Below are 143,779 nucleotides of genomic sequence, written 5' to 3'. Positions count from 1 at the left end.
CACCCGATGTGGTGAGCAGGAGGAGCCGGGGAAGTGGAAGACGGGACTTTCTGTGATGCTGGAGAGGAAGGGATCCAGGCTGACTGGGAGTAAGTGCAGTTTCCTCCTTAAATGAAGCACGTGTGGGTGATGATGATGGCATTGGGTAAGCGCTTCCTATGTTCCAGGCACTAGGCACTAGGGTGGATACAAACAAATCAAGCTGGACACAGTACCTGTCCCAAGTGGGGCTCACAGTCTCAATCCCCATTTTACAGATGAGGTAACAGAGGCACAGAGAAGTGAAGTGACTTGACCGAGGTCACACAGCAGACAAATGGTGGAACCGGGATTACAACCCATGACCTTCTGGCTCCCAGGGCCGTGTTCTATCCACTACACCGTGCTGCTTCTGTGGGTGGACCTGAGCCCTGTGGTGGGGGGGACCCCAGTCTGGGCTGCTCCAGTGGTGTTGGGGGGAGGGAGGGTCTCCTGGCAGGTCTCAGGACAGGCTCCTGCCCCCACCGCTCTCGGGGCCGTAGACTGGGAAAGGAAGGAGCTGGAGAGCTAAATGCCCGATCTGAGAATATGATTGGTCATGGGAGCCGGTGGCGAGCTTTCTTTGTATTTAAAAGTAAATAAAAAATAAATCCTCTGGGGCCAGATAAAATGCAGGATGTCATCCTGAACACCACTGTCCTGCTTGGTTGCGTGATCGCATGCACCGAAGCAATGCTAATCGGAACTCAGCCGAGCTAGATACGAAAGTGGGACGAACCGGGCCTGGAAGTCAGAGGACCTGGGATTTAATCTCAGCTCTGCCACTTGTCTGCTGTGTGACCTCGGGCAAGTCACTCGACCTCTCTGGGCCTCAGTTTCCTTATCTGCAAAATGGGGATTAAGACTGTGAGCCCCACGTGGGACATCCTGATCACCTTGTATCTATCCCAGTGCTTAGAACGGTGCTCGGCACATAATACGCGCTTAACAAATACCATCATTCTTATTATTAATAATGCTAATCGGAACTCAGCTGGGCTAGATACAAAAGTGGGACGAACCGGGCCTGGAAGTCAGAGGACCTGGGATTTAATCTCAGCTCTGCCACTTGTCTGCTGTGTGACCTTGGGCAAGTCACTTGACTTCTCTGGGCCTCAGTTTCCTTATCTGTAAAATGGGGATTAAATCCTACTCCTTCCAACTTGGACTGTGAGCCCCAGGTGGGACAGGGATGGTATCCAACCTGATTGTCTTGTGCCTATCATAGCACTTAGTACAGTGATTAGCACATAGTAAGCACTTAAATACTATTATCATTCTTATTGCTATCATCCCTGACTCCTCTTCCATTATTCAATATCATTCATTCAATCAATGAATTTATTTGATTGATTGATTTATTAAGCACTTACTGTTTGCAGAACTTTGTACTAAGTGCTTGAGAGAGTTCTCTAACAGAGTTGGTAGGCACATTCCCTGCCCACAAGCAGCTTACGGTCTAGAGGGAAATGTTCTCTTGCCTCTAGGAGCTCCCCACTTGCATGACCCAGTCCCACCAGCCCTTCAAATTCAACAGACTGCAAACGGAACATCTCATTTTACCCCCTGAAACCCTTCTCTTCTCCCACCATCCTCACATCTGTCAATAACACCACCTTCCCTGTCTCACAATCCCACAATCTTGGTGTTATCTTCGACTGCTCACTGTCTTTCAGCTCTCACATTTGATCGCTTTGCAAGTCTTGTAGCGTTTTTTTCGCCAAAATATTTTCCAGATACGCCCCTTGCTCTCCAACTCAAGAGCCACCCCTCTGTTTCACGCACCTGTCATACCCTGAGTTGTATCATCCCAACAGCCACTCAGAACATTATGTATTTACTCCCGACCTCGGCCCTTTGGTTTCCGTGGGCAGTCAATGATCTACTCAGTTGTTCATTATTCTTTCAATAGTATTTATTGAGCGCTTACTATGTGCAGAGCACTGTACTGAGCGCTTGGAATGGACAATATGGCAACAGATAGAGACAATCCCTGGTTCATTACAGTTTATTCTAATAGTTCATCCAGGCCCACCTGAGTTACTGCCTATCTGATCCTACTTCTCCCCTCAAGGGTGAACTGCCTCTGCATCTTTGTCTCTTTCCAAGGCTTGAAAATGTCTTGAGCGGCCCCCGGGTAGAAATTATTACCCTAAACACTATTGATATCCAAGGGTGTTGGCTTTCTCTCCTCTTCCACATCCTACTCCTCAGCTGTATCTATTGAGCCCCTACTGCGTGCACTGTACTAGGTGCTTGGGAAAGTACAATTCCAAGGAGAATTGGGAAGCCGGAAGTCTAATGGGGGAGGTGGGTGTTCCCAGGGAATAAGCTCATGGCAGGAATGGGAGTAGAAGCCTAGATACAGCTGGTGACCACCAAAGTAAACAAAAATGAGTGACTGAGTCAATCTGTAGGCTAGCTGGTAATGATAATAATGTTGGTATTTGTTAAGCGCTTTCTATGTGCCGAGCACTGTTCTAAGCGCTGGGGTAGATACAGGGTAATCAGGTTGCCCACGTGAAGTTCACAGTTCATCCCTATTTTCCAGATGAGGTCACTGAGGCCCAGAGAAGTGAAGTGACTTGCCCACAGTCCCACTGCTGCTAAGTGACGGAGCCTGGATTCGAACCCATGACCTCTGACTCCCAAGCCTGGGCTCTTGCCACTGAGCCACGGTGGGCTGAGCAGAATGGTGAGGCAGTCTGGGAATGCTTCCCGGGGAGGTGGCCTCTCAGGAGGGCTTTGGCATTACAATTTAACTAAATCCAATGAAGAGGAAGCTGAAGGAGAAATAAAATACTTGTTCTTCCCATCAGTTTCAGTGGGTGTCTCTTTTGGCCATAGAAGGAAACTATAATCTCCCCAGAAACAGTATCACCTAGTAGACAGAGCGTGGGCTTGAGGGTCAGAGGACCCAGGTTCTAATCCTGCCTCCATCACATGTCTGCCGTGTGACCTTGGGCAATTCTCTTAACTTCTCTGTGCCTCAGTTTCCTCATCTGTAAAATGGGAGTGAAATATAATAATAATGATGGCATTTTTTAAGCCCTTACCTTGTGCAAATCACTGTTCTAAGCGCTGGAGAGGATACAAGGTGATCAGGTTGTCCCACTTGGGGCTCACAGTCTTAATACCCATTTTCCAGATGAGGTCACTGAGGCACAGAGAAGTGAAGTGACTTCCCCACAGTCACACAGCTGACAAGCAGCTGAGCTGGGATCCGTTCTCCCTCCCCTTAGACCTTGAGCCCCACGTCGGGCAGGAACCGTGTCTGGGAAGATTGTCTGGTATCTACCCCAGCAAAAGTGTTTAATAATAATAATTGTGGTATTTAAGTGCTTACTGTGCGCCAAGCACCGTACTAAATGCTGGGGTGGATGCAAGCAAATCGGGGTGGACACAGTCCCTGCCCCAGAGGGGCTCACTGCCTCCATCCCCATTTTTTACAGATGAGGTCACTGAGGCCCCGAGCAGGGAAGTGACTGGTCTAGGGTCACACGGCAGACGATCGGCCGAGCCAGGATTAGAACCTTGCCTTTCGGGCTCCCGAGCCCACGTTCCATCCGCTAGGTGGTAATAACAGATGCCGTTATCATTCTTATTATGAAGTTAGAAAGCTCGAGTGATCTGTTTCGTAGGAAGCTCTTCGGTGCATTTCCTCCCAGTGTGTTTGGGCCTTTTGTTTCCAGCCAGGCTTAATATAGAAGTTGCCGAGCTGAACGCGGCAGAAGTGTACTTCCTTTTTTTTCATCTAAACGGACACCCCCCCACCCCCCGTGGTTGTTATGGTAACTGTAAAGCAAGACTAATAAACTGTGTAAACAGGCTCAGTTCCTGGTGCTGTGGCACCACAAACTGACGGAAGGGAGAAACTCTGAGTAATGTTACGTGTGCAGAAATGCCGCTCCCAGTGGGTTGGGCAACGCTGAAGACCGACCAGCATGTCTCCATCCCTCCCCTGGTCCCCCGTCCCGGGTTCCTGACACTGCTCCACCTTCGGAGAGGAGTGGCCAGAACCTGCATGGACCTGCCTCGAGGCCTCGGAGCGCCCCGTGCTACGGCAGAAAACAAAATCTACACCTTTTCCCAAAGGCTGAAGCCCGGAGCCAGAAATGGGGGGAGGTGACTTCCGAAAACAAATCCGGAGAGACTAGCTGGCCCACCTGCTCGGGCCCCATCCGGACTCAGGTCCGTGTTTGACCAGTTCTCAGTCGGTCGGTTGTGAAGCCCGATGCTTTCTGGCACCTGGGCCTTCCCCCTCCCTGCCCGCCCCCCTACACAGACCCTCTCCTTCTGTCCAGTGTCTCCCTCATCCCTCTTCGCCTGGAGGTGAAAAAGGAATGGGCGGAGGGGGGGCACAGATGACCGGAAGGAAGAAGAGAATAAAGATGCCGTTCCATCAACCGTCCACTTAACCTACTGTACTTTCCCAAGCAGTTAGCACGGTACTCAGCCCCAAGTAAGCACTCAGTAAATACCACTGATCGATTTTCATTGGACTTTGAATATGTTTTGCCATTCGTTAAGTGTTTACTACTTGCCAAGCACTGAACTAGGTTCTGGGGTAGAAAGAAGGTAATCGGGAAGACTACAGTCCCCATCCCACATGGAGCTCACAGATTAAGTAGGAGGGAGTAGGAGTCAATCTTTTATTTTCAAATGAGGGAATTAGAGGTGCAGAGAAGCAAAGTGCCTTGCTCTAGGTCCCACAGGAAACAAGTTGCAGAGATAAAACTCGGGTCCTCTGACTCCCGGACCCGTACTCATTCCCCTAGGCCGCCCCCCGCCCCCCCATGCTTCTTGAAATGGTGAAGGGACACTACCAGCCTCTTTCTCTCTCGGAACCATCATTGTCTGGGAATGCTGGGGGAATTCTTCCCTAAGGCAAGTCTGTTCTTTAAATCTCCCTTACCATCTCCTGCGTACTACAAAGGAGGATTCCAGCATTCCAAATACATATCAAATTAAAATAGTATCTGGACCAGTCATCGCCGTTAGCGAATCGTAGCATGACACATTTTCGGCGTTTGAACAGGAGGAACACAATGATAGACTGATAAAGAGCAAGGGGACAATCGCTCTTATTTAGGACACCTGTGATGACTTATTCTTTCTCCTGAAGATGAGGCATTTTCCCAATGGCTCTGTCAGCCCCCTCTGACAGTCTGTTAGAGAAACTATACCTGTTTTTCACTCACCTTCCCGAGATGTGGTGTGAGGGTGAATGAAGTACTATATGAGCTCAAGAGAATATGTCTTGACATAAAAGTGGCAAAAGCTTCTTTTATTTTCCAATCCAACAATGAAGCCATTTCCACAAGCTGTGATGAAAGTCTACTTTAAACCACAATAAATCCTTCTATACGTATAGCCTTCCAAGCGGGTCAAATTACTTTCCATGCCGTGATATTATTCCTCGCATCATTCTTCTGAGATACGCCTGCAGAAATGATCTATATTTTGCAGAGGGGAGGTAAGACATGAACAAAGATGCACCTTTAGGATGGTTCTAGCTCTCAAAAATGTTCTTCATGGTTACCGTGATTTTCCTGTAGAACTAGCACTCTACTATTGCCCAAGGCCACTTTAGTTCAGGCCCCCCCCCCCATTTTTTTTTGCCCCTGGTCAAATTCCTCCTCCCCCTCCTTGTCCCCACCCCGCTTCTTCCCTCGCCTCCTCCCCTTCCTCCTCCTCCCCTTCCTCCTCCTCCCCTCCTCCCCAGCCAAGTCGTTGCTTTCTGTCATCCTGGCCATTGGCAGGGATAATAATAATAATAATGTTGGTATTTGTTAAGCACTTACTATGTGCAGAGCGCTGTTCTAAGCGCTGGAGGAGATACAGGGTAATCAGGTTGTGCCACGTGAGGCTCACAGTTAATCCCCATTTTACAGATGAGGTAACTGAGGCCCAGAGAAGTTAAGTGACTTGCCCACGGTCACACGGCTGACAAGTGGCAGAGCCGGGAGTCGAACCCATGACCTCTGACTCCGAAGCCCGGGCCCTTTCCACTGAGCCATGCTGCGCTGAGCTTCCTTCCTGTAGCTGGGGAAAACAGCTCTAAGATGGGGGAGGAGGACAGGCCAATTACCAAGCCCCATGGACTCTGAGGAAAAGGGAGACAGTGTGAGTTTGGGAATCCATCTTTGTCCCATTACTGTTGTGGAGTGGCAGAAGTGACAGACTAGCCTCCCCCTAAATGTTCGAGGAGAATCCCGGGCTCGAAGGACTCTGTTTCTCAGCTTCTCTCCTTGAACGTGGAACTCAGAACTTGAAAAGGTAGTGACATCTTTTGGAAGGAAAAGCTTACGGAATCAAGTCCCATCTACCGCAGGGGGAGAGGGGCCTTTTTCTCCTCTCCGTTGACTGGCAGCGGCAGCCTGTGCTCTGCAGCTCACCTGCTCCTCTGCCTCCTGCCTAGCTAGCTTTCCATTTCACCAGGGCTGGGAGAGGCCCGCCATTATCCCCGTCAACGGGACCAAGAGCAGAAGTGTCACTGCCCAGTGGAAGGCCGGGGGCGGGGAGTCGGGAGACTTGGGTTCTAATCCCGGCTTGCGCTTGCCTGCTGTGTGAACTTGGGAGAGTCACTTAACTAATCGGGGCCTCAGTTTTCTCCTCTGGAAAATGGGGATTAAAGATTAAAGTTCATCCTCCCCACAACCTAGTTTTCATTCTTCTGGTATATGAAGAATGATCTGATTGTCTTATCTCTACTCCATTGTTTATCACATGGTCAGTATTTATTAATATTAACAATAATAATAATAGGGGTATTTGTTGAGCAGAGAAGCCACGTGGCTCAGCGGAAAGAGCCTGGGCTGCGGAGTCAGAGGTCATGGGTTTGAATCCCGGATCTGCCGCCTGTCAGCTGTGTGACCTTGGGCAAGTCACTTCACTTCTCTGCGCCTCAGTTACCTCACCTGTAAAATGGGGATGAAGACTGTGAGCCCCACGTGGGACAACCTGATCACCTTGTATCCCTCCAGCACTTAGAATGGTGCTGTGCACATAGTAAGCGCTTAACGAATACCAACATTATTATTATTATTATTATGTCACTTAACTCCTCTGTGCCTCAGTTCCCTCATCTGTAAAATGGGGATTAAGATTGTGAGCCACACGTGGGACAACCTGATTACCCTGTATCTACCCCAGCGCTTAGAACGGAGCTCTGCACATAGTAAGCGCTTAACAAATACCAACATTATTATTAAGCACTTTAACACAGTTTGGGGTATAGCAAGAGTAGATTGATCTGACTGCAATGCATCCATTAATAATAATAATAACAATGTTGGTATTTGTTAAGTGCTTACTACGTGCGGAGCACTGTTCTAAGTGCTGGGGTAGATACAGGGGAACGAGGTTGTCCCACGTGAGGCTCACAGTCCTCATCCCCATTTTACAGATGAGGGAACTGAAGCACAGAGAAGTGAAGTGACTTGCCCACAGTCACACAGCTGACAAGGGGCAGAGTCGGGATTCGAACCCATGACCTCTGACTCCCAAGCCCGGGCTCTTTCCACTGAGCCACGCTGCTTCTCTATTCAGGAACTTAGTCCAATATCTGGCATTTCATAAACACTTAACGTAGACCACTTTTTTAATCATCATTATTGTTTTTGTTCTTATTATCCAGGTAGATAAGATGGAGACATGAGGTGGAGTGCCTTAAAGCCTATGGTCAGGAGTTTCTGTCTGTTGTAAGAAATCCTGGCAGCGATTCGGGGGTTTTGAGGATGCCGCTCTCCTACTATTAAGACTGCGAGCACCTGCTGGAACGGGGACTATGTCTGACCTGAACCTGGCCTGGTCGTCTTCAAATTTATCATTAATCTCTCGAACTACGCAAACTAGTCCTTAGGTCCTTGACTACCTCAACTACTGCTTCTGGAGCATAGACCACTGACTCCAAACTTTCAGTGACCCTCTTTGCTCTCACTGAGAAAGGGGTGAGAGGGTAGCGGGGTAGCCCAGTGGATGAAAGGTCACTCCTCGGTAACTGGATAGTGGTAGCCCGTGGGTCTAAATATCTCTATCAGGTAGAGCTTGCTTCTCGATCTCTGAGTCGATTCGTCGTCATCAACGTTCTACAATAGTACTGATGGAGGGGCCCCCCTCCCCACCTTTGTGAGGCCAAGAGAAGCAGGGTGGCCCAGTGGAAAGAGCTTGGGTGTGGGAGTCAGAGGACCCGGGTTCTAATCCCAGGTCCACCACTTACCTGCCCTGAATCTTGGGCAAGTCACTTCACTCCTCTGAGCCTCTGTTCCCTGGTCTGTAAAATGGGGATTCAATCCCTGGTCTCCCTCCTATTTAGACTACGAACCCCGTGTGGAACCTGAATATCTCGGATCTTCCCCAGCACTTAATATAGTGGTTGGGTCATAATAAGCATTTCACAAATACCCCCCTTATCATTAAGGGCCTGGGAGAGCACAACGCGGTGGAATTGGTAGACCTGATTCCTCCCCTCCAGGAGTGTACAGTCTGGTGGAGGAGTTTAAAAGCGAGAGATTTCAGGAGAGTTCCCATAGGTGGACCTTCCGCCTTCCAGGTTGAAGCTGGAGACCCGAGGTCCCATCAGTGTTCCTTCTGTTCTTTGGAACGAACAGTTGCTTCGCTTATAGATCTTTTTCCGTAATCACATCAGCTCTGGGAGTTTTACTGTTCTTCATGGCTTTGGCAGCTGGAGAGATTTCCTCAGAGTGAAGGCCATTTCTTTACCTCAGTCAATCACTGGTATTTAATGAGCGCTTACTGTGTGCCGAGCACTGTGCTGAGTGCGTGGGAGAGTACGATACAACAGTCGGTACTTATTCTGTGAGCCCCATGTGGGACGGGGACTGTGTCCTACCTCATTATCCTGTATCTACCACGACCCTTAGAACAGTGCTTGTAAATAATAAGTGCTTAACAGATACAATAATAATAATACAAAAGATACACCCACAGATATTATGAGGGAAGGATCGGGGTGAAAACCCAAATCGGGCAGGGAATGTGTCCACCAACTCTGTGGTATTGTACTCTCCCAGGCTATTAATACAGCACTCTGCACACAGTAAGCGCTTAATAAATACTACTGATTGACTGATTGATTGGAGAGTACGAAGTCAAGTGAACGGATACAGAGGTGGACCCTGAAACCTTCCCCTCTCCACCCCTTCCCAGCACCAGCATCCCTGGAAAGGTGGCCCGACAGGAATAGAAGGCGGTCGGGGAAGGATCGACTCTCCTGTGGGCATGGACCTATTAGATTTTATGGGTTGACCAGCCGTGGCCAAGGAGGGGCCCTGCAGGGTTGCAGGAGAGGCTGTAATGTTCGGCCCCAGGGCCAGAGGCCAAAGCCTGAACAATAATAATAATAATAATGGTATTTGTTAAGTGCTTACTATGTGCAAAGCACTGTTCTAAGCGCTGGGGGGATACAAGGTCATCAGGTTGTCCCACATGGGGCTCACAGTCTTCATCCCCATTTTACAGATGAGGGAACTGAGGCCCAGAGAAGTGAAGTGACTTGCCCAAGGTCACACAGCTGACAAGTGGTGGAGCCGGGATTCGAACCCATGACCTTTGACTTCCAAGCCCGGGCTCTTGCCACTGAGCCACACTGCTTCTCGTAAGCTTCTCTGAAGCTTACAGCCCTGGCATCTCCAGGTAAATCCCCAGGCAGACCTTAATTTGGGGGAGTCAAATTAAACAGGCATACCGAGGGTGATATACTGGTTGCTGATGGGCAACCAGTTCTGCCCAGGCCAGTGTGCCCACCCGCACTTCTGCATGGCCCCCCATGCCACCCACCTGCCCACCTCACAGGGAGACTTGCCCTCTGCTCTTGGACTCCCCTCAGCCACTAGCCTCCGCCATCTCTCCTCTGCCCAGGCTCATTGCGGGAGTCAGTGAAGTCTCCTGCCCTCCTGCCGGCCTCTGTACGTGACCCCCATCTCCTATTCGCCTGCCCCGGCTCAACCCTTTCCCCACCTTCAGACTCCCCCCTTTCCCCACCTCCAAGATCCCCCAGAAAGCCACCTCTTCCAGGAACCCTCCTCCCTCAACCCGCTATCCCTTCTGCCATCTCGCAGGCATTTTGCACATGTATAGGATTATGGAATCATTTTAGAGAGGACCCCCCCCCCCCACCTTTAGCCAAAGCCCTGGGTTAGAGCCTCTAAACTACTTGCAGTCATTTGCTTCAGAAGACCGTAGGATACCCAGGCAGCTGCTGTGTGGTAAATGGAAAGAGGACATGCATATCTCCTTCAAGAGGCCTCCCTTTCCTGAGTAAGCCCTCGTTTCCTCTTCTCCCACACCCTTCGGCGTCATCGGGCCACTTGGATTTTCACCCTTTATTCACTTGTCCCTCAGCCCCACGGTGCTTACGTACGAATCTGTGATTTATGTATTAACGCCCGTCTCCCTCTCTAGAGGGTAAGCTCACTGTGGGCAGGGATGTATCTACCGACTCTGTTATATCAGACTCTCCCGAGCGCACGGAAAAGGCTCAATAAATACCCCTGACTAGTTGATTGAGGCCCCGCTTGGAGGGCTGAATAATCACCTGAAAGACATAGCGGCGGAGGTGATGGGTATTTACTGAGCACTCACTGGGTTCCACGGCACAATCTCAAATAATGGGACGCATCATTAGACTATTGGACGATCACTGCGGTAGATAGTCCAGCCTGGCGGTTTTCAATCAACAGAAAGATTGTTCTCCAACAACAGCTTGGAGACCATCAGCGACCTGAGGTCTGGGGTTGGATGGAGGGGCTGGGGGGAGAAATCCACATTCCACAAGTGCATGTGAGGCAAGAGGAGGTGTCAGTTATGCACCAGTTTTCTCAGTTATGCTTGCAAGCATGGTTAGCTGTTGAAAACAAAAGTCCTCTTTGTCTCTCCATTTAGTAATAATAAGTGTTGGCTGAGACACAGGGCAGGGAATCCTCCCCTATTTTTATCATCCTGGAAAAATGATGTTAATAGTGAGTACCCTCTTGTACGTGACATTCATGTCCAGGAGGCATTAAGCTAGAGAAAAGGAAACTTGAAAAGATTTAGATCTTTTCTGGAATCCTCTTAAACCCACACCCCAAAGCCCCACCAGGTCCCTGGTTCTTCCCATGTTGATCTACCATTTCAAACAAAATCTTACAGAGAAACATCATGGTTTAGCAGAAAGAGCATAGACCTGGGAGTCAGAGGACCTGGGTTCCAGTCCCTGCTCTGCAATTTCCATGCTGGGTGACCTTGAGCAAAACACTTAACTTCTCTGTGCCTTGGTTTCCTCATCTATAAAACGGGGATTAAATATCGATTTCCTCTCCTACTTAGACTGTGAGCCCCACGTGGGACAGAGACTGTGGGGAAACTGATTAACTTGTATTTAGAATAGTGCTTGACACATAGAGGTCTTTGTTAAGCATTCACTATCACTTACAGTTTATGAAGATATTGGGAGAACAGCTCCCCCTCTAGGCTCTGAGCTCGTTGTGGGAAGGGAATGTGTTTATTGTTGTATTGGACTCTCCCAAGAGCTTAATACAGTGCTCTGCACTCACTAAGTGCTCAATAAATATGCCTGAATGAATGAAAGGGGGCAGGTTCCCAATCCTACAGTGAAACAGGAAGTGGATGCAATTTTTGAGGCTATCTTGTTGAGGACCTGGTCAGAGATGCTCACAACTTTTGGAAAAGCCGGGTGTCCTAGTGGAAAGAGCCCAAGCTTGGGAATCGGGGGATCCGGGTTCCAATCCCAGCTCCACCCCGTGCCTGCTGTGTGACCTTGGGGAACTCACTTAGCTTCCCTCGGCCTCGGTTTCCTCATCTGCAAAATGGGGGATTCAGCATCTGTTCACCCTCTCTCTTAAAGGGAGCCTCACGTGGGACGGAGACCGTGTCTGACCTGGTTATCTTGTTTGTTGTACAGCTCTTGCTATAGTATTACAATTCTTATTATTAATTTTCTAATAGGATGCATTTCTGGCATCGGAAGCCTCCTTTAGGACGGGCCCTTTGCTGCGGAGCTTCTAAAGTGCTGGTATCCACCCCAGTACTTAGTACAGTGCCTGGCACATAGTAAGCACTGAATGAATACTGTAATTATTACTATTATTTCCAGCCCCTGAATTCACCTCTTCAAATGATGGCATCTCCAGCGGGGACCTCTCCACCCTGGCAGTTCAAACACTTACGGGGAGACCGGAAGCAACGCCAAGGTCAAATGAGGAGAATTTTATCTAGTCTGATACTCTCTCAAAGGTCCACCTCCAAACGTAGGGCCTCGAACTCATTAAAAATGAGTTTTCGGAGTTACTTGCAGGTTCTGATCAAGCTCCAGCCAAAAGGTGTTGGAGAAACATGCATTGTGATGAAGATGATTAGCAGGCTGTGAACATGGTTTGTCTGACCACTGGACACAAGAATGAATCAGGCTGAAGAAGCCTCACGGGACCAGGGCATGCACGTTTGGGGTGTGTTGGGGGGCGGGGACAGAGGAGACAGGGTAGAGTGGGTTGCTTACGGAGTTTAAGCATTCTGGAATACATTCCTCTCCACAGAATTGGAAGGAATTCTGGGAATACCTTGGCAGCCACGACTGCTTCAGCCCAGGGCTCCTGTTCACACATTCCTGCGGGGCGTGGGCTCTTTTCCCTCATGCCGTGACCCTCCCCGTCCATCATTAGGCTGTGGCCCTCGCTACCGGCACCCGTTCTGTGGACCTTGTCATCCATCTCCATGCCGTGGCCCTCCCTATCTGCCCCATCCATCCCTGTCCTGCGGTCTTCCCCATCTGTCCCCATGCTACATCTCTCCATGCCTTTCCCCACGCTGTGTCCCTCCACGTACGTTGCGACGCTTCTGTCCTCCCCATCCTCCCCATGCCGCGTCCCTCCCCACCCGTCCCCGAACTGGGGCCCTCACTGTCTCCATACTGTGACTCTCCCCATCTATCCTCATGCTGTGGTCCTCGCCGTCTGTCCCTGTACCGTGACTCTCCCTGTCCATCCTTCGCCATCCGTCCCCATGCTCTGCCCCTCGTCATCTGTCCCTGTGCCGTGTCCCTCCCCGTCCATTCTCGTGCAGTGGTCCTCACTGACTGTCCCTGTGGCTGCTGAATTGGCCGGCACGGTGGGGACTCATTTCAACTCCCAGGCCTAGAAGATTTCCACCTCCACAGAGTGGAGCAATGCCTGGCTAGCTGCCCCGGGCCACGGCCATATACGCTGGGCTGTTTCTGGTCCTTCTTCAAGCCGCCTGCCCCCCGGGGACAGCAGCCACAACATGGCTACACAAAATGGTTTGCAGGAGGAGGCAGCCATGGAGGTAGGGGGAGGGCTGCCCCCATGGTGAGCGGAGCAGCACTTCCCGTATCTCCTGCCGACCCCAAGTCTGTGGTCCAGTGACATCAATAGCATAGCACAAGGCTGCTGAGCATGGTGAGGGGGAGTGTGTGGCCTCAGAGGTGCCTAGCCCTCCTCCCTCAACGCCCCGAGGGCTCTGGCCTGCTCTGGCCAGGGTGACTAGCCTGAGGACAGCACACCTGAGGAACGGGAGACCAGAAACAGCTTCATTACTGGGTCCAACCAACCAGTCCCGCATTCTGACTGCAGCGATCGCTGACGGTGATGCTGGAGTCTCCCATCCAGCACATTCGTCTCTGTGGCGTTTGTTCAGCGCTTACCATGGGACGGGCACCAGGATAGGTACACGATTATCATGTCAGACACAATCTCTGTCCCCCAAGGGGGCTCACAGATTAAGGAGGAGGGAGAAGAGGCATTTGATCCCCATTTTACCTATAAGGAAACCGAAGCACTGAGAAGTTAGGTCACGCAATAGGCGAGTGGCAGAGCGGGGATTAGAACTCGGGTCGTCTGACTCCCAGGTCCAGGCTCTTTCCACGCTGCTTCTCAGTAACGAAGGGTGAATGAGCCTCGGTCCCGAGGCTTTGGGAATGAGAACCTGTGGAATTAATCAGAGAGCCGGGGGTTTCCGCAGCAAGGTGAGCACTCCCTTTTCCCAGCCAGTCAGGTTCCGGCTAGGGCCCAGCCTGAAGAAATCATGTGATGGGACTCTCCTTGGCTAATCTCTTGGTGGGTGTGGTTACCATCCTAGTTTCCCTCTTCATCCTCAACTAGCTCTCTACTAGCCCGCTGTGGACCTCAAAACCTTCTCCCACCTAATGACTGAACAGATTCCTGGGATATCCCCAAGCCACGTATTGGCCACCCACCGTATGAAGTCCTGTTTACCTTTATCTACTAATCAATCAAAGAGTCAATCAGTGGTATTTATTGAGGGGTTGCTGGGTGCGGAGCACTCTACTAAGCTCTTGGGAGAGAGTACGGCATAATAAAGTTGGTAGACGCATTCCCTGCCCAAAAGGAGTTTACAGGTTCATCTTGTCTGTCCTGCTGCCAAGTTCAACCCTCAGAGCAGGGGGCTTCCCTGTGGGAGCCCAAGGTGGATGATCTGCAGTGTATTGGGACCAGGAAGGGAGGTAATGATGATGATGATAATTCTCAATTATGGTGTTTTGTTAAGCGCTTACTATGCGCCAAGCACCGTACTAGGCAGTGCGGTCGATGCAAGATAATCGGGTCGGACAAAGTCCCTGCCCCACATGGGGCTCATAGTCTAGAGGAGAAGGAGAAAAGGTATTGAATCCCCATTTTACTGATGAGGAAAGTGAGGCCCAGAGATGTTAAATGACTTGCCCAAAGTCACACGGTAGGCAAGTGCCATAGGCGGGATTAAAATCCCAGGCCCTCTGATTTCGATTTCCAGGCCTCTGTTCTTTCCACAAGGCCAAAATGCTTCTCAGGCCCTAATTCCCAATTACCATTTTCATCATTAATCATCATCAGTGGTTTTATTGAGCCCTTGTGTACACAGCAATGTGCTGAGCACTTGGGAGAGTATAAGGCAACAGAGTTGCCAGATCTGTTCTCTCCCCACAGTGTGCTTACTGTCTTGCAGGGGAGAGAGGCATTAATATAAAGAAATAATTTATAATTTAGAGATTTAGAGATAGTGTTTCGGAGTTGAGGATGGGGAAAATATCAAATGCCCAGAGGTCCCAGATTCCAATGCAACCTTTTAAGGTAGAATTTCCCAGAGCAATAACTGCACGTTCTCCATGTCCTTCATGATTTTGTAAACCTCTATCCTGGCTCCTGTCAGCTTGTGCCTTCCCAGACCGGTGAAACCCGTAAGCCTGCACTCTGGACTCCTCTTCGGAAACTCCTGCTTTGTTGAATTCAATTTCCAGTCAGAAACTTTCCCCTGCAAATGAGGAACTGTCAGTGGTAAATTTCAAAGCTTGTGCTTTCTTCCCCCTCTGTGGGGATACAGATTCTGAAAGTAAATGAAATGGGAGTTCTTTCAACCTTCCTAAATATCCTCCCTCTCACACTTCCAAACTGAAATGACTCTCAGTGTTATACTGTGGGCAGTTTGAGAGAAACCATAAAGGAAGGGATAATAGCAGCTGTGGTTTTTGTTAAGCACTTACTTTGGGCCAAGTGCCCTGCTTAGCTCTGGGGTAGAAACAAGACGATCAAATCAGATTCAGTCCCTGGCCCACGTGGGGCTCACAGTCTGAGTAGGGGAGATAGACCCCATTTTACAGTTAAGGAAACTGAGGTGCAAAGCAGCTAAGTGGTTTGCCCTAGGCCACACAGCAGGCAAGTGGCGGAGCCAGGATTAGAACCCAAGCCTCTTGATTCTCAATCCTCTGCTCTTACTCCCACTGGTTCTCACTGATGCTGTGCAAACCTATCTCTTTTCCCCAGAATGGATGCCACAGGGTTGAGCTGTCAGCAATTCTCTATCCAAATAAGACTTTTGGTCATGGAATTGGAGTCAGATACAGCGTGTGAACACTCCCAGACAAGGAGGGAGAGGATATGTGTGGATTTCGGGTCAATCGAGAGTAGGGAATAAGTAAGGAGAAAAGTGAAGGCATGTTGGCAGGTCAAAGATCTTGGAGCCTGCAGTCTCAGCACTCTCTGGCAGGATGAAAAGCAAGCTGGGAGTGAGCGTAAGCATCCACAGTCTCAAGCCATGCCAGCCTTCAGCCGTTAGCACCGCGGCTGCTGACCGTTTTTGTTTGTTTGTTTGCCGGAGAGGAAAACATTTCCATGTGGCTGAGCCACCGAAAAACTGGTTCAACCTTCTCGTTCTGAACTTTGGCACGTTCGAGGAATTATCTTCTCTTAGAACACTCTGGCCTTGGGCCAGCGGGCCGTTTTAGGGAGTTGCCATTTTTGTGGAGTTTACAAAGAAGGCACTAACTTCTCTCATCTCCTCACTCCATTCCCCCTCCCTCTGGGTCGCCTATGCACTCTGATACTGTCCCCACAGCCCATATGTACGCATCTGTTGCTTTCCCCACTTGCATTTTTTTTTGCGACTGTCTCCCCAACCCGACTGTAAGCTCCTTGAGGTCAGGGATCGTGTCTACCAACAGCACTGTGCTCAGCAAGACGCTCTGCATGCAGCAAGTGCTCAATAAACACCACTGATTAATTGGCAGTCTTTATTCTCTCAGCCCGAAGCAGACTTCAGGAGCTGAGCAGGAAACAAAATGACTAGTCTACTTCCAGCTTGACATCTGTTGCTTTCTGCAGGTACCCAACCTCCCAGGGTCCAGGAGGAAATTCTAGCCTGGAGGCTGACTGAATTTAACTTCCTTCTCCCTCCCTGTTTCCACCGTGCACTTTGGCCCATCCAGTTTTCCAGGCAGACGAGAAGCAGTCTCTCCTGGATCCCGGTATCACTGATTTCTCAGTCTTGCAGCCCAGGGAGGCAATTTCTATCTCTAGTTCAGCTTTTAAATGCTTCGGGAGCCCAAGTCACTGGGCCAGCCAGTAATATCATCACTTATTTGACAAAATGGGGAAACCAAGGCATCCAAGGCTACAGCTGACATCATCATGAGAGGAAGGAGTCCACAAAAAGTTCCACCTGTTGTATGTTGTATATATGGGCATCTCCCACAGCTTGGCATGATCAATCAATCAATCAGTGGTATATATCGATCGATTACTATGTACAGCGCACTGTTCCAAGTCCTTGGGAGAATTAGCAGGCACGTTCCCTGCCCACAGTGAATTTAAAGCCTAGAGATGAACTGACAGTCTAGTGAGAAGCAGCATGACGTAGTGGATAGAGCGTGGGCCTAGGAGTCGGAAGGTCATCAGTTCTAATCCCAGCTCTTCTGTGTGGCCTTGGGCAAGTCACTTCTCTGTGCCTCATCTGTAAAATGGGGATTGAGACCATAAGCACCACGTTGCCTCTCTCCTGTCTCGCTGCCGACTCCTAGCCCATGTCCTGCCTCTGGCCTGAAACCCCCTCCCTCCTCAAATCTGACAGACATTTCCTCTCTCCCCCTTCAGAACCTTATTGAAGGCCCATCTCCTCCATGAGGCCTTCCCAGACTAAGTCCCCCTTTCCTCTTCTTCTACTCCCTTCTGCATCGCCCTAACTTGCTCCCTTTGCTCGTCCCCCATCCCAGCCCCACAGCACTTAAGTACATACCTGTAATTTATTTATTTGTATTGATATCTGTCGTCTCCCCCACCCCATAGACTGTAAGCTTGTTGTGGGCAGGGAATGTGTCTGTTTATTGTTGTATTGTACTCTCCCAAGCGCTTGGTACAGAGCTCTACAGACATTAAGTGTGCAGTAAATATGATTGAATGAATGACAGGGACACAGTCCAACCTAATTTGCTTGAATACACCCCAGCGCTTAGTACGGTGGCTGGCACATAGTAAGTGCTTAATAAATGCCATAATTATTAATTATTATTATTATTATTAGAAAAGTATAACTAGAAAAGCAAACTTGAAAAATAGCCCTACAGGTAAAATGACCCCACCCCATGGGCCCTCTATTCTGCAGTTCGAAGAGATAGGATTGAAAAAGCAATAGGGCGAAATGAAGCCCACTTTTCACTATGAGGGTGGGCGTGCACTTGGGATGGGGCATCAGGGAGGTGGTGGAAGGAGGGTTAGGGGAGAGATGGAGAAAGGAGGACAGAGAGGGAGAAAGGGAGGGGCATAGGAGAAGAAAGAGAAAGTAGGAGGAGAAGAGGGGTGAAGGAAGGGGAAAGATAAGGGGGCGGAAGAGGTTGGTCAAGCTTTTCACTGACTGTGGTCGCTGATGCTCGGCAGCGGCAGGAGTGGGTTCCGGGACCTGGAGATTGGGGCTCCCCAGGCTATGCAGGCTCAGGCTCCAGGGCTTCCACCCCACCCTGACTCTAAAGGATTCCCCAGCCGGCTGGCCGGTTGGCTGCCTGGACAGACCTGGGCGAGGAGTTGGGTGGGTTGTCCGGGCAGGGCTTGGCGAGTCAGAGGACCCTTGGCTCTGCCTAGAAGCAACAAGCCCCACCAGGGAGGTGCCGCCCACCCTTTTGGGGCACACTAATAGTAGGTGTGTGTGTCGGGGGTGGTTCAAAGGGGCAGCGGTTACAGTTTTGGCAACTCCCAGGGTACCATGTTGTTCTCACCCTGCATCTTGTACCATGTGCCCAGATTGGCACGTGAGGCATCCTATGCTTCTCCCTGTCGCGTGTGCTGGAGGGTGCCCCGAGGCTCCTGTCGCTGAGCCCTTTCTGGGGCGCCGCCTGATGAATTTGAGGTTTGAGACTCAAATGACACTTTGGGAGGAATCCTTCAGCAGGACATCCCAACCCACGTTGCCAACCTCATGCCACTGTGCCTGCCAGCTGCCTGCTGTGGCACTGAAAGATGTCCTAAGATTTTTATGGGCTAGACAGGCACATGCGAATTCCGTTTCAATTTCCGGGCGCCCTGTCTGTGAATTTATTGGTGGTTGGCATCCCCGGGGCCAAGTTATAGAACACCCTGAGAAGTGTCAAGGAGCCAGATATGTTCTCTTCCCCTCCCCTCCTCTCTCCTCCCCTTCCCTCCCCTCCAGGCTATCCTGTTTGAAAGGAAAGAGCTGTAGTTTGGATTTTTCTCTTTAAAGGATGGTGGGAGGGACTTTGCAAACTGCAAACTTTAAGAGTCACCTTTCCTGTGAATATTGTTTGGTTTGGTTTGAAGCCCGTCCTCTCTCAGAGGGTCACCCTTGGTGACAGTTTCACTGGGCCTTTGCTCTGCCCCTGCAAGGCCCCGAAAGCAGCAACTCGATTTAATGCTCCAGATACTGGAAGAGAGGCAGCGGGGATGGCCAAGGCGAGGGAGGCAGCAGTGGCCTGGAGTGTTTATCAGCGGTCTGTGAAGGCAGAAAAATATTTAGATAATGAGAACATTTGTCCCAACTCAACTTGCCAAGGAAAAAAAAATTCAATCCAATAGAGCTGCCATCCAAAGTGATAGTACAGATTTGGTTCTAATGAAAATCTTTTTTTTTTTTTTGGTGCGGGGGGTGGGTCAGCGCGGGGGGGGATTGCGTCGCATAGAATTTGTTCTTCAGTGAAAACACTTTTATTTTGAGGTCTTGGAAGGGGCAGGGGAGAAACGGGGCAAAATCCTCCTGGTCTCACTCCTTAGAATGTGAGGGAGAGGGATCCTATGCAATTCCCACTTGTGTATTCTTTCCGTGTGCTCAGCACAGTATTCTGCACACAGTGAGTGCTTACTATTATTACTACTCCCCAGCATTGCCTTCCCCCTCAGCATTCAGACTGCTAGCAAAGTATCCATTTTATTTTCACATTTACTCTCTCCTATCCCCACGGGAAAGTTCCCAGTACTGGCCCATTTGTGCTCTGAGGCTTTCCATTCTTTCATACAATGTTACTGTGACCTTGACCTGGTGAGAGGAGACCTTGGCAAAATGTGTTCCTTTCACAGTCAGATAAAGCGGCTTTCAGATTTTGGTACTCATGGCTCATGTCCCATAGTTCCTGTTTGATATGGGGCTCATAGTCTAAGGGGCAGGGAGAACAAGTATTCTATCCCCAGTTGAGTGACTGGGGAAACTAAGGCACAGAGAAGTGAGGTGACTAATGAGGGCTCACATGGCAGGCAGGTGATCTCCTGACTCCCAGTCCTTTCATTCATTCATTCATTCATTCATTCAATCAATCAATCGTATTTATTGAGTGCTTACTGTGTGCAGAGCGTAATAATAATAGCGTTGGTATTTGTTAAGCGCTTACTATGTGCAGAGCACAGTTCTAAGAGCTGGGGGAAATACAGGGTCATCAGGTTGTCCCACGTGGGGCTCACAGTCTTCATCCCCATTTTATAGATGAGGTCACTGAGGCCCGGAGAAGTTAAGTGACTTGCCCAAAGACACCCAGCTGACAAGGGGCAGAGTCGGGATTAGAACCCATGACCTCTGACTCCCAAGCCCGGGCTCTTTCCACTGAGCCACGCTGCTTCTCTATATTGTACTAAGCGCTTGGAAAGTACAACTCAGCAATAACTAGAAACAATCCCTGCCCACACCGGGCTCACAGTCTAGAAGGGGGGAGACAGACATCAAAACAAATAAACAGGTGTCAATATAAATAAATAGAATTATAGATATGTACACAACTGCTATGGTGCGGGGAAAGGGGGGTAGAGCAAAGGGAGCGAGTCGGGGTGCTGCGGAGGGGAAAGGGAGCTGAGGAAAAGGGGGGTTAAGTCTGGGAAGGCCTCTTGGAGGAGGTGAGCCTTCCATTGGGCGTTGAAGGGGGAGGAAGTGTGATTGGCAGAGGTGAGGAGGGAGGGCATTCCAGACCAGGGGCCGGCAGCAGGACAGGCGAGAACGAGGCACAGTGAGCGGGTTGGCACGGAAGGAGTCAAGTGTGTGGGTTGGGATGTAGAAGGAGAGAAGGGAGGTGAGGTAAGAAGGGGCAAGGTGATGGAGAGCTTTGAAGCCAAAAGTGAGGAGCTTTTTGTTTGATGACCAGTCCTGTGCTCTTTCCGGTGGGTCCAACTGCTTCATATTTCTCTTGGCTCTTTAAAGAGTTCAGTTTTAGTACTGAGGAAACAAAATTGGATCCCAGCCCTCCGAGTCTCCACCACGGCCCCAGCCTGCCAGGCCTCCACCATGGCCCCTAGCCTTCCAAGCCTCCACCATGGCCCCCAGCCTTCCAGGCCTCCACCGTAACCCCAGACCCCAGAGCCTCTGCCGTGGCCCCCAGCCTCCCAAGCCTCCATTGTGGCCCCCAGCTCCCCGAGGCCTCTGTCTTGCTAAGTCCCATGGCCTCTTCTCCATCCTAATCCTCCTCGACCGCTCAGCTACCTTCAAAACTGTCCATTACCCCCTTCTGGAAACATTATTCAACCTCAGCTTCACTGACACTTTCCTCCTCTGGTTCTCCTCCTATCTCTCTGACCGCTCATTCTCAGTCTCTTTCATGGTCTCCTCTTCTGCCTTCCTCCCCCTAACTGTGCGTGTCCTTCCAGGTTCAGTTCTGGATCCCCTTCTATTCTCCATCTACACCCATTCCCTTGGAGAACTCATTTGCTCCCATGGCTTCAATCACCACCTCTCTGCGGATTATATCCAAATCTCCATCTCCAGCCCCGATCTCTCTCCCTCTCTGCAGTTTCGCATTTCCTCTTGCCTTCAAGACATCTCTACTTGGATGTCTTCCCATCACATTAACATGTCTAAAACAGAACTCCTTATCTTCCCACCCAAATCCTGTCCTCCCCCTGACTTTCCCATCGCTGTAGATGGCACAACCATCCATCCTCTCTCGCAGCCCCGTAGCCTTGGCTCCTTGACTCCTTGACTCCGCTCTGTCATTCAACCCACATGATCAAACCATCGCTAAATCCTGTCGGTTCGAACTTCACAACATCACCGAAAGCCGCCCTTTCCTTTCCTCCGAAATTGCTACCGCATTAAATCCAATCACTTCTCCTAACCTGCCTTGATTACTCTATCAGCCTCCCTGCTGACCCCCCCAGCCTCCTGTCTCTCCCCACTCCGGTCCATACTTCACTCTGCAGCCCGGATCATTTTTCTACAGAAATGTTCAGGCCATCGTTTCCCCACTCCTCAAGAAGCTCCAGTGGTTTCCCATCCACCTCCGCACTAAACAAATTCCCCACCTTGGTATTTAAAGCTCTCAATGGCCTTGCCCCCTCCTACCTCACCTCCCTACTCTCCTACTACAACCCAGCACGCCCACTTTGCTTATTTAGTGCTACCCTTCTCACTGTGCTGCGGTCTTGTCTCTCTCACCTCCAACCTCTCACCCACATCCTGCTTCTGGCCTGGAATGCTCTCCCTCCTCATATCTGCTGGACGATTACTCTCCCTCCCTACAAAGCCTTATTGAAGGCACATCTCCTCCAAGAGACCTTCACTGACTAAGCTCTGTTTTCCTTTTCTTCACCTCCCTTCTGCGTCACCCCGACTTGCTCCCTTTATTCACCCCCCTCCCAGCCCCACAGCACTTATGTACATATCTATAATTTATTTCTTTATATTAATGTCTGTCTCCCCCTCTAGACTGTAAATTTGTTGTGGGCTGGGCATGTTTCTGTTATATTGTACCATCCCAACCGCTTAGTACAGTGCTGTGCCCAGAGTAAGCGCTCAACAAATACGATCACCTGTCTGACGGACTCTGTCAAGGTCCTCAGTTTCCCAAGCATTCACTGTGTCGCCTCGGCCTTCCAAGCCCCCAACTTGGGAGCCCTTGCTAATGGGCTTAATGCTTAATGCTTAATGCTGCTTAGAGAAGCAGCGTGGCTCAGTGGAAAGAGCACGGGCTTTGGAGTCAGAGGTCATGGGTTCGAATCCCGGCTCGACCACTTGTCAGCTGTGTGACTTTGGGCAAGTCACTTAACTTCTCGGTGCCTCAGTTACCTCATCTGTAAAATGGGGATTAAAAATTGTGAGCCCCATGTGGGACAACCTGATTCCCCTGTGTCTACCCCAGCGCTTAGAACAGTGCTCGGCACATAGTAAGCGCTTAACAAATACCAACATTATTATTAATGCTCCAGTCAGGTGAGAATTGGATAGGAGGAAGGGGGACCTGGGGAGAGGGGAAATGAGGAGGAGGTACTGAGAAGATGGGTACCAGGGAGGGGAGTACTACAGAGGGAGGTACTGGGGAACAGGGGCACCAGGAGGGTACTGGGGAGGTGCCTAACTAATAATGTTGGTATTTGTTAAGCGCTTACTATGTGCCGAGCACTGTTCTAAGCGCTGGGGTAGACACAGGGGAATCAGGATGTCCCACGTGGGGCTCACAGTCTTAATCCCCATTTTACAGATGAGGGAACTGAGGCCCAGAGAAGTTAAGTGACTTGCCCACAGTCACACAGCTGACAAGTGGCAGAGCTGGGATTCAAACTCATGACCTCTGACTCCAAAGCCCGTGCTCTTTCCATTGAGCCACGCTGCTTCTCTCTCTAACTGGAGAGAGGGGGTGCTGGGAGGGTACTGGGGAGTGAGTACCAATTTCAGGGAGAGAGAACCAGGGAATGGGGTACATGAGGAGAGGATACGGGGGAGGTAGGTACTAAGTAGGGGATACCGTGGGGATATAGCCAAAGGTGGGGGGGATATTAGAGAGGGTGGTACCAGAGAAGAGGGTGCAGGGGAGAAGATGCTGGGATGGAGGTGAGAATAGGAAGGAGGAGTATTGGGGAAGGAGTGCCAGGGAGAGGGCACTGGGTTGGTTGGGACTGGAGAGGAGGAGGGTATTGGGATGGGGAATAAGAGGGAAGGGATATGAAGGAGATGGTACAAGGGAAGAAAGTACGGGGAGATATTGGGGAGGAAGATACGGGGGAAGGAGGTACTAGAGGAGTTCTGGAAAGGGAGAGGTCTGAGGGGGAGTGAGTCTTAGGGAGGGGGTAATAGGGAAGGGGGGCATGGGGGGTTCTCAAGAGAGTGGGAAATGGGGAGTGGGGTACCAGGTAGGTCAATACTGGGGAGAGGGTTACCTTGCAGTGATTACCGGGGTGCGTGTCAAGAGGGTGGGTAGTGGGGGGGGGGGGTGGGTACCAGTTAGAGGGCTACTGGGGGAGAGGGTTGCAAGTAGCAGGGTACTGGGGCGAGGGAGAGAGCCAGAGGAGGAGGAGGAGCTGTAGCTCCTGAGGCTAGAAGAAATAACTTTCCCTTTGTAGTGCAAACCCACCTCAAGCAAGTGCTCATCTGGGGCTGCTTAGGAGTGAAGGTGCTTGGCATAGAGTAAGTGTTTAACAAATACCACAATTAGCATTATTGCTTTCTTTTATCTGTAATCTACTTCAGTGCCTTTTATACCCACTCTATTGTATCGTAGTCTCCCAAGTGCTTAATGTGCCTTGATCTCGCCAGTCAAGCTGACCCCCAGTCCACGCCTTCCCTCCTCTAATCCAACGGACAACCAGTCTCCTCTGCTCCCTGAAGCCCCATCTACTCCAAGAGGCCTTCCCAGATTAAACCCCACTTTTCCTCATCTCCCCCTCCCTTCTGCTTCAACCTGCCTTGCTCCCGTTGTTCTCCCCCCACCTCCCAGCCCCCAAGCACTTATGCACATATCTGTAATTTTATTTATCCCTTTGCTCTTCCCCACTCCCACCCCCAAGACACTTATGTACATAGCTCTAATTTTATTTATTTGCATTAATGTCTGTCTCCCTCACCCTAGACTATGAGCTCACTGTGGGGAGGGAATGTCACTGTTTATTGTCCTATTATACTCTCCCAAGGGTTTAGTTCAATGCTCCGCAGCTAGTAATTGCTCCGATAAATACCAGTGATTGATTGGCTCTCAAAGGAGACATTGCCCAGGACTGAGGCAGCCTACATTTCCCTAGAAGCTCCTTTAAAAATCTCTGCAACCTCAGCTTCCTCCCCTTCTTCTCGGCTAGCCCACCTTAAGCGGTAGTAATTTCACACAAATATGAACTAATCACTGGTGCTAGTCACCCTAGGTCTCCATCTACCTCCCCGAGTAATCTTGTTGATTTTGTAGGTGGGGGAGATAGTGAGTGGAAACAGAAGTCTCTGTGAAACAAGAGTGACTCGTGGGCGCGCAGCTTTCCTGAGCCCTGTGCCCACTGAGTCAGCCCAATCTCCCTCCTTCCATTCCTCCTCCCCTCTCTTTCTCTGCAACCTCTCTCCCCCCACTTCTGGGGATGAGGATGTCTGACTATTCATCCCTTCTAGCTGTGTTACCCCTCAGGGGTTGAGATGCACATCCATTTCAGCTGAGGAATTTTGCCCTTGAGATTTCCGTGACGCAAATATGCAATTTTAGCACTGCCTCACCTAAATTGAGTTGGGTGCTCCCTCTCATCCCTAGAAATGATTATCTAGGTATTGAGTTTTCAACGCAGAGTGACTGCAGGAAGTTCTCCCCGTTAGACTAATAATAAAATTATAGTGGTATTGGTTAAGGGGTGTATTTGTGCCGGGCCCTGGGGTAGATACAGTCCAATCAGTTCAGAGACAGAGTCCCTGTCCTATGTGGAACTCGCTCGGAGTGGTCTAGTGGATAGAGCCCAGGCCTGGGAGTCAGAAGGACCTGGGTTCTAATCCCAGCTCTACCACTTGTCTGCTGTGTGACCTCGGGCAAATCACTTCACGTCTCTGGCCTCATCTGCAAAACAGGGATTAACACTGGGAGCCCCACTTGGGACAGGGATTGTGTCCAACCTCATTAGCCTGTATCCACTGTAGATCTTAGAACAATGCTTGACACAGCTTAAGCACTAAACAAATTCCATCGTTTTATTTTTTTAAATCTGGCACATAGTAAGTGCTTAACAGATACCATAAAAAAACCCCAAAACAAACACCCACCCACACCAGGTAATGGATCTTCATTTTACAGAGGGGGAAATGGAGTTCCAGAGTAGTTACGTGATTTGCCCATTTCTCTTGACTCCTGGTCCCAGTGTTCTTTCCACCAGGCCAGGCTTGGAAGAGGGCCGGTGGAGGGAGAGTATGCCTTCCCACCCCACCTCCCGACTGGCATTCACCCTGATCTGCCAGCCATCGGCCATTGCGTTCCTCCCTTACTCTGGCTCTCTGTCCTCCTTCTGTTCTGCTGATGGCTGCTTCGTGTAAAGCCACTGACCTTCTGGGGACGCAGACATGCACGGCGGAGATAAGGAGAGGGCCTGGAAGGGCTCCCTCCGATTGTTCATTTCATCTGGAGCTAGAAGCCTGGCAAGTCATAAGGTTTGGTCAGAGGGGAACAGCGGTGGTGAATAAAAAACTGAAACCAGATGTTTTCCTTCCAGTTGCTTCATATCCATGCTAGAGGGGAAAAAAGACCATAAACCTGTCATAGCCTTGATTCCCGAGGCTCAGATTTACACCCCCTGTCACCTCCTGCAGTAAATCCACCACCAGCTTCTGAGGGGGCAGATCTCAGCTGTGACCCTTTCCGGAGGGGAGGGGGCCCGGGTCGGAGAGAACAGGGCGAAGTCTGACCGAAGATGAGAAGTTGCTGCGGAGAAGTTAAAAAGCAGACGAGGTGCCGCGCGGGACCTGCTCGCGGAAAGGAGCCAAGGGGGCATTCCGGCAAAAGGTTAGCGTCTTTTGGGCATCACTCAGAAAGTGGATTTGATCCGCCTCTGAAAAATCCTAGAGGGAAACCAGAGAGGAACGGCACGATGGAGGTCCACGATTAGCGTCTGAGCTTCTTCTTTTCAAGAAGACGCTGGAGAGGCCGGCCCGGCCCAGCGTGTTCACAGCGTGTGACGGGCCACAGATCTTGGGCCCTGGGCCTGGAGAAGTCTTTGTAGGGAAGCAGCATGGCGTAGTGGATGGAGCATGGTCCTGAGAGTCAGAAGATCGTGGGTTCTAATTCCAGCTCCGCCACTTCTCTGCTGTGTGGCCTTGGGCGAGTCACTTCACTGTTCTGTGCCTCAGTTACCTCATCTGTAAAACGGGGATTGAGACTGTGAGCCCCATGTGGGACAGGGACTGTGTCCAACCCGATTTGCTTAGAATAGTGCCTGGCACTTAGTAAGTGCTAAACAAATACCGTAATTATTTGCAAGTTTTCAAAGAAGTTGCGCTTTAAGGGTAAGGCCTGGGGAAAGGGATGGGGAGCCAGGAGACCTGGCTTCTAATTCCAGCTCTGCTTCTGACCTACTCTGTGACCTTGGGCGAGTCGTTTAAGCAGCCTGGCCTAATGGAAAGAACGCTGCTCACCGTGGGCAAGGAATGTGCCTGTTTATTGTTTTAATGTACTCTCCCAAGGGCTTATTACAGTGCTTTGCACACAGTAAGCTCTCAATGAATGCGATCGAATGAGCGAATGAATGAATGAACACTGGCCGTGAAGTCAGTGGACCCGGTTTCTAATCTCAGCTCTGCCACTTGTCTGCTGTGTGACCTTGGGCAACTCACTTCACGTCTCTGTCCCTCAGTTTCCTCAACCGCAAAATGGAGATTCCCCAACCTGTTCTCCCTCCTACTTAGACTATGAGGTCCGGGTGGGACAGGGGCTGTATCGGACCTGATTAACTTTTATCTACCCAAGCATTTAGAAGAGTGCTTGACACAAAGTAAGCGCTTATCAAATATAAAAAAAAGAAAACTTTTCTAGTCCTCATTTTGCCTCACCTGTAAAATGGGGATAAAATACCTGTTCTCTTCACCTCTTAGACTGTGAGCCCCAGGTGGGATAAGGACAGGATCTGTTCTCATGATCTTGTTTCATCCACAGGGCTCAGCACTTTGCATGGCACATAGTAAGTACTTAATGAGTATCTGGAAACTACATATATACAGTTCCACCGTTTCCCCTAAATGATGTCACTCGGTGGTATTTGTGGAGCACTTATCCTGTGCAGAGCCAGTTTGGGAATATGCCAGTTTGGATATATTTTACTCTCCCAATTGCTTAGTATAGAGCTCTGCATACAATAAGTGCTCAATCAATACCATTGATTAATTGATTGATTACAATCCAGTAGAGTTGGAAGACGCATCCCTGCCCACAGACAAGGCCTTTCCCGTCCGATTATGTTCTGCAGCAACCGGAGGTCTACTTGCAGCGCAGTGCTTAGTAAATCCAGAGCACATCATAGGCACTTAAAGAAATGCTATTGATTGATTGATTGATTGATTGGGGAGGAAATCTTCCTTATGAATGACACAGTTGAGTGAAATGCTGAATGGAAGGAAGCTGAATGTACCCCTCTCCTGATAAGTGATGATTACTCCAGAGGATTGAAGGGATAAATTGCCATTCTCAATCGTGTTTCCAAACCCAGCTCCGCACGGGCCTCCCACATCTTCCTCCAACTGAGGGAGCCCGAGGTGCTGCCCCTCGGAGCCCTGCAGCCAATCCACTGGTCCAGAGAGCCCTCAGGCTACAATAATCATCTTACAAACAAAACTAATAATGGAATCTGTTAAGCACTTTCGTGTGCCAAGCACTGTGCCGAGCCTGAGTAGACAGGAGATCCTCAGGCCGGACACAGTCTCTGTCGCATTTGGGGCTTGCGGTCTTGAGCAGCGGAGGGATTCTCCAGATCTTTGGGAGGATGGTCCATGGAAAACTGCTGCAGGGATTTTGATGTCCTCTGACTTTCAGTAGTGGGGGTTTTGCTGATTTTACTATTCACTTCATATTTCAAGTGTAAAATTTGGGGAGTGGAAGCAGGCCTGAGCTGAGTTCTAAATCCTGATAAAAACCTAGCACATTGTCCCAAATTCATAATGTGTGTGTGTGGTGGGGAGTGGTTTACCATGTATCTACCCCAGCGCTTAGAACAGTGCTTGGCACATAGTAAGCGCTTAACAAATTCCATCATTATTATTATCATTATTATTATATGAAGGTGGATGGGCCACCACTGGGGGTCCTTGAGGAGTGGGGAGAGGTGTGATTTGAATTTTTTTTTAGACTTTAGATTTTTATAAAAATGACCTGGGCAGCAGAGTGAGGTAAGGCCTTGAGCTTGTTGTGGGCAGGGAACATGTCTTCTCTCTCCCAAGCACTTAGTACAGTGCTCTGCACACAGGAAGCACTCAATCAATACCACTGATTGATGAGTGGGGAAAGACAGGAGGCAGGGAGGCCAGGGAGAAGGCTGATGGAGTAGTTGAGGTGGAATACGATATGTGCTTGGATTATAGCCGTTTGGCTGGAGAGGAAAAGGCAGATTTTAGCAATGTTGTGAAGATAGATCTGACAAAATTTGAGGCCAAATTGAATATGTGAGTTGAACGAGAGAGATGAGTCGAAGACAATGCCAAGGTTACAGACTTGTGAGATGGGGAAGATAGTAATGCTGTCTTAAGTTGTCCTTATCTGTTGCCGAATTGTACATTCCAAGCGCTTAGTACAGTGCTCTGCACATAGTAAGTGCTCAATAAATACTATTGAATGAATGAACGAATGAATATAGTGATGGGAAAAGACAGGAGAGGACAGGGATTGGGTGGGAAGGCGAGGAGTTCTATTTTGGACATAATGAGCATGAGATCTCTGTGGGACAACCAAATAGAGATGTCCTGAAGGCAGGAGGAAATATGAGCCTGCAGAGGAGAGAGGTCAAAGCTGGAGATGTAGATTTGGGAATCACATGAATAGATCAATCAATAGTATTTATTGAGTGCTCACTGTGTCCAGAATTCTGTACAACAAAACAGAATTAGTAGCCACGTTTCCTGCCACCACAAGCTTACAGTCTAGAGAGCGGAGATAGACACTAATACAGATAAATCATTTACAGATATGTATATAAGTACTGTGGGGCTGAGGGTGGGGTTAATTCCAAATGCCCAAAGGGTGCAGATCCAAGTGCGTAGATGACAGGAAAGGGAGAGGGAGTCAGGGAAAAGAGGGCTTAATCGGGGAGGAGATGCGACCTTTATAAGGCTTTGAAGGTGGGGAGATGATAGTTGAAGCTGTGGCAGTGAATGAATTCTCCACGGGAGTGGATGTAGATGGAAAATAGAGGAGGACCCAGAACTGAGCCTCGAGGGATCCCTTCCGCCCCTCCGACAGTTAGGGGGTGGGAGGCAGAGGAGGAGCCCACGAAAGAAACGAAGAATGAGATAGAGAATCAGGGGAGGACATTGTCAGTGAAGCCAAGGTAGGATAATGTTTCCAGGAGGAGGGGGTGGTCCACAGCATCAATGGCAGCTGAGAAGTCAGGGAGGATGGGGATGGAGGCTGTTGGATTTCTCAAGAAGGAGGTCGTTGGTGACCTCTGAGTGGGTGGTTTCTGTGGAGTGAAGTGAGGTGGAAAACCGCTCGGAGGGGGTCAGAGAGAAAACTGGAGGAGACGAAGTCGAGCCAGCAGGTATAGACAATTTGCTCAAGGAGTTTGGAGAGGAATGGTAGGAGGGAGATGGCGCAATAACTAGGAGGAGGCATGAGGCCAAGGGAGGATTTCTTTAGGATAGGGGAGACATGAGTATGTTTGAAAGCAGTGGAGAAGGAGCCATTGGAAAATGAATGGTTGACGATGGTAGTCGGGGAGGAAATCGGAAGGTCCACTGACTCCCCAAGCTCCTTTTTACTCAGCTGTGCTGTGAATCAGTGCTGTTTAGTTGGAGTGGGGTGGCGTGAGGAGGAGGGAAGGAGACAAGAGTAAGGTGAATTACACAAATCCCTCAGGCACTTCAGCAGTCCCAGAAAAACCATAATTTTCCCAAACAGCCCCAGTTTCCTTTCAGTTTAGCTGGGCTGCAGACTCTGGCTATGACAACTTGGTGAATCAAGACTTGTATTTCAGAGGAAGGAGGAGGAAGGAGGGAGGGGTGATACATTCTATTTGCCTGCTGAATCCCGTCATGCTTGTGCAGAGGATACCAAAGAGCTAAGTTGCTTCTCCCCCTGGAATAACTTCCCTCTTCTGCAGGCCCCTGGAGGCTTGCTGGGAGTGTTTACATGTCTTTGCCGATTGACTGTTTTAGAACTGGGTCACCTTCTAGACTGACCCAGCTGATTGGCGAGATTGGGTTTCCTGCCAGTGCCGGGAGGGCCCAGCCTCTGCCCACAGCAAGTGTTCCTTGGTACTTTCCCCCCGAGGAGTCTGCAAGTGGAAGGATGCAGAGGTATTCATGTGAGCAGCCGCGATCAGCAGTCCCAGGGACGACGATGGCCTGGCAGATAGTGTGCCACGGTTCTCTCCTCTGCCAGCTCAGAGGTGAAGTGAAGTCAGAGCCCCCCTCACCCCCCATTGGACCACTTATCAATTCCCGATCGATCGGTCAATCAATCGGTGGTATTAATCGATCACTTACTGTGTGTAGAGAACTACTAATTGCTCGGGAGACTATAATTCAGCAGAGTAGGTAGGCACGATCCCTGTCCACAAGGAGCTTATATAGAAATTAATTACAGATGGGGGAGAAGGCATCACAGATAGGGGAAATAGCGGGTAAAAGGACATATTTGTATATATGTATATGTACATGATATATATCAGTGCTGTGGGGCTTAGGGTGGGGTGAATATCAAGTGCTTAAAGCGGTTCAGATACAAATGCATAGGGGATGCAGAAGAGAGAGCAAGTAGGGGAAATGACGGCTTAACAGGATGTACTGAGCACCCAACTGTGTGCAGACTACTGAACTAAGCTCTTGAGAGAGCCCGACTGTATTAAGAGACATGATCTCTGCCCTCAAGGAGCTTACAGTCAAGCTGGGGAGGCAGACACTAAAATAAATATTTTCGACGGGAGGAAGTCACAGGGTATAACGATATGTCCGTAAGTGCCATGGGGTGGTTTGAGTGTCCAAGTGTGTGGAGAGTATGGAAATATCAGTTGAGGGAGGGAGGGATACAGGGTGGGGAGAAGAGAAATGAATCAGCAGAGGCCTCCTGTAGGACATGTGATTTCCGAAGGGCTTTGAAGGTGGGAAGAGCAGTGGTCTGCCAGATGTGAAGGGGGAGAGAGCTCCAGGCAGTGGGGAGGTTGCTAGAGGTTGTCCCAGGGAGAGATAAAAACAAGAAACAGTGAGCAGGTTAGCTCAAGAGGAGCGCGACGTGCGAGCTGGGGTGTGGTGGGAGAAGTGAGTTAGATCCGTGGGAGGGAGAGGGCTGACGGAGTGCCCGAAAGTCAGTGGTGGGGCGTTTCGGCTTGATGCAAAAGGCTTGTATTTTCTGAAGAGCATTTTAATGAAAGAACTTTTATGTTGGGTTAAAGAAATGTCTTCCTCCTCCCTTACTTGTCCCTGTGTGCCTCTCCTTCTGCCTCTCTTTTGCTTTGTTTTCTCGCTGAGCCTGGACCAGGGGGTGTTACCCATCGGGTTGTCCCGTGATTTCAAAAGAGAAACTGAACAAAGCTGTAGCTAGGGTCAGGCTGCCCTCTTATGGCCAAGCTTTAGTCGAAACCTTTACCGTCAACCATCCGGCAGAGTTGGGCTCTTTTCTCCTCCCCCTCAAGCAGGTCACTCACTCTGCTTCGAGAAAACTCAAGTAGAACTGTTGGGGGAAGCACTGTCTGCTCTCCAAATGGTGACTGAGAGAGAAGGCCCCTGCCGAGTAGGTAACATCCCCTGGTTTCTGGCCCCCCTCTGACATATTCCTTCTTTCCAGCACTTATAGTGTGGGGAGAATCGGGGGTTTCACCAAGAAATGTGAGATTCACGGACCCGCCGGTGCACATAGGGGTCCCTTTTCTGGCCCTCGACAATTTGGAGGGATGAGAAGGGGAGATAATCTGGAGAATTCCTGTGGCCCCCAAATTGAATTTCAGGGGCAAAATGCAGAAAGCCAAAAGGAGAGGGATGGAGGACACTTCTCTCCCCCCTGGGAAGGCTCCTGGGGAGTTAATGATTGGTAAAACCTGAAGAAATCTGTTGGAACCAGTCCATTTCTGTTTTAGAGGGGAATACGGCTCAGTGTCGAAGAACAAAGTTCACAGGTGTGTAAGAGAAGGAGGAAAAAAGGATTGGGGTTGAGAGTTGGAAGCTAATCTCTGAAGTCGTGGTAAGGAGGTAAAAGCCAAATTACTAAAAAAAAAAAAAATCCGGTCAAAGCAAAAATGCTGCATCCTTTCAGCTTTTGGGCAGAAACCAATGCAGTTTTCTTTTTTCTTCTTTTTTAGTCTTTCAAAGCAGCAGCCAGTGGAAAGAGCACACATCTGGAAATGGGGTGAACTTGATTCTAGGCCCAGCTCTGCCAAAGACGTGCTGTGGAATCTCCAGCAAGCTGCTTCAACTCTCTGTGCCTCATCTTCCTCATCTGTAAAATGGGGATGATAATAATAACTGCTTCCCCCAAACTCACAGGCATGGGGTATAAGGCCAAAATGCGACAAAGATTGTGAAAGTGCTCTGAAAAAGTAAAAAACTCTTCTACAAATTCAGGGATCATTATTATTATTATCCTAAACATGCGGAGTTGCAGGAAGCGTTACCTACTAGGAGGAGTTCATGTCTTCCCACTCCTGAAGAACATCCAACGACTACCCATCCACCTTCGCATCAGACAGAGACTCTTTACCATTGGCTTTAAAGCCCTCAATCTGCTCACCCCACCCTACCTCACCTCACTAATCTCCTATTACAGCCCAGCCCACAAACTCCTTTTAACGCCAGCTTACTCACTGTGCTCCTATCTCATCTATCTTGCTGCTGACCCCTTTCCCACATCATCCCCGCACCCCAAAACTCCCTCCCCCATCATATACACCAGGCCACCCCTCTCTCCACCTTCAAAGCTCCCATCTCCTCCAAGACGCCTTCCCCAACTAAGCCCTCTTTTCTCTGACTCCTCACCCTTCTGTGTCGTCTACGCATCTCAATCTGTGACCTTTGAACATTTGATATTCTCCCCACCCCCGACCCCATAGCACCTATGTATGTATCTTTAAATTATATATTATAAATTACTTATTTATTCATGTTAATGTCTGTCTCCCCTCTAGACTCTAGGTTCTTTATGGGCAGGGAATGCGGTCAGCTAATTCCGTTGTATTGTAGTCTCCCAAGCGTTTAGTACAGCACTCTGCACAGAGTAGGTGCTCAATAAATACGATCGATTGATTGAGGACTGTTGGACTGGGAATTAGGAGAGCTGGATTATGGGTTCTGGCTGCAGGTCTATTAAGCTGGGTGGTAAGAATAATAACCGTGGCAATTGTTTAGCACCTATTATATGCCAAGCACTGAACTAAGCACTAGGGTAAGTAACTAAGTACAAGATGATCAAGTTGAACACAGTTCCTGTCTCACATGCGGCTCAGAGTCCAAATGGGAGGGAGAACGGGTTGTGATACCCCATTTTACAGATGAGGAAAGTGAGGCGCAGAGAAGAAGAAGAAGAATATTTGTTAAGCACTTATTATATGCCAAGAATTTTTCTAAGACTAGGATAGACAGAAGATAATCAGGTCCCACATTGGGCTCACAGTCTAAGCAGGAAGGAGAACAAATACTGAATCCCCATTTTGCAGATGAAGGAACTGAGGCTCAGAGAAGTCCGGTGACTTGCCCGAAGTCAGACATCAGCCAGGTGGCAGAGACAAGATTAGAAGCAGGGTCTTCTGCTTCCCAGGCCTGGGCTTTTTCCACCAGACCATGCTTTTTGGGCAAGTTACTGCATACCTCTTGGTCTATATTTCTCATCTCATAAGAAGCAGCGTGGCTCAGTGGAAAGAGCACGGGCTTTGGAGTCAGAGGTCATGGGTTCGAACCCCGGCTCAGCCACTTGTCAGCTGTGTGACTTTGGGCAAGTCACTTAACTTCTCGGTGCCTCAGTTATCTCATCTGTAAAATGAGGATTAAGACTGTGAGCCCCACGTGGGACAACCTGATTCCCCTGTGTCTGCCCCAGCGCTTAGAACAGTGCTCGGCACATAGTAAGCGCTTAACAAATACCAACATTATTATTATTATTATCTGTTAAATGTGTACAGCTCCCGCCTCTGCCTCACCTTCATCTCATACAGCAGTGTGATTTTAGTTTACAGATACACATTTAGTTGAGAGGGCTAGTTAGGGCATCTAACTGCCCGGCAAAACAGCGCTGGAGAAAGTATGGGGATAGATGGCCAAGATGAGGGTGCTTCGTACAGGACTCTGCACACAGTAAGTGTTCAATAAATATCATTATAGATTATCCGATGATCTGAGGAATGAAACCACTTCTGATAATGGACCAAAGAGATTAGGAGGGGGGAACATCTAGATGGGCTGTAGATGGAGTTCTATAAAATCGCTGAACTTGCAGAGGGTGAACACGGCGCTTCTGTTCCCCAAATGATACAACCACAGTGCAGTTGTTTGGAGGTCGGAGATAGAACTCATTATCCCAGCAGGTGGTAAGCATATGGATTTCACCGCCTCAGGAAGCGGTTCAGGATGAAAGTGCCGACCGGCTCAAGAAGGACCTAAATACCTCTACAGATTGCTTTAGAGCGATCCATAATAGGTTATTTCAGGGGAAATGTGGAAATTGGTAGAAGCTTCATCCACAGCCACCCAGTGAGATGTCTAGGAAGGCAACCAACACACTAATCAGACAGTCAGTGCAACCAGTAGTATCTATTGAGAGCGCAGTGTGTGCAGACTGCTGTTCAAAACGCGTGGGGGAATGCAACGGAGCGGGTAGATGAGATCCCTTCCCTCAAGGAGCTTTACAGTCAGTGTCCTTAGCCTCAACCAGGGCCGAGTTTGGCACCCACTTCTCTGACAGCTGTTTTTCGTGGTCACCGAGGAGCAGCGTGGCCTAGTGGAAAGGTACAGGCCTAGTATTCAGAGGACCTGGGTTCTATTCCTGGCTTAGCCAACTGCGTGCTGTGTGATCTTGGGCAAATCACTTAACTTCTTTGTGCCTCAGTTTCCTCAGCTATAAAACAGGGATTAAATCCTGCTCCTTTCTACTTAGGCTGTGAGCCCCATCTGAGAGGGGGACCGTGTCCAACCTGAGAAACTATCTTCCCCAGTGCTTGGAGGAGTGCTTGACACATAGTAAGCATTTGACAAATACCAGAAAAATGGCTTAAAGGAGGGATTTTCAATTAGACATTTGGAAGAACTTCCTGACTAGCATGCCGATCATCAGTGTAATAGGAAGCAATGGAGGTTATAGACTTTTCCTTCCCTGGAGGGAGATCTTGAAGGAAGGAGCGGACACCCACCTCCTCGGGATCGCCTAGGTCCTTTCAGCTCTGCAGAGCTGTGATTCTCCAGTCTCCGAAGGCATCACTGAAAACTGATTTTCTGGGTAGTGAATTATCCAGACCCACTTGATTCTGTTTCTTCCTCTCCCGCTCCCCCACCCACCTGCCTCCTCTATATGGCCATTTCACTGCACATCAGGGCTAAATTCCAAGAACAAGGGGAGGGGAGGAAGAACATGGTGAACGGGCTGAAAGTGAGGGGAATCTGGGTCCTAATCCCAGTTCTGCCACTTGCCTGCTGTGTGACCTTGGGCAAATCACCATACTTCTCTGGCCTTCATTTTCCTTATCTGTGAAGTGGGGGGGGGGCAATACCTGCTCTTTTTCTCCCTTAGACTGTGAGCCCCATGTGGGCAGGGACCATGTCCAAACTGATTATCCTGTATCCGTGCATGTCACATAGTAAGTGCTTCACAGATGGCACAGTTATTATCATCAGAGGAGTTGGAACTCAGTCCAGTTCATTTTGTTCTTTGTCAGCTTCACCGATTAAAAGGTTTGGGGGCTGGAGGTGTTAGGGTGCTGCTAAAGTAAGACTGAGGGATCATCTCATTCATTCATTCAATCATATTTAATGAGCGCTTACTGTGTGCAGAGCACTGTACTGAGCACTTGGGAAAGTACAGTAGAGCAATAAAGAGAGACAATCCCTGCCCACAATGAGCTCACAGTCTGGAACGGGGGGAGAGCGATATCTGTAGATTTCTTTTTCCATCCATGTGCCCGTTTCTTGGAACGTAGTGATAATGTCATGTAATGTTTCTAAGAATGTGGTGATAATAATAGTGGCATTTGTTAAACACCTATTATGTGCCAAGTTGCTGTACTGAGGATTGGGGTAGAAACAAGATCATCTGGGTGAACACAGCCCTCATCCCCCAGAGGCCCAAGTCGCTGCTGAAACACTGGAGCCCCTTCCTCTCGGGGCAGGGTGCCACAAGCCCAAAACACAGGCTTGACTGAGTCTCTGCTGGCCTGTGGGTGGAGAATGCCTCACTTCTGAGCTGGCCATAGGCCTAGATCACCATTTATCTACAGCTGTCCCACTCCGAGAGGTCCCCTCACTTGCCTGCCGCCTGGGGATTTTGCCTTCTGAGTAATGGAAGTAGGCCTTCAGCAGACAGTCACATGTACTGCCAGCATGTTGTGAGTCCAAGCAAGTGCTGCCTCTTTCTTCCCAAATCTCCTCAACTGAACAGGTCGCAAGCAGCAGAGTTTGGGGGCAGGGACAACTTGCTATTTTTCTGGACTTCCCTGAAAACCAGAAGAGTAGAGGATAAGAAATGCCCTGCCAGGCTCTGTCTGTGTTCTCCAAATCTTGGCCAGCTGTCTGTGGAATTTAGCTTTCACCGACCGGGGCCGCTGAGTCACTCAGGGGAGCAGTGGGGAGGGCTGTCTGGGAAAGGCCCCCGTCACCAGGCTTCCAGAAGGGAAGGCAGAAAGTGAGTGGTGGGATTGGGCTGAAAAGAGCTCAGCCCACGGGTGAGGGTGAGGGTCCCTACGGTCCAGCCTCAAAGACTAGATACGGTCTAGGGAAAGGGTCTTGGCTTTTCCTTTTTTTTTTCAACAGGGAACGTTTGGGCTTCCCGTTGAAGGAAACCTCATCCTGTCTGAAGAGAACAGAAAGAACCAATGCCCTTTTGCTGGTGAGCGTGTGGGAGGGTGGGTGTTCTTTCCTCATTATTTCTCTTTTAGAAGACCTTCCCCATGTCTAGACTGTGAGCCCGTTGTTGGGTGGGGATTGTCTCTATCTGCTGTCGAATTGTACTTTCCAAGCGCTTAGTACAGTGCTCTGCACACAGTAAGTGCTCAATAAATACGATTGAATGAATGAATGTCTAATTCCCACCTGTGTATTCTCTCCCAGGGCATAGTGCGGTGGTCTGCACCTAGTAAGCTCTTCATAAATATTATTGCTACCACTCATCTTCCAACCATTTCGAAGGAAAGATTGAAAAACACAAGCCTTCCTGTTCCTTTTATATCCTAGAGGAAGGTACCCATACACTAGGAAAAATGAAATTTGGAGATATGCTGGAACTATTTCCTTTACATTTTTCCCCATCCACTATCCATTCCCATTCTGCTAGACCCACAGTGCTCAGCTCTAAGGGATTTCATTTGCTGTTTATCCCGCTCCAGGCTGCTTTGAATTTACATCTGGCCAAGCTTTAGATCGAAAGCTCCTCGCGGGCAAGGAACGGACATAACAACTCTGCCGCACTGTGCTCTCCCAAGCTCTTAGTACTGTGCTCTGCGCGTAGAAAGCGCTCACAAGATACCCCCGATTGATTGTACAGTCCAGTGTTTAGGCTGCTGTACTGGGGAATGTTTCATCAAGTGAACTGACTGTTGGGATTTGCCTAAAACCCCCTAAATAGAAGAAGAACCCTGTAGAAGGGGTGGTGACAGTAAACTTGGAAACGGGTGCATGGGGAGTAAGGGATCAGTGAGACCCTGCAGTTGATTTCATGGCTCCTCCCTATTCATTATTTTTGATGATAATTGTTAAGCGCTTACTGTGAGCTTAATTGCTGGAGTATAGAGAGGCTCTCCTCTCAGGGTGGCATCTGGAGAGTATCCGGTACTCTCAGCAGTCTCGGCTGCGGGGGGGAGAGTCAAGCAGAGGCCTACCCATTCCATTCCTAGCTGGGGCAGTGGCTACCGAGTGGAGGGCCATCTGCTACAAGTCAAAACGCACCTACGCTGGGCAGCGGCGGCATGGGAGAGAGTCGAGGGCGGAGACTCGGGTTTACTGTTCAGAAGGCGACGATGGTAAACCACTTCCGAGTTTTTAACCAAGAGAACTCTACGGATCCACTACCGGATCGATTGCAGACGGAGAGCGGGGCCTTCTGGAAGAGATGTGTGCGTGGTGTCGCTATGGGTCGGAAACGACTCGACGGCATAAGAAGATATAGAAGCTAATGGGGTTGGATGCAGTCCATGGGGAATCACGATCTTAATCCCCATTTTACAGACCGTAGGGACCCTCACCCTCAGGTAAGTGAGACCCGGGGAAAGTAAATGACTTGCCCGAGGTCCTATAGCAGGCTCGTGGTGGAGTCAGGATTAGAACCCAGGTCCTGCTCACTCCCAGGCCCCTGCTCTATCCATTGGGTTACCCTGCTTCTTGGTTTGACGCCTCACAACGGCAAGAGGAGGGAGGATGGCCTGATGGAAAGAGATGGGAACCAAAGTCAGTAGACCCGGGTTCTTGTCTCAGCAGCTTGCCTGCTGTGTGATCTCAAGTAAGTCACTTCACCTTTCTGAGGCTCATTTTCCTCATCTATTAAGTGGGGATGAAGTTACCTGCTCTAATAGTAACAGCTAATCACAATGATCATTTTGACCTTTTCTAAGGACTCACTATGCCCTAAGCATCATGCGAAGCAGCATGACCTAATGGAAAGAGCACGGGCCTGGGAGTTGGAGGACCTGGGTTCTAATCCCAGCTCTGCTGCTCGCCTGCTGCGGGACGTCGAGCAGGTCACTTAGTTTCTCTGTGTCTCAATTCCGTTATTTGTAAGATGGGGCTTCCTCTTCTCCCTTCCCCGTAGATTTTGAACCCCACGTGGGACACTGGCTGTGTCCCATCTGATCATCTTGTACTCACCTCAGCGCTCAGCACAGTGCTTAGAATATAGAAAGCACTTGACAAATAATGCCGTTATTGCTCTTGCGGTTAATAAGGGTCAACAACTCCAGCATGCTGTGTTTCTTCTCTGCACTGGATTCCCAACTCCTTCCTGTAGTCTTGGCCTTAATTGGATTCCCCACAAGTGGCCGCTTTCCACCAGACTGTGAACTCTTTTAAGGGCAGGGATCGAGTCTTCCAACTGCCTTGTACTTTACCAAGTGCTTGGTACTTGGCCCTGCACAAGGTAGGTTGTAAGCTCCATGAAGACACGGGTTGTGTCTTCTCATTCTACATCTACTCTTCCGGCCGCTTAGTACAGTGTTCTGCGCACAGTAGACTTCAAGCTTCTTGAGGGAAGGGATTGCGTCTACAAACTACACGATGTTCTCCTTCTGCTTAGACTGTGAACCCCTTGAGAAGCGGTGTGGCATAGAGGACAGAACATGGGCCCGGGAGTCAGAGGGTCGTGAGTTCCGATCCTGACTCTGCCACTTGTCTGATGTGTGATTCTGTTGCCGATTTGTACATTCCAAGAGCTTAGTACAGTGCTCTGCACATAGTAAGCGCTCAATAAATACTATTGAATGAATGATTTGGGGCCATTCACTTCACTTCTCTGTGCCTCGGTTCCCTCATCCGTAAAATTGGGATTGAGACTGTGAACCCCTTGTGGGACAGGGACCGTGTTCAACCCAATTTGCTTGTATCTGCCCCAGCACTTGGTAGAGTGCCTGGCACATGATAAGCACTTAACAAATGCCATCATTATTATTACGATTGTGGGATCTGCTTATCTTCTATCTACCCCAGTGCTTAGCTTGGCACATAGCCAGTGCTTAACAAATGTTATTATTCTTCTTCTTCTTTCCCAAGTTAACCCAAAATAAAGAACCCAGGTGATTTGTAAAGACAGTGATGAGTGAGGAAGAACTCTCCTTAATGATTCTGCCAGGTTGCCGGGATTAATTAGCCATAAGTATTGTGTGTGTGTGTGTGTGTGTGTGTAAGGGGTGGGGGGTTGCCCCTCTCTCCCACCCTGCCTCTCTTCAGGAGCATGAAAGGGGAGACAGATGATGCTTCCCTGCTGCTGCTCAGCTGTCTGTGAACCAAAGAGCTATTTTCCCCCCTGCCTGGCAGTCATGGAGCTGCCCTTCCTCCGGCTGGATCATATTCCATGCTATTTAGGCAAGGCTGCTTTGTGTCGCAAGCAGTGCCAAGAGCAACCGAGCTCTTGGAACACAGAGGGGAATTACAGAGAAGAGTGCTTGTTTCGCATTCGGGTACCTGTTTGCAATTCAGATGATCTGACCCAGTGCATCCTCTGGCAAGTCTGCCGTTAAAAAAAAAAAAAATACTAGGTCAAGGGTGCCGGAGAGCCGTGGCTGCTTTCATCACTCTGTCTCCTGAAAGGCTCGCCCCGTCATCTGGCCACTGGTCACCCGCCGGACCCAGTGCCCAGGGAGAGGGAGCGAGCTGAAATTTCCACCCCGAGAAATGGACTCAGTTGCCTGTCTTCCACGGACTTCTAGCTTGGTCAGAGGTTCTCGTTGCTCCCTCCCTGTTCCCCACTACCTTTCTTGCACTCTGGCGTCTGGGGCCTCCTTGTCCTCTGGTCCTCTTCTCCTTCTGTTGGAAGGAAAAACTGAAAAAGAGCCGTGGTCTGGGAGATAAGAGAGGAAAAGGAATAAAGAAGGTCAGTCAGCCAATCATATTTATCGAGCCCTTATCGCGTGCAGAGCACTGTACTAAGCACTTGGGAGAGTACAATATAGCAATATAACGGATACATTCGTGGCCTACAGTGAGCTTATGGCCTAGAGGGGGAGGACAGACATGAATATAAATGAATAAAATTACAGATCTCTACAAAAGTGCTGTGGGGCTGGGAGGGGATGAATAAGGGGAGCAAGTCAAAGCGATGCAGAAGGGCTTGGGAGAAGAGGAGAGGAGGGCTTAGTTAGGGAAGGTCTCTTGGAGGAGATGAACTTCAAAGGTAAGGCTTTGAAGTCAGGGAGAGTCATAATCTGTTGGATACGAAGAGGGAGGACATTCCAGGCCAGAGGCGGGATGTGGGTGAGAGGTCGGCGGCGAGATAGACGAGATCGAAGCACAGTGAGAAGGTTGGCATTAGAGGAGCGAAGCGTGAGGGCTGCGTTGTAATAGGAGAGTAGCAAGGTGAGGTAGGAGGGGGCCAGGTGATTCAGTGATTTAAGGCCGACGATAAGTCGCCGTTTGATGCGGAGGTGGATGGGCAACCACCGGAGGTTCTTGAGGAGTGGGGAAATGCGAACTGAATCTTTCGGTCGAAAAATAACCTGGGCAGCCGAGGAAGGCGTTATGGACCGGTGTGGGGAGAGACGGGAGGCCGACACAGTGATCGAGGCAAGATAGGATGGGATAGAGCCCATCGAATGCCTTGCCTCTCTCCGGCTCTGGTCCTTCCTTTAATTCCCGAAAGGTTTAGAGTTTTGGACCCTGTTAGCCAGAACCCCAAGCGGCTCCTCCCTGCGTCTCCCCTTAGCAGGCCATGTCTGTGGTTTGAGTCCGAATGGGGGACAGACCTAGTTCAACTCCCTGGAACATCCCACAGCCGGAGACATTTGTGGGGTAACAGAGTTGAGTTTATTGCTGGGTCGCCCGGCAGACCCCCTCCACAGGGGCCCTTCTCCAGACCTCGCTCTACCCACCGCTCTTTAGCGATCCCTGCCACGGGGCTCACAGTCTTATCGCCTGTGGTTTGCCTAAGCACCCGACCGGAGGGTGGAGCAATCCTGATGGCTTCCCTTCCTGCCCACACCTTCTACCACTCCCACCCAGCAAGGACTTTCATGTTACATAAGTGTGGCGTGACCATGCAAATAGGTCTCTGGTGATGTGGAAATCATCGTCTCTGCCACTGCGTGTGTTCGGTCACTCACCATGGTGCCCTGCACATGGTAAGTACTTCACGACTGCTTTTACTTCATCTACTACCTACTTTTATGGCCCGAGAGTACGCAAGCACACGGTGAACTCTCCGCTGTGCACTGAATTCATTCAGTTGTATTTACTGAGCGCTTCCTGGGGGCAGAGCACTGTCCTGAGTGCCTGGAAGGTACAGTTCAGCAACAGATAGAGACGATCCCTACCCGACAAGGGGCTCGATTGCTGTCCAACCTCACCTGTAGACTTCTCTCTCAGTTCTTGAAGTTTCCAACCCCTTATATTAATCCAGTAACGCTGGCAGCTGCGGGAGGCAACTTCCTAGTCACAAAAAGAGGTCAAGCGTTTCAACAGGCCGCTGCTCTGAATAAGGGGCGGGCCCAAATCCATCTTGTGGAATCAAGTACTCGAGCAGAAGTTGAGCCCAGTTGAGCCCAAAGTTGCCTGATCACTGCCCACAGAAATCATCGGTGCCTGACGGCCCTGTTTATTTTTCTCCGCCTTAACAATGATAACTGTGATATTGGCGAAGCCCTTACTACGTGCTACATACTTTTCCAGCTAGGGAAGCAGCTTGGTCTAGTGGAAAAAGCATGGGCCCGGGAGTCAGAAGGACTTGGATTCTAATTCCGGCTCTGCCATTTGGTTGCTGTGTAACCTCGGACAAGTCGCTTACCTTCTCCTTGCCTCAGTTTCCTCCACTGTAAAATGAAGATTCCAAACCTGTCCTCCCTCTTACTTGGACCGTGAACCCTATGCAGGATGGGGACTGTGTCTGACCTAATTACCTTGTATCTACCCCCAGCACTTAGAAGAGCGTTTGACATGTAGTAAGTGCTTAACAAATACCGTTAAAAAAACAAGGATAATAAGATTGGGCACAGCCCCCCATCCCACAGGGGGCTCACAGTCTGTGTAGGAGGGAGAATGGGTATTGAAACCACATTTTACAGATGAGGTAACTGAGGCACAGAGAAGTTAAGTGATTTGCCCAAGGTCACACAGGAGGCGAACAGCGCAGTCAGGATCAGAACCCAGGTCCGTGGATTCCTGGGCCCGTGCTCTTCCCACAAGACCATGCCCTTAGCTTCATCATGGATGCACTGGGGGCTAGTATTGCAGTCGGGATCAATCCAAGGGATGCCAGAGTAGCCGCTATATGGCCCACCTGCCCCTGCTGCACTAGCAAGACCATTTAGCGCTGGGGCTGACTTACGTCAGTACCCCTGGGCTGCGGGTTGTCCTCGATCCTGGGATTTGATCTGATTCTGGAGCCCATGGTCTTCCAGGAGCTGCCCTGGGGGATGTCACTCAGGCCCCTGGCACATTTGGGAGCCTCTTTTTCAGTTCTCCCGTTTTCCCGGGGCTGCTTTCACCAGCATTTCTGAGGCCCATCTGGTAGGAAAATTCCACTCTGGAGTTCCAGTCCTGTCGGAGGGGGGTAACCCCAGAACAATCCTCTCTGCTTTTCTGCCCCCGGGGCAAGGATGCCCGAGCCCCAGACTAGACCGTGAGCTCACTGTGGGCAGGGAACGGGTCCATTTATTGTTATATGGCACTCTCTCAACTGCTCAGCCTGGTGCTCCACACTCAGTAGATGCTCAATCAGTACGATTGACTGACTGACTGACCTTACTTGATGTGTGGAAATCATCCCCATTCTGGGCTTTGATTTGCCTTTCTGGAAAGAGAACTGTCACCAGCTCCAGGCAGCAAGGAGGACCACGCCCCTGGAAATCTCAGTCTAAGGCCAAAAAAAATCACAGGGCCTTCAGCGGGTGAGGGCTGGGCACATAAGTTCACATAAGGATTCCCCCACCCTTTCCACTGGGAGCCAGGGAAAACCAGCAGGGAATACCACATAGTTCCATTTAGATGATTTTGAATGCAGCACGCCAGGAATGTAACTTTAATCTTTCTCCTCACAGAGGCTTTGGAGATTAAAAAAAACGTTCAGTTTTGCCCCTCCCGCTGAATGTTGCCAGCTGCCTCCGACACACAGAACGGTCGTCTTGGCCTGTTCTCCAGAAAGGTCTGTCGGGAGGTGACCTATAATTGTCCCCACTTTGAGTGACACAGCAACTGCCCGTCTGGCGGAGTGGTGGGGCGGGGAAAGCCGGTTCCTTCTTCTAAAAATGGCAATCTGGCAACCAAACTCTTGCTCCCTTGTGTAGAGCGTGGATCAACTCATTATTCATCTGGAAGTTGGAGGTTGAATGATCTCTTTCGTGGGGGAAAGGGTGAGGTTAAGAGCTGTTTGCGTGTATGTGTGTGCGTGTGGGGTGGTGTGTGCTGAGGGAGAGGCTCGTGGTCCAGAAGCAAGATCCTGTGGGTTGGACACAGGTAGACTGAGCTGGACACGTGTATATATATACATACATGCATATATACATATATACATACATACATGTATATATGTGTGTCCATATACACACACATACATACATGTATATATGGGTGTGCATATATATATGTGTGTTTTTGTGTATATATATATATATATATACACACACAGAAACAATGCAGATTCACCCTCTGTTACTTGGAGGGATCCAGTGAAGTTCATCCCGTCGGTTTGGTCTTGGAACCGACGTGCCGGTGCTGGGTCAAGCCACGTAGACATTTATTTTAACATCTGTCTCCCCTTCTGGAACATAAGCTCCTTATGGGCCTGGGACGAGTCTACCAACTCTGTTGCATTGTACTCTCCCAAGCGCTCAGTACAGTGCTCTGCACAGGTAAGGGACTCAATAAATACCACTGATCGATCGATTTGCCTTTCTGGTGACAAGGAGACACAGTGCAACCCAGGGGTTAGTGAGGATTTCAAGATTAAAACCCTTTCAGCTTTGTTCCTCCCGCTTAACGTTGCCAGCTGCCTCCCAACACACAGAACAGTTCCTCATCTTGTCGTCTTGGCCTGTTTTCCAGAAAGGTCTGTCGGGAGGTGAGCTTTAATTGTCCCCAGTTTGAGTGACATGGGGGTTAGTGAGGAGAACTGAGTGCCCTATGTGAGCGCTCAGCCTTCTGGCCCCAAATGTCTCCTCCGGCGCCTTTCAAATACTCTCTGTAGTGGGTGATGGTTTCCATCAGTCCATCGGTGGCCTGCACTGAGCGCTTACCATGTGCGGAGCACTGTGACGTGCAACCGTGCAGTCATCGATGGAGAACTGGGGAAAAAGATACGTGATATGGATTTGAGCTTCGTTTGGTTTGGTCGGGACTTTTAGAGAGTATGGCTGTTTGTTTGAAACCTGAGGATCAGGCACTCACGTGCAATATATGGTGCAGGAGGGTCCGTGGCAGTTTTAACTCTGCAGAGCACTGTGTTCGAGAATGTACAGCAAAGACACCACCCCTGAACTTGAGGAGTTTATTATATAAAGAAGGAGGCAGGAGACACAAATCGACGACTCTGCCAGCTATGAGAAAATTGACATAAATGATAGAGAATATTGTAAATAGATCAGAAACATATCAAAGGATAAATATATGGGCTGTGGAACAGCCCTGGAAAATCGGTGGCTGGGTACATCTCCCCTAGGTTTGGTAGAGAGAACTGGCAAGCGGCCAATTTTATGGAGCCAGCCACGATCACGAGACTTGAAAGCGTCTGTTGAAGGCAGCCAAGTCTTTCGAGTTTGGCGGGGGGAACCAGAGATTTCTTGATGGAGGAGTTGGTTCCAGGGAGCCCTTTACTGATTTAGCGATGGCAAATTCTCGACTTGTAGGGAGACCAATGGGAGAGTTCGAGGCGCCGAGTCCAGAAAGTATTTGCAGAGGAAAGGCCTCTACGCAAAAAGTCACAGACCCACATTCGCGGTTGAGCAGATTTTGTTTTATAATCAGGTTTTTACTGTTCTTCCTCTCTTCGGATGCCAGCCAAGGGTTTGCGCATGATTTTGGGGAAGGCTCTTTGCTAGAACAACAGGGGTGGATACTGAACTGGATAAGGAGTTCAGTAGTAGAGAATGAAATGATTTTCATACGGATCAGTAGTAGAGAATGAAATGATTTTCATACGGATCAGGTAAGGCTGAAAAAAGAGAAGGTAAGAACTCTTCCGCCTACTGACCAGCAATAGGCTACCCAATACAAATAATTTTTTTTTTCTTGTGGCTCTAGAACCGGGTGGAAAGAGCTTGGGCCCTGGAGTCAGAGAACTTGGGTTCTCTGCCACTTGCCTGCTGCGTGACCTTCGGCTTTTCTTAGCTTTTCGGTGCCTCAGTTACCTCATCTGTAAAATGGGGATTAAGACTGTGAGCCTCATGTGGGACAACTTGATTACCCTGTATCTACCCCAGTGCTTAGGGATTTAATACCTGTTCTCCTCCCCGCTTAGTGTGAGGCCTATGTGAGTCAGGAACTGTGTCTGATCTGGTTATCTTGTATCTACCCCAGCAGTCAGGTTGGTGCTTGACACATAGTAAGCACTTAATATGGGGAAGCAGCGTGGAAGGAGCCTGGGCTTGGGAGTCAGAGGTCATGGGTTCGACTCCTGGCTCTGCCACTTGTCAGCTGTGTGACTGTGGGCAAGTCACTTAACTTCTCTGTGCCTCAGTGACCTCATCTGTAAAATGGGGATGAAGACTGTGAGCCTCACATGGGACAACCTGATTACCCTGTATCTACCCCAGCGCTTAGAACAGTGCTCTGCACATAGTAAGTGCTGAACAAATATCAACATTATTATTATTATTATTATTATTTAAAAAGACCACAAATATTATTATCATTTTACTCTGCCATTTTCTTTTTTTCTGGGCAGTTTAGGGACACAGACCATTCAGACACTTCGTCCAGAATGGTCACTAAGAGGTTTTTTTTAAAATTTAATGGTATTTTTAAGTGCTTATCATGTGCCGGGAACCATACTTAGCACTGGAATAGATACGATCTAACCAGATACACAGTCCATGTCCCACGTGGGGATCATGGTCTTAATCATATTTATGTCTGTCTCCCCCTCTAGACTGTACGACTGTTATGGGCAGGGAATGTGTCTGCTAATTCTGTTGTATTGTATTCTCCCAAGATCTTAGTACAGTGTTCTGCACACAGTAAGCACTCAATAAATATGACTGATTGATTGATTGACTGGTCTCCATTTTACAGATGAGATAGGCACAGAGAAGGTAAGTGACCTGCCCAAAGTGACACAGCAGGCGAGTAGGGAAGCAGCGTGGCTTAGTGGAAAGAGCCCGGGCTTGGGACCTAGAGGTCAAGGGTTCTAATCCCGGCTCCACCACCTGACTGCTGTGTGACCCTGGGCAAGTCACTGCACTTCTCTGTGCCTCAGTTTCCTCATCTGTAAAATGAGGTTCGAGACGGTGAGCCCCGCGTGGGATGGGGGCTGTGTCCAACCCGATTTGCTCGTATCCAACCCAGCGCTCAGTACAGTGCCTGGCACGGAGTAAGCGCTTAACGAATACTATTATTATTATTCACCAGCTCTTGGGCGTGTACAAGTGGCAGCCATCTCGAGAAGTTCATCCTTAGAAGGTCCCCAGTGGTGGCCATCATAGGAGGGCTGGGAAAAGCACCGTTTCCCCTTGCTGGGCGCCGCCCTGAGATGATCGCTCATCTCGATGACCATCTGAAAAGCCGGGACCCTGCTCCGATTCGATTGTCAGTCACGGAGGTGTTGCTCCTCAGAGTTCCCTGCCCGCCCTGAGAATCAGCGAGGGTCTGTCAAGTCATGCCCAGAGATGGAGAAGTGAAGTGGGCTGCCCAACTCCCGAGGCCACCCGACAGACTGTCACAGAAGGTGGGTTCCAGATCAACATCCCCTAAGCCAGAGCGGGAAAAGAGCAACTGCGGGTCAGGGCCTTAGGTTCCGGCCTACTCTGTACCTTGGGATCCCAGGCTCCTCTGACTATTGGCCTCCCACCCAGACGGCCCGGGCGAGCAGTCTGAATGATGGCTTTGGGCTGTTCTCGGAAAGGTCACGTGAGTAGCTGAAAGCTGTAAAACTTGAATCGGGAAAGACTCCAGGGGGTTTGGAACCAGTAATTAAAGTTAGAGATTTCTGTCAAATGGCTGCATACTTTCCAACCCTCATCCCGTGCCTTGGCCCAAAGGACTGGGGGTCCTCAGGGTCGCTGGGGTCCCGGGGGTCACGGAGGTCCATGGGGCCAAAGACTAAAATCTTCCACAGGGAAGAAGGTAGACAAAGCATTCAGCCTTTCCTCTCTCTTCAGTTTGGTACACTTGATAGGTTGTAAACTCCCTGAGGGCAGGGATCCCATCTATCCACTCTGTGGTTTTATTTTCTGCCAAGCACTTAGCCCAGGAGTCTGCACACACCAGGAGCTCAGTAAATACCATGGATCGATTGACTGATGCTGGTCTTTACTGTGGTCTACCTGCCCATCTTTAAGAAAGAAGGGCCAGAGGTGAATGGAGCAAGAAGAAGAAAAGAACCGATGGGAAAAGATCGGATTGGAATCCCTGACCGTGGGGTCAGCAATGACCCCATCTCATTTGCGTTGGTCTAAATGGTCTCTCTCCCAGCCTGTCCCCCTCCCCTGCACGCCGAGGCCATCTGCGTTGTCCCAGTATGCTCAGGAGGGCAGACTCCATCTCCCCCAGGGACTGATTCCTTATTTCAGCAGAGGAGGAAGGAAGGGGTTAACGGGTCCAGGCCCAGCAGGGGTTCAGAGTGCAGAGAAGGAGGACGATAGGAGTCCTCCAGCCCAGCAGCGCCGCTAAATCAGGCGCGTCTAGCGCAGCTCCAGATGGAAGGTAAACGGCTTCTCCGAGGAGCGGCCTGGGCCCGTTCCTCCCCGGGCCGTGCCTCCCACGAAGCCGGAGCCATCCCAGACGTTTTCAGCTGAAGCCATCCCAGACTTTTTCAGCAGCTGCTCGTGGAAGTAGCTGCACAAGGAGGCTGGAAATATTTCAACGGACAATAAACCTCCGGAGGCAGCAGAGTGTATTAATAGCCCTCCGGCCGTCGCGTATTTACAAGGTCTGATGCAGACTGAATTTTGGCACTATGTTTTTTAAGAGAAAGGAAATGTGTTTGCATTCATTCCCCACCCCTGCCGCGGTTGGACTGGCTTTTCGAGCGCGTTTCAGATGTAACCCTTTAGCATCCGGAAACGGTCTCCCTTTAGGGTCTGTTTCTCCTCGGGCTCGGAGTTCAGTGAGACACCGGGGTCTGGGTCAGGGAGGTTGACGGGCGGGAAGGCTTCTTGACTATCAGGGTCATCAAACCCTGAGCAGGTTGAACTTCCTTCCAGAGATATTAAAAACAAGTTAGACAGGCATCCCTCCCGGGGTGATTTGGGCCGGGGCCTAGCTCGACGGCCGTGGGGGCCGGTGGGAGCCTGGGGGTGGGAAGACAGACCCTGTCATCAGAGGGGAGCTCCCCGCCCCCATCCTCACGCCTGCCTTTCTGGGTTAGAGGTGGGTGGTCCGTCTCCATCCTCAGTCGTCCCACCGGCTCCCGGCCACCTCCCCAAACTCACGGACCGCTGGTTTCGGGACCTCCTGGCCGCATTCCGAAAGCGGCACCGGGACGGGGGTCCCAGGGAGGGGCCGAGGGAGAGGGAAGTGGGGAAGCCATCGGGAAAAATCTAAGGTGTTCCCTGCTGCCTCCGGGCTCGGCTTTAGACCTGGTCGGAGGCAGGGGGTTGGACCAGATGGCATCTCGGAGACTCCCATCTGTGTTTTAACGATCAGCCATCCTTCAAATCATGACCATCTGCATTAGGTCTTCAACAACTTCTGGGCTGAATTGTAGTGTTAATACGCTACATTTTATTACCCTCGTTTTTTCAAGTCCACCGAGAAGCTCCCGTTTATAAGCGCAAGAGCCAACCGGGTTCGGAAGCTCGTGGGCGGGATTTGTCCGTCTCTCTCCGAGTGACGGTCCACGGGGGGCGGATCGGAGTTTAGCCGAGGGGCTTCCACAGCCCTCTCCCCAACACCCGCCTCCCCTGTACCACTCCGGAGCAGCCACCGCCTACGACTGCCTGGACTCCCCCCATCGCAGACCATCGGTACTCACCTGGGAAATTCACTCAATAGTATCTATTTATTGTCCCAAGGTCCCCGGACTTCCCCACTTCTGGTGGAAAGCTCCGCGGGCTCATCTCCTGTGAAATTATAAGAAATGGTGGTATCTCTTAAGTGCTCAGTACGCACCAGCCGCTGCGCTAGATACGAGATAGGTCGGACGCAGTCCCGATGGGGTCGGACGCAGTCCCCGTCCCACGTGGGGCTCACGTTCTAAGTAGGATGGAGAACAAGTATCGAATCCCCATTTGACAGGTGAGGGAACTGAGGTACGGAGAAGTTAAATAACTTATCCAGGGACACACAGCAGGCAAGTGAGAAGTGGCGTCGCCTAGTGGATAGAGCGCGGGCCCGGGAGTCAGAAGGACCTGGGTTCTAAGCCCGGGGACTGCCACTTATCTGCTGTGTGACCTGGGGCAAGTCACTTAACTCCTCTGCGCCTCAATTCCCTCATCTGTAAAACGGGGATCGAGACCGTGAGCTCCATGCGGGATGTGGACTGTGTCCAACTCGATTAGCTCGTATCTCCCCCGGCACTTAGTACGGTGCCTGGAACATAGTAAACGCTCAACAAATACCTTTCCCCCAAAATGGTGGAGCCAGGATTAGAACCCAGGTCCACTGACTCCCAGGCCTGTGCTCTTCCCATCAGACCACAGATGGGAAGCAGCATGGCTCAGTGGAAAGAGCCTGGGCTTCAGAATCAGAGGTAATGAGTTCGACTCCCGGCTCTGCCACTTGTCAGCTGTGTGACTGTGGGCAAGTCACTTCACTTCTCTGTGCCTCAGTTAGCTCATCTGTAAAATGGGGATTAACTGTGAGCCTCATGTGGGACAACCTGATTCCCCTGTATCTCCCCCAGCGCTTAGAACAGTGCTCTGCACATAGTAAGCGCTTAACAAATACCAAGATTATTATTACCACACTGCTTATAGGTAAATCACGGCCAGTGTACGATGACTCAAAGATTCAGCCCCTGGAGAGAAAGCAAATCTTTGGGCTTTCCACCGTCCAACCCTGAACCCCAGCCCCTCCTCCAAATTAGCCTGGTCTCAACTGGAATTGACAGTCCCCAGTTTACGAACACATAGACATCCCTACTTTATATTAGAAAGAGGTGAGAAGTGGGTGCCTTTCAATATACAATCGTGGCTCAATGGAAAGAGCCCGGGCTTGGGAGTCAGAGGTCATGGGTTCCAATCCTGGCTCTGCCACTTGTCAGCTGGGTGACTGTGGGCAAGTCACTTGACTTCTCTGGGCCTCAGTTCCCTCATCTGTAAATATGGGGATGAAGACCATGAGCCTCACGTGGGACAACCCCATTAGCCTGTATCTACCCCAGCGCTTAGAACGGTGCTCGGCACATAGGAAGCGCTTAACAAATACCAACATTTTTAAATAATCCTACCTCCCCGCACTACTCTCCTACCCAGCCCGCACGCTTTGCTCCTCTAATGCTAACCTTCTCCCAGTACCTCAGTCTCACCTATCTCACCGCTGACCTCTCTCCCATATCCTGCCTTTGGCCTGGACCTCCCTCCCTCCCGCCTCGTAACTGACAATTCCTCTCCCCTCCTTCAAAGCCTTATCGAAGGCCCATCTCCTCCAGGAGGCCTTCCCTGACTATGCCCTCCTTTCCTCTTCTCCCACTCCCTTCTGCGTCACCCTGACTTGCACCCTTTATTCATCTCTCTTCCCAGCCCCACAGCACTTATGTTCATATCTGGAATTTATTTTTTTATATTAATGTCTGTCTCCCCCTCTAGACTGCTAACTGGTTGTGGGCGGGGTATATTGTTATGTCGTACCCTCCCAAGTGCTGAGTACAGTGCTCTGCACACAGTAAGCACTCTATAAATGTAATTGACTAACAGAATTACTTACACTGAACATAAGATGACATCAGTGCATGGTCAAATGGGTATAAAAGAAATCCTAGCAAAATGCAGGCATTCTTTAATCCTCAGACTTTTCCTCAATTAAACCGGGGCTCTGATTCTCCCACATCTTGAGCAAACCACTTAGTGGGTGGTTCCCCTCCGTGTCTTTCATTATCCTTAACTCTTCTGTCTCTCCCTCCCTCCTTATTCAGTCTGTCATCAAATCCTGCCAGTGTTTCCTTCACAACATCTCTAAAACCCTTAGGCAAGCCACTTCACTTCTCTGCGCCTCAGTTCCCTCATCTGTAAAATGGGGATGAAGACTGTGTGCCCCCATGTGGGATAACCTCATTACCTTGTATCTACCCCAGTGCTTAGAATGGTGCTCGGCACACGGTAAGCGCTTAACAGACACCATAATAATTATTTCCATCTGACCTGCCGTGATGCTTATTCAAGTACTTGTCATATCTCACTGAGATTACTGCATCGGCCTTCTCAGTGATCTCCCTGCATTCGGCCTTGACCCTCTCCACTCCAGACTTCACTCTGCTTCCCAGATCACTTTTTAAAAACGTCTCCCCGCTCTTCAGAAACCTCCAACGCCTTCCCATTCTTCTCTGCATCCGGCAATCCCTCCTGACCATTACTCTCACCTCCCAACCCAGCCTCACTCCTCTCTCCCCAATCTAGTGTCTCTCTTCTCCCTCTACAAGCCAGCCTGCACACTGCCCTCCTCTAATACCAACCTCGTCACTGTGCTCTGTTTTCACCTCTCTCACTACCGAGCTCTTGCTCAACCCCTCTCTCGTGCCTGGGCCTCACTCATCCTTCATATCCAGCAGACTACTGCTCTCCCCATCTCCTAACCCCATCTAACGTCACATCCCTTAATTAATTAATCCCTCATCTCCCACCCCGTTTACCCACCACCGGCACTTCAGTACTTCTCTGTCACCTATGCCTTTGGCCACTAATCCTTCCTCCTCGTGCAGGGCATTTATGGACCTAACTTTATATTCTGCTGCTTCTCCTCCCTGTAACGTATTTTAACATCGGTCTCCCCCACTAGGTTGTAAGATCCTTAAGGGCAGGGATCTTACCTTCCGACTTTATTGCACTGTACTCTCCTAAGCATTTAGTTCAGTGCTCTTTGCATAGAGTAAGCGCTCAGTGAATCCCACCGATGATCTGTTTCAGGCTCGGCCACCTGATCTTCTTATTTTCAGCTGCCGGAGCTGAGGACGTGGCTTTTTTTTTCTTTCCGGCCCGTGAAGACAGGAAACAGGAAACCTTGCCTCTGCTCACCAGAGCCATTCTGAAACCTTCCCTGTTCTCATCCTCGGTGTGGGGGTGGTCAGAGGGGGGCGGGGCAGGGAAACAGGTGGCCTCTCTGAGCCCCTATGGGCTACTGGGTTAGGGGGCTTCTAGCAAGGTGGCTACTGGCTCCTGCAGATCCCTGCCTCCTATCAAGACCACAACTAATTTCCCAGATACACAGGCCTATCCCCATGCTCCCCATCTACAGGAGAAGCAACAGAGAACAAGTCATGGTTGTCTTTAAGGTAACTGTTAAGTGTTTACTATGTTCCAGGCACTGTTCCCACCACTGGGGTAGATATGAAATAATCAGATTGGACACGGTCCTTGTCCCTCCATGGGGCTCACGGTCTTAATTCCCATTTTATGGATGAGGTAACTGAGGCCCAGAGAAGTTAAGTGGCTTGCCCAAGTTCACGCAGCAGACAAGTGGTAGAGTGGTTGAGTTCACCTCCTCCAAGAGACCTTTCCAGACTGAGCTCCCCCCTTCTCCCTCTCCTCTTCCCCCTTCCCCCTTCACCTCCCCTCAGCTGAGCCCCCTTCCCCTCCCCTCCCCACCATCTGTTCCTCCCACCCCCCTTCCCCTCCCCTCAACACTGTCCTCATTTGTATATATTATTTATTACCCTATTTATTCTGTTAATGAGATGTACATCCCCTTGATTCTATTCATCGTGATAATGTTGTCTCGTTTTTGTTTTGTTCTGTTTTGCTCTGCCGTCCGTCTCCCCCGATTAGACTGTGAGCCCGTCACTGGGTGGGGATCGTCTCTATCTGTTGCCGAATTGTCCATTCCAAGCACTTAGTACAGTGCTTTGCACATAGTAAGCGCTCAATAAATACTATCGAATGAATGAAGCTGGGATTAGAACCCCGATCCTCCTGACTTCCAGGCCTGTGCTCTATCCACTAGGCCACTAGGCCACGCTGCTTCTCCACACTTCTAATTCTTCTTCTTCTTCTTTTACATCTTTATATCTTATAGGAGACTTAGCATCAGCCTGGTCACCATGCCCACAGCAACACAGCTCTGCTGAGTGGGATGTGTGCCAAGAAAGGAGAGCAGAACATCCAAACCACTGCTTCCAGGGGCCTCCCCAGCGAGATGGGCCGGACGGATGCTTGACAAACAGCGAGAAGCGCCATCTTACACAGTGGCCGTTCACCATGGCCTCCGGTGAGCCCTGCATGCGTCACTCAGGAGAGTCTTATTCTCATTGAGTGAAGCTGCGCTTGGATCGATCGACAAGACCGCTGCTGCAAGTGGCAAAAAGAATAGCTGTGGCCAAGAACAATCTTTATATGTTCTCATGGTACAGAACTAACTTTCCATCACTGATGACTCCTTTTTGCCACACTTACAGGTGGAGGGGATTTCAGTGGTCATGCCATTTTCCAACAGGAAAGATAACGATGAATGTAGGCCTGCTCGATCTCTTTATTTTGACCGCTCTGGTTGTAAATGACTTTACGTTTGGCTCCCCTGTTAGAGTGCAAGCTTCTGGTGGGCAAGGAGCACGTCACTTCATTATTCTGTACTAGTACAGTGTGCTCCTCCTCCTCCTGCTATCTCGATAGACATACTCACCTCCGCCATAACTCGTGTTTTCAATTTGTGTTTAATCAATCACCCGATAGTATTTACTGAGCAACTTCTCTGCATTCTGCCTAGAACTCAACTAGCCATGTAGGGAATGCTCTTCCACCAATACAAGCCTGTTTGGACTCCATGTGACCCATTATCAAAGAAACCATCTGTGCCTATTTGCTCAGCATCTCCAAGGGTGGGTACCGTACTGCACATTTACCTTCTCGACAGAGCGCCGTTCTCTTGGAGGAGAACCGGGTGCATAATATCTTTTAAATTCTGCCTGAGATATGACTCTTCATCGTTCGTCACAAGTCTCCCCTTCTTAAAAGCCTCTGGGGTATGGAATTTCACGTCGTTCCTCCTTAACTCTTTCACGGGAATTTTCAATGGGATTTGGTCCACAATTGCCCTGCAAAATAAGGTGGCCCAAATATGGGATGAGGCCAAAAGGGGTGGGAGCCGGTGGGGACCGAGAGAAGGGAGAGTGAAAAGGAAAAAATGGGGGAAGAAGAAGGGGAAGAGATGAGAGGAAGGCAGGGAAGGGGGACAGGAGGGAAAGGCAAAGAAAGAGAGATGGATCTGGATACTTATTATTGCCGTCTTCCAACAAGCTGGGTCCATTACCTGGGGCTCAGGCAGTTTGGTCCTCCCTCCCTCGTCTCCACCTTCACCTTCTCCTCACTGCTTAGTAGGGAAGGTGATGCTAATGTGGACATCTCCCTCCTTACGGCCTCGTCCGTCAATTCATTTATCGATTAATAGTGTTTACGGAGCATCTATCGTGACAGAGCACGGCACTAAGTGAGCACTCGGGAGGGTAGAATAGCATTAGTAATCAGGGTCCTGACCTCAAAGAGCTTACATTCCAACAAGAGGGAGTCAGATAGTGAAATAATTTATAGATAAGAGGAAGAAGGCTAAGGGAATATGTGTATGAATTAGTGCTTAAGTGATAAGGAATTCATTCATTCGTTTATTTGTAACTATTGAATGCTTACTGCTTGCAAAGCACTGTACTAAGCGCTCGGGAGAGTACAGTATAACCACAAACAGACACATTCCTTGCCCACAACAAGCTCACAGTCTAGAGGGGGAGGCAGGCATTAATATACATAAATAAATAAATGAATTACAGATTGTGGACGGCAAGACCATCCTTCCCGTCTCACGAGGCCACAGCCTTGCTGTCATCCTTGACTCCGCTCTCTCGTTCACCCCACACAGTCATCAAAACCTGCCAATCTCACCTTCACTACATCGCCAAGATCCGCCCTTTCCTCTCCATCCAAACCGCTACCACGTAAGTACAGTCACTCATCCTATCCCGACTGGATTACTGCGTCAGCATCCTTTCTGATCTCCCAACCTCCTGTCTCTCCCCATTTCAGTCTATACTTCACTCTGCTGCCTGGTTTATCTTTCTACAGAAACACTCTGGGTGTGTCACTCCCCTCCTCAAAAAACTTCAGTGGTCGCCTATCAACCTCCGTATCGAGCAAAAACTCCTCACTATGGGCTTCAGAGCTCTCCATCCCCTTGCCCCCTCCTACCTCACCTCCCTTCGCGCCTTCTCCAGCCCAGCCCGCACACTCCACTCTTCTGCCACTAACCTCCTCACTGGGCCCCGTTCTCGCCCGTCCCGCCATTGACCCCTGGCCCCCATACTACCTCTGGCCCGGAATGCCCTCCCTCCTCAAATCAGCCAAACTAGCACACTTCCCCCCGTTCAAAGCCCTACTCAGGTCTCACCTCCTCCAGGAGGCCTTCCCGGACTAAGCCCCTTTTTTCTCTGCTCCCCCTCCCCTCCCCATCGCCCCCACTCGTTCCCTCTGCTCTACCCCCACCCCGCCCCACAGCACTTATATCTATAATTCCATTTATTTATACTGATGCTATTGATGCCTGTTGTTTTGATGTCTCTCTCCCCCCTTCTAGACTGTGGGCCCATTGTGGGCAGGGATTGTCTCTGTTTGTTGCCGGATTGCATTTTCCAAGGGCTTAGTACGGTGCTCTGCACACAGTAAGCGCTCAGTAAATACGACTGAATGGTTGTAGGAATATATACATACGTGCTATGGGGTTGGGAGGGAGGATTTATGAAGCGAGCCAGTCGGTGAGGCAGAAGGGAATGAGAGAAGAAGAGAAGAGGGCTCAGGGAAGGCTTCTTGGAGAAGACGTGCCTTCAATAAGGCTTTGAAGACAGATACGAGGAGGGAGGGCGTTCCGGGCTAGAGGTAGGCCGTGGGCGAGAGGTGGGTGATGAGATAGATGAGATCGAGGTGCAGTGAGAAGGTTAGCATTAGGGGAACAAAGTGTGCTGGCAGGGTTGTAAAAGGAAAGTAAGGGAATGTAAGATATGTCCGGACTTGCCGTGGGAGATTGTAAACGCACAAGGGCTCAGGTAGCCCAGAAGTGCTGAAGGGGCATGTAACGTAGGGAGACGAGCGATTAATCAGGGAAGGGCTCCCGGAGAAGATGTGATTTCAGAAGCGCCGTGAAGATGGGCAGTGGCCTGCAGGATGGGATGTAGCGTGCCCAGTGTAAAGAGCGTCAGTCGGGGAATGAGAGGACTCTGGGCAAGTCGCTTAGCAGTGCCTCAGCTTCCTCGTCTGTAAAACGGACATTAGATACCTGTTCTCCCTTCCAGTTCGAGTGCGGGAAAATCAATCAGTCAGTGGGAAAGGGGCTCTATCGAACTTGTTTGTCTTGTATCTGCCCTTGAGCTGGGTGCAGAGTAAGTCCTTAACAGATTCCATGACTGTTTTTATTAAAGAGTGTTGAAGGAGGTGGCACCTCATGTTTGTGAAGAAAAAGTGCGTCCGGTTCTGAATTTCTAGGGTGGTTTAAATGTCCCAGCGGGAGGCTTTGAGGATGGCAGTGTGGCTGAGGTCAGGGAGGGGAGAAACAAGAGTTACAAACTCCTGAGAATGGTTAATTCCTCTGAAATGACATCTGGAATGACACCAAAATGACACCAGCAAGAGGCAGTCACTACAGTCTCCTGCAGTTTCCATACATAAGCACTGTTAGAAACCCAAGCTAATTAATTCTCCCAACCCACTTGTAAGGGGGCTCGGTCTAGTCCCCTTATTTTATGTGTAGAGAAGCCAAGGCGGGAGGGGTTAAGTAGCCCTTCTGTGGCCCCAGAAGGAATCATTATGAAAAGGGGTATCTGAACTTTGGTCTTCCTGTCCTCCGCGATGCTACCCCACCCTTTACTGGAAAGAACTCATTGGTCAGGAAAAGGCATCGCACAGCTGCGGGCTAGCTTGCTTTCCTGGAAGGCAATAGTTTTCATTTTCATGTGCCGGGGAGGGCATCTTCAACGGCACAGATGGCATCGTGCCCTGAGAATGGGAAGGGACCGTGTGATTCATAGGAAGCTGCCGCTTAATTTCAGGGCTGGGCCCTCTGCGTGTCCATGACCGAACTTGTTCACGAAGCGGAAAAGTTATCCTGACACCTTCATGCCGAGGGACGGTCCTTAACTGTTTTACGCAAAGCCAGACTGGCCGGTCTGCCGAGGGATGCAGTTGTTCTCCAGTAACGCAGAGTTCCGCTCTGGGGAAAGTGCTCCAGTATAGGCATATTAGAGGTGTTAGTGTGGCGTGGTGCCCGTGGCCCTGGAGTAATAATAGTAATAATAACGATAACGACGATGATGATGGTAGTATCTGTTAAGTGCTTACCTTGTGCTGAACGCTGTTCTAAGCTCTGGGGTAGATACAAGGTAATCAGGTTGTCCCACGTGGGGCTCACAGCCTCAATCCCCATTTCACAGATGAGGTAACTGAGGCACAGAGAACTTAAGTGATTTGCCCAAAGTCACACAGAGGACAAGTGGAGGAGCAGGGATTAGAACCCATGACCTCTGACTCCCCAGCCCGGGCTCTTTCCACTGAGCCACGTGGCCTCTACTCATGTACTTAAGTACATCTTTCTTTCGTTCTTTCTTTCTCCACCAAGGAAAAGGCGGAGAAGGTCGGCTCCCTCCCGTTTATCCTTAGCTCTCTCTTTCCCCACCTCTTGTTTTCCATGTCCCCTTTCATCTGTCTCCGGTTCCCTTTTCCCCTTCTCCCACTCTCTTTTCCCTTTTGTTCACCTCCTTTGCATTAGAAGGACTGGGGAGAAAGCCAGGAAAAGAGCTAATCCCTGGGAGCTTCAGGGAGGAATGAGGCAGTGGGAAGAGATTTGATTTACCGCCCTGGACTGGTCGCTCCCTGGCCCCGTTAGGAGCGCTGACTAGGAACCTGAAAAACTCAGTGCTCTACAGCCCCGTCAGCCCCCCTCACCTCCACCTTTTATCTCTCCACGTCCCCTTGGCGGCTTCTCTCTGGCTACACCCCCATGGCTCTCCCCTCCCCTGACGACCACTGTCACTTCCCCTATCGTTATGAAATGAACAGGGTTAAGTCGTATCTCTCTGCCTTTCCCTATTTAGTAGATTTCCCTAGGATGTTTACTCTTATCTTTTATTTTCACATTCTTCTGAATAGGCGGCGAGTAGCCCCAGCCAAGAAAAACTCACTCTTCAGTTCCTGAAAAACGTTAATCCCAATGCTTGCTCACGGACTCTAAACATCAGTTCCCGGTCCCTCTTTCCGCCGTGGAGTGCCACCCCAAATCCCAGTGGCTGAAAGGAGCCGGGCCTGAGTTTTATCAGCTGAGAACTGGCAGCGAACACCGCGGTCAGCGGAACTCCCACCTTACTACACCCCCGGATTTAGTAACTCCCACCTTACTACACCCCCGGATTACTAACCCCGCGGCTGAACTGGGTTCATTTCTGGGCAATGATTCACAGAAGTGCCCGGTCTCTATGGTAACAACATGTTTCGGCATCACGCAACATCACCTCTGCCTTAGTCTGATGGAGAGCCAGCCAACTTGCTTCACCCCCCTCGAGCTAACATAGATTTTAAGCAGTGAACCAAATCGTTTGAAAGTTTGAGAGTCGTGACAGCTAGAGCTGATCCCGTAGAGCTTCTCGAATGCTTGTTGAAGCCCCGGTTGAAAGCGGAATCATTCTATTCCTAACTTGTCTGCATCAGGCCTGGATGTTTCTAGGATTACGTTTGAGTAAAGGTTTCGGGTTAAACAGCAGAACCACTCTGAGGTTGAGAAGCAGTGAGGATAGCGGACAGGGCACGGGCCTGGGAGTCGGAAAGACCCGACTTCTCATACCAGTTCTCTCACTCGTCTGCTGTGTGACCTCGGGCAACTCACTCGAGTTCCCTGTGCCTCAGTTACCTCATCTGTAAAATGAGGATTAAGTAAGACTGTGAGCCCCGTGTGGGACTTGGACCGTGTCCAACAAAATGAGCTTGTACCCACCCCAGCGCCTGGCACAGAGTAAATGCTTAACAGATACCGTTAAAAGAAAAAAAGCTGCTCCTAGAAGAGGGTCAGTATCTTGCGTTGCCGTGACTCAGAATGCTGGATACATGCCACAGCGCCGTTCTAGAGAACACCTGGTACCGTCCGCAGGCTGATTCACAGCTGTTAATAGGTAAGACATCACCACGTGTACATTTCTCCCTGTTCTGTTAGCCCCACGAAGGCTGCTGAATCAAGTCCTTTTTCCTTAATGGAGTTTCCAGTGGCTGTTTATGTTTTACCCCTGCTTGATTTCAAAGCACCGTAATTGATTCCAGCCAAAGCAAATATTTCCCAAAAGCTTTCGGTCAGAATCGGCACGAGCTTTGATAGTCAGGATGATCAATTATTTGAGATTATTTTCTGGTTACCGAGAAATCCTAAGAATGTGGCAAGTACCCTGAGGAATGTTTGGGAACAAAACGGTCAATCCCAGGGCAGGAATCAGGCTCGAGAGCCAGAGAAAAATACCAGATTTCCCCTCTGCCGCCTGCCAGCAAGGGCACATGTTTGAGCGTCTTTCCTTCCCGGAAGGGTTAACGCAACTACAGAACGGGACAGAAGCTGTGATTTTGGGAGCCTCTGGCAAGTCTGAGCCCTGTTAATGACTACCTTGGGCAAGAGCCCTGCTCTTGGGAACGGGGTTGGGTTTCTTAGTGACTCAGCAACAGGAACAACGAACAGAGTTTTCCCACCGTCCCACCCACTCCCACTGAAGAAATTCCCGCTCCTCCCAAAGTGCCCATCTCCCCGGGAGAAAGAGAGGCACTTTGGAGAGGAGCAGAAACTCTTTCAGACCTCCTGGAGACCATTTTAGGGCATCGCTGCTGATGGTGCTCCTTCAGCAGCGCACAGCTAGGGATCGATGGGCCGCATCCTGTCGGCCTGAAAGAGTTAACGATTCTTCCAAAAGTGACTAACTCGCCACCAAGGGATAAATTTAGACATGAGGAGAACTGGCTCATTGTTCTGGGGCAGCAGAAAGAGCTTCCCCCTCCACCCCCCACTCGCCCCCCCCCCCGGCTCGCTGTTTCCTGCAGTCCGCAGCCCTTTTCTGAGGATGGTTTAAAATCATCGTCAACAGACCTAGCCCGACTTGACGGTGTGATCGGTTCGGCTGCTTCTCGTGATCCCCCCTTTAGCATCTGCACCCACCCTCTGCCCGAGTACTGTACGGTACGGTCCTTTACGGGTGTGGTAAACTTCCTTTTTGGGAACCATCTTGCTCCATCGAACCCGAAAGCCCCACAACGATCCTGCCGAAGGACGGGCTTTAACATGGAGGCCCGACGGATTCCAGAGTTGGGCTACGGGCAGTGCAGATGTGCCTCTGGTGCCGAAGGAATGACATTTCTGGTGGTCGGGGCTGGTGGATCTGAAAGCAAGAGCCGCCTTTCGGGAGCTTCACGTGGCTAGCCGGGGCACGTCCCGGCCGGGGAATGAAAACTTGGAAGCCACCGAAGTCGGACTCCATGCGCTGGTTCCCACTGCCACCTGCTGGAGTGGCTCTGACATACGAAGGTCCTGGTCGTTTTAACCATCCAAGATGGTTCCTCGAAGGATTGGAGCCGATTCCCTTCTCGGGCCCCGTAAGGAATCCAATCAGATAGGACTCGGATGCAGACGGCATCCCTGCCGCATGACTTCCACACCTAGACCCAATAATAATACTACTAAGGTTGGTGTTGGTTAAGCGCTTCCTCTGTGCAGAGCGCCGTTCTAAGCGCTGGGGTGGAGACAGGGTCATCAGGCTGTCCCACGTGAGGCTCACAGTCTTCATCCCCATTTTCCAGATGAGGTCTCTGAGGCCCAGAGAAGTGAAGTGACTTGCCCAGAGTCACATGGCTGACAAGTGGCAGAGCCGAAATTCGAACCCATCACCTCTGACTCCCAAGCCCGGGCTCTTTCCACCGAGCCACGCCGCTTCTTGGCTCACTCTTCGTGAATGGTTACCACCATTACCACCATCAATAATAACCATAATAGTGATGATATTTGTTAAGATCTTACTAGGCGCCAAGCACTGTCTAAGCACTGGGGTAGATGCAAGATAATGAGGTGGGGATCACACTCTTAATCCCCCTGTTCCAGATGAGGTAACTGAGGCACAGAGAAGTTAAGCGGCCTGCCCAAGGTCACACAGCAGACAAATGGCAGAGTCAGGATTAGAACCTGGGTTCTCTGACTCCCAAGCCCAGGCTCTTGCCACTTAGCCACGCTGCTTCTCCGAACCAGGACCGATCAGTGGTATTTATGGAGCACGATACCGCCGAGTTGGTAGACCCAAATGGAGATGACACATCCGCAGGGAGGCGTTTTGTCCAGCATGGGAGACCACGGCGAGGGAGAAAAAAGAGTTTAATTTGAGCAGGGAATGTGTCCACTATACTGTGCTCTCCCAAGTGCTTAATACAGTGCTCTGCACACTGTAAGCGCTCGATAAATGTGATTGCCTGACTGACTCACTTCTATTCATTCCTAAACTTTATCTAGCCTCGCTAGACTGTAAGCTCCTTGGAGGCAGGGGTCATGTCTGTCGACTTTGTTGTATTGTACCTTCCCAGGTGCTTAATATAGTGCTCTGCACACAGAAAGTGCTCAATAAATTTGCTCTCTCTCCCTTCTGCATCATCTGTGCCCTTGGATCTGTGACCCTGGACCCCACCCCCAGCCCCATAGCACATATAAAGCTAGTACATATCTTTAAATTATGTACTATAAATTATTTATTTGTATGAATATCTGTCTCCCCCTCTAGACTGTAAGCTCATTATGGGCAGGGAACATTTCCCTGATTCCCCTTGATTCTATTTATTGCTATTGTTTTTGTCTGTCCATCTCCCCCAGTTAGACTGTAAGCCCGTCAATGGGCAGGAACTGTCTCTTTCTGTTGCCGATTTGTACATTCCAAGTGCTTAGTACAGTGCTCTGCACAAAGTAAGCGCTCAATAAATACTACTGAATGAATGAATTCCGTTATGGTGTACTCTCCCAAGCTCTAAGTACAGTGCTTGGCACACAGTGAGTGCTCAATAAATACCACTGATGGATTGATTGATTGATTGAATAAATACCACTGATTGACACCATGTGCAGGGCACTGGATTAGGTGCTTGAAAGAGTACAGTAAAAATGGAAAACAGTCTCTGCCTGAAGGGAGTCTGTCATCAAAAGGAGGAGACAGGCAGGAATAAATTGCATTCATACAGTGGGAGCAGGAGGGAAAATCTGTAACTGGTAGGAACCAAAGTTTCGATCGAAAAATGAAATCAGTGCATAAGTGACGCCTGTACATCGATATACCCCCAATTCTCCAACATCTCCGGTATTGAGAAGCAGCGTGGCTCAGTGGAAAGAGCACGGGATTGGGAGTCAGAGGTCATGAGTTTGAATCCCAGCTCTGCCACCTGTCAGCTGTGTGACTGTGGGCAAGTCACTTAACTTCTCTGTGCCTCAGTTACCTCATCTGTAAAATGAGGATTAAGCTTGTGAGCCCCACATGGGACAACTCGATGATCCTGTATTTACCCCAGCGCTTAGAACAGTGCTCTGCACATAGTAAGCGCTTAATAAATACCAACATTAATTATTGAATTATTGCAGAGTCTCTTCTGAGAAAAATTTTGTCTTTGGTCTAAAGCACGTGTGCACAGCTATTTCTTCTAAGACCATTTCCCGTTGTATTCAGACGGGCTCACGATGTCGAAAATACGATCTTCAATTTGGACTTTGCCTTCTAGTCAGCAGATGGAGTGAAAACACGCGTTCTGACAGACGGAGCGTATACTCAAGTGGCTGTTGGGTTGGCGTGACCTGGGACTCGGAGTTAGGGCAAGGCCTCTGGGAGTGGTGGATTTTTGGGGGGGCTTTGAAGATGGAGAGGGCTATGGGCTGATCGATTATAAGAGGAAGTACCCGCCAGGGATGTGAGCAAGAGTTCAGAGGTGAGAGAATAGAGAGTGAGACAGGGTAAGAAGCTGAGCCTGGGAGAAATCAACAGTGATGGTGGAATTTGTTAAATGTTTACTCTGTTTCAAGCACTGTTTTCAACTCTGAAGCAGATACAAGCTAATAAAGCTGGACAACGGAATTGGTGGGCATGAAGAATTGGGGCAAAGTGGGTGAAGTGAGAAGATCGGTCAGTAAAGACAGCAGACGGGCTCGAAGACGATGGCTGGGGAACTTCTTGATGCTGGGGGATGCAGGTAGGTACTGGAGGTTTTTGAGGAGGCAAATGAGGTGAGCTGGATGACACTGAAGATAGCTGATCCTGTCGGCAGAGGGTACTAAAGGTAGAAGAGAGGAGAGCTTTGGGACAGGAAGATAAGGTGGCCAGCAATGGCACTCTAAAAACCTGTCCCCTATTCCCATGTGACCTCACGCGCATTGTGTGGATGGGGAATGGTCAGGGGAACGTGATGGCAGTGTACAGACACCATTTTTTCAGCAGGGAAATCCGCCCGAATAATAATAATAATAATAATAATGTTGGTATTTGTTAAGCGCTTACTATGTGCCGAGCACTGTTCTAAGCACTGGGGTAGACACAGGGGAATCAGGTTGTCCCATGTGGGGCTCACAGTCTTAATCCCCATTTTACAGATGAGGGAACTGAGGCACAGAGAAGTTAAGTGACTTGCCCACAGTCACACAGCCGACAAGTGGCAGAGCTGGGATTCGAACTCATGAGCCCTGACTCCAAAGCCCGTGCTCTTTCCACTGAGCCACGCTGCTTCTCAATAATAATGTTGGTATTTGTTAAGCGCTTACTATGTGCCGAGCACTGTTCTAAGCGCTGGGGTAGACACAGGGGAATCAGGTTGTCCCACGTGGGGCTCACAGTCTTAATCCCCATTTTACAGATGAGGTAACTGAGGCACAGAGAAGTTAAGTGACTTGCCCAAAGTCACACAGCTGACAAGTGGCCGAGCCGGGATTCGAACCCATGAACTCTGACTCCAAAGCCCGTGCTCTTTCCACTCGATCCCCCGACGCCGCCCCACTCCCCGACCCCGCCCCGCTCCCCGACCCTGACTTCCCAGGTCAGTGTGAGCAGCGTGGCCCGGTGGATAGAGCAGGATCTTGGGACCCAGAAGGACCTGCGTTCGATCTGACTCCACCACCCGTCTGTTGCGTGACCTTGGGCAAGACATTTAACCTCTCTGTGACTCTTCAACTTCCTTCAAAGCAAATTAAAAAAGAGAAGAGAAAGCAGGATCGGTTCAGGTTCTATATAAGAAAGAACACTCTGAAGTTGAGAGTGGCCAGTCTTCGGAGTCGGCGATCCCGAGAGGTTATGGAGGCTTCTTCCCCGGAGAGCTCTAAGAGCGGAAGAGGGCTAGGCATCCAGATCTGTCTTCCTAAGGCTAGGAGGCTAGGTGAGATGGTTTCTGAAGTCCCGGCCAGCCTTTTGTTTCCCTGATTCTGTGAGTGGGTCCATTGTTCCCAGAGAATAAGCTTCCTGAAACAAATCTCACTTGCCTGCCTCTAATTCAAAGACTATTTCCCTCCGCTGGGGCAAATGATAAACCGAGACTTCAGTGACTTACTCCGCTTGATCCTTTGTTCCCCACCCTTGTCTGGCTGGAGTGGAACTTTGATTTGGAGTGGGGTGTGGAGGTATGAAGGACTCTGTGTGTGTCTTGGGCCGAGAACTCCCCTAACTGCTTGATACAGGAAGAGGAGGGGCCCGTGGGGGCCGCCTTTTTCCAGTAGAGGCTCCACTGTATGAAAGGTTCATCTCGGACAATCGTGGGAGGCGAGGGAACAGATGGTTCGCTGGACGGTGAGTGGGCTGGGGATCGTGGAGCTCAGACCTTGTGAGAAAAATCGTCACCGCCACAGGCGAACAAAGCCTAGACTGTCTGGTTCGTCTCTAATTGAATTCTGGCAGGCCTCACCCCTCAAACCCATTATTCCTTGAAAGAGCGTATGACGATTTCAAAAGAAAAACCATTCCAGCAGTATGGAGACTGGCAATGGCTTCTTGAGTAGGGACTCGATCAGAAAATGGACTTAAATAACAATGCCACGCATCAAGCGCTTAATATGTGCTTAAACTCAAGAGGATCCAATGGGATGTAATCCCTGACCCTGTCCCACAGCCTAAGAGGGAGGGAGAAGTTATTTTATTTTCATTCTGACAGATGAAGGAACTGAGGCGCGGAGAGGTTAAATGACTTGCTCAAGCTCACACAGCTGGAAAGTGGCAAGATTAGAACCCAGGTCTCCCCACTCCCAGTCCCATGCCTTTTTCTCTGGGCCACGTGGAAGTGTGATGTGTGACCTGGGGCCAGTCACTTAACTTCCCCATGCCTTGGTTACCTCATCTGTAAAAGGGGGATTCACACCGTGAGCACAGTGTGGGTCACGGGCTGGGTCCGACTTAACTACCTTGCATCTACCCAAGTGCCAGGCACGTAGAAAGCACTTAGGCCCTTAAAAATGGTATTGAGTCCCATTTCCCAGATGAGGATACTGAGGCATGGAGAAGTTACATGGCTTGGCAGATGGCGGGGAACCCGCCTGATGCTGTTTAAATTGATTTGGCTTAGGTCGGGGCAGGGAGGTAAAGAAGCGTTGCCATATATGCTTCCTGTAGCGTGCGGCACGTCAGCTCCAGACAATTCCGGAGCTACGATGCCTCCGGGTTAGGCAGTTGGCCAGGAAAAGATCCTCTAGGCAGGGAGAGGAATGCCCTATCCGGGGCAGGTGCCCTTTACACTGAGACTAGGCAGGAGAAGAATCTTAAGCTCGGAAAATTGGAGCCGGGACACAAGCAGCGTGGCTTAGTGGACATGGGTTCTAATCCCGGTTAAGCCACGTGTTTTTTGTGTGACCTTGGGAAAGTCACTTAACTTCTCTGGACCTCGGTTACCTCCACGGTAAAATGAGGGTTGAGAGTGTGAGCCCCATGGGGGATAGGGACTGTGTCCAACCTGATTTCTTGTACCTACCCTGGTGCTTGGCACACAGGAAGCACTTGAGAAGTACGACAATTAATATAGCAAGAGGGGAATGTTCTGTTTCTTGTCTCTGAAAGGAATCAACCGGAGAGACGTTTCATCTCATCTTGACTGCACCAGACTCCTCACTGACCTTCCTGCCTCCTCCCTACTCCACTCCTCACCTCATTCTGCCGGCTGGATCATCTTCCAGGAAAAAACATTCAAGTCCACATCTCCACCCGCCTCAAAAATTTCCAAAAGTCGTCCATCCACTGGGAACTAGTGTGGTTCAGTAGAAAGAGCACGGACACGCCTGGGAGTCAGAGGACCTGAGTTCTAATTCTGCCTCTCCCACTTGTCTGCTGTGGGACCTTGGGCAACTCGTGTAACTTCTCTACGCCTCAGCTTCCTCATACGTTAAATAGGATTCGATACCTTTTTTTTTAAGGGCCTGTAAGTGCTTTCTATGTGCCCGGCACTTGGGTAGATGCAAGGTGGTTAAGTTGGACACAATCCATGTCCCACTTTGTGCTCATGGCTTGAATCCCCATTTTACAGATGAGGTAACCGAGGCACAGAGAAGTTGAGTGACTTGCCCCAGGTCACACAGCAGACAGTCGGCAGACCCGGGGCTGGGACCGCTTCCTCTGACCTCCAGGCCTGTGCTCTCTGGGGCCCTTTCCACTAGGCCGCACCGCCTCTCTATCCCTGTCCTCCTTCCTACTTTAACAGCGAGCCCCGTGTGGGACGGGGACTGCGTCCGACACGATTATCTTGCGTCTGCCCCCGTGCTTAGTGCACAGCACCCTTCCTACTCTCCATCTCCGCACCAAACGGTAAACACCTCGCCGCTGGCTTGAAGGCGCTCAATCAGCTCTCCCCCTCCTACCCGATCTCACTGATTTCCTACTACGACCCAGCCGGCACGATGGAGTCCTCTAATGCCAACTTCTTCACATCCTCCTGGCCCGGTATTCCCTCCCCCTCGATAATCCGTCGGCTCAGCACGCTGTACCTGTTCAAAGCCTTACTAAAATCCTATCTCCTCAAAGTGAGCCTTCCCCGACTCATTCTTCATTGCCCCACTCTGTTCTCCCTCCTTACCGCATCGCCTAAGCACTTGGGTCTGTGCCCCTTAAACATTTTGATATTCACCTCACAGCACTCATTGTACTCTGCCGCTTCCCCCCATCTGTTATTTATTTTAGTGTCCGTCTTCCCCATTAAACTGTAAGCTCCTTGAAGGCAGGCTACCAACTCTATCGAACTGTACTCACCCGAGTGCTTAATATAGTAATAGATACACAGTAAGCGCTCAGTAGATCCCACCGCTCGATCGATTGAACGGCTTGAGTTATCCTTCTTAAATTGGGAGCCAGGGATCTCATCTGAATCTTTCTTTCCTCCAGTGCTTAGCGCTAACCCTAACCCTCAGTGCTAATCAGTGCCCTGCGGAGCAGCGTGGCTCAGTGGAAAGAGCCCAGGCTTGGCAGACAGAGGTCGTGGGTTCTCGTCCCGGCTCTGCTGCTTGTCAGCTGGGTGACTTTGGCCAAGTCACTTCACTTCTCTGGGCCTCAGTTCCCTCCTCTGGAAAACGGGGATGAAGGCTGTGAGCCCCACGGGGGACAACCTGATCACCTTGTTATCCCCCCCAGTGCTGAGAACAGTGCTTGGCACTTAGTAAGCGCTTAACAAATATTATCATTATTATTATTATCACAATAAATACCATCTCTACTATTACAATGGGTGAATTTTATGAGGTAACCTGCCTCTTACTATCATCAACCGGAGAATTCGGGGGATCTTCGTGATAACACAGCTTTTTCATTTGTATATTATTTATTTCCTGAGAAGCAGTGTGACCTACTGGATAAAGCCCAGACCTGGGAGTCCGAGAATCGGAGTTCCGATCCCGGCTCCTTCGCTCACCTGCTCTATGACCTTGGGCAATCACTTAACTTCTCTGTGCCTTAGTTTCCTCATATGTGAAATGGGGATAAGATATTCTCCATACCTCTTATACCTCGTAGAGAAGCAGCGTGGCTCACTCGAAAGAGCATGGGTTTAGGAGTCGGGTCATGGGTTCTAATCCCCGCTCTGCCACCTGTCAGCTATGTGACTTTGGGCAAGTCACCTAACTTCTCGGTGCCTCAGTGACCTCATCTGGAAAATGGGGATTAAGACTGTGAGCCTCACGAGGGAGAACCTGATTACCCCGTATCTACCCCAGTGTTTAGAACAGTGCTCGGCACAGAGTAAGCGCTTAACAAATACCAACATTATTATTATCTTACTGTGATTTGGAAGTTGGACTGCATCCAATCTGAGTATCTTGTATTAATACAGTGCTTGACATATAGTAAGCACTTAACGAATACCACTATTATTGTTATCATTACTATAAATACAAGGTCCAGGAGAATAGGCATTGAATTCTCCTTCATCTCACATGCCAGCAAGTTATTGCTAAAAGTTGTGCAGCATCAGATGAAGATATACATGGAACATGAAGTGCAAAAAGTCATGCAACGTGCCGATGTAACAATTACCGCAGAGATACAAATTGTCGATTCTATGGTGTTTTGATTCATAATGTATGGATCCGAAAACTGGGCAGTGAAAAAAAAACAAGATAGAAGAAGCATTGATTCTTTTGAAATGTGGTGTTGGAGAAGGCTTTGGTGAATCCCATGGACCGCCCAGAAAACGATCGAATGGATTTTGGAGCAAATTAAGCCCAAGTGGTCTTTGGAAGGCCACTGAACTGGACTCAGATTAGCATATTTTGGACACAGAATCAAGAAGACTGATTCTCTGGAGAAGACACTGATGCTAGGAAAAAAAGTCCAGGGAAAAGGTGGAAGGGACAGACCGGCAGCTAGCTGGATAGAGACCCTAACAGTGAAAACGGAAGAACCGTTAGCATGGTTAGGGATTATGGAAGAAGACAGGGCGTTCTGGAGAAAGTATATCCAGAGTCGCTATGAATTGGAAACGGCTCGATGACACTTGATAATAATGATAAGATAAGGAAACTGAGTCACAGAGAAGTTAAGTGATTTGCCCAAGATCATACAGCAGGCAAATGGCAGAACTGGGATTAGAACACAGGTCTTCCGACACTCAGGGCCGTGCCCTTCTATAAGCCAAACTGCTTCTCCCTATCAAAACTGTTGATGTCGACGTCGACCAAGAAAAAGACACGACAACTGACATATACGTATCACCAAGACACTCAGAGTTGTGAATTCCAGTCAGTTTTTAGTGGAGTCGTCACATATACTTGACAAACGGCATGGCCTGGTGGAAAGAGCACAGGTCTGGAAATCAGAGGATGGTATTTTTATTACCCTATTTATTTCGTCAATGAGGTGTCCATCCCCTTGATTCTATTTATCGCGATTATGTTGTCTTTTTTTTGTCCATCCGTCTCCCCCGATTAGACCGTGAGCCCATCACTGGACAGGGATCGTCCCTATCTGTTGCCGAATTGCATATTCCAAGCGTTTAGTACAGTGCTCTGCACATAGTAAGCGCTCAATAAATACTATTGAATGAATGAATGAATGGTTTCTATTCCCAGCTCTGCTGTGTGACTTTGGCCAAGTCGCTTAGCTTCTCTGTGTTTCCGTTTCTTCATCTATAAAATGGGGATTCAATTCCTGTTCCCCCTCTTACTTTGTCTGTGAGCCCCAAGAGGGACAGCCACTGGGTCTGAACTGATTATCTTATATCTACCCTGGTTTTAATGCAGTGCTTGGCATAGGGTGCTCTGCACGCAGTGCGTGCTCAGTAAATAAGACTGAATATAGAGAACCACACATACTGATGCCATCGAGTACAAAATACTTAGAGAGTCAATACTATTGATTAAGCATTTACTGTGTGCAGGGCACTGTACTAAGTACTTGGGAGAGTACGCTGACAATATAACAGACCCATTCCCTGCCCACGAGGGCAGAAACTAGAGAAGTGGGTGGGGAGTGCCTGAGGTTTTGGTTATCTATGTTAGCTAGTTCTCTGCACTAATCAACCTCCTAAGGGGAGCTTATGCGTGATCTGAGAAGCTTGTGACTTGAAACCAGCGAACTCTGGGTTTTGAGGGAACGACTATGAAGGTGGTGGATTTTCCAGGTCTCTTGCTTGCTTCTCTTCCTTTCTGGCTGCTGCCTTTTCTTTTCTTATGGTATTTGTTAAGCGCTTTCTATGTGCCAGGCACTGTCCTAAGGGCTGGGGTAGACACAAGGAAATCAGGTGGGACACAGTCCGTATCCTAGATGGGACTCACTGGCTTAATGCCCATTTTACGGATGTGGGAACTGAGGCAGAGGGAGGTTGAGAGGCTTGCCCAAGGTCACAGCAGAAAATGGCAGAGCAGGAATTAGAACCCAGGTTCTCCCAGACCTTTTGACTGTTTCAGTGATTGTCTACCCCTACAGACAGTGTGCAGGAGCTGGTCCCTGACAAGCTACTGTAAGTTTGGGGGTGAATTCCCTGGCAAGTGGGCCTCTCTCTCCCAAGCTATAAGTCCAGGAGCCAAACTCTGGCCAAGGCCCTGGGGTCTATAATGAAAATAATAGCTGTGGTATTTGCTAAAGGTTGTCTTTGTGTTAATCGTTGAATAATAAAAATAATAATAGTATTTGTTAAGCACTTTCTATGTGCCAAGTACTGTTCTAAGCACTGGGGTAGATAGGAGGTAATCAGGTTGTCCCACGTGGGGCTCCCAGTCTTAATCCCCATTTTACAGATGAGGGAACTGAGGCACAGAGAAGTGAAGTGATTTGCCCACAGTCACACAGCCGACAAGCGGCGGAGTCGGGATTAGAACCCATGACCTCTGAGTCCCAAGCCCGACCTCTTTCCACTAAGCCACTCTGCTTCCCTACTCGCCTGCTGTGTCACCTTGGGCAAGTCACTTAACTTCTCTGTGCCTCAGTTATCTCATCTGTAAAATGGAGAGCAGTCAATCAATCAATCAATCAGTCATATTTATTGAGTGCTTACTGTGTGCACAGAGAAGTGAAATGGCTTGAACTCAGCACTGGGTGGATACAAACTCCTCAGGTTGTATCCTCCACTCTACCGAGACTGCTCTCTCTAAGGTCACCCATGACCTCCTTCTTGCCAAATCCAATGGCTCCTACTCCATTCTAATCCTCCTTGACCTCTCTGCTGCCTTTGACACTGTCGACCATCCCCGCCTCCTCCATACCTTATCTCACCTTGGCTTCACGGACTCCGTCCTCCTCTGGTTCTCCTCTTACCTCTCTGGCCGGTCCTTCTCGGTCTCCTTCGCTGGCGCCTCCTCCCCCTCCCATCCTTTAACCGTTGGAGTTCCTCAAGGGTCAGTTCTTGGCCCTCTTCTGTTCTCCGTTTACACTCACTCCCTCGGTGAACTCATTCGCTCTCACGGCTTCGACTACCATCTCTACGCAGATGACACGCAGATCTACATCTCCGCCCCTGTCCTCTCCCCCTCCCTTCAGGCTCGCATCTCCTCCTGCCTCCGGGATGTCTCCACCTGGATGTCGGCCCGCCACCTAAAACTCAACATGAGGAAGACTGAGCTCCTCATCTTCCCTCCCGAACCCGGTCCTCTCCCAGACTTCCCTATCACCGTGGATGGCACGACCGTCCTTCCCGTCTCTCGGGCCCGCGATCTCGGTGTCATCCTTGACTCGTCTCTCTCGTTCACCCCACACATCCTATCCGTTACCGAGACCTGCCGGTTTCACCTTTACAATATCGCCAAGATCCGCCCTTTCCTCTCCACCCAAACGGCTACCTTACTGCTACGGGCTCTCGTTATATCCCGGCTAGACTACTGTGTCAGCCTTCTCTCTGACCTCCCTTCCTCCTCTCTCGCCCCGCTCCAGTCTATTCTTCACTCCGCGGCCTGGCTCATCTTCCTGCAGAAACGATCTGGGTATGTCACTCCTCTTCTTAAACAACTCCAGTGGTTGCCTATCAACCTCTGCTCCAAACAGAAACTCCTCACTCTAGGCTTCAAGGCTCTACATCACCTTGCCCCTTCCTACCTCTCCTCCCTTCTCTCTTTCTTCCGCCCACCCTGCACGCTCCGCTCCTCTGCCGCCCACCTCCTCGCCGTCCCTCGGTCTCCCCTATCCCGCCGTCGACCCCCGGGCCACGTCCTCCCGCGGTCCCGGAACACCCTCCCTCCTCACCTCCGCCAAACTGATTCTCTTCCCCTCTTCAAAACCCTACTTAAAACTCACCTCCTCCAAGAGGCCTTCCCAGACTGAGCTCCTCTTCTCCCTCTACTCCCTCTACCACCCCCCCTTCACCTCATCGCAGCTTAACCCTCTTTTCCCCCCATTTCCCTCTGCTCCTCCCCCTCTCCCTTCCCATCCCCTCAGCACTGTACTCGTCCGCTCAACTGTATATATTTTCATTACCCTATTTATTTTGTTAATGAAATGTACATCGCCTTGATTCTATTTAGTTGCCATTGTTTTTACGAGATGTTCTTCCCCTCGACTCTATTTATTGCCATCGTTCTCGTCTGTCCGTCTCCCCCGATTAGACTGTAAGCCCGTCAAACGGCAGGGACTGTCTCTATCTGCTGCCGACTTGTTCATTCCAAGAGCTTAGTACAGTGCTCTGCACATAGTAAGCGCTCAATAAATGCTATTGAATGAAAAGGTTGGACAGAGCCCCTTTCCCACGTCACGTCCAAGTGGGAGGGAGAACAGATATCGAAACCCTATTTTGCAGGTGGGGAAATCGAGTCGGAGACCATCCAAGTGACTTGCCCACGGTCACACGACAGGCAGAGTAGAGACTGGAACCCATGTCCTCCGACTCTCAGGCCCACCCTCTTTCTACTAGGCCTCCCTGCTTCTCATTTTCTTCCATAAGGGACTGAGAAATCTCTGAAGAGTTTCACTCCAGTGTAGCCCAGGCTTTTCCCCATCCAGATCGTCCCCAAGGAGGTGTTAGGAGCCTGCCGTCCTGACTTTTCAAACGTCGGGAAGATAGCAGCAGCTGATAGACGGGGACCCCTTCTTCAAGAACTTTTCATTTAACTTTAAATTTACCAACCCCAAGTCCAGGTAGCCACTGTCCTTTTCATTGTTGAACTTACAGCTGTCTTTGTTGTGTTTTCTTGATATTCTTTTGTTCTCTGGGTTTGCCCTCCGCACCTTGAAATTGCGAGCCCACTGAAGGCTGGTCATCCAGCGCCTATATCCCTCAATCAGTCGGTGACATTTATGAAGCACTTACTGTATGCAGAACGCTGTACTAAGCACTTGGGAAAGTATAACGTGGTAGAGTTGTAGATAGATTCATTCGGACAGAGGATGTATCATTTGTAGTCTGTAGTAGACAAACACTAAATAAGTGTTACTAATGAGTGACAGTTGTAATAACTCTGAATCCACACTTTACCCAAGCTTCCCTCTTCAGACATCCTCGGAGCCAAACTTCTGCAAAAACCCAATTAAAAGAGGAGGGAGAAATGAGAGCCAGCGCAATATATTACATTACCTTAGGCCAGCACCAGTTTCCTCTTCACCAAGAGCTTATTTTCATGGCCGACTAAGACAATTCCAGGCAGATGGGTATCTTTCTGTTTAGCCTCTAGGAAATGAGATTCCGCAACTTCCCTTGGTCATGGCAAGAGTACGCTTCCTTCAGGAAATGCTTCCCCAAACCACAGCTAAACAGAAGAGGATGTCGATCCAGGTCTGTTCCTCGGGGAGAGAAATAGAGAGGAGCAGGACCGTGAGGGACAGCCAACTGGGCCTAAATGATTAACTACAGTCCTGGATTATTGGTTCCAGGAGTTTGGAAGTCTGGTCAGGCAATCTCAGAAGAATTAAATTCATAAAGTGGAATTCAATAAGTGGGGATTTTTTCAAGAGAATAAAATAAATGACGGTGCAGAGAGACTGCTCTTGCAGTGCTATGGGAATGAGAGCAGTGAAGACAAAGGGATGGTGGCGTGGGGGGAAGGGAAGCCTCGATGAGTAAATCCAATATAAAAATGGTCAAGACCTCATTTCTACTTGACTCTGCTTGCTCTAGCTGGTAAATTTACACTCCCCTCCCGCCCATCCTTTTCCCCCACCCCAACCAAATCTTGAGGGCAGACGAAGCAAAGCAAATCACAGCGGGCACTTTCTAGGCGAGTTTTTGTCCTTGGCTTCCAGGCACGTTAAGTCCTTCTTGATTATAATCCTTGTCTTCTAAACTAAGATGCTTCTTCCTCTCATTTGCATTCAGGACAGAAAGCCTCGCCGTTCAATCTCTAGCAGTTGTTTTAGAGAAGGGAATGGGAAATAGGCAGTGATATAATTTTACCGGACCAAGTTGATAATAATAATAATAATATAATAATAATCTACATATCCATGATTTATTGATTTGTTTATACTAATGTCTGTCTCCCCTTCTAGAATGTCAACTCTCTGTGGGCAGGGAACGGGTTTAACAACTCTATTTTATTGCTATATTGTACTCTCCCATCCCCTCTCCGAATCGCACCTGGAGAGTTTCTGGCACTCTACCAGTCTCGACTACGGGAGGGAGAGTCAAACAGAGGCCTACCCGTTCCAGTCCTGGCTTGGCCAGTGGCTAGTGAATGGAAGGCTACAAGTCAAAACTCACCTGTGCCGGGCAGCGGCTGCATGGGAGAGGGTCGAGGGTGGAGACTCAAGTTTACTGCACGGAAGAAGGCAAAGGTAAACCATTTCCGTATTTTTACCGAGAAAACTGTCAGCACGATTGCAGATTGCGGTGGGGCGTTCTGGGAGAGATATGACCATGGAGTCGCTATAGGTTGGAGATGACTCGACAGCATAAGGCAAAACGGGACTCGCCCAAATGCTTAGACCAGTGCTATGCACACAGTAAGTGCTCAATAAATATGACTGATTCATTAATTGATTAACAATAATAATGCCATATACTAAGTGATTACCCTGTGTTAAGCACTGAGGTAGGTATAAGGTTATCAGATCGGGCTCAGTCCCTAGTGAACGCAATAGAAGAGGGAGAGCAGGTATCTTAACCCCGTTTTAGAGATGAGGAAACTGAGGCTCATAGGCATTAAGTGATTTGCCCCAAGGTCACACAGCAGCTCAATGTCATGGTTAGGACCAGGACCAGGGTCTCCTGACTCCCAGAGTGGTGCTCTTTCCACTAGGCCACATTGCCGCTTTGTAAATATATTTCTTGTGATTGTCTTGTTAATCTTGCAACTGTTAGAGAGCAAGGCCACAGCAGGAAGAGGGGGTTTAAAAATCCTTTACAAAGGTCCAGCAGTAGGATTGTAGAGACGATGAAGCCCATGGTGCGAAGGGTGTAACTACATTTCAAAGGAGCTATTGCACTTCTCAGAGACCAACTCTATTATATTGTTGTATTGTACTCTTCCAAGTGTTTAATACTTTCATTCATTCAGTTGTATCTACTGAGTGCTTAATGTGTGTAGAGCACTGTATTAAGTGCTTGGAAAGGACAATTCAGCAATAAAGAGAGACGATCCCTGCTCACACCGGACTTGCAGCCTATAAGTGGGGGGAGACAGACATCAAAACAAGTAAACAGGCATCAATATAAATAAATAGAATTATAGATATGTACATGGATACATAAGCATGGTGGGGTGGGGGGGAAGAGCAAAGAGAGTGTGTCAAGGTGACGTGGAAGGAGGGGGAGCTGAGGAAAAGGAGGGCTTAGTCTGGGAAGGCCTCTTGGAGGAGGTGAGCCTTCAGTAGGGCTTTGAAGCGGGGAAGAGTGATTGTTTGGGGGATTTGAGGAGGGAGGGCATTCCAGGCCAGAAGTAGGACATGGCTCAGGGGTCGACGGCGGGATAGACGAGACTGAGGCACAGTGAGAAGCTTAGCGCCAGAGGAACGGAATGTGAGGGCCGGGATGTAGACGGTGTTCTGCTCCCAGTAAGTGCTCAATAAATATGATTGATTGGTTGATTGATTGGGAAGAGACTGGCCCCACAGTCAATAGTGGGAAAGCCCCACCACCCTGACAGTTTTGAGCTTCTTGGGGGTGTGTTATGCCTGACACCCTGCTCCCCTGAAACCTCATCAGAAGAAGATTTATGTGGTAAAGCATTTATCTCTGTTTAATTTATAGCTGGCTCAAGAGGGAAGCTTGAGCGAGTTAATTGTATAGAAAACCCTTTTTCCAGCCACTTCCTCAAGCGAAACCTTCAGACAACCTCATGTCTAAAATACATGGTGTCTGATTTCTGAGTATAAAATCATCAGGTATTCAGATGTGTAGTATTGATGAAATCCCCTCTTTGTCATCATCTTTGGGAATCTGATTCCGACACAGTTACTGGGCTTTAAAAATTGTGGTGATATCAGTTAAGCACTTACTATGTGCCAAACACTGTACTAAGCACTGTGGTAGGAGCACAGTAATCAGGTTCCACATGGGGCCCATAGTCTAAGTGGAGAGGAGAAGTGGCATTTAATCCCCATTTTGCAGATGAGGGAACTGAGGCCCAGAGAAGTGAAGGGACTTGCTCAAAGTCACACAGCAGACATGTGGAGGAGCCAGGATTAGGACCCAGGTCCTCTGATTCTGTCAGTCAGTTGTATTTATTGAGCACTTACTGTGTGCAGAGCACTGTACTTAGTACTTAGGAGACTGCAATATAATGATAAACAGACACATTCTCTGCCTACGATGAGCTCACCATCCAGAGGGGGAGACAGACATTAATATAAATAAATGAATGCATAAATGATAGATATACGCGAAAGTGCCGTGAGGCTGGGAGGGGGGATGAATAAAAGAAGTAAGTCAGGGAGACGCAGAAGGGAGTGGGAGAAGAGGAAAGGAGGGCTTAGTCAGGAAAGACCTCTTGGAGGAGATGTGCTTTCAGTAAGGTTTGAAGGGGGGAAGAGTAATTGTCAGCCATGAAGAGGTAAGGTGTTACAGGCCAGGGGCAAGAGGTTGGTGAAGCACTTAGTACAGTGCTCTGCACATAGTAAGTGCTCAATAAATACTACTGAATGAATGAATGGTGAGAGGTTGGCAGCGAGATAGATGAGACTGAGGTACGGTGAGTCGATTAGCATTTAGAGGAGCGAAGTGTGCAGGCTAGGTTTTAGTAGGAGAGTAGCCAAGTGAGGTAGGAGGGGGCAAGTTGATTGACTGCTTTAAAGCCACTGGTGTGGAGTTTCTGTCTGATTCAGAAATAGATGGGTAATGACCGGAGGTTCTCGAGGAGAGAGGAAACGTGGCCCGGACATTTTGGTAGAAAAATGATCCGAGCAGCCGAGTGAAGTATGGACTGGAGTGGGGAGAGACAGGAGGCCAGGAGGTCAGAAAGGAGGCTGACGCAGTAATCGAGGCAGGATAGAATAAGTGATTATCTCAACGTGGTAACAGTTGGAATGGGGAGAAACGGGTTGATTTTAGCGATGCCGTGAAGGTCGAACCATTCTTTTGACGATGGGGAGAGCTGGGGTCTATCAGGAGTGAAAGTGTATCACCGGATGAAGTCAGGAGGGAAAGAGCGAAGCAGAGGTCGAAGATGAGAAGATGAGATCAAGATACAGTAAGTAGGTTCGTGTATCTTTACACTCTGCCATTGTCCCTCTGTATTATTCATTTTCATATCTGTCTCCACCTCTAGACTGCAAGCTCCTCGTGGGCAGGGATCTTGCCAACCAACTCTAATGTATTGTACTCTCCCAAGCGCTGACTATGGTGCTCTGCACACAGTAAGCATTTAATAAATGCCATTGATTGATTGATTGATAAGGGGAGAAAGTGTGGGGGCTTGGTTCTAGTGGCAGGGAAGCAAGGATAGGCAGAGCGAGAGAGCTGACCGAGTGCCTTAAAGCACTCAAGATGAGGACTTTCTGTTTACCGTGGAGATGGCTGAGCAAACACTGGGGATTTGGAGGAGTGAGGAGATGTGCACAGAGTGATTTTTTTTAGAAAAAGTGATCCTGGCAGCAGAGTGAAGTATAGACTGGAGTGGGGAGAGACAGGAGACGGGGAGGTCCATGAGGAGGCCGATACAGTAGGCAAGGAAGAATATAAGTGCCCGGACCGGTGTAGTAGTTGTTTGAATGGAGAGGAAGGGGTGGACTGTAGAGATGTTATGAAGGTGGGCCCAACAAGATTAGGTGATGGACTGAATGTGGGAGTTGACCGAGAGAGATAAGTCAATGATAATGCCAAGGTTGTGGACTTGTAAGGCGGGGAGGGTGATGGGAAAGTTGGTGGGAAGGCAAGGTTTGTGTGAAGTTCAGTTTTGGGTGTTGGTGGGTCAGACATCATTCCGCTTTAACGCAGTTGTGCAGTGATTATTATGGGATTTTTTAAGCCTTTATTATGTGTCGAGCACTAAGCGCCTAGTGTTGCTCAGCGGGAGCCTGGGGGGGGGGGTCTTTCCACGGAAGCAGAGCTTTCCGGGGTTCTGCAGGAGAGGCTGCTCTGTCTGCCCTTTCTTGCTCCCCAGTTGCCTGCGATGTCTGGTTAGTGACTAGGGCAGTGGAGAGGAAAGCCCACCTTTTTCTGTCCGGGTTTACATTTCGTCTAAGGCCTGCAGTCTGAAGATTCATTTGATTCCAGGCAGCCCTGGGGTCATAGGTCAACCAGAGGGATGGCATCTCCATCAGCCTGGATTGGCCACATGAAGGATGGCCCAGATATCCCTGGCCGGGTAGAAAATGGATTCAGGCATGGGGCCACCCCAGGGGTAAGAGTTACTGACTCCGGCCTCTGGGGCCTGGTTTGGTTCAGGACCTTTCTCCCATTGCCATCCTCCTCAGAGCTCCCGCTAAGTCCTGGATCAACTCCCCCAACCTTCCCGGGCCTCCAGACTGTGGCTGATCCATGCTTCCAAAACCGGGCTGGCTTCGGGCCGCAATCTAGGAGCGGGGAGAGCAGTGCTTCGGTTTCCTTTGGCTCTATGATATTTGGTGTCTCTCTTGGCCCCCGGGGCTGGAGAGATGTGCTGAGATGATTGGCTGCATCAGATCTACTGGCTCTGAACTTGCAGGACTCATGTCGAAGAGACTTATAAAAGCACAGAATAGTGGTCTCTGTACCCAAGAGCCATCATCCAGTAGTCATTTGCCTTGGTAACCACCGCCTCCCCAACGAACAGAACCGGGATGAGAATTCGCACCTCTCGATTCCAGGGGAGCGCTCCGTCCACTGGACCAATAGCAACGAGGCCCTCTTTCCCTATCCCTATCACCTCTACCACCAGGAACACCCGTGGACCCTGACATTTCACCCTGCCCGGCCTCTGTACTTGGTATATGCCGAAGTCGCCCGGGTTATAGCCACCCCACAATGCCTGCTACCCAGGAACAGGTCTGGTACTTACCACTGGTCTACCAGAGCCCCCGAAGCGATGACGATTACTGCTGGCAAATCAATTCCCTCCTCCCCTCGTCCCACTCCCTTCCTATTTTTCCATTCCTGTGAGCCCTAAACTAGCCCTCCGCTTTCTCCACTGCTGGAAGCCACCTCTAAGTGCCATTATCTCCGATCCTTGCTTGCAGCCCTACATCCTCACCCGCAGCTGGAAGAGTGTTGACAGGACAGACCACGGCAGGGTGAGGGCGGTGGTTGTGTCTGGGGGAGGTAAGAGAGGAGTGGGGTTGAGTTCGGGGTTGCAGGGGTGGGGCATAAAGGCTGCCGGGAACAAGAAAGAGGAAGGGACAAGAGGAAGGAGGTGGGATTTACAGTAATTTTCACTTACCGTAAGAACTGGCTGTCATATCAGGACTGGTTCTGGAATGGAACAGGACTAATTCCATATAGTGTCTAGGAAAATCAGACTTCACAAGATACCAGATTTTCGAGGCTGTGGGATCTGTATTATGGTGGTGTGTCTGTACATCCATTTGACCCCATTTGAATGATATGGCTCGGGGTGCTTAGAAATGAATCAGGGAAATCCTGTTGGATGAGGTGGGATTTAAGCTGGGATTTGATGGGATTTTAAGCTTGGTCTTTCTGATGTGGGGAGAGAGGGAATTCCAAGATGGAAGAACAGTGAGAGCAAGTGGATGGAGGCTGGATAGTTGAGAGCGAGGTACAGTTAAGAAGGTTGTTGGCTTGGGAGAAACAAAGAGAGAGTTGGGGAACAGTGGGTGAAGAAACCAGATAGTTAAGGTGAGGAGCCTAAAGGGGAGGCAACGTGGCACAATGGGAGTTGCGCCCCTGGAAGTTTGAGGTTCTGGGTTTTAGTCTTGGCTTTGCCACCTGTCTCCTGTGTGGCCTTGGGCAAGTCACTTAATCTCCTTATGACTCAGTTTCCCATCTGTAAAACAGGGATAATAATAATAATGATAATGCCTTAACCCTACCCTGTTGGGGTGTGGTGAGGGCTAAATTCAAATAATTAATGTAAGGTGCTTTGGTAAGAAAAGCGGTAAATACAACTCGGAAAAAGAGAAGTGGCATGGCCTAGTTGAAAGAGCACAAGCTTCTAATCCCATCTCCACCACTTGTCTGCTGTTTGACCTTGGGCAAGTCAACTTAACCTTTCTGTGCCTCAGTTACCTCTTCCGTAAAATGGGGATGAAGATTATAAGCCTCAGATGGGAAATGGACTTTGTCTAACCTGATTATCTTGAATCTACCCCAGCCCTTAGGACGGTGCCTGGTACAAAGTAAGTGCTTAACAAATACCATTTTAAAAAAAGAGCCAGGAAGCCAATCATGAGGCGTTTTTGTTTGCTGTGAAGAGGCGAAGGAAACCAATGGAGAGTTTGGCGGAGAGGAAAGATGTGGGCTGAGCATTGCTTAAAAAGGTAATCCATGGATGACCAGAGGAGAGGATAATGTAATAGTCAGCCATGAAAAGGCCAGCGCTTATACAAGAAAGGTAGCGGCTTAGGAGAAGAGGATGTAGTGGATCCGAGAAATGTTGCGCAGGACATTCTGGCCGGATTGGGCAGTGAACTGGATCTGACAGTTCAGTGATATCAAAGAGTCGAGGACGGCACCAGGGTTGTGGGCTTCTGGGATGGGGAAGATGGAGGTGGTGTCAACTGAGGTGGGCAAGTCAGGAAGGGGAGGAGCCCTACGAGGGAAGAAGTAGGGTGCTGTTTGGGGCATGTTGAGTTTGAGCTGGCAGGACAAAGAGAGGAGATGTCCCGGGGGCATTAGAGAGATGAGGGATTGCAGGTTAGATGAGAGGTCAGGGCTAGAGGGATAGATTTGGGAGTTATCCACGTAGAGGTGGTAGCCGAAGCCATTTGAGTGGGTGAGCTCCCTGGGCCAGTGAGTGTAGTGCGAAAACAGTAGTTGGGGGGGACGCCCTCGGTAGAAGATGGGAGGCGGAGGAGACAGCGAATAAAACTGAGAGGGAGTGGTAGGAGGGGCAGGGGGAGAACCGGCATGGTATTGAGGTCCGATCATGTTTCCAAGAGAACAGACTGGCCCATGGTGTCGAGAACAGCTGAGAGATCGAGGTGACTGAGGACGGACCTTGGACTTGGCTATCAGGAGGTCGTAGGTGACACTGGAGAATAGAGAAGCAGCGTGGCTCAGTGGAAAGAGCACGGGCTTTGGGGTCAGAGGTCATGGGTTCGGATCCCAGCTCTGCCACTTGTCAGCTGTGTGACTGTGGGCAAGTCACTTCACTTCTCTGTGCCTCAGTTACCTCATCTGTAAAATGGGGATTGAGACTGTGAGCCCCACGTGGGACAACCTGATTCCCTTGTGTCTACCCCAGCGCTTAGAACAGTGCTCTGCACATAGTAAGCGCTTAACAAATACCAACATAATAACATAATAATGGAGAGAGCACTTCTGGTGGAGGGAAGGGACCAAAAGCCAGCCTGCAGAGGGTTGAGAAGAGAGATGGGGGAAAGGAAATAAAGGCAGTAGGTGGAAAGGAATGGGGAGAAGGAAAACCAGCAATCCTTTTTCATGAGAAACAGTGTTTTTGATCTATGGTAGGTGTTCTGGTAGAGCTGGTTTTAGTCCCTTCCTGTCACCATGATGAATGGCGAACACGCTCAATTTTAGTCTGGGAGCAGGGAGTGCCAGGAGGGAAGTAGCTGAGTCTGAGAGAAATGAGAAGGAAAAAAAAAATCCAAGTGAGTCCTTTGGTTTCATCTGACCACTTATACCCCTCACACGGAAACCCCCAAAATAATTAAATTCACTTCCTGTTATTGTTGCAGAGGTCTTTATTACATACGAGGATGTTTACGGAACGGTGAATGCAAGCCGAACAGCTCCTGATAAAGCCAATGAGAATAGGTCAGAAATACAGGAATGGGTATATGGTCCCCCAGCCTGGTGTACAATGTCACCATTTCCCTATTTCTCCTTCCTCCTTAGACCTGGAGTTGCCGGGCACAGCTTTAAAGTCCCTCTCCTCCCAGCACCCTAGGCCTTGGGACCTCCCCTCCACAACTCTTCCACCTCCCAGTAGACCAGTAAAGAATGGGTGACCCCAGCTTTCACATTTGGATTCCCGACCAGCCGTTCAAAGTCATCATCATCAGTGGTACTTACTGAGCGCTTACTGTGTACAGAGCGCTGTACCTTATAGCGTTGGTAAACACATGCCCTGCCCATAACAAGCTTACAATCTACAGTCCTGGAGCCCCAGGCATTTCTGACGTATTTTGCTGGGGAATTAACGAAGGACTGTATCACTGCAAGACTTTTGTTTTTCTTATGAGTATAAATCAGGTATGCACATGAAAACAACAGCTACACACCAGTCCTTGGGTGTGTGTTTCACATTCTGGCCTCTTACAGTGAGAAGTATTTCCACCGATGGGATGCTTAGTGCAAAGAGCATGAGCTTGGGAGTCAGAGGACATGGGTTCTAATCTCAGCTCCACCACTTGTCTGCTGTATGACTTTGGGCAAGTCACTTAACTTCTCTGGGCCTCAGTTATCTCATCTGTAAAATGGGGATTAAAAATGTGAGCCCCACGTGGGACGACCTGAGTATCCTGCATCTACCCCAGCGCTTAGAACACTGCTTGGCACATAGTAACCATTTAACAAATACCGTTATTATTATTATTACTATTATTAGAAGACCGAAGACAGATGGTCAATTGGCAGTGAGTTTTATCATCTCTGGTGTTAGATAGGAATTGACAGGAGGCTGAAACAAAACCTCACGTCTCAGTGAGGGCAATAGAAGTCAAACAGTCCTGGAGATTAAATTGAGGGTGAGGAGAAGTTGTCTCTTTATGTGATAGGCCGAGTGAGAACAAATGGAAGCGGTGGGTGCATATATAAGCCCAGCTTCACGAGCTATATGGCTATATATATCTCTAAAGCTATATATAGCTGGCAATAGAGATTGAGGGGGAAAGAGAGAGAGAGAGAGCCAAATTTCTAATGCTTCCCAAATTTAAAAAGAAAAACATAAACGACTCCCCAAAGATACTCTTTAGAACGGAATGCAACATTTTCCACTAAAACTTTTGCCAATTCCTTCAAATTTTCATTTCAAATTTAATGCTGGATGGCACGAAATCAGATTCTTATCCTGCTGCATTCTAGGGAAATCCTGCGAACATATGGTCAGGATTTTCCTAGAACAGTTGGCCTGGTGGGGCAGCAATGTCTAATTTCTTAATTAGTCAGGAACACTGCTCTAGCAGCAGGCATAAGGACTGTTTCAAAGGCAAATACTTAACTCTGAAGGTACAGTGGTGATCTGTGGTGCTTACCGTCACTGAAGATTTAGGACTTGGGAAATGACCCCTAATGGGTTGAATAGGATAAAAATATCATCTGTGACGATCAGTTAAGGAACAGAAAATGAATTCCAGCAAATGCTTGGCTAGCAGTGATAGACTCATTAAAAAAACAGATCATTTCGTTCCATCGGGGGGGGGGTCTAAAGCTATCAATCAATCAATGCTATTTATTGAGCGCTTACTGTATGCAGAGCATCCTACTAAGTATTTGAGAAAGTACATTCCAAACTGAGTGCCCTGTCCTTCAAGGAGCTTACGGTCTACATCAGCTTTTGGAGTTTCTCAGCCCCTGAACTCTCCAGGGAAAATTGGTCTTATGATCCTTCTCATTCAGGGATAATGTTTTTTTTCTGGCCCCAGACTGCAGTTCTCATGACACAGAACGTGGGTGCAGTGGAATTGCAGGAAAAGAAGTCATAGGCTGATTACAGTGAAGTTGGCACAAGCAATGCTGTTCTGCTGTCCATTGAAGAGTGTCACTGAAACATGGTATTCTCCCTGGGAGAGACAGAAAGCCAATATTAGACCAGAAATGACATCCAGCACATTCAGAATTGAATCACGGCTGACCAAGAAGAAAATGTTTCATCAGCCATGCGATCCTTTACTAATAGTTTTCTGGAGCAGAGTACTCTTTTCTGAAATAATCATTGGGATTTATTGTCATCCAACAATGTCCAGAGCACCAGACTGAGCTCTTGGGAGAGTATAATAGAGGCTAAAAATCATGATTATTTCCCTCAAGGAGTGTACAAGTCCAACAGGGGAGGCTGATGCAAAATATTTTGGAGAGAGGAGGATTAAGAGAACTGAAAAGCTCCTCCCTCCACAGGGTAAGATCCTTGTGGGCTGGGAGCATGTCTACCAACTCTAAATATTGTACTCTCCTTAGTATAGTGTGCTGCACCCAGTAAGCACTCAAAAAATACCTCGATTGATAACGTATGTATACGTGAATAAAGAAGTGCTGAAATGGCAGAGAAGGCAAATAGGGTTGTACAAAAGTTCTCAACTCTCTGTGTTCATTAATGTTGAGAGAGGACATATGTGTTGGGGTGGTAATTGAAAAGCTATGACCTGTGGGGAAGAAAAATTAATTTAGGAAAGCTACCTAGAGGCAGTAGGATTTCAAGATGGGGATAAATGAATCGTGGAAGATAATAATAATGATAATTTTGGTATTTGTCAAGCGCTTACTATGTGCCAAGCACTGTTCTAAGCGCTGGGTGGATACAAGGTAAACAGGTTGACCCACATGGGGTTCACAGCTTTTTAATCTCCATTTTACCGATGAAGGATTAAGTCACACAGCTGACAAGTGGTGGAGCCGGGATTCGAACTCATGATCTGTGACTCCCAAGCCCGGGCTCTTTCCACTTCTCTAGCACCGTTCTAATCGCTGGGGAGGATACAAAGCGATCAGGTCATCTGTGAAGAGGTAGGGAGTTTCCAGGCAGGACAAAGAGTATGAGCATAGGGTTTAGATGTCGGAAAGCCAAGAATTTGGCACAGCGAATAGGTTAGCTTGAGAGGAATTACAGCGTGAGCTGGGGTGGAGTGGGAGAGGAGAGTTGATATTCAAATACAGAGAGTGTGATAGAGTGCTCGCAGGGTGTCTTAAAGCCCAGGGTCAGTGTGTGATGTGGAGTGGAATGGTAACTTTAGTAATGGTAATGGTAACTTTGAGAGAAGCAGCGTGGCTCAGTGGAAAGAGCTTGGGCTTTGGAGTCAGAGGTCATGGGTTCGGATCCCAGCTCTGCCACTTAGCTGTGTGACTGTGGGCAAGTCACTTCACTTCTCTGTGCCTCAGTGACCTCATCTGTAAAATGGGGATGAAGACTGTGAGCCCCACGTGGGATAACCTGATTCCCCTGTGTCTACCCCAGCGCTTAGAACAGTGCTCTGCACATAGTAAGCGCTTAACAAATACCAACATTATTATTATTAATTATCAGAAGTTTTTGAGACATCCACAGGGAGACCAGTGAAAAGATTGGCATGGTTTTCTATCCAGTGTGTGACGAGCTTTGGGACAAAAGTGGTGGCTATTTGGACAGAGAGCCGAAGGCCAAATGCTATCTAATTCTGCTTGTCACGATCTATCCAAAAGCGTAGTAAAATCACATATTAGACTGTAAGCTCGTTGTCTCTAGACTGTAAGTTTGTTGTGGGCATGGAATGTGTCATTCATATTGTTGTACTGTACTCTCCCAAGTGCTTAGTACGGGGCTCTGTATACGGTAAGCGCTCAGTAAATTGATCGAGAACTGCATCGAGTATAAAACATCTAAGGGAGAACTAAGAACCTCCCACCTCACCCACATTCCCTCACACCACAGAACTTTTCTCTTCTCCCACAGAGACCTCTGATCTTCAGCCTTCTCCACGTACCCTGATCCATCATATCCCACACAGGCTCACTATCAAACCTCCCCTCCTTCACCCCAACGTCGACACTAAGCTCAAATCCTCTCCACTCCGGACCCCTGTGAACTTCAAACCCCCAATCCCCAGTTGCAGATTGCCTCTAACATACACTTCTATCACTCCCGCACTTGGGCAGCAACTCCGTGTAAATAGGGAATAACCAAAAAAGAAGCTTACCTGGATAACTGGTATGGAAGGAATATTTATCGGCCCATTGAAGTAGATCTGTTCTGAAAATACATAAACTATGTAAAGTAAAGGAAAACAAAGACAAACTGCAGTGCGACGTAGCAGTGGATGGTTAGGAGACCACAGCGGCAGAATGACCAGCCTTGAAAGAGGGGAGAGAGGGTGCATATTCTGAAGAAATGGGGCTCTCCTTGAGCTAACACTCCGTGAAGATTGGGATACAAGGAGGCAGCTTTGGAAACAGAGGCCAAATATGGAACAAACCACTTGAACGTTGGTAGAGCAGACCAATTAGGGTCAAAGCCATTCATTACCTTAGCAAGGATCTATTCATATTTGCAAATAATGGGGGCGGGGCTGCGTCTGTCTCACATTGCTCTTTTCAGGAACCCAAAGAAATGGATAGGATTTCTCCTCCACCTTCCTAAAGGTGGTGTGTATGGAGTTGTAACCATAGTCAATGTCAATGGTCATCAATAGTCAATTTAAGTTGGATGATGAGTAAGCCAAGCACTTTGGGAGACAAATGAACCCATTCAGAGCACAGTGGGACCACTATTAAAGTAGCACCTTACTGTAGAATCTGCTTTAGACCAGAAGGAGTTTATTTTTCCTGTATTTCCCCCAGTATTGAACATGTTCTCCAGGAGTGGGATCTAGATTCCTAAATATGCTCCTTGAATACGAGAATGAACCAGACAGCATTCCAGCAGGCATTCCTGCTGGGTTTTATTATTTAATTGTCTTTGATGTAGGGAAACACGATGCCGAGAATTTTAATCCCTGATTTGACTGGCCGTGTGCCCTGGGGGATGTTACATAACCTCTCCGTGCTTCCATGTTCTTTTTCATTCATTCATTCCATAGTATTTATTGAGCGCTTACTACGTGCAGAGCACTGTACTAAGGCGCTTGGGATGTCCAGTTCGGCAACAGATAGGGACAATCCCTGCCCAATGACGGGCTCACAGTCTAAACGGGGGATTTCTTGCAGTTGTCAATTTCAACTGGGGCTATTTCTTTTGGAAAGGACTTGCAGAGCATTGCTCCAATTCATCAAACTGCTTTCTTTCCTGATAAAACAGCCCCTAGAATTCAATTTTCACTCCTTGGTTTCTCAGTTCCTTTTCCCTGAAATAGCATTGTCTTCAGAGGGCTGAAGCGAGTAGGGCCAGCCTCCGTGTGGGGTAAAGTGGAACATGGGCTGAGTCGAGATGTTGACAGCTGATCCCCAGCTACGTCCCTCACGCCAAGTATGATCGAATGCGTGGAGTCAGAGCAAGTGTTGGCCTTCCACGAGGCTTCCTATGTGCCATGCACTGTTCTAAGCGCTGGGGTAAATACCAGGTCATCAGGTTGGACACAGTTCACGTCCCTCATGGGGCTCACAATCTTGATCCCCATTTCACAGATGAGGTAACTGTGGCCCGGAGAAATTTAATGACTTAACCACGGTCACACAGAAGACCGTAGGAGAGCTGGGATTAGAACCCAAGACCTCTGACTCGGAGGCCTGTGCTCTTTCCACTAGGCCATGCTGCTTCTCAAATGTGCTGCCACTTAGGTGATCAAAATTGGCTAATTCGAGCTCCTCACTCTTATCAGGTTTCTATCTGGGGTGATAGATCTTTCACTAACTAGGTTCCTTGCAGTTGTCAATTTCAACTGGAGCTATTTCTGTTGGATAGGACTTCCAGAGAATTGCTTCAATTTATCAAACTGCTTTTTTTCCTGATGAAACAGCACCTAGAATTAAATTTTCACTCCTTGGTTTCTCAGTTCCTTTCTGATGCTGGGGATCTTTTAATTAACATTCTCCCACTCTAGTTCTATAAAAAGACCCTTCAATTTTAAATGTGGTCGGGGGGGGGGGGATGAGAGGGGGTGTAAGAGGGTGGGGAAGAGCTCCCCATGGGAGAAAAATTAAGGAGTTTCCTTTAGCCAGAAGTCATTATGAGGCTGTGCCTAAGTATCGTCACAGCAGGGAAATGGCTTGTAAATTAAGCTCGCCTCTACACTGTAAGCTCCTGTGTTTTCCGACTGTTATATTGTCATATTGTACTCGCCCAAGCACTTAGTACCATGCTCTGCACACATTAAGCACTCAGTAAATATGACTGATTGATTCATCAGCTACTAAAAGTTTCATGAGTCAGACCAACTCAATTCTGCTAGAAGAATGTTTCTCAGTTGTTATTCAGATTTTAATGGGAATTTACTCCAGCCTTCTAATACCCATGACAATGTTACGGAATATTATTCATTCATTCATTCATTAGTATTCATTGAGTGCTTACTACGTGCAGAGCACAGTCCTAAGCACTTGGAATGGACAATTCGGCAACAGATAGTTTAGTTTAACTATTGATCAACATTTCAGATGCATTTCATATTTAATAAAAATGCAATATTTATTTGAATTGAGTTACAAGGGGTGGCATCCCGCACTTAACCCCTGGCAGTATATATCACTTTACTCTGTTGCGGACCGCCTCAAGATGGCGATGGTGAGGCCAGCCTCAAGCCTACGTCATGGAATCTGCGTCATTGCTATAAAAAACCCGCGCCATTACCTGTGCCATGTGGACTGTAAAATGGCCACGCCACGTGAAACTCCTCCACCATGTGCCACGTCAAACTTGGTGCGCCACTCTCGCGCGGACCGGTCGGGTGTCACGGGATCACGAAAGCGCTTACTGAGTGGTTACTGTTACTATGTGTGCCTAGCCCCGATTGGGTGCCCTGTGTCAGCAGGGGGTTTCGCCTTACCAATAAAGCTGGCAGGGCGGCCCGGGATCGGGGCGCCGTGGTCACTCGTACCCCATTGGGGTGAACGGGCCGCTCGCCACTTTCCTACTGTCCTGTTCTTTGACCCGTTCTCTCGGAGTCTTTCGTCTCTTCATCGACTAAACGAACCCTTTCTAATTTGTCTAATTTTTGTCGATAACAACTCCAACATAGGCAAGATACAGCAGAGCACAGCTTAGAATAGCACTCAACACATAGTGAGCGCTTAACAGATACCGAGGGCAATATACGCATAAACCAGGAGAAGAGCTGCCAATTTTCTCTGAGGGTGATTCCTCTATCTCTCCCGTGAGTTCCTTCCTCCAGGGAGAGACCAATAAGGTAGGAGAAGTTGATGGTGGGTGGAGAGGGGAAGCGTCAGGGCTTTGAAGGACGGTAGCTCCATCTTCTTCGGTTCTTTCTTACTGAGGGGGGGTTAAGGTGTGGGAACTGGGTTCCTCTACCCCCCATGGGAGAGTTTGAGAAGGACTGGTTGGGTGCTGGGAGATCTCTGGCTCTGTTTGGGGCTCCTCCTTAACTGGGCTGCACTTGGGCTCTCCTCACCTCCTTGCCCTCCTATCCAATCAACTAGTAGGCCAGTAGCATTCATTCATTCGCTCATTCACGCAGTCGTATTCACTGAGCACTTACTCTGTGCAGAGCACTAAACTAAGCCCTTGGGAGAGTATGATATAACATAACAGTAGACATTCCCTGCCCACTATGAGTTTACAGTCTAGAGGGCTCACTGTGTACAGAGCACTATTCTTGGTGCTCGGGAGAGGACCGTAGAGTTAGTAGGTGTGATCCCTGCTCTGAAGGAGTATTATTTTTATGGTATTTGTTAAGCACTTACTATGTGCCAGTCACTGTTCTAAGCGCTGGGGTAGATACAAGCTCATCAGGTTGGACACGGCCCATGTCTCACATGAGGCTCACAGTCTTAATCTCCATTTTGCAGATGAGGTAACTGAGGCCCAGAGAAATTAAATGACTTGCCCAACAAGTGAAAATAAGTGACTTGCCCTAGGTCACACAACAGACAAGCAGCTGAGTCGGGATTAGAACCCAGGTCCCTCTAACAACCAGGCCAACGTTAAAATAAATTACAGGCAGGGGAAGCAAGCAACTATAGGGATACATACATGCTGGGGAAGGAGGGTGGGGTGAGTATCTAACTCTTAGGGGCGAGGCTAAGGGCAGAGGAGAGGCAGAATGGGAGAAAAACAAGTAGAGGAACGAGCACTTAGCCAGCGAAGGCTTCCTGGAGGAGATGTGATTTCAGTAGGGCTTTGAAAATGGGGAGAGTGGCGGTCAGTCAGATGTGAATGGGGGAGGGATTTCCAAGTAGGAGGAAGGACATGAGCAAGAGGTCATCTGAGAGAGACACAGCACGGCACAGTAAGTAGGTTGGTATGAGAGGAGTGAACGCGTAGACCGGGTTGTAGTGGGAGAGGACCGGGACGAGGGAGGAGGGACAGATCTGATTGAGTGCCCTGAAGCCACTGGTGAGGAGTTTCTGTTTGATTCCTAGATGGATGGGCGACCTTTGGAAGTTTTGACCTTTGGAAGACCTTGAGGTATGGACTGGAGGTGGGACAGTCACGGGGGTAGGTCAGCGAGAAGGTTAATGGCGTAGTCAAGACAGAATAGGGCAGGTGCTTGGACCAGCGGACTAGCAGTTTGGATGGAGAGGAAAGGGCAGATTCTAGAGCTGGTATGGAGGTAGAACTGACAGGAGTTGGTTACTGATGGAATACGCCAGTTGAAGGTGAGGGATGAGTCCAGGATAGTTGCAAAGTTGCTGGCTTATGGAGTGGAAGGATGGTGGTATTGTCTACAGCGGTGGGAAAATTGTGGGGAAGAGAGAGCTCTGGAGGGAAGACGAGGATTACGGTCACTCATCCTCTCCGGCCTGGATTACTGCATCCGCTTCCCGGCCTTGTCTCTCCCCACCCCAGTCCATTTTTAACTCTGCTGCCCGGATCACTTTTCTACAAAAACGTTCAGGACGTGTCAACCCCCCTCCTCAAAAAACTCCAGTGGTTGCTCCTCCACCTCTGTATCAAACAAAAACTCCTCACCATTGGCTTTAAAGCAGTCCATCCCCTTGCCCCCTCCTACTTCACCTCACTTCTCTCCGTCTACAATCCAGCCCACACACTTTGCTCCTCTAATACTAACCTTCTCTCTGTGCCTCGATCTCGTCTATCTCGCCCCTGATCCCTGGCCCACATCCTGCCTCTGGCCTGGATCGCCCTCCCTCTGCAAACCTGACAGATAATTACGCTCCCTCCCCCTTCAAAGCCTTACCAAAGGCCCATCTCCTCCAAGAGGCCTTCCCAGACAAAGCCCGACTTCTCCTCGTCTCCCACTGCCTTCTGCGGCGCCCTGACTTGCTCCCTTTGCTCTTCCCCCCTTCCCTGCCCCACAGCCCTTATGTACATATCTGCAATTTCATTTATTTATACTGATGTCTGGCTCCCCCACTCTAGACTGCTAGCGCGTTGGGGGCAGAGAATGTCACCGTTTATTGTTGTAGTGTACTTTCCCAAGAGTTTAGCACAGTGCTCCGCACAGAGTAAATGCTCAACAAATACGATTGAATGAATTCTGTTTTGGACATGTGAAGTTGGAGGTGGTGGGACATCCAGGTACAGATGCCTTGAAAGCAGGAGGAAATGTGCAACTGCAGAGGGCGGGAGAGTAAAGTTCACTTAACTGTGTCCAAATTTGGCCCTATTCTTGGCCAGCAAGTTCTGACAACGTATTGGCCCCAGATTGGAATGAAACAGCCGGGGAGTGGCTGGATCACTTAAATCTCAGCCTTATCTAGATCTGGGAGGCATCAAGTCGCGTTCCGATGGTCTAGAGGCCCACGGACCTGGACCCTGGCATGGGGATTGCATTATGGATGTTTTTATGGCATCTGTGCTCTGTCCTCTCCAACCTTCTGATCTAAAATGATGGAACCAAAATCTTGGTTACAGCCCACACTTCCCGTCAAACCCACTTTCTAGCAGGAGCCGGTTAAAAGAAGAGAGACTTATTAAAAAAGCGGCATTGAATTTCAAAATAATGACCACAAACACATTTAGGAAAATTGAAAAGTTGCTCTCTCTATTAAAGTCATCTGCTCTGGCTCATCTGTCCGCCCACTCCACTGCTCGAGCCCCACCGAACCCCAGCCCTGGGATCATGAGGGACAAGGTTACTGTGTCCGACCGGATTAACCTGTATCTACCCCAGTACTTAGTACAGTGCTCGACTCCTAGTAAATGTTTAACAAATACCCTGATAATAATTAATACTATTTCTGAGCTTACTCAGGATAAGGTAGTCTTGCTTGGCATGTTTATGCAGCTAAACTATTCTGCGTACCAAGCTCCGAGAAATAATCCTTATTGCTCCCCTCTTTAGCCCAGGCTGTTGAAGTTTTAAATATCTTGAAGTGATCTGTGAATCCTACTATAGACATCAATGCCAAAATAGCAACACTATCCTGTTTAAACTCACCTGTTGTCTAGGAACAAGTGGGATAAAATAGGAAAAAAAAAAAGCAAGCCACTGTCTCAACCTGTGGAGGTCTTAGCCATACCCCACCTTGACCAAAATCAATTTCTGCCCGGGCTTTTGGAACTCAGCTGGTAGAACAGCAAGTGGCATCCTGACCGAAAGAGAAAAAACACCGATGCTCTGGCAGTCAATGGTGGTATTTATCGAGCGCTTACTCTGCTCAGAGCACTGTACTAAGTGCTTGGGAGACTGTATTATAACAACAACAATAATGATAATAGTATTAATAATGATAAAATGATAGGAAAAATAGCCAGACATCAGGCCCCCCGAATAAGGCTCCCAAAGGCATACCTTCCAGTCAGGGGGGTCTCCTCCATCACCAGCATCCACCCAACAATAATCGTCCTCACTACCAGGTGACATGACAATCACCACAGGTATTTAGTGGATACCTCCTGGGGACAGAACACCATGCTCTTGTATAAATGTCTATTCAGTTTTACCTTCAGTGATTCATTTTCATCGCCTCTGTTAATAATTTTACGTGCAGCGTATGCTCCTTGGAGATAAGCCTTGCATTACTTTTTCGTTCCGTACTTGATGATGCTATTTGTTAAGCACTTACTATTTGTCAAGCACTGTTCTAAGTGCTGGGGTAGACATAAACTATTTGGATTGGGCACAGTCCCTGACCCACGTGGAGCTCGCAGTCCTAATCCCCATTTTACAGATGAGGTAACCAAGGCACAGAGAAGCGAAAGTGACTTACCCAAGGTCACACAGCAGGCAAGTGGTGGAGCTGGGATTAGACCCCATGTCCTTCTGCCTACCAGATCCGTGCTCTATCCTCTAATAATAATAATAATGATGATGATGTTGGTATTTGTTAAGCGCTTACTATGTGCAGAGCACTGTTCTAAGCTCTGGGGTAGATACAGGGTGATCAGGTTGTCCCACGTGAGGCTCACAGTCTTAATCCCCAATTTACAGATGAGGTCACTGGGGCCCAGAGAAGTGAAGTGACTTGCCCACAGTCACACAGCTGACGAGTGGGGGAGCCGGGATTGGAACCCATGCCCTCTGACTCCCAAGCCGGGCTCTTTCCGCTGAGCCACGCTGCTTCTCTGTAGGCCAAGTACTTCCCAAACTCCTAGGACAGCGCACTGTATAAATACTATTGTGGACACAGTACAAATACCATTAATTTTTAAAATTAATAGTATAAATATACCATATAAATACTATTACTCCTACGGCTTCTGTTAGTGCTATAAGTCCTACTCTAAATTTAAGATCTCAGGCTCCTTCGTGGGCTCCCCCTGTCCTCCCACCCACTAAATGTGGGGGTCCCACAAGGTTCGGTTCTCACTCCCCTTCTATCCTCCATCTACGCTCATTCCCTTGGAGAACTCATTCGCTCCCACGGTTTCGGTTTCAACTACCACCTCTATGCAGATGACATCCCAATCTACATCTTCTCCCCTGATCTCTCTCCCTCGCGCCTGCCTGGCATCTCCTCCTGCCTTCAAGCCATCTCTACCCGGACGTTCTCCCGTCACCTCAAACTTAACATGCTCAAAACGGAGATCCGTATCTTCCCACCCAAACCCAGACCTCTCCCTGACTTTCCCATCTCACAAGCCCGTAACCTTGTCATTATCCCTGACTCCTGTCTCATTCAACCGACGTATTCAACCTGTTACCAAATCCTGTCGGTCTCACCTTCACAGCATCGCTAAAATCTTCCTTTTCCTCTCCATCCAAACCGCTACCATGTTGATAAGATCACTCATCCTATCCCGCCTAGATTACTGCATCAGCCTCCTTGCTGACCTGCCAACCTCCTACCTCTCCCCTCTCTAGTCCATACTTCATTCTGCTTCCCGGATCATCTTTCTACAGAAAAGTTCAGGACAGGTCACCCCCCGCCCCGTCCTCTAAAATCTCCAGTGGTGGCCTATCCACCTCCATATCAGACAAAAACTCCTCACCGTTGGCTTTAAAGCAGTCCATCGCCTTGCCCTCTCCTTCCTCACCTCCCTTCTACAGCCCAGCATGCATAATTTGCTCTTCTGGTGCTAACCTTCTCACCCGGCCTTGATCTCACCTGTCTCGCCACCGACCCCTGGCTCAAGTCCTGCCTCTGGCCTGGAATTCCATCCCTCCTCAAATCCTACAGACAATTACTCTTCCCGCCCCCTTCAAAACCTTATTGAAGGCACATTTCTTCCAAGAGGACTTTCCAGACTAAGTCCCACTTTTCCTCATCTCCCACTCCCTTCTGTGTCTCCCTGGCTTGCTCCCTTTGCTCTCCCTCCGCTTCTCAGCCCCCTAGCACGTATGTATATATCTGGAATTTTATTTATCTGTATTGATGTCTCTTCATTTCTACCTGTGTCTGCCTCCCCGCTCTAGACTGTGAGCTAGTTGTGGGCAGGGATTATCGCTGCTTATTGTTGTATTGTACTTTCCCAAGCAATCAGTACAGTGCTCTGCACGCGGTAAGTGCTTAATCAATATGATTGACGAAATGAATGAAGGATCTTGTTCTCCGAACCTAAAAGATTTATACAACTTAGCTGCTCGTGCAGCTTTTGTACATCACTCCTCTGATATTTCCATGCTATAAGATATCCACTGGCCATTTCCAAAGTGTTATCTTATCAACAGACCTCTGCATGGCCTTTGAATCCACAGCAATAAAGCAAATAATTGATCAAAATGCAGCTCAAGGTGCAGTAGGTTAGTTTTCCTAACCTATAAGAGCCGAATTGATTCTGGCTTGCGGATAATTGGGCTGTTATGTTTGTTTTCAACATCTCCTCCTCTGTGCCAGAAGGGAAGAGTGATGCATTGGGCATTTTTTGTTATTTTTTTCTGTTGACACTGCCTATTGCTCTTAGTGGAAAGAAAAGAAAAGAACAGCGTTGAATTTGGGAACTGAATCTAAATTCCAGAAGACTGACTTACAAATCTCCTTAGGATTGTGATCCATTCCTCTGAAAAGAAGTGTTTCTCTAGGTTATCAATTATCCCCTTATGCTCTCAAGATGTTCATGAATTTACCCAACTGGCTAAACATATTAGTGGCATTTGATCAGTGCTCACTCTGTGCCAAGCACTGGACTAAGCACTGGGGAAGATGCAAGCTAGTCAGATTGGACACAGTCGAAGGGGGAGGGAGAATGCCCATTTATTTAACCCCCATTTTACAGATGAGGAAACTGAGGCCCATAAAGTTTAAGTGACTTGCCCAAGGTCACACAGGAGGTAAGGGGCAGCGCCAGAATTTGAACCCAGGTCCTTCGATCCCAGGCCGTTGCTCTTTGTGCTAGGCCACACTGCTTTCCGTTGCCCAAGAAATGGGCATGACTAAGCTAGCCTTATTAATTTTGTTGAAATTCATTCATTCAGTTGTATTTATTGAGCACCTACTGTGTGCGGAGCACTGTAGTAAGTGCTTGGAAAGTACAATTTGGCAACAGATAGAGACAATCCCTACCCAACAGTGAAATGAAGCACTGGGACCACATCACAAGTTTGCCCACCTTCCTCTTTCTGCTTGGTGGTTAAAAAAGAGGAGGAAATGGGTTGTGTGGGGGCTAAGGGTCCTGGCCTTTCTGGAACATAATAATAATAATAATGTTGGTATTTGTTAAGCGCTTACTATGTGCAGAGCACTGTTCTAGGCGCTGGGGTAGATACAGGGTCATCAGGTTGTCCCACGTGGAGCTCACAGTTAATCCCCATTTTACAGATGAGGTAACTGATGCACAGAGAAGTTAAGGTACTTGCCCACGGTCACACAGCTGACGAGTGGCAGAGCCAGGATTCGAACCTATGACCTCTGGCTCCCAAGCCCGGGCTCTTTCCACTGAGCCATGCTGCTTCTCATATTACATAACTCAGAATACCGTGTGGCCTAAACCAGGTGTTTTATTATTTAACAAATGGTAGTCGTTAAGCACTTACTATGTGCCAGGCACTATACTAAGCACTAGGGTAGATACAAGTTAATTAGGTTGGATACAGTCCCTGTCCTGCATGGGCCTCACAGTCTTAATCCCCATTTTACAGATGAGAAAACTGAGGCAGAGGGAAGTGACTGGTCCAAGGCCATGCAGCAGACAAGTGGTGGAGTCGGGATTGGAACGCAGGTCCTGCTGACTCCCAGGACTGTGATGTATCCACGGCGCCACACCGTTTCTCCTTTTCCTCCTCTAGCTCCTTCTCCTCCTCCTACTGCACTAGAACCACCCTTCCTCAGAAAACCCCATTATCTGGGTCAAGCTAGGTCCAGGGGAGGGCACAGACACACACACACACACACACACACCGTGATGCGTTCATTTTCAAAGAACAGAGTACTGAAAATCAGAAGGGGCTTGGTTGGAAATACCAGTCGTAAGTAGCGAAAGGATGGAAAAAAGTAGAATATGTGGGATCCACTCATCCTTAGCAAGAGGGAAGCTGTACGCTCCTCAACGTGTTAGCTGGGAGTCACTGGACAGTGACCCATGCTTTCCAGAAGCCCCCGCTTCCTGGACCCAGCCAGTGGAACGGTCCAGTCGGAGAAAAAACACACCTGAAGAGAGAGATGGGTTACACGATTCCCACCCTTCTGCTACCTGATCTGAAACCGGGCTATTAGAGACTATGAGATCCTAAACTCACGTCAAGAAGGGGAAGTAAGTCTTTTTGGGTCAAATGTTCTGTCCTTGAGATTTGCGGGCCAACTCAAAGATGTTTAAAAAAAAGAGAATGCTCTGAATACTATCCCCTCCCTGTCCAAATGAGAATTCCTCAAAGCAGAAAGAGTGGCTGAGCGATCGCTGTAGCTCTTGGTCGTTTCTCTGGTTCACTTCCACTCGTATCAAAGGGATGTCGCAAAGATAAAATGGCAGTTGATTACGATTTATCCAGCTCATCGGACTGTGGTCATTTTGAGGAAGGGTTGAGATTTCTATTGGCCACTGTAAGTTCAGATAGGCCCCCTCGCTGCTCTATCCCTCTAACTCTGCTCTGTTCGCCCACGTTCCTTTCTTCCTGAGCAGAATAACTACAGACACCCCCGGAGAGCCAGACCTCATCCTCTTCTAGACTCTAAGCTGCTGGTGGGCAGGGATCTCCTCTACCAACCTGACTGGATTGTACTTAACTTCTCTGTGCCTCAGTTCCCTCATCTTTAAAACGAGATGAAGACTGTGAGCCCCACTTGGGACGACCTGATCACCTCGTATCCCCCCAGCGCTTAGAACGGTCCTTTGCACGTAGTAAGCGCTTAACAAATACCATCGTCATCATCATCAAATACTTAGTACAGTGGTCTGCAGATAGTAAACACTCTATAAATACCACTGATGAATTGATAGCTTGATTGAGCTCCCAACGTCTTCTTCCCAGCTGGGGAACGGGCCCCTGCGTCCTCTAATCTGGGTCTTTTTTCTACAAAAACGTTCAGAACATGTTTCCCACTCCTCAAGAAACTCCAGTGGTTGCCCATTGTCCCAAGGTGAACCGGGTACCCACTCTCTCAAGGTCAAATGCTATCTCGTGGCTGCTCGAGCTAGCGAGGCCGAAGTCGGAAGTGCGGGCAGGATGCCTCCCCCCAACCGAAACCGCTAGATCGAAAGCCCAAGCTGGGAATACAGAAGGTGTCCCTCATCCCTATGCCAATCAAATTAGGTACGGAGGAGGGGGGAGAGGGCAGAGATTGGATAAACTGAGGCGGGAAGCTGGAATGGCCTGGGAGCACAGGACCTTCTGGGTAGCGGACCGAGACTCGCAGCAGTCGGCTGCGTGTCACCTCTGCCCAGAGCGTGGGATGCCCGCTCTGCCTGCACCAAGTGAGGAGCCGTGAGATGGGTGAGTGTCCCACTGAACGGTCGTGGGTGGGCGCTGGCCACTTCACCATGGATTCCTCCTGAGTGGGAAGTGCTCATAGGTGAGAGCTAGCTGCTTCACCATGTGCGGGTAACGCATAAGTGGACTCCTCCGGGTTAGGAAGGACACGTTTGTGGGAGCTGGCTGCCTCCCCACGTGCGGGTAACGCATAAGTGAATTCTTTCTGGATGTTTTTGCCAAGCGCAAGTAACACCTAAGTATATTCCTCCCACTAGGGAAGCTCTAAGATCATTAAATACTCATATTCCTCCCAAAAGTTTCGCCACATCTAAAATAATCAAATAATTCAATTCCCTGCATCCAAAATCCTCAAATAATTCCATTCGCCTCGCGGAACAAATTTTGCATGAAACTCAGCCTTTCGGTCCCCAGTCCCTCTCTGTCTCTTGCAGAGCCTATTCCTGAACGAACCAGTCCCCGGGCCCCGGGTGACAGCCTCGCAGAATATGTTTTGTATAAAACTCAGCCTTTCTGGCTCTGGTCTCTCTCTCTCCCCACACTGATTCGAGAACAAACTCGTTCCCCAGGTGATGGGTAACACCCATCTGCCTCCGCATCAAACAAAAACTCCTCACCACTGGCTTTAAAGAGCTCAATCACCTTTCCCCCTCCTACCTCACCTTGCCACTCTCCTACTAACCCAGCCTGCACACTTTGCTCCTCTAACGCTAACCTTCTCACGGTACCTCAATCTCGTCTATCTTGCCGCTGACCCGTTGCCCACTTCCTCCCTCTGGCCTGGGATGCCCTCCCTCCTCAAATCTGACCAAAAATTACCCTCCCCACGTTCGAAGCATTATTGAAGGCACATCTCCTTCAAGAGGCCTTCTCTGACAAAGCCCTCCGCCCCCCTTTCCTCTTCTCCCATTCCCTTCTGTGTCATCCTGATTTGCTCCCTTTATTCATCCCCCCTCCCAACCCCACAACGCTTATGTACATATCTGTAATTTATTTATTTACATCAATGTCTGTTCCCCTCCCTCCCCCACAGGTGGTAAGCTTGTTGTGGAAAGGGGATGTGCCTGTTTACTATTGCAGTGTTCTTTCCTAAGCACTTAGTACAGTGCTCTGCACACAGTAGGCTCTCAATAGATATGATCGAATGAAGAATGAACAATCTCTTACCTTTTATAGCTAAACTTCAGCCTAGGGCAGCAACCCCTCTTAGCTTGGTTTCATGTTACCCCCAAGGAGATTTTTTTGAAAGTTTCACCCACAGGAAACCCCAAAAAATGATGCACTGCCTTTTTTTAGAAATGCAGGTTCCAATTTTGAGACCTCGAGGTAATGTCTAATTCAGAGACGTTGCGCTGCTATTTTATCTTCATTGAACACCCGCGACGGGCTAGGCCGGTAAATGCCAATCAAAAATGGTAGCCAAGCCCACTTGGTAGTGGAGGTTGGGGGAAGCTGGCATGTACCTGTGTCCAGAATCCTGGGATCCTCACTGTGACTTTGGTTCTCACAGATGGAGTGGGCAACAATGGGAAGCAATGAAGTCCTGGTCCCTTCTGGGTCTCCGAAGCAGGACTTGGACTGCCAACCCTAAAGTGGGCATTGGTGCCCACTACATGGACAAAGCTTGCATTCTTGCTTGCTTGGCTGGTAAGAAAGCCTTCAGCATATCAACCAATCAAGCACTCGGTCAGCGGTATTGGCGGAGCACTTCCCGTGCACACAGAACTCTACTAAATACTTGGAAACATACAATAGAGTTGGTCAACTCGAACATTGCGCGCAGGGACCTTGCAGTCTACGGCTCATCCCCTGCACAGCCTCACTCAGCCCTCCTTCTCCTTTTGCCCCATCCTTGTGGACTGGGCTCCTCCAGAGGTCACCCAGCTGCTCTGTGCCCCAGTTTCCTCATCTGTAAAGGGGGTATTAAATACCTGTTGTCCCTCTCCCTTGGGACTGCGTCCAATCTGATTTTATTGCATCTACCCCAATGCTCAGTACGGTGCTTGGCCCACAGCTACTGAACACATTCCAGCTCAGGTCAAGCACTTACGGTGAGCATTCATTCATTCAATAGTATTTATTGAGCGCTTACTATGTGCAGAGCACTGTACTAAGCTCTTGGAATGGACAATTCGGTAACAGATAGAGAAAATCCCTGCCCATTGACGGGCTCACAGTCTAATCGGGGGAGTAACAGTCAGTGGCCTGATCGAGAAAGACAACGCCAATTCCTGGCATTTGGATAGGTTTTTAAGCTTGCCAGGGATGTTAGAGATAAATCCAGGACTTCCCTGGCTCTAACAGAATTGGTCAGCCTGCGTATAAACCAAGCAACCCTGACTCTGAGAGGGTCCTTTCGGACACCGGATAATCTGAGGAATTTCTAGGGGCTGGGGGTTAGTAAATCCCTACACAGCTCGGGTAGGAGTTAGGGGAAAAAATATTTTTGCAAAGGAGAAACCGTGCCTTTTTTGACTAACTTGAAAGGATCAGTTCTATAGTATGAAGATGCCCCAAATACCCCTATTACGATCCAAATAGCCACACCGATAATAACAATAACGATCATTTATATACCACATTTCCACAATACACAGCCCTGTACTATTTAAAAGACTCATACATTAAATGAAATCTGTAACACTGGAACTTACTACTGGGCTATGAATCACTTCATTATATGCTGAGAGTACGTAAAGGGCTGTCTGACGTAGCTGTTGTTGGGAATTCTGAAAAGGGCTGGTTTTATTTGGCACTCTTTAGGTATTTAGCAGCCAGTAAGGGGTTCATCTCCTACAGCTGGTCTCTCATTTATTGGTCACTGTCGAGGAGGAGGAAGTAGGCCGTTGGAGAGGATCCAGGAAAGGGTCCTAAGGTGGACTAGGGAAGCGAGGCGAATAGGGAGATCGAGAAGCAGCGGGTCCTTGTGGAAAGAGTACGGGTCAGGGTACCTGGGTTCTAATCTCAGCTCAGTCACTTGCCTGGTGTGTGACCTTGAAAAAGTCATCTTTGTTTTTTTTGATATTTGTTAAGTGGTTATTACGTGCCAGGCACCGTATTAAGCGGTAGGGTAAATACAAGATAATCGTATTGGACCCAGGCCCTGCCCAGAAGAAACTCACAGTCTTAATCCCCATTTTCCAGACGAGGTAACTGGGGCCCAGAGAAGTGGGATGACTTGCCCAAGGTCATGGAACAGAGAAGCACTTAACAAATGCCATTAAAAAAAAGGTAGCCCAGACAGGGTTAAAACCCAGGTCCTTCTGCCTCCCAGACCCACTCTCTATCCACGAGGCTATGTGTTCAACCTAACTTCTCTATGCCTCAATTTGCTCACCTGTGAGAAATGGGGGTTCTGTTCTCCCGCCTATTTAGACTACGAGCCTCATTTGGACCCAGGACTTTGTCCAACCGGATTCACTGGTATCTACAGCAGTGCTTGGCATATAGCAAATGTTTAACAAATACAATTATTATTATAATAAATAAGCAGGGGGAGGTATAATTAAGGGCTCATTAGGGCTGAGGGATAGGAGGAATGAAAGGACTCTGGAAACCAGCTTCAGGACAGTCAGAAGAGGCCTAGCCTTAGTCATACAAGAGTCGCTCATGGTAAAGGACAGGATCAGGTCTTAAAAGAAATCAGGCTGTAAGACTGGAAAGAATTTTGAAAAAAAAGAGCAAAATGAACATCAGCAACACTAGGGTGCTGGTGAGGGTGAGGAGGGCTAGGGAAATTTCAGGCTTCCGGGCTTTGGAAGACTCAGGGAATAGTTCTGTGATGCTGGTGGCCGAAGAAATGCAAAATGAAAGCTAGAATGTCGGTGTCTGCTGATAGCCTGCTGTCCAGGATGATTTTTCCAAATTCCCTCTCTAATTCCCTGTATGTCCAGGTGCAATCCCATACCCTAGTCTTCTTCAAATCTCTCCTTTGGGCCCCCTTCTATGTTCATCCCTACTTCCCCTCCCGCTCGCCATACTCCATCAGCCAAGCCTCCTGGTATGAACAGGCATCATGTCACCAATTCGCCAGCCTTTACAGAAGTAGCCAAGCCATTTATACGATGAGCAAGTTACCTCCTTTTCTTCTTCCACAGAAAGTAAACTGCGGGAAATCCAGTTCACACACTGGGAGTGAATAAGATAAGATGGATGCTCCCTTGGAGAAGAAATTAATGTCAATGAACAGTTCCTGGATGTCACGTCCTAAATGGGAAAAGGAATAACAGCTTTGTTAAAAGAGGGAGGGATTGGGAGATCTCCTTTTGACATTTTCTCATTTTCAAAACACGGTATGAAGACTATTTCCTGTTGGGAGAGCCAGCGTGGCTGCTTTGTGGGGAAGAGGGGAGCATCCACGGACTCCTGGGCGTGAGGTTTTGCCATCCCAAAATATCTGGCAAGTCTCCAACATCCCGGGAGAGGAATCCCACTAGATAGTAAGCTCCCCCACTGGATCGAGGGATGGATCGTGCCTATACAACCGTATCTGTATTGCACTCTCCCAAACACTTAGGATAGTGCTCTGCACCTGGTAAACTCTCAATAAACCCTACTGGCCGATTGATAGGAATTCAGAGCCTGTACAGAAAAATCTTAAACTACACTCAAGGTGTAAGCACCATCTCTAAGAGTTCAAGTCCCACAAGAAAGTGGTTTATTGTTGCAGTGTATATCCCCAAGTGCTTAGTACAGTGCTCTGCACACAGTAAGCACTTAATAAATAAGATGGAACGAATGAATGACCGAATGGTTCTTTGGGCCCCAATTTGCCTTTCGCTCTCTCCCCAGCCCTCGCGTTGGCTAGCAGTCATCATTATCATCTTCATCATCGATGGTATCATTATTATTGAGCACTTACTGTGTGCAGAGCACTGTACTAAGCATTTGGGAGCATATAATACCACAGAGTTGATTCCCTGCCCTCAACGAGCTGACAGTTTAGAGGGACTGGAACAGTGCAGGAGAAACAAGGGTGATTGTCCTGTAGCGTGTAGGGCTAATTCTCAGAACACTTTATGTAGTCATTAAAACACTTCCGGTAGCTCAAAGGCTTCTGCTCTGGGGTTTGGGCTAGTGAAAGAAACTAAGGCACCCCGACGTTGTAGGCAGGGAACACGTCTACCGACCTTATCGTGTTGGAATCTCCTGTGCGCTGAGAACGGTGCCGCACACAGAGTAAGGACACAAGAAATACCATTGATTAATCGTAAATATCTGAATTCCCAGAGCTAGGAGTCACCTAGTCACCTACTGCACCCAGTAAGTGCTCAATAAATACTGCTGACTGGCTGGCAAACTGACCGATGGGAGCTTAAAAGGGTTAGGTTCGAGGCAAACTCTATAAGCGGAAAACATATGGGATTAATGACGGATGAAAATATCGGTGAGTTTGAATTCAAGGATGAGGTTTTGAAGGGAAAAGTATCCCAGGGAGCTGTCATTCATTCAATTGTATTTATTGAGCACTTACTATGTGCAGAGCACCATACTAAGCGCTTGGAATGGACAATTCGGCAACAGATAGAGACGATCCCTGCCCACTGACGGGCTCACAGTCTGATCGACGGGCTTACAGTCGGGGCTTCCAAGTATCCAGTTTGCAACTGCCAGGGACTGATGCATTGGTCAAATGCTGTATGGCCCCGTTTTTGCGTTTATGCTGATTCCCATTTACTAAAATTCCTCTTGAACTCTAGGAGTCAAGGAAATGATGGAAAACAGTGGCAAAATGGGTGAAAGAATCCTTTGGAGGAGTCATCAAAGGCAAGGAAGGTTTGTCTTGCTGCAGCTGTTCTCTGCCAAGTGTTTAGTACAGTGCCTTGCGTTCAGTAAACCCTCACCGATACTGTCTGTTCTCCCTCAGTCAAAAATCGGTGCTATTTATTAAGCACTTACTATGCGCAGAGCACTGCACTAAGTGCTTAGGTGAATACAACAGAGTTGGCAAACACGTTTCCTGTCTGCAGTGAGTTGACAGTTTAGTCTCTCTCCCTCTTAGGCTTTGAATCTCATGGTGGACAGGGACTATGTCTGAACTGATTGTGTCGCATTTACCCCAGTGTTTAGTACAGTGGTTGGAGCATAGTGAGCACTTAAATATCAAAATTATTATTATCATTATTATTATTATTATTACCACTTACTACTATTACTACTACTTACTACTTACTAACCACATACTACTATTAGAGAAGCAGCATGGCTCAGTGGAAAGAACCCGGGCTTGGGAGTCAGAGGTCATGGGTTTGAATGCCAAATCTGCCACCTGTCAGGTGGGTGACTGTGGGCAAGTCACTTCACTTCTCTGGGCCTCACTTCCCTCATCTGGAAAATGGGGATTAAAACTGTGAGTGCCACGTGGGACAACCTGATCACCCTGTATCTACCCCAGCTCTTAGAACAGTGCTCTGCACATAGTAAGCTTTTAACAAATACCAACTTTTTAAAAAAAAATTACTATTACCGATTAGAATTAATGGACACTGTATGCATTCATCTTTTGGCCTCCTTTGCCTTCCCAGCGCCCTAAAATCCAAGAAACACTAGCTAGTGTTGTGCAGTATATGAGTTTTAGAAACATTTACCAGAATGGAATGTTTATCTTAACTTCCCTGGAATTCCTGGTGATGTCCAGGTATGAAAGCTTAGTGGAAAAGTGAAAAGTTATTCAGCCTCAGTCCCAGCACTAAGGATTCTTCCGAAATCAGTTCAGCTGTTATCCATATGTATTTAACCGCTCAAATATATATTGCAGGAAGATGAGGGATTAGGAGAGCTCGGAGCGGAGTTCCTTGATGCACTGTCTACTGAAAAAGTCACCGGTGTCACTGCGTCCTACAGACTGGGTAGTGGTTTGTAACTAATCACATGTTTTGCGTTTCAGAAACTGAAGTATATTCTTTAAATTACAGGGGATGCTTTTAACACATATTAAATGCTGCTTTAAGACACTAAGCCCCCCATTCCTCTTCTCCCACTTCCTTCTGCATCACCTGACTTGCTCCCTTTGTTCTGCCCCTCCTCCCAGCCCCGCAGCACTTGTGTACATAGCTGTAATTTATATATTTATATTGATGTCCGTCTCCCCGCCTCTAGACTGTGAGCTCATTATGGGCAGGGAATGTGTCTGTTTAGTGTTGTATTGCACTCTCCCAGGTGCTCAGTACAGTGCTCTGCACACAGGAAGCACTCAATAAATATGATTGAATGAATGACAGGGTAGGAATTAGTATTACCTATATGTGGAAATAATAATAATAATGTTGGTATTTGTTAAACGACTACTATGTGCAGAGCATTGTTCTAAGCGCTGGGGGAGAAAAAGGGTAATCAGATTGTCCCACATGAGGCTCACAGTCTTCATCCCCATTTTCCAGATGAGGTAACTGAAGCCCAGAGTAGTGAAGTGACTTGCCCACGGTCACACAGCTGACAAGTGGCAGAGCTGGAATTCAAACCCATGCCCTCTGATTCCCAAGCCCGGGCTTTTTCCACTGAGCCACTGCCTTGGATGTTGTCAAATGGAATGCGGGGAAGAAAGGGGAGAAAGCATTTCAACCACTGGATCCTTTCAGTCATTAATGGGAGAGGGGGATGGCAGAGTGTCAGTATTCCACCATCTCTCCAAGAGGCCTTCCCCAATTAAACCCTCTTTTCCCTCGGCTTGCTCTCCCTTCTGTGTTGTCTGTGCACTTCGATGTGACCTTTGGACATTTGATATTCCCCCCGCCCCCAGCCTCGCAGCACTTATGTACATATCTTTGGATTCTATATTATAAATGACCTAATTATTTATATTAATGTCTGTCTCCCCCTCTAGACTGTAAGCCCATCTTGGGCGGGGAAGGTGTCTGCTAATTTTTTTTGTTCCGTACTCTCCCAAGCACTTGGTTCAGTGCTCCGCACCTAGTGAGCGCTCGATAAATACCTCCGATTGAGTGATCCGAAAGCCAAAGATACTGGAGACGGAGTTTCTGGGAAGAGGCATAGGAATCAGGATTTTTCGAAGATAGAGATAGGAGAACCCAGAGATGAGAGTGAGTTGTTTGCACGGACCCAAACTAGCTTAAATCGATGAGTTCACTTCTGGGTGTTTGGCCCAGATTTTGTAAACGAGGCAATATGCTCGATATAAGCACTGGCTTCTTCCTCTTAGAGCATCTCTCCGGAGGACTAGTCGGGATTGGTCTTTCTCACTAAAAACTGGAATGCTTCCTAGGCTCCCTGAAGGCCCTGAACCCCGCAGTCTCTTTCTGACTCCTCTCCGGGTGACTCGGAGCCAAATCCTCCCGATGCAGGGAGTTGAGGAGTGGGGCTGGGAGGTCCCCCCATCCCTGTGAGAACCCTGGGGGGAAGGGTCAGAGGTCTGAGCATTTCCCAGACGGCAGAGCCCACAGTCGGTAGGAGGCCCGGGTATGAGTGGCTGGTGCTCACCGGACATTGGACAGGAATGAAAATGGGACCCAGTCGAGAAAGAGGATAAGCCTCGGTCATTCAATCAATCAATGGTATTAATTCAGTAATAATAATGTTGGTATTTGTTAAGCGCTTACTATGTGCAGAGCACTGTTCTAAGTGCTGGGGTAGATACAGGGTAATCAGGTTGTCCCACGTGAGGCTCACAGTTAATCCCCATTTTACAGATGAGGGAACTGAGGCACAGAAAAGTAAAGTGACTTGCCCACAGTCACACAGCTGACAAGTGGCAGAGATGGGATTCGAACTCATGACCTCTGACTCCCAAGCCCGTGCTCTTTCCACTGAGCCATGCTGCTTCTACTTACTGTGTGCCTTAATGATCATCATCTACGGCATTTACTGAGCACTCACTATGTCCAGAATGCCAGTCAATCATTATTCATTCAATAGTATTTATTGAGTGCTTGCTATGTGCAGAGCACTGTACTAAGCGCTTGGAATAATAATAACGATGCTGGTATTTGTTAAGCGTTTACTATGTGCAGAGCACTGTTCTGAGCACTGGGGGAGTTAGAGGGTGATCAGGTTGTCCCACGTGGGGCGCACAGTTTAAATCCCCATTTTCCAGATGAGGGAACTGAGGCCCAGAGAAGTGAAGTGACTTGCCCACAGTCACCCAGCTGACAAATGGCAGAGCGGGGATTCGAACCCATGACCTCTGACTCGGCATCAGATAGCATTTATCGCGTTCTCTCTGACCTCCCTTCCTCCTCTCTCGCCCCGCTCCGGTCTATTCTTCACTCCGCTGCCCGGCTCATCTTCCTGCAGAAACGATCTGGGCATGTCACTCCCCTTCTTAAACAACTCCAGTGGTTGCCTATCGACCTCCGCTCCAAACAAAAACTCCTCACTCTAGGCTTCGAGGCTCTCCATCACCTTGCCCCTTCCTACCTCTCCTCCCTTCTCTCTTTCTACCGCCCACCCCGCACGCTCCGCTCCTCTGCCGCCCACCTCCTCGCCGTGCCTCGGTCTCGCCTATCCCGCCGGGACCCCCGGGTCACGTCCTCCCGCGGTCCCGGAACGCCCTCCCTCCTCACCTCCGCCAAACTGATTCTCTTTCCCTCTTCAAAACCCTACTTAAAAATCACCTCCTCCAAGAGGCGTTCCCAGACTGAGCTCCTCTTCCCCCTCTACTCCCTCTGCCATCCCCCCTTTACCTCTCCGCAGCTAAAGCCTCATTTTCCCCTTTTCCCTCTGCTCCTCCACCTCTCCCTTCCCATCCCCACAGCACTGTACCCGTCCGCTCAACTGTATATATTTTCGTTACCCTATTTATTTTGTTAATGAATTGTACATCGCCTCGATTCTATTTAGTTGCCGTTGTTTTTACGAGATGTTCTTCCCCTTGACGCTGTTTAGTGCCCATTGTTCTTGTCTGTCCGTCTCCCCCGATTAGACTGTAAGCCCGTCAAACGGCAGGGACTGTCTCTATCTGTTGCCGACTTGTTCATCCCAAGCGCTTAGTACAGTGCTCTGCACATAGTAAGCGCTCAATAAATACTATTGAATTTATCGGGCACTTAACTGTGTGAGGATGACGATGATGATGGTGGGACTCGTTCAGCGCTTACTATGTGCCGAGCACTGCTCTAAGCGCTGGGGGGGAGGGAGATACAACATTATCAGGCTGTCCCGCAGGAGGCTCACAGTCTCCATCCCCATTTTACAAATGAGGGAACTGAGGCCCCGAGAAGTTAGGTGAATTGCCCAAAGTCACACAGCTGACAAGCCCTGTACTAAGTCTCAGTCCGGAGATTCAGCTCTGAGAATCGGCATGGAGGAGTTGATTGTAGTGATTATTTTATTGATGGGTGCAGGGCCAATCGCACAGCAAGTTGTGTGGCTTCTGGAGAAGCAGCGTGGCTTAGTGGCAAGAGCCCAGGCTTGGGAGACAGAGGTTGCGGGTTCTAATTCCGGCCCCCGCCACTTATCAGCTGGGTGACTTTGGGCAAGTCGCTTAATAATAACAATAATAATAATAATGATAATAATAATAATAACGTTGGTATTTGTTAAGTGCTTACTATGTGCAGAGCACTGTTCTATGCGCCGGGGGAGAAAAAGGGTAATCAGATTGTCCCACGTGTGGCTCACAGTCTGCATCCCCATTTCCCAGATGAGGTAACTGAGGCCCAGAGAAGTGAAGTGACTTGCCCACAGTCACACAGCTGACAAGCGGCAGAGCCGGGATTCAAACCCATGACCTCTGACTCCCAAGCCTGGGCTCTTTCCACTGAGCCACGCTGCTTAACTTCTCCGGGCCTCAGTTACCTCATCTGCAAAATGGGGATTAAGACTGTGAGATTGTCCCGTGGGACCATCTGATTACCTCGTATCCACCCCAGCGCTTAGAACAGTGCTCGGCACATAGTAAGCGCTTAACAAATACCATCATTAATATTATTATTATTCTGGGGGAAGGAGGGCAAAGACTGAATCGTGAGAGAGACGGCGATGCAGGACACTGTGAAGTGCACACAGGGGTCTTCCATGTTTCAGCAGCAACTAGTTGGGGCAACTGAAAACCTTTATTTGCTTCCAGGATGGCTGACATCACAGCTTTTGGGAAGACAGAGGTCTTGGTTCCGGTGCCTGGAATGCCTCTGTGTCTGGCCTGCTGCACAGATCACGTCTGTTTTGCGGCACTGCGACCTGAAACCCAATTGCAGTTCCGCGATGTTAACAGCGTCTTCGATTAACCGGCTAGAATGACTGGCTAGGATATTTGGGTAGCATGAAGAAGTGAGGTGACCCGAGTGTTTCTGCAGTCAGCCAGCTCTCTTCCTTTTCTTCTCCGAGACAGTAATTCCGGTGGGGTCTTTGAAGCCTTTGGTGTTTCCTTGACGTTCCACATGTTCCTAAGTGGAAACTCCTCTTTTTGTTTAAGGAATTTGGCAGCAAGGACGGCGCATCTGGAAGCATTACTCTTCTTCATGGCTTTGACCATCATATCGATTTTCTTATGAATGGAGGCCATGCATTCACAATGGATCAGGTTCTTTTTCCTTCGTGGGACCTTCTTCTTGAAGAGGGAATATGCATTCAAAGGAGTTGCCATCTCTGGAAATTCTTGGTTGAAGAGGCCGAAGCCACCTCCACTCTTCAGCATTGATGAAGTCGAGTCTTATGTTAATAATCGTAATAATAATCACCGTATCTGTTAAGCACTTACTATGTGCCAAGCATACTAAGCGCTGGGGTGGATAAAAGCAAATCGGGTCGGACGCAGTCCCTGTCCCACCTGGGGCTCGCTGTCTCAATCCTCATTTTCCAGATGAGGCAGCTGAGGTCCAGAGAAGTGAAGTGAATTGCCCAAGGTCACGCAGCAGACAAGAGGCAGAGAAAGGATTAGAACCCCTGACCTTCTGACTCCCAGGCCTGTGCTCTAACCCCGTTGCCGTGCTGCTTCTCAAATTGCAGCCCTGGCATTGGTCCACTGGAAAGAGCATTGCCCTGGGAATGGGGAGATCTGGGCTCTAGTCCTGGCTCTAGACTGTAAGCACGTTGTGGGCAGGGATCATGTCTCCCCATGCTGTGAGAGTGTTAGATTGTGCTCTCCCAAGCATTTAGTACAGTGTTCTGCACAAAGTAAGTGCTCAATAAATACAATGAATTGATTGCTCGATGGGGTGCCAAATGGGGGTAGGCCGACGGGGGTGAAGGTTTCACCCACTTTGGTCTTCCAACACCATCCTACTCTCAGTATTTTGCTCTCATCTCTCCTGCCACCAACCCACTCTCCATGTGGACCTGGAATCCCTCCTCCTTTCTATCTGATTGTCCCCCTCCTTCAAAAGCCGCCTAAAATCACATCTCTTCCCAGGCTAAGCCTTTATTTCCCCTACCTGCCCTTCCTTCGGTGTCACCTATGCACTTGGCCATGTATCCTTCAAGTCCTTTGATACCTAGGCCAGCCCCACAGCATTTATACTCTACCATTTCACCTATTCGTAGCTTATTTTAATGTCCGTCTCCCCACGTAGACTATAAGTTCCTTGTGGGCAGGGATCGCGTCTACTAACTCTATTGTATTGTACTTTCCCAAGCACTTAGTACAGACTCTTTACACAGTCAGTGCTCAATAAATGCCATCGATTGGTTTAAACTCCCCTCCCCACTTCCCCACCCCCCTAGGTGTGTACCCAGGGCTGAAAGAGGGTCAGTGATAAAGCAAATCATAATCACTATGATTAGTCTCCTCTCTCTGATCCTTATCCATCATTCTTCACCGGAGACTCCATCAGTTCTTCCATCTCAAAAGCTTTTCATTAAAATCCCTTCCAGAAACTCTCCTTCTCGACCATAGTATTAGTTTTTGTGTTTTTGTGTTTTTAACATCTTTCATTTTGTTTCGGAGCTAAATTTTTCTCTAAATCCCCCCCCCCCCCCCCCCCCCCCCCCCAGCACAGTGCCTTCCCAAATCACATGTTAATAAATGCCAATAAACCCATTTTACTGGTGTTGACTGACCCAGTCTTAATAGCTGCCTTGAAGATAATAATGTCTAGGAGAAACTCCCACTTACTATTTGCATTGGTGGGGCTGAAGGTGGGAACTCTTCTTCTGATAGAACTGCTGGGATGGTGGAGTTTATAAGCATGAGTTCACGCCCAGTAAATCTTTACAAAGCTCAAATTGAGGTGGGATTGCTCTCTGGCAAGATAACGCTCTAAATAATCGATTGATGGCATTTATTGAGCATATTTTGCATGCAGAGCACTTGGGAGACCCCAAGAGTAGCTTCCCTTAAGGAACTTAAAATCGAATGAGGGAGAGAGGTAGACAAATGATTTATAAAGAGAAGGAGTGGCTGGGGGGCAGGGGTAGACAGAAATGAGGAGAAGAATAAAAGTACAGTCAGTGGAGTTGTGGGAAACAGTAGGCAGAAAACATCACTGATGGATCAGCGGGTTGTCGCGTGTCTTAGTTTGAAAGTGTTCATATATCTTGTTTTACTTACTTAAAATAATTGCAAATCTCACATTTAGATAGGATCCCAGTTGTTTCGAACAGTGGTCGATAGAAAGGCCAAAATCTTGGAAAGGATCTGTCGGAGAGAAGGCAGACAATTAGTTTTCAATCCCTCACGCTGAGGTTTTCCTGTCCTTTCATCCACAGTTTTTATAAAAATGTATTTCTGTCACAAACCCAACCTGGCGATTAGGTCAAAAAAACCTATTAACCCCCAAAATGTCTATCAGCTCTTCCTTCACTCCTCTGTGACCTAGCAATAATGCAGTTGACAGAAGGAGCAGTCTGAAGGGATATGATGCTAATAGTGGGGATATGTTTTCAATTTTGTTAAAATTCCTTGCAACTCTTGGTTAGCATCCTTTAGGAGTTGGAACCACAGGTCCATGCTCCATTTGCAAGATTATCTTAAAGCTTGCGTCTTTTTAATTAAGTGGAATAAAGTAAAGCCTAAGGCATGGGATATTTAAAAGATAAGGTCAAAAACTTGCGTAACCTTAATTATTCTAAACCTAAGGTGTGTCCACCTTAATTTAGCTGAGTAAATTGATATAAACAATTGTCTTATTTCCTTTTGGAATTTATGACCTCTACAGTACCAAAGTTGCTTTTCAGCGTTTGAACAGATTCAACCAACTTTTGCAATGGAGCATGTGGCTTGTTTTGGCCAGATGTATCGAACCTATCAACGTTTGTACTAATTGGCTGTAATGTCCTGATTACCATTTCTCAAGAGCTTGTCTTTACCTGCCACTGAATCCATGGCCAATTCAAACGATTTTAATAGTACAATGAAAATACTGCCCACTGACTGGTCTTCACGATCAATTTAAATAACCTGGACCTAAAAATATCTTCACTTTTACTTATTTAAATATTTCTGGTGAAGGGATCTTTTAGAGGTTCCCTAAATGAATGGATAATTGAGGTCAGAGGATATAGTTTTGGCCTCAATTACCAGGTAACCGGCTGGCATAAAGGTGGAACGCTACAGTGTTATTGAAGCTGCCCCTTCCGAATCCAGGAATCTGGGCTTTTTTCTGGGCTCTGGCTAGATTTTTCTAGGGTAAACAAGTTAAATTCTTTCTATCTTATCTGTATTCCTTTCTACTGTTCTTCATTTTGCCTTTCTGATTTCCTTCTACTATAAAGCAGCACAGCTCTGCAGAGATAGTGCCTGGGAAGCAGAAGGACGATCACTTCTATTCCAAGCCTCACCACCCTTCAGGAGTGTGAGTAGAGAAAAGCTGTCTACCACTTAGTGGAGTTGGGGGAAGAGCAGCCCAACAGCTTTAAGAGAAGATGAACACCCCACAGAGGAAAGGTTAAAGAGGCTAATTGTGCCTGGCAACTCTGAGGTGAAAGGATGAGTTTATAAATATTTGAGAAGAAAAAATGGGAGGCAGGAAGTGAAATTCAAAGAGCAAGGAGGGAGACTTCAGAAAGAAAATCATTTATTTTCAAGCCCGGAAAAATTCCTTGAGAAGAAACGTGATCTGATCGGGAAATGGGTCTCACAAGTAGTGGCGGGTACTTAATCTAGGCTTTAAAAGGAAATCTCCTGCTAGAGAGCGCTTTGTAGGGAGGAATCATTCTTGGCACAGTCCGTCAATGTCGGATCTCTATGACGGGTTTTCGGAGGGACTGAGTAGAGCGTGAATGGACAAAATGCACTGTTCTAAGCGCTGGGGTCGATACAAGGTAATCAGGTTGGCCCACGTGGGGCTCACAGTCTTCATCCCCGTTTTACAGGTGAGGTGACCGAGCCCAGAGAAGTGAAGTGACTTGCCCAAGGTCACCCAGCAGACAAGTGGCAGAGCCGGGATTAGAACCCACGACCTCTGACTCCCCGGCCCAGGCTCTTGCCACTGAGCCTCGCTGCTGAATTTCTAACTTTGTGGGGGAAGCTCTGGTGGGCTTTTTAGGTTAGGCAGATATGTAAGTAGGCCAGACCTGGTGGAAAGACTTTAAACCAAAGGCCAGGAGATTCTGCATGATGCTACGAGAAGAATAATAATAATGTTGGTATTTAAGTGCTTACTGTGTGCAAAGCACTGTTGTAAGCACTGAGTGGAATCAAGGTGATCAGGTTGTCCCTCATGGGGCTCTCAGTCTTCATCCCCATTTTCCAGATGAGGTAACTGAGGCCCAGAGAAGTTAAGTGAATTGCCCAAAGTCATACAGCTGACAAGCGGCGGAGCGGGAATTAGAACCCATGACCGCTGACTCCCAAGTCCGTGCTCTTTCCACTGAACCACGCTGCTTCTCTAATGAGAAATGTCACCCCGAGAAGTTTTTGAGAAGTGAAGGCGTGTGAGCCAAACAACATGTTAAAAAGATGATTTGTTCGTTCATTCATTCTATCGTATTTATTGATCGCTTACTGGGTGCAGAGCACTGTACTAAGCGCTTGGAATCCAAAGAAGCAGTGTGACCTAGTGGAAAGAGCCCAGGACTGGGGGGTCAAGAGGCCTGGACTAGGAATCTTAGTTGCCTGTTGTGTCATCTTGGACCAATCGCTAACCTTCTCGGCATCAGGTTTTTCATCTGTAAAATGGGGACTCAATACCTAGTTGTCTCCTGCTTGGGCTCTGAGCTTCATGTGGGATAGGAACTGGGTCTGATCTGATATTTTTATATCTACTCGAGCATTTAGTACAATGCTTGGCACGTAATACATTTTTAACAATTATTATTATTAACAATAATAGTAATAATAATTGTCATTATTCAGGCAGCAAGCTGAATAAGGGAGAGTTTGAAAGTAGGGAGACCAGTGAGGAAACAGAGTAGCCTAATCCCGATAGGATGAGAGCCTGAGCCAGGGTCCATTTGGATGAACTGTGAAATGTGGGGGAGGAAAACCAAGCTGTATTTAATATCAGTCTGAATTAGAATACTGAAAGTCATAGAGGTGTCAGAGTTAATAATAATGATAATGTTGGTATTTTTGAAGCCCTTACTATGTGCCGAGCACTGTTCTAAGCACTGGGGTAGATACAGGGTAATCAGGTTGTCCCACGTGAGGCTCACGGTCTTAATCCCCGTTTTACAGATGAGGTCACTGAGGCTCCGAGAAGTGAAATGACTTGCCCACAGTCACAACAGCTGACAGATGGCGGAGCCAGGATTAGAACCCATGACCTCTGACTCTTAAGCCAGGGGCTATTTCCCCTGAGCCACGGGAGTTGACACAGAGGATGTGGATTTTATGCTTGGGGGTTGACTGTGATTGGAAAATTCAGAAGAGGATGGAGGGGTTCAGTTTTGGAGCTACGGTGCCCGCCCTGGAGGCCAGAGGAAATGTGAGATTGTCAGAGCAAGGGAGAGGATGGGGCTAGAGAGGTAGATCTGGGAGTCACCCGCATCAAGGAGGTAGCTACGGAGGGGGACTTAGTCTGTGGATCTACTCCTTTTCAGCCGATCACTACAGTTTTGCAAGATGCAGAGGAGTAGGGATGGACCATGTTATTCTGGGGAGCTGAGAAAGCAGGCAAAGGAGCGTGTGTGTGTCAATCATATTTAGTGGGCGCTTACTGTGTGCAGAGCACTGCACTAAGCGCTCGGGAGAGTTGGAAGACCCCCGCCCCCAATGAGCTTACATCGATTAGTCACTTAGTGGTTTTCATTGAACATTTACAATGTGCAGAGTGCTGTATTAAGCGTTGGGAAAATATATTATAATAGAGTCGGAGACACAGTCCCTGCCCTCAGGGAGCTTTCAGTCCAGTCGGGGAACAAATGTTTAAATAAATTACAGATCTGGGGAGGAGCGGAGTATCAGGCTATATATAAAGTCCTGGGGCTGGGGTGGGATGAGAATCAAAGTAGTTAAGGGGTATGGACCAAGCTCATAAGTGACGTGGAAGGGAAGGCGAATAGAATGGAAAAATGAGAGGTTAATCAGGGAAGGCTTACTGGAGATATCATTTCAGTAGGACTCTGAAGAGAGGGAGAGTGTTGGTCTGTCAGAGAAGAAGGGAGAGGGAGTTCCAGGCAGGAAGGAAGGCGGGAGCAATTTGTCGACGGAGAAAGAGATGAGCACGAGGCATGGTGAGTAAGTAGGTGGGTGTCAGAGGAGCGAAATGTGCGGATTGGGTTGAAGTGGTAGAGGAGTGAGGTTTGGTAGGTGGAAGGAGACTCATGGAAATAGGGAGCTAAATCTGAAGTGTGGAATGACGGGGACTGAAATGAAATGAGTCGTCAAGTGTCTGTTCCAGCCCCTGGGGAGAAAATCAGGGCCACCCCATGGGCTCAGGACCCTGTGGAGATCATGAAAGGTTGGGGCCCAGTCTGGGGGTTCACGGTACTTCCAAGAAACCCATCTGATCTGGTACCCCCCACCCAGCCCCAACCCCACTCCCTTGATTCAGCCTTAGAACTGCCCCGTCACCCTGGTATCCTTTGATTCAACCTCCCGGGACCCCTGAGAGAACCGATCTCCCCGGCGAGGATCCGCGCCACACCGTCGGAATGGCTTTTCGTCCGGCCCCCTCCTCATCTGGGTTGCCTTTCCACCTGGAATTCCACTGGGATGGGATTGTAATTCCACACGAAAGGAATAGCGAAACTCAGGAGGAAAGAACGTCCGTCACCTGCCCAATCTGTAGTTCTCCTGATCCATTTGGTTTACTGAAGTGCCGGCTTTAATCAGGATGGGGATGGAGAGGGAGAAACCTAGACGGTAAACTCATTGTGGGCAGGGGACGTGTCTACCACCTCTGTTATGATTTCCCAAGGGCTTAGTACAGTGCTCTGCAAAGAGTGAGTGCTTATCCAAGTGCTTAGTACACTGCTCTGCACATGGTAAGCGCTCAATAAATACTATTGAATGAATGAAATAAATATCATCAATGATGATGACCCCCTGGAGGTTCTGCTTAACCGCACGAGTTGTTTGATTTACGGTTAGTTACATGAGGGTCAGCCGGAGATTGGCCGCTTCTTGATTTCTCCATTTCATGTGTTCTGACTGGCTTTCAGAACTGTTGCCAGATGAATAAAGAACTAGTTTTCCAATAGCGGAGGGCGGGCGATACTCTGAAACTAATGTTTTCTAGCACTTCTGCCCATGCCCAACTCAGCTAACTCCTCTCACCTTCACCTTCCTTCTCTCTGTGTTTAATCTTTTGATTAATCATCTAAATAATCTGATTTATAGCCCAGCTGCCCTGATTCAAACGTCCCGCGAACTCTACGGCTTATCTACCGCAGTTCAAGGCTGCTGTTGTTGGCTGTCCTCTGCTCTTGCCCAAGCTAACCCGCATCCCGAAGAGCGCTAAGCTCCACGGCAACGTTTCCTATAGCGGCCCAGCGGGAAAGCAGGTGGGTCAGGAAGGCTTGTATTCCCGGAGCTCGGGTGAGAGGGACGAGCGAGTTTGAGGTCGGACAAGAACAGTTTGACTTGCACCCAAGTGTGTGCACGTCAAGAAAATGCCGAGAGAGTGAAGTTGTTTGTTTCTTGCGGTTTAGGAAAACTGAAACTGGTCTCTGTTGCTTTAAGCACCCGATTCCAAATGGCACGTTCCCTCCTCCACCCAAATGGTCCTTCAATTTCTTTACACTCTGGCCTTTACAGTCAGCAGTTAACCCGAGCTCCAAGTTCTGCTCCCTTAAAGCCATTTCTTCCATGGCTATAAATAGAGGCTGAGTTGGCTGTTCAGTGTTTGCACTCCCAATATTTTGGTAAACTCCCCTAGAAAAATCTTCAGTTTCACTTAGTGTACAGGCCTGGAAAATTTGATGTCTTTGGGAATAGGTTTCTAGTGGCAGAACATTTTATTTGATCGTCACAGGATACATGCAGGCCTGAAGTTAGATGTTCCCACTTTTTCTTCCAGCCCTCCAGAGGCCCAGGGTCTGAAACCCTCGGCTTGGATTCATTCGTTCATTCAATCGTATTTACTGAGCGCTTACTGTGTGCAGGGCACTGAACTAAGGGCTTGGAATGGACAATTGGGCAACAGATGGAGACAATCCCTGCCCGACGACGGGCTCACGGTCTAAAAGGGGGAGACAGGAAACAAAACAAAACAAGTAGGATGAGGCGGGTACGTCTAGCTCTCCCACCTAAATCCCATGGGGAGGGAATGGCCGAGCTACTGGGAAGGAATGTGGCCCAGTTGGAGGACCTGGGTTCTAATTCCACTCCATCACTCGTCTGCCATGTGACCTTGGGCAAGTCACTCGGTTACTCTGGGCCTCCGTTTACTCATCTGCAAAATGAGATTCAAAACCTATTCTCCCTTCTGCTTAACCCCATGCGGGACAGGGATAGTGTCCACACTGATTAACTTGCATCTCCCCCAGGACTTAGAACAGTGATTGGCACCTAGTAAGCACTTAACAATTACCATAATAACAATAATAATGTTGGTATTTGTTAAGCGCTTACTATGTGCCGAGCACTGTTCTAAGCGCTGGGGTAGACATAGGGGAATCAGGTTGTCCCACGTGGGGCTCACAGTCTTAATCCCCATTTTACAGATGAGGGAACTGAGGCACAGAGAAGTTAAGTGACTTGCCCACAGTCACACAGCCGACAAGTGGCAGAGCTGGGATTCGAACTCATGAGCCCTGACTCCAAAGCCCGTGCTCTTTCCACTGAGCCACGCTGATTGTTCATTGTCATCAAGTGTAGTGGGAGGCGGCTTCTGTACTCACAGCTGACTATCCGTTTATGTCAGTCTGCAAGGCCCTTCCCCTGCATCCCGCCCCCACCCTCTCACAGAGCCAACACCATACTGGCAAAACGGGCCAGCGGGCAACCCATTTCACGGCTCATTTTTTGCAGGGTGGTGGCTTAACGCTGTTGTGGGTCCAGGGCGACCGAAAGTCGATTTGCTTTATTCTGCCGTGTTGGGGGCTGGCTTGGGTGTGCGAGACTTTCCAGCTGAATCACCCTGGTTACAGCCAAACGGTCCTGCATCTGCCTGCAAGCCTCACTAACCTCGCTTGGGCGATCGGCCCTGTGTATTTATTACTGAGCGAAGCAGCGTGGCCTAATGGAAGATGCACAGACCTGAGGGGCAGAGGACCCGGGTTCTCATCTACCCTCCTTCCTTCCTGCTGGTGCAGAGAAGCATCCTAGCCTAACAGAGCACAGGCCTGAGAATCAGGAGACCTGGGTTCAAATCCCAGCTCTGCCACTTGTCTGCCGTGTGACCTCGAGCAAGTCACTTAACTTCTCCGGGCCTCAGTTAACTCATCTGGCAAATCGATCAGTAGCATTCATTGTACAGTGTAGAGCACGGCACCAAACACTTGTGAGGGTACAGAACAGCAGCATTCGCAGAAACATTCCCTTCCCGTAATGAGCTTCCATTCTGGGGGGGGGGGGGGGGACACTGACATTAATATGAGTAGAGAAGCAGCGCGGCTCAATGGAAAGAGCCTGGGCTTGGGAGTCAGAGGTCATGGGTTCGAATCCTGGCTCCGCCGCTTGTCAGCTATGTGACTGTGGGCAAGTCACTTCACTTCCCTGGGCCTCAGTTCCCTCATCTGTAAAATGGGGATGAAGACTGTGAGCCTCACGTGGGACAACCTGATCACCCTGTATCTCCCCCAGTGCTTAGAACAATGCTCTGCACATAGTAAGCACTTAACAAATACCAACATTATTAAATCATTTATAAGATATAATTTAAAAGTACGCACATAAATGCCGGGGGTTGGGGAGTGAGCTGAATCTGAAAACGGTGATTAAGATTTTGAATCCTATGTGCGACAGAGACTGTCCAACGTGATTAACTTCTATCTACCCCAGAAGTGAGTACAGTGCCTGGCACGTAGTAAGCATTTAACAAATACCACTTTAAAAAAAGAAAAAGCTCACTTTCACCTCCCTGGCCTGTGTACACACCTAAAATTTATTGCTTCTTCCTAGCTGTAATTCTAAAATGAATGTCTGCCTCTCCCACTAGATCCTTGAGGACAGGACTCAGGTCCATCCCTACCATCTTCCTCTACACCACCATCCTCTCCCAAGTGCTTAAGTACAACGACCTGCACATGGTAAGTGCTCAGAAAATGTTACCGATTGATTTATTGATTGATTGATCCTTTACTGGAGTTTGCATCTGTGATCCAAGCTAGCAGAAAAGAAAGCCAATTGGAATAATCTGTCGTGTTCTGCTCTGCTGCTTTACCATCCTTTCTCCCTGCCATTGCAGGGAAGCATCCTGACCTAATGGAAAGAGCATAAGCCTGAGAATCAGGAGACCTGGGTTCAAATCCCGACTCTACCACTTGCCTGCTATGTCACCCTGGCACGTCACTATTCTCATCTGTAACCATTCTCCTTCCCCCTTACACTGTGAGCCTAATAATAAGTGGTATTTTTGTTAAGCACCTACTATGTGCCAGGCACTTTAGTAGGCACTGGGGTAGATACCAGGTAATTGGGTTGGACACAGTCCCGGTCCCACATGGGACTCACAATCTTAATCCCCGTTTTACAGATGAGGTGACTGAGGCACAGTGAAGTGACTTGCCCAGAGTCTTATAGTCGATAAGTGGCTGCGTCAGGATTAGGACCCAGGTCCTTCTGACTACCAGCCTTGTGCTCTATCCGCTAGGCTTCATGTGGATCAGGAACTGGACTTGATCTGATTATCTTGGAGTAGAACCCCAGTGTTTCAGACAAAGTAAGCACTAAACAGATAGCGCAGTTATCGTTATTATTATTTGCAAATTAAGGGAATTCCCTCGATTGGGTGCTTTGAGTGTTGTACCATGACAGCACACTAGGATAGAAATATGGAGATGTATATAGTGAAGGAAAATGAAGAATAGCAAGGAAGTACATTTCCCTTTGTGGGAAGTAACTTTGTTGGGGCTGTGATATAAGAACATGAGAAATATAAACAGGGTTGTTATTGATTTAGACTGAAAATGAGGGTTAAAAAAAGTGATTGGGGGGTTAGTTAAGCAGCATGCTGAGCACTGGAGGAGATAGAAGATAATCAGGTTGGTCACAGTCCCCGTCCCATATGGGATTCACAGCCTAAAGGGGAGAGAGGACAGGTATTGACTCCCCGCTTTACAGATGAAGCAACTCTGGCCCAGAGAAGTGAAGTGACTTGCCTGAGGTCCCACAGCAGGCAAACAGAGGAGCCTGGATTTTAGAATCCAGGTTTTCCAAATCCCGGGCCTAGGGCAGCTCTTCTTTACATTAGGCCACACCCTGCTAGCTCAGGGTCCAGCCTCATGTAGTGGTCATTTGAACAAATATTCTCTTGGTACATTGCATTGTGCTTTCTCATGCTACAACTTTTCTGCTAGTCTCGGGCCCGGGCGCTCGGCTCTATGAGGACGTTATGCAGTTGATTCCCATCCACCTGGCATTTCTTCACTAGGAGGAATCTGCCCCAGGGAGTTTATCTGCAAACTCGCCGTCTTCGCTACCTAGTCTTGTTCCGGGTGCCACCTCAGGGCGCGATGTCAGAATGGGCAAGGGTGGCACCATGTAAGAGACCGCACCTGTGCGAGTAGAGGCCTGGGAGCAGACTCTTAGAGTGGCTCTCGAGCAACAGGGACAGCCTCAGGTGTCCCGGAAAAATGCTCCAGGATCAGGGGTTCACACGGGCTTCTGAAGGCACCGTGGCAGGACCCTCAGCGTACGTGTACTGACGTCGTATAAAGTACTGCATGTATATGCCCCAGAGTGGTGACATCATATGGAGTGTTAGGCGCCTGTGCAGTGAAAAGTGATGAACGTTGTGTGGAAATGGAAATCCGTTTCCCATTTCGGTACGTGTCTCATGTCTGGAGCCAACTCTGCATTGGAAAATATTTGGCAGCAGTGGCTGGGGAGACCACATTCTTTCTCTCATCTCCCCCCAGGCCATCGCGGGCCAGAGGCCTACCTGCCCTGCAGAAGCCGGGGTGGACGACCCTTCCGGCCCAGAGCCTCCAACCGGGCTGAGGGCAGTGGAATCCTTCTACCCGCCCAGTGCCCATCCGGCTCCGCTGCCTCCCTCCAGACTAATAGCCTCCAGAACTGTTCCAACCTTGTCCCGGGTTGGCCGACATGGTTGAGGTACAAAGATGGTGCCGGGAGCCCCGCAGACTGGCGACTGTGTTTACCTGCTGGGCTTTGAACTGCTAGTTTGGGTTCTCGCTTTTGTAGCTCATTATTGTTCAGTATATCACTCTTATCCTTCTATGTGCTCATTTATCCCCATTTAGATTGTGAGGAATGGAGAAGAGGTCTAGAGATTTGCACAGATGAGCACTTAATGAATGCCACTGTGACTATTCATACTTGGCCAACGGCCCTACTCTGAGAATCAAGGCACCTGGGTTCTATTCTGCCCGTGGTTGACTGATGTTGGAGAAGATGGCGCTTGCCTGCCTGTCGGTAGACTAGACTGTAAGCTCCAGATATCTGTAGATATGTTTCTATCACACCCGTGATATCGTACTCTCAAGCGCATAGTACGGTGTTCTGCATAAATACGATCAAGCGATTGACTGATTGCTCATTGCTCTCTGCACTCCGGGGAGGGGGGAGGTCCATCAGGAATGAGCGGGCAAGAGGAGCTGTGCAAGTTTCTTTCCCTCTCATCGCTTCCTCTGTGGAGAATCTCGGTTCCCAGAATTCCGGCCCAAACCTCCTCCGTTGCTCCTGGCGGGAGATTCCGTCATCGTCGCTTTGACGACCTGAAAAGTGGTAGTTTATTCCGACCCCGTGTTTCCCACCGAAGATTCTTATGCTGTGGTTTCATATCTTGTCCGTCGCATTTAATGCCACAGCCCCATCTGTGCTCTCCTCCTAGCCTTTCCTCTTTAGGCAAAATATAAATATCATCGACTGATTAATCGATTGACTTCCTAATGAGGTTTCAGCCCAACAGCATTGTCTCCCACAGCTCTTGCTTCTGTCAGGTTTCAGAGATGCCTATTATATCCGTGTCCTCACTGGCCACCGAATATTCAGATATACTCATCTTCTTGTCCGGGGCTGACAATCCAGGCATACTGCAGGTTATAGCCACCCCATGATATCTAGGACCAGGGAATACATTCTGTCTTGTTGGATACCTTGCTCCAGGTTATCACCAATCTGCATCTAACCAGCCTTGCGACACAGCTTATATAGTCTGATGCCTTGCCATAAACAAAAAAACCCAGTCATAACTCGGTGATATTTAATATGTCAGCATATAACATATGTAAGACAGTCATCTTATTTTTCCAGAGGGTCCAGAACAGATCCCAGTTTTTAACCCTGTAAATCTCTAAGAATTCAGCCATTTAGGATACGGCCACATTTCAAGGAACGTAATATTGTATAACTAGTGGTGAGTGTGAATATATCCGGACAGAGAGCCGTTTGAATTTCAACACCTCGGAATTCTCTGCGTTCAAGGTCCTAAATTGCTCTCTCGGGGTTGGCTGCTATTAGCGGCTCCACCTCTTCCTCTCTCTCCGGGCTACATGGTGCCCACTCAAAATGAGTCACTGAATCTCCGATTGCTACAGGCCCAGCTGCTTTACCTGCTGCTGCATTTTTCTTGCCATTATTGGTCACATTCTACTGCTTGAAGGAGTTTTAATCAGACCCCTGAACATTTTTCTGTCCTTTTTCTTGTGGGCACCAAAGAACAGTTTAAGCACTCATTGCTAAAAGGGAAGAGTGGGACTTTCCGTCAGGAAATTCACTGGGATTATTGGACAAAGGGCCCATTGTAAATATAAAATAACATTAACCTAGGGTCAGCATTGAAACTGGAAAAATTCGGAAGCGCGAGCCCATCCCTGCTGTAAAAATGAAAATTTGGGGCTTTCAAAATGTGTTTGTTCACTGTTCTATTACAAGATTGGGAATGTGAATTTTTTTTAATGGTATTTGTTAAGCGCATACTATGTGCCAGGCACCATTCTAAGCGCTGGGGTAGATACAAGGCGAACGGGTTGAACACAATCTATGTCCCTCCTGGGTCTCACAGCCTTAATCCCCATCTTACAGATGAGGTAACTGAGGACCAGAGAAGTTAAGCGACTTGCCCAAGGTCATACAGAAGACAAGTGGCAGAGTTGGGATTAGAATCCAGGTCCTTCTGCCTCCCAGGCCCACGCTCTACCCACTAGGCCATGCTGAATTTGCGCCCGACGGCCGTTGACCCACTCCCGAAAGAGGTTCCGTTTTTGGATACACAAATCAGCTGGGTGCTCAGCTATTCTCCGGTTGAGGGACAGCTGGAGCAGCGACAGAGGCGCGGCGCGGAGATTCCACCTGCACACATCTGTTAGGCTGTATAGCTTGAATGCCCTCCAAACCCCTATCCATTTGACAGGGGAAAGCAGTGCCTTAGCGACTCACGGGGAAATGTTATCCGGGAGAGGGTCATTTTGACTCCTTCTGCAGTATCTGAAGTTGAGTAGTGACAGAGAGTGAGACCTTCTGCAGTATCTGAAGTTGAGCAGTGACAGAGAGTGAGACCTTAAGACAGGAGGGTACGAGAGACCTTCCCTTTGGCTTTTTGAAAATCACCAGTAACCCTTGGGTTTTGTTTCATGCCAAGCCATGATTAAAAACCCTACTAGATGCAGGGATGGGGAGAGGGGATCCAGGAGCCCCACAGAGATTAGCAGTGTGGCTTAACGGATAGAGCACAGGCCTGGGAGTCAGAAGGACCTGATTTCTAATACCGGCTCTGCCAATAGACATTCATTCATTCAATAGTATTTACTGAGCGCTTACTATGTGCAGAGCACTGTACTAAGCGCTTGGAATGGACAATTTGGAAACAGATAGAGACGATCCCTGCCCATTGATGGGTTTACAGTCTAATCGGGGGAGACAGACAAACAAAAACAAGATAATCACGATAAATAGAATCCAGGGGATGGACACCTCATTTGGGCAAGTCACTTCACTTCTCAGTGCCTCAGTTACCTCATCTGTAAAATGGGGATTGAGACAGTGAGCCCCAGGTGGGACAGGGATTGTGTCCACCCAACTAGCACACTTCTGCCCTTCAAAGCCCTACTGAAAGCTCACCTCCTCCAGGAGGCCTTCCCAGACTGAGCCCCCCTTTTCCTCTGCTCCCCCTGTCCTCCCCGTCGCCCCAACCCTTTGCTCTACCCCCCTCCCCCCCCCACAGCACTTGTGTAGGTATGTACGTATTTATAATTATAATTTGACTTATTTTTATTAATGATGTGTATATATCTATAATTCTGTTTATTTATAATGTTGTTACTGATGCCCGTTTACTTGTTTTGATGTCTGTCTCCCCCCTTCTAGATTGTGAGCTCGTTGTGGGCAGGGATTGGCCCTATTTGTTGCTGAATTGTACTTCCCAAGCACTTAGTACAGTGCTCTGCACACCGTAATCACTCAAATGTCACCGACCGATGGATTCAACAACACTTTGCTCTCGAGATTTCTACCGTGGCAAGCCAAGACCCAGATTATAGAGTATTCAACTAGCCTCTCCTGGTCCCGTGTACAGCCTAAAGAGGAAGCCAAAACGGACAGGATGGAGAGTCCAATTCTGAAGGCAGGGGGAAAAACGTTTCTATCAATCGCATTTTATCAATCAGTCGAATTTCACTGAGTGCTTACTGTGTGCAGAACACTGTATTAAGTGCTTTGGAGAGTATAATACAATAGAGTGGGTAGAGGGGGAGCTTACGAGAGGGGGAGACAGACATTAATAAAAATAAATAACTCTCCAATTCTTGCTTATACTCTGGGAGTTCATGCAGCATAAGATCAGTAGGGAGTGGAGTTATGCTGATTTGACGAATTTAGAACCCAGACCATTTGAGGAAGTGATAGAGAAAAAAATCCCTAGAAGCAAATGCGCAGCCTAAGAGGGGCCTCTCTTAACCGAGGGGTTGAACGGAACACATAGCTTTCTGAATTGAGGGGACGGGTTCGTTTAAAACGTTAAAAGTGGGGTGGGGGCTGGGATTATTTGGTTTGGATGGCATCACTCCAGTTATAACCAGGTAGATCTCTGTGCAAGTGAGATTAGGGTACATCCTATCTCCTATCTATTTGGTGCTGAACTGTACTTCCCAAGCACTTAGTACAGTGCTCTGCGCACAGTAAGCATTCAGTAAATACGATTGAATGAGTGAATGAATCTCCAGACCAGCCACAGTGCAGGAGGTGGTGAGCGTCATTATCATCAGCAGCATTTAGCATTATCATTCTCATTATCCCTGAAGCCGAGATCCGGGCCCACCTAGGCAGATTTTCCCAACATGGACATTCACCCGTGTAAGAGGGACAGGTCGAGCCATTGACCAGTGGGGGAATCAGAGGAAAACATCATGAGAGAGAAATATTAGAAGACACAGTGGAACCAGAAAGGGTGAGGGAACGAGGAGCAGCACAGAGCCTAAGCCAGACAGAGAACTGACAGTTCTGACAGTCCTGCATTTCCGGAAAGTAAGATTGAAATGCAGTGACTGAGCTCCTCTTCTCCCTCTACTCCCTCTACCACCCACCCCCCCACACACCTCTCCGCAGTTAAACCCTCTTTTCCCCCTTTCCCTCTGCTCCTCCCCCTCTCCCTTCCCATCCCCTCAGCACTGTACTCGTCTGCTCAACTGTATATATTTCCATTACCCTATTTATTTTGTTAATGAACTGTACATCGCCTTGATTCTATTTAGTTGCCATTGTTTTTACGAGATGTTCTTCCCCTTGACTCTATTTATTGCCATTGTTCTCGTCTGTCCGTCTCCCCCGATTAGACTGTAAGCCCGTCAAACGGCAGGGACTGTCTCTATCTGTTGCCGACTTGTTCATTCCAAGCGCTTAGTACAGTGCTCTGCACATAGTAAGCGCTCAATAAATACTATTGAATGAATGTATCCTGAATTCCCCTTCTTTTGATACCTTGCCCTGTCCCCATCCCTGCACCTCTTGAGGTTCACAGCAAGGAGATGGGAAGGAAAAGAGCGGTGGAGTTCAACGGTTCCTATCACTGCCCTGACTGTTGCTTAGGTCTGCACTGAGTGCGTCTGTGTGTGTGTGTTCATGCACGTGTGTTTCTGGCTGAGTGTCTTTGGCACCCTCTCAATCCTCTTCAACAACCCCTGGCATTCGATCCATCAATTGTATTTATTGAGCACTTACTGTGTGCAGAGCACACTTGGGAGAGTACAATATAACAGAGTCGGTCTAGAGGGGAAGATGGGCATTAGAATGAATTAGGGCTTCGCACGTAAGTATCGTGGGGCTGAGGGTGGGGTGAATAAAGGGAGCAAATCTAAATGCAATGGAGATGCAGAGGGGAGACGGAGTAGGGGAAATGAGGGTTCAGTCGGAGGTAATGCTTGTACCGTTGAACCTCAAGCAGCCATCCCACTTTGAGTTACAGAAAATGTAGTCACCGCGTGGATGGGGAATGGAGAGCTGTATTTTACCGAGGATACAAGAGGAGGGAAAAGGGGTTAGTGCATCTCCAATTTCACAGCAGTGTTTCTCGAGCTCAAGACAGAGGACACAAACTCTGCCTGTTTGAGAACTCCGCTTCGTCAGATGGTGGGCAACTTCGCAAGTATTAATGAGGACCCAGTGGCAAGCGGGGTAAATGTCTGCAGCTGCGTTTTTCCAGAAGTTCTCCAGAGAGGGAGCGATAGTCTCGTCTCAGTTTCCTCATCTTTCGCTCAACTTCCAATTCACTATCGTGAGGATCAGCCACAGCCTCGAATAGGGCACCGCTGTTGTGCCGTTCCCAGAGTTGCCAGAACGGGAAAGGTTTGCAGAGGTCTACAGAAACCCAGAAAGTTTTCTGTCACGAAATTTAATAGCAATCAACAGACCAGTGCGGAGGCCTTGACTACCAAGACGAACAACCCTGGCGACTATTTTAAATTTTCTCCTGACATTTTTTAGTGGAGGAAAATAGGTCCTTTTATTCTCACCCAAACCAAAGACCAGTGTGAAGTGCAAAAGGAATTTTCTACCCACGAAAAACTATCTTGTCTCCCAATCTCCAGGGCTCCAGGCAGATCAGGCTGAGGGCCTGTGGATTCTGCTGGATTTACCCGCTCCTCAGGGTTTCCCGAATCCCAGGGGAGATCTCTACCTCTCTAAGACACCCATTCCACAGTTTGCCCTTCGTAGCAAGATGCCTTAATCTGCTGATGCTTTTGCTGAGTATTCTGTAAGCCTAGTCCAGGACGGGGCAACATTTGTGACTCGGAGTAAAGGGATCTCATAAATTGGAATCTGGAGGTTCAGAAAGAACCCAGACTTGAGGCAAGAACGCATGTTCCGTAGAAAGCTGTCTCCTCCTGCCCCTATCCAGGGCCAAGAGGAGAGCTCTTTGAAGGCTGCTGTATGCTGATGTTTTAAATGCTTCCTCCTGCCAACAAACTTTCAGCTGGAATAGACCTAAATCGACCCAGTCACTGGTATATAAATGCTTGGTAAGCAGACTCTAGGCAGTTTCACTACCATGGCCTTTGGTCAGCATTGATCGCATGAAAAACTCACAAAGCCCAAACCTGGTCTTTAAGGAACTTCTTGACCTCCCGAGGCACTCGACTGCCTGGCTTTTCCCATCTCCCTTCTGCGTGGGCAGTGTCTACTGTCTTTATTGCGTGGTACTGAAAAACAAAGCTTTATTTTTTCACTTGTCACCGAATCTTAGGGGGACAGCCAGGCAATATATACATCTTTATGGTATCTGTTAAGCCCTCCTTATGTGTAAAGCTCTGTTCTAAGCCCTGGGGTAGATACAAGATAATCAGGTTGGCCGTAGACACTGTCCCTCATGGGGCTCAGAGTCTAAGTCTGAGGGAGGAGGATTTAATCCCTTTGTACAGATGAGGTAACTGAGGCACGGAGAAGGTCCAAGGTCACAGGGCAGCCAGGATGAGAGCCCAGCTCCTCTGACTCCAAGCCCGGTGCTCTTTCCACTAGGCTACACTGCTTCTCTAACGCATCTGTCGTTTGGGGGCAGAGTCACGTGGGGAAAGCTTGCCCACTGCCACACACTTCCTCCTCATCAGCGAGGAACATTAGCTCAAGGCAGTCCCTGGGCCCTGTGGGAAAGGCAGGGATGAGCCCCCACCTCTTTAAGGTCTCCTTCTTCCCACTTGTCAGCTGAGTGACTGTGGGCAAGTCACTTCACGTCTCTGTGCCTCAGTTCCCTCATCTGTACAATGGGGATGAAGACTGTGAGCCTCACGTGGGACAACCTGATTACCCTGTATCTACCCCAGCGCTTAGAACAGTGCTCTGCACATTGTAAGCGCTGAACAAATACCAACATTATTATTAGAGAAGCAGCGTGGCTCAGTGGAAAGACCCTGGGCTTGGGAGTCAGAGATCATGGGTTTGAATCCCGGCTCCGCCACTTGTCAACTGTGTGACTGTGGGCAAGTCACTTCACTTCTCTGGGCCTCAGTGACCTCATCTGTGAAATGGGGATGAAGACTGTGAACCTCACGTGGGACAACCTGATTACCCTGTATCGACCCCAGCACTTAGAACAGTGCTCGGCACAGAGTAAGCGCTTACCAAATACCACTATTATTATTCCTCTCTGGTGATTTGGTTTTGAAAAATGATATGAAGATGGATGATGCCCTTTTCACCAAAAAGAGGAATCAAACCGGCCTCTCCCAACCACCAGGCAGGGATCCAGAATCTGGTCTAGCACAGTGGAGACTTTGGAAAGATGTTTTCTCTTTCCGGTACGCATCCTCAACCACTCCAACTGTATATTGATCCTCCAGCATCCCCTAGTGGAAAGAGCACCAAGCTGGGAGCCAGGAGACCTGGGTTCTAATCCCGACTTCGTCACTCGAATGCTGTGAGACCTTGGGCAAGTCACTTGACTTGTCCGTGCTTCAACTTTCTCACCTAAAAAATGGAGATTGAATACCTGCTCTCTCTTCCCCTTGGACTCTGAGCCCCACGTGGGACGAGAACTGTGTCCATTATGATGATCTCATTTCTACCTCGGTCGTCGGCGTATAGATAGTAATAATAATAATGTTGGTATTTGTTAAGCGCCTACTATGTGCCAAGCACCGTCCTAAGCGCCGATAGTGCTTAGCAACTACTACTATTATTATTACTACCGGGGTCTCATTTCACACCAAGGGTTCACAGTTAAAGAGAATTCTCTTTCTGTAATTCAAACTCAGAGCTTCTCATGACTGCAAACTACAATTTCTGCTTTGGGAGGACATTCCAAGCGCTTAGTACAGTGCTCTGCACATAGTAAGCGCTCAATAAATACTATTGAATGAATGAATGATGTCAGGGTCATAAACTGTGAATATTTAGCAAGTAGGAAATCCATGAGAAAGCTCCAGTTGAAAATTAGGCTGCAGAATTCCTTGAAGAGGCCAAGTGTGACTTCAGATATTTGCGGTCTGCTTCTCTATTTATTTTCATGCCTCTCCATCCCCTCTTGGATGCTGGCTTTCCATAAGTTCTTTATTCAAACCCTCTTGCTTCAGTGGGGTGAGGTGATGTAAATAACAAATAAGAACCACGTTTCTTCTTAAGGGTTTACTCTGTGCCAAGTAGTGTACAAAACGCTGGGGTAGATCCGAGATAATCAGGGTAATCAGGGTGGACACAGTCTCTGTCTTAGGTCTGTCTCAGGTCTAACTGTCTCCCAGTCTAACTAGGAGGAAGTAGGATTTAATCCCCATTTTACGAGGAAACCGAAGCCCAGAAAAGCTAAGGAACATGCTCAAGATCAGTGGCGGGGCTGGGATCAGAACCCGGGTCCTCTGATTCCTAGTCTCCCTATCTTTCCATCAGGCCCTGCTGCTTCCCTAAACGTGCAGTGAAGGAAACCCTCTCCGTGAAAGGAGGGGGAAACGATTTCTGATTGAAATACTGTTCGTGCAGGACGGTGAGCAGATGTTCATTTCCCCATCACCACATTTGAATAGAACGTAGCCAAACATCCCTGCAGGACCTGAAGCACTAGATGGCAGAGCGTATTTCTCCAGTGTTCATTTGGATTTTTGATACAGTGGACAAATGGCTTGTAGAAAGAGTTAGTAGTTCCAGTAGTTCCATTTTCCTGGCTAGAAGGTGGTCTTTGAGGGGTAGGAAATGTTGGGCCTCAGTTTGAACTGAGTTCCACCTGGCTGGTGGTTGTCCTGGGGTTCTTTAGCTACTTTCGATATGGATGAAGGCCTTTCCAGCGAGCGGTCGAGGATCCTTTTGGAGTCCCTTGATGGGTCTTATGCAGGTTCATCAGCTCCAAAGCTTCCCGCGGACAGGCCCGCCCTTAAGTTTTTAGCCCGGTGTGGAGTGATCTACTTGTTCTGCACCTACCCCAGGGCTCGGCTCCCGGCAAGCACTTAGTCGATAGCACCAATAGAAAAAGTCCTAGGTAATGCTTATCCCAAAACCCCTCCCCATATTGCTGTCCTAACCACCCCCATACAGAAAACCTTTCCAACCTCCCACCTCAACGAGGACCTTCTAGGCTGGGGACAATTTTGAACTGCATTTTGCCAATCAGAGTTTTACTTCTGCATTTGGCTTGCACGAAAATAGTGTTTGGGCTGGAAGTCACCCCGCCCCCACCCCAGCCCCAAGAGACGCTTTTCTGAACTGCCGGTTGAGAAATATTAATAAGCGTGAAACGATGAAGGCATCGTGAATTTCCCATCCGGCTGGGGAGAAAGAGTATGGAATAATCCGGTTGGAGGTGGTATTTCCTCTTCCTTGAGCAGCTCCCACTTTTCAGTCTAGGTCCCCACCTATTAGCCATCCCCATCTCTAGATGCAAAGTGTTGCCTGACCATTTTATAAAATGGTGTTTGCGAAGGGCTTACTATGTGTCAAGCACTGTGCTAAGTGCTGGGGTAGGTACAAGCCGATCGGGTCAGACAGATGATACTGGGAGTTCCGGCCTAGCATTTCTAATTAACCAGACAGCAGTGATCCCTCCCCTTGCCCTGGACTCCAGCTTTTCTTAGACAGCAGTAGAGCTTGCAGAAGTAGATTTCCTGCAGCCCCGGAAAAAGGAAAAATCCCCTGGTGCCTCTTTAATGAAAATAATGGTGTGGTATTCATAAAGTGCTGACTTTGGGATAGATAGATACGTGATTATCGCTCGGGCAGGGTGCCTGTCACACATGGGGCTCCTGGTTTAAGAAGAAGAGAGCACTGGGATTGTCTCCCCAGTTTAGAGATGAGGAAACAGAGACATTGAGACGTCAAGTGACTTGCCTAAGGTTCCACACAGGCAACTGGCAGAGCAGGGAATAATAATAATATTGGTATTTGCTAAGCGCTTAGTATGTGCAGAGCGCCATTCTAAGTGCTGGGGGAGATACGGGGTCATCAGGTTGTCCCACGTGAGGCTCACAGTCTTCATCCCCATTTTACGGATGAGGTCACTGAAGCACAGAGCAGTGAAATGCCTTGCCCACAGTCACATGGCTGAAGGGTGGCAGAGCCGGGATTCGAACCCAGGACCTCTGACTCCCGAGCCCGGGCTCTTTCCACTGAGCCCATCTGCTTCTCTATTAGAACCTAGGATTCCCAGCTCTCAGTCTCTAGGCCACACTGCTTCTTCCCACGCTGTTCCCTGGGAAGACTATAGCTAGGCCCGCACAAACCTCTCCCTTTGGACCTGCCTATGGGAGTTCTCTCTGGAGCTCTGGATCCTCCCCCTATTGCGCTGACATATTATATTTGCAAAACTGGGGATGGACGGAACCACCCATCACAAACGATGGATAAGCCCATTCAAAGAGTCTCTGGAGCCAAGAGCCAGGGTGTTAGGATGGGTGATAATGCTAATGGTTTGCAAATGTCCCTCATTTGCTCACTCTCATCCTTATCAGTCATATTCAGGCAGGGCACTGGGTACAGCACTTGAAAGACGGGTGGGGTGCAGAACACTGTAAACGCAGACTAGGCCTCCACTGAAGGGCTTCGCCAAACTATAATATACAACCGACGATACGAGCGATAGAAGAATATGCACTGGATCTGGATCCCTTAAGCACGTGATAGTCGCCCGACCCTCAGCCCCACTGCACTTATGTACGTATCCATAATTTATATTAATGTCTGTCTCTCCCTCTAAACTGTAAGCTCCTTGGGGATGGGGAACATATCTACCAACTGTGTTGTATCATCCTCTCCCAAGCGCTCAATACTGTCCTCTGCATGCAGTAAGCACTCAATAAAGTAAATTGATTGAAATTATAATTTTCCAAGCACAATTTAGTAATAATAATAATGACGATTGCATCTGTTAAGCGCTTACTATGTGCCAAGTTCTAAGCACTGGAGTAGATACAAGGTAATCAGGTTGTCCCACATGGGGCTCACAGTCTTGATCCCCCTTTTTTAGATGAGGTAACTGAGGCACAGAGAAGTGAAGTGACTTGCCCAAAGTCACGCAGCTGACAAGCGGCGGAGCCGGGACCCAAGACCCACGACCTCTGACTCCCAATCCCACGCTCTTTCCACTAAGCCACGTTACAGATTACATCGTATCTTTTCAGATTGGGACTTTTTGGAAAATGTGTTCCCCTGGGAGGAGCCACATCAATCAATCAATCAAAATCAATCAATTTATTAGGTGCCTACTGAGTACAGAGCACTGTATTAAGCACTTAGAAAGAGAAGCATCATGGCCTAGAGAAACAGGGTGGCCGAGTGGAAAGACCACGGGCCTGGGAGTCAGAGGACCTGAGTTCTCAATCTCAGTTCCGCAACCTGTCTGCTGTGTGACCTCGGGCAAGTCACTTTATTTCTCTGTGCCCGAGTTCCCCCATTTGAAAAATGGGGATTCAATACCTGTTCTCCCCCTTGCTTAGACTGGGAGCCCCAGGTGGGACCCGATTCACTCGTATTTACCCCAGTTAAGAGTACAGTGCTTGACAAATAGCAAGCACTTAGCAAATATCATTATTGTTATTATTCCTGGAAGAGTGCAGCGCTCTGGAGTTAGAAGACACTTTCCCTCCCCATAAGGGGCTTCCGCCAGCCTGAAGAATCTTTTATGGGATCAGAACAAGAAGCAGCTCTGGTCTGGAGCCCCGTCCGGAAGCTGCAGGGTGCGGACCTCCCTCTGCTCGGTACCGCTTCCGCGGGGGTTACTGCGTGATCTCTTGGGGCAGGGGTCGGGAGAGGGTGGGGCGGGGACCCTGTATCTCCCCCAGCTCTTAGAATGGTGCTCTGCACATAGTAAGTGCTTAACACATACCACCATTATTATTATTATTAGTTGGCAAATGGCAGAAAATTAAATTGGGCCATTTGCCTCTAGTTTTGCCTGAAATATTACAGAATCAGGAGGCTGCGGGAAGAGTATCTTGCCTTTGTATACCAACTTGCGGGTTGCGTATGTAAAGGTGCAGCGATGATAATTCCTTTTTTCTGCTCTGTGCCGTATCCTTTGTCACTCACACCCTTTATTTGGGGCTCGTGGAGATGGTCTGCATTTTGGGAGTGCATTTTAATTCCTGCATTTTACTATCTTGATGGATTATTCTGGCTCATCACATAGTCCGATGCACACTTTTAGCCTCCGTGATAGATTCCGGGCAGTCTTTGCCAGCAGTGAGTGTTGGTCCTGGCATTATATTCCCTAGTGACATGCCCAACCCATTCAGGGAGACCCCTGCTAGGAAGCAACATTAAGTAATCAATTACTTGATTATAGGGAAGCGGCACGGCCTAATGGAAAGAGCACCTGCCTGGGGGTCAGAGGCCCTGGGTTTTAATTCTCTCTCTGCCACTCATCCGCTGTGTGGCCTTGGGCAATTCACTTAATTAACTTCTCTGTGTCTTAGTTACCTCATATGTATATATATATATATATATATATATATATATGAAAAAATGGGGATAAAGATTGTGAGCCCCATGTGGGACATGGACTGTGTGTGAACTGATTATCATATAATAATAATAATAGTAATTTTGGAATTCAAGCGCTTACTAAGTGCCGAGCACTGTTCTAAGCGCTGGGTAGATACAAGGTAATCAGGTTGTCCCCCGTGGGGCTCACAGTCTTAATCGCCATTTCCAGATGAGGGAACTGAGGCACGGAGGAGTTAGGCGACTTGCCCAAAGTCACACAGCTGCTAAGTGGCAGAGCCGGGATTAGAACCCAAGACCTCTGACTCCCAAGCCCGGGCTCTTTCCACTGAGCCACACTGCTTCTCTACCCTAGAGCGCAGTAAGTGCTCGACAAATATGATAAAAAATGGAACTGTGATATTTATCGAGAAGGAGTATTGCCCAGTGGCTAGAGCATGGACCTGGGCGTCAGAAGGACCTGGGTCTTAATCCAGGCTCTACCACTTGTTTGCTGTTTGAGCTTGGGAAAGTCACTTTGCTTTTCTGTGCCTCAGTTACCTCATCCATAAAATGGGGGTGAGTACCATGAGCCCTTTGTGAGACATGCACTGTGTCCAGCCTGTTCAGCTTGCATCTACCCCAGCACTTAGTAGAATGCCTGGCATGTAGTCAGAGCTTAACAAATGCCGTTAAAAATACATTTATTATGTATTTAATGATAGGATCAGACACAGGCCCTCTCCCCCAAGAAGCGCACTCTTCGTTCCTTCTAACCTCCATCTTGTTTATCTCGCCTCCAACCTCTCGCCCGCGTCCTGCCTCTGGCCTGGAACGTCCTCCCTCCTCATATCCAATATACGATTCCTCTCCTCCCCCCTTCCCCCTTTAAAGCCTTATCGAAGGCCCATCTCCTCCAAGAGGCCTTCCCTGACTAAGCCCTCCTTTCCTCTTCTCCCACTCTCTTCTGCGTCACCCTGATTTGCTCCCTTTATTCATCCCCTCTCCAGCCCCACAGCACTTATGTACATAAATATATATTAATGTCCCTCTCCCCCTCTAGATTGTAAGCTCACTGTGGGCAGGAAATGTGTCGGTTATATTGTACTCTCCCAAGTGCTTAGCAAAGAGTTCTGCACACGGTAAGTGCTCAATATGACTGACTGACATGGGGCTCATAACCTAAGAGGGAGTGACAGCAGGTATTAAATACCCATTTTTCATATGCGGGAACTGTGGCTGAGCTAGGATTAGAACCCAGGTCCCCTGACTCCCAAGACCGTGCTCTTTCCACTAGGAATGTAGCCAATTGACCCCACGGAGAGAGGGAGAGCCCCAGTGCTCTGCACATAGTAAGCGCTCAGTAAATACTATTGAATGAATGAATGAAAGAAGGAACTTCTGGGGAAGAGGGTCCCACAGTCCTGGAGCCCTGAGTTCAAGTAGGAGACTTTGGGCCCTGGGAACTCTAGCCCAACTTCCTTTCCATGGCAGAGGGTGGGTGAAATCCTCTTTTGGATCCCAGTGATTCCCTCATCATCCATTCAATCGTATTTATTGAGCCCTTACTGTGTACAGAGCACTATACTAAGCACCCGGGAGAGTACAATGCAAGAATAAACAGTCACCTTCCCTGCCCACAACAAACTTACAGGCTAACAGGGGTGGGTGACCCTCCCCTTTGATGACTCCAAGCTCCTGGGGTCTTTGCTGGGAAGCAGAATGGCCCAAGCGAGACTTTGAGCCTCTGCCTCCAGAGTCGGAGGGGGACCTGTGGAAGGAGAGGCAGGCATCTCCAGAGTTAGAGAGGGATGCAGGGAGGGAGGATCAGGCGGGCGACACACTTCTCTGTGGGCAGGGATCGTATCTTCTGACCCTGCAGCACTATACGCTATCCCCAAGGGCTCAGCACAGTGCTCTGCACACAGTAAGCGCTCAGTTGATTGACTGATGGGTGATCGGGTAAGATTATTTATGCAGGTAGAAAGCAGTGAGTCCGGCGATTTAGAAGCAAAGAGGGAAAAATGCATAGAATGAGGCCGTTGCTTCTGTCGGCCTTTCTTAAGCACTTAGGGCAGTCCATCACAGCCAGTAGATGCTCAATAAATACCATTTCTACTGTTGCTATTATTTTTCTCCTATGGACTGTTTGAATGCAAATCCTGGGAGTCCATTTAGCATCAGAGAAATTGCATAGGCAGAGGAACAACTAGGCAATATTTAAGAAGACAACATTTGCATTCGTTCCATTTAGTGAGGTGGTGGAGTGGGGAGGGATTTGGTCTGATGTTCCTCTTTTTTAAGTGTGTTTTTTCTTTAAGTCCAACACCTCAGTAGCTTTATCTCTGCGATAGAAGCGATTCAGCTGCCTTGATCACAGCAAAAAAAGTCAACAGGACAGTTGCAAACCTGTGCGGTTTCTATTTTCTGCTCCTCCCTTGCCCTAAGGGGGAGCAGACTGCAGTGAAGACCCTTTCCTCCTTATCTAGGCACCAACCAAGAGGGCATTTTTGAATCACTGATCAGCACAAGACCAAATTCTGAGAACGATATGCAAGAAATAGCTCAGGTGAAGAAAGAAATGCTCTTTTCACTTGGCCTGTTAAAGGGAACCTAGCGAACGATCCTTTTCTGTTCAGATTAACACCTGTTAGGATGTAAGGCGAGGCCCAGAAGCGACTCCGTCCCCCGGCAAAGAGCTTACGAGCTCTTCGGATCCGCAGGCCCCCGGATTTCCTGACAGACAGAAATGGTGGTTTATAAAGACCTCACCGCAGCTCTGGTAGAGAACTTCCAAACCGTCCTCCTTGCACGCTGTGTGTATGGGCCAGTCCAGGCTGTGGCAGGGACCCAGCAGAGCCGAAGTGACCAAGACAGCCAGGGAAATCCTCATGGTGTAGACGGTGGGTTGGGAGTGCCAAAACGAGCGAGAGAGAACTGTTCTTTCCCTTTCCTCTTGAAGGGTGAAATGATGTTTCACTTCTCAGTTTGCCCATGGGGGCCAACTCTACGACACATCCGCCGGGCAGAAACATTTGAATATCTAGAACAGGGTCACAGTTGGAAGCAGGGTCACTGCTGCCCATGAATAAGGGTTGATTTCAGGGCGAGAAATGTGGCACCCTGGGAGCTACTTTCCCGATGGAGGCAGACAAAAAAACTCCTCACCATTGGCTTCAAAGTTCTCCGTCACCTTGCCCCCTCCTACCTCACCTCCCTCCTCTCCTTCTCCAGCCCGGCCCGCACTCTCCGCTCCTCTGCCGCTCACCTCCTCGCTGGGCCTCCTTCTTGCCCAGTCCTCCATCGACCCCTGGCCCACATCCTCCCGCTGTCCTGGAATGCCCTCCCTCCTCACCTCCACCAAACTAACTCTCTTCCCCTCTTCAAAGCCCTACTGAGAGCTCACCTCCTCCGGGAGGTCTTCCCAGACCAAGCCCCCCCTTTTCCTCGGTTCCTCCTCCCCTCCCCATCACCGCGACTCCCTCCCTCCGCTCTACCCCCCCTCCCTATCCCACGGCCCTTGCGTCTAGCGTGGATTAGTGGAAAGAGCCTGGGCTTCGAAGTCAGAGGTCATGGGTTCGACTCCCGGCTCTGCCACTTGTCAGCTGTGTGACTGTGGGCAAGTCACTTCACTTCTCTGGGTCTCAGTTCCCTCATCTGTAAAATGGAGATTAACTGTGAGCCTCACGTGGGACAACCTGATTACCCTGTATCTCCCCCAGTGCTTAGAACAGTGCTCGGCACGTAGTAAGCACTTAACAAATACCAACCTTATTATTGACAAGCAGCGTGGCTCAGTGGAAAGAGCACGGACTTTGGAGTCAGAGGTCATGGGTTCAAATCCCGGCTCTGCCACTTGTCAGCTGTGTGACTGTGGGCAAGTCACTTAACTTCACTGTGCCTCAGTTACCTCATCTGTATAATGGGGATGAAGACTGTGAGCCCCATGTGGGACAACCTGATTCTCCTGTGTCTACCCCAGCGCTTAGAACAGTGCTCTGCACATAGTAAGCGCTTAACAAATACCAACATTATTATTACATATTTCTTATCCTATTTATTTTATCAATGATGCGTCTATATCTATAATTCTATTTATTTATATTGATACGACTGATGCTTGCTTACTTGTTTTGATGTCTGTCTCCCTCCTTCTAGACTGTGAGTCCGTTGTTGGGTAGGGATTGTTGCTATCTGTTGCTGAATTGTTCTTTCCAAGCACTTAGTACAATACCCTGCACACAGTCAGCGCTCAATAAATACAATTGAATGAACGAATGAAAGGAAACAGAAGGGAAAACACAGGTCAATCAATCAGTGGTATTTATTGAGCACTTACAGGGTGCAGAACACTGTACTAAGTACTTGGAAGAGTCCATTACAATCCACTTTCTGTGTGGTTTCCATCAGTTTCACCTGTGATTCTGGGATCCTCTTTACCAGGTGGTGGTCTTTATGACGCCGCTGCAGGGATCGGGATGAGAAGCAGCGTGGCTCAGCAGAAAGAGCCCGGTCTTGGGAGTCAGAGGTCATGGGTTTGAATCCCGGCTCTGCTGCTCGTCAGCTGTGTGACGGTGGGCAAGTCACAACTTCTCTGAGTCTCGGTTACCTCATCTGTGAAATGGAGATGAAGACCGTGAGCCCCACATGGGACAGCGTGCCGGCAGTTGGCTGGCATGGGGCAGCCTGGTCTTATGGCTATAAGATGGCACTCAGGGCCAGGAGGCTTTTTTTTTTAATGGTATCTGTTAAGCGTTTACTATGTGCCAGGCCCCTTTCTAGGTACAACTTGTCAGCTGTGTGACTGTGGGCAAGTCGCTTAACTTCTCTGGGCCTCAGTTACCTCATCTGTAAAATGGGGATTAAGACTGTGAGCCCCGTGTGGGACAACCTGATTCCCCTATGTCTACCCCAGCGCTTAGAACAGTGCTCTGCACATAGTAAGCGCTTAACAAATACCAACATTATTAAGGTAATCAGGCTGGAGTCCCTGTCCCACATGGGGCTCACAGTCTTCATCCCCATTTTACAGATGAGGTAACTGAGGCCCAGAGGAAGGAAGTGACTTGGCCCAGGTCCCACAGCAGACAAGTGACAGAGTGAGGATTAGAACCCAGGTCCTTCGGACTCCCAGGCCGTGCTCTATCCACCAGGGAAGAGAGTGAGATTAACTGCTGTGGTTATAGCAGTGAGGGCTAATAGTGATGGCTAGCCTTGAGGGTTAGTGGTGAGAGCTAGTCCTCACGGCTAGTCCTCTTGCTTAGGCCTCACCGCTAGTCTTCACCTCTAACCCTCACAGCTAGTCCTCGGAGCTAATCGTTTCCTCTAGCTCTCCCCACTAGCCCTCACCACCAATACTCGCAGCTAGCCGCTTGTCGGCCGTGTGACCTGGGGCAACTCACTTCACTTCCCTGGGCCTCCGTCACCTCGTCCGTAAAATGGGGATTCAATACCTGCCCTGCCTCTTACTTAGACTTTGTTTTCTTGACATTCAAATATAGGCCTGTCTTTTTGCTCTGTTCCTTAACTTTCAATAATAAGCCCTTCAAGTCTTCTTCGCTTTCTGCTAGTAGAGTTGTATCATCAGCGTAACGAAGGTTGTTTATATTCCCTTCTCCAATCTTTACTCCCCGTTGGTCTTCATCCAATCTGGCTTCTCTCGTTAGGTATTGGGTGTAAAGGATGAAGAGATAAAGTGATAAGATACATCCTTGTCTTACTCCCTTACTAATGGGAAACCGATTGTTTCTCCGTATTCTGTTCTTATTGTAGTCTCCTGCTCGTCGTACGGAAGATTAACGCAGTTAAATGGTCCGCTATGCCCACTTTCCTTAATGTGCTCCGTGGTTTCTCGTGATCCACGCAGTCAAAGGACTTACTATAATCAGTAAAGCAATGCTGACATCCTTTTGATATTCTCTTGTCCTTTCAATTATCCAACAGACAACAGCAATAGTACCTCGCATCCCTTGTCCTTTCCGGACTCCCGCCTGGCACGCAGTGAATGCTCAATAAACACCATAATTATTATTGTTATTATTATTATATCTTTCTACTCTGTCATTTTCCCTGTCATTTATTTGTCTGTCTCCCACTCTAGACTGTAAGCTCCTTATCAACTCTATTGGATTGTACTCTTCAAAGTACTTAGTACAGTGCTCTGCACACAATAAGTGCCTAATAAATGCCACTGATTGATTGATTGATTGATTGATTGATCCAGAGGCATATTTTCCAGAGACGCCCCGGTAGGTAGAAATCTAATGCAGCAGAGTTTTTGCGAAGGGCATCAATTTTTCAGAGAAAACGAAAAGGTCTTGAACATATGCTTTCCCATTGCAGTTTGCATCCTATCAACTCTCTGAGCACAAAACCAGGAACCACTGTACAGGAATCTTGTAGGGCAGCTCTCAGCCAGCAGGTAACTCACCTCTGGAACAACTGGTCAGGGAAGCCAGACTGAAGCCCTTTTTTTAAAATAAGTTTCAGGGGAAAGAAAATAGGATTAAGGGTGAAAAATGAGCAAAAGTACAGTAAAAAGTGATAGAAAAAGGTGAGCTGTGTAAATACATTCATCTCCTTCCATGCTGTTGGTGGAAGGAGGGGTGAAGGAGAGAAGCAGGCCACGGAAAGAGAAGGGGCAAGACTGAGTTGGCAACCCAATGCAACAGTCAGTGTTTTCTATTGAATGCTTACTTTGCAGACCACTTTAAGCAATTGAGAGAGTAGAATATGAGCCCCCTTCTAGACTGTGAGCAGACTGTGGGCAGGAATTGTCTCTGTTGCTGAATTGGGCTTTCCAAGCACTTAGTACTGTGCTCTGCACACGGTAAGTGCTCAGTCAATATGACTGAATGAATGGAGTAAGTAGATGAGATTCCTGGTCTCAAGGAGCTTACAATCTAGCAGAAGAAAGAGACATTACAACACATAAAGGCCGCATATAAGTGCTGTTGCTGGAGTGGGGTATCAAAGTGCTTAAGGATGTATAACCTGCCAAGAGAAAGTGTTGAGTTCCTCTGTTCTCTCCTGAGGGAGGAGTCCCAGGTGAGTCGGTAGCAGGAGCAAGGGGAGGACTCCCTGGAAGAAGTCCCACGGGATCCAGTCCTGACATCGAACTTCTGAGACAGAGAAGAGAAGGCATATAACTAATGTGGCCATGGGGACATGCTCTTCTCAACAGGCAGGAGAGGAAACTACCCGGGGCTGGAAGAAATGGGGCATTTTTATCCCCCCACGGTCAAAATGAGAGTTTAAGGGAAGAGCGGGGCTGGCTTTAGATGGAAAGTAAGGTAAAGAGTTGTCTCTAATCCTCC

The 143,779-nt window shown here is 48.8% G+C and overlaps 1 protein-coding gene and 2 long non-coding RNA genes across 4 annotated transcripts; 1 reads left to right on the top strand and 2 right to left on the bottom strand.

The window, feature by feature from the left end:
* Positions 1-32,656: 32,656 nt before the first annotated feature.
* LOC114807682 lies at positions 32,657-33,223 on the top strand. Its single transcript, XR_003755754.2, has 2 exons — positions 32,657-32,856; positions 32,967-33,223. It is a non-coding gene; the product is annotated as an uncharacterized LOC114807682 (long non-coding RNA).
* Positions 33,224-41,262: 8,039 nt separating this feature from the next.
* LOC114807681 lies at positions 41,263-53,710 on the bottom strand. Of its 2 annotated transcripts, none has more exons than XR_003755752.2 (3): positions 53,612-53,710; positions 50,621-50,708; positions 41,263-41,344 (listed from the first exon to the last, which is right to left on the bottom strand). It is a non-coding gene; the product is annotated as an uncharacterized LOC114807681 (long non-coding RNA). The 2 variants fall into 2 exon arrangements; XR_003755753.2 differs by lacking the exon at positions 41,263-41,344 and adding an exon at positions 49,419-49,495.
* Positions 53,711-84,710: 31,000 nt separating this feature from the next.
* LY86 (lymphocyte antigen 86) lies at positions 84,711-139,409 on the bottom strand. Its single transcript, XM_029053666.2, has 5 exons — positions 139,236-139,409; positions 113,682-113,768; positions 104,318-104,446; positions 88,061-88,113; positions 84,711-85,954 (listed from the first exon to the last, which is right to left on the bottom strand). Exons 1-5 carry the CDS (start codon positions 139,354-139,356, stop codon positions 85,871-85,873), a joined length of 474 nt encoding a protein of 157 aa, XP_028909499.1. The 5' UTR covers positions 139,357-139,409; the 3' UTR covers positions 84,711-85,870.
* Between the last annotated feature and the right edge of the window lie 4,370 nt (positions 139,410-143,779).

The sequence above is a fragment of the Ornithorhynchus anatinus genome, chromosome X3 (genome assembly GCF_004115215.2).
Source record: "Ornithorhynchus anatinus isolate Pmale09 chromosome X3, mOrnAna1.pri.v4, whole genome shotgun sequence".
NCBI classification, from domain to species: Eukaryota; Metazoa; Chordata; class Mammalia; order Monotremata; family Ornithorhynchidae; genus Ornithorhynchus; species Ornithorhynchus anatinus.
Note: the sequence above shows the minus strand (reverse complement) of the source record. Positions and strands in the feature narration are given on the sequence as shown.

Coding starts and splice junctions, on each gene's coding strand:
- LY86 (XM_029053666.2), bottom strand. CDS start 139,356: ATGAGGATTTCCCTGGCTGTCTTGGTCACTTCGGCTCTGCTGGGTCCC. Junction 104,447..113,681: donor GAGATTTGCAATTATTTTAA/GTAAGTAAAACA, acceptor TTTCCCATTTAG/GACGTGACATCCAGGAACTG. Junction 85,955..88,060: donor CTTCCATACCAGTTATCCAG/GTAAGCTTCTTT, acceptor TGTCTCTCCCAG/GGAGAATACCATGTTTCAGT.